At 34.1% G+C, this 144,179-nt stretch overlaps 1 protein-coding gene across 6 annotated transcripts; it reads left to right on the forward strand.

Moving 5' to 3' along the window:
* Window positions 1-12,926: 12,926 nt before the first annotated feature.
* On the forward strand, window positions 12,927-106,603 carry LOC136039763 (uncharacterized). 6 transcript variants are annotated; one of them, XM_065723622.1, is made up of 17 exons: window positions 12,927-13,366; window positions 16,364-16,492; window positions 29,463-29,615; window positions 44,491-44,620; window positions 49,200-49,428; window positions 53,353-53,502; window positions 57,785-57,984; window positions 71,897-72,128; window positions 75,886-76,094; window positions 78,548-78,695; window positions 81,366-81,576; window positions 83,390-83,573; window positions 86,708-86,852; window positions 87,397-88,466; window positions 91,597-91,701; window positions 96,255-96,503; window positions 105,015-106,603. In XM_065723622.1, the coding sequence occupies exons 1-17, from the start codon at window positions 13,236-13,238 to the stop codon at window positions 105,411-105,413; spliced, it is 4,074 nt and encodes a 1,357-aa protein (XP_065579694.1). In that variant the 5' UTR covers window positions 12,927-13,235; the 3' UTR covers window positions 105,414-106,603. The 6 variants fall into 6 exon arrangements, with proteins under 6 accessions (XP_065579694.1, XP_065579695.1, XP_065579696.1 ...); XM_065723623.1 differs by having other exon boundaries at window positions 12,928-13,366; window positions 16,376-16,492; XM_065723624.1 differs by having other exon boundaries at window positions 12,929-13,366; window positions 53,353-53,433.
* The last annotated feature ends 37,576 nt before the right edge of the window (window positions 106,604-144,179 follow it).

Raw genomic sequence — 144,179 nt, forward strand, 5'->3', positions numbered from 1 at the left:
AACTGGATTCACATTGTGTCTTTTGATTTAGTTTAACATTCCCAAAAACATACTCTGAAGGTCCAAAATAATGCTCAAAATCTTTTACCGTTACACATACTTTATTTTGGTATAATTTTATATCCTCTTCAACTTTCCCTGAAAGTATCACCTTAATATACTATTTCATTCCTATCATAATGCATCTGCGCCATTTTGACAACCTGGATGCACTTATACTCTTTTGATTTAGTTCAGTAGGTGGCAGCAGTAGTAGTCGTTCCAGCAGTAGCAGTGGTGGTAGTAGTAGTAGGAGGAGCAGTAGTAGCAGTTGTGTGTAATTGTAATCCCAGTTTCAAGAAGTCACAGTCGGAATTGCAAATAGTTGGAGTCACTGTCACAAGTTTTGGCAGTCGGAAGTAGTGACAATTGCTAGCAGTCACAGTCATAATTAGTCGCAAAAGCAGTAGTAGCATAAATAGTAGTGTCATGAGTTGCAGAAGTAGTAGTAGTAGTAGCTGTAGTAGCCCTGAAAGGTTTAATCTAATGCCTCAGCCATTTCTGTGATATTGTTGATACGCCCTTTTGACAACCAACATACATATAGTACGTTTTGATTTTGTTCAAAATATACCCCAACATCCCCTGAGGGTTTCACCTTAATGCCCTTAGCCTTTCCGTAGATATATTGCAGATGTTGATTTAATTAAAAAATTTTAATTACATGCTGTGAAAGTTCCAACATAACACTTCTAGCTGTTACTGGGGCGTTTCATATGAGCCCTTTTGAAAATTTGTTACACATAGTAGCCTAATTTTGATTTAATTTTAGATCACCTCAAATATCCCTGAAACTAAAACTGAAAAATAAAGCAGTAGATACAGTAGCCTGGGTAGTAGAAGTAGAAGAATTAATAGTAGTTTGCATATAAAGTACCTTTTGGTTGGTTCAACATACCCCTCAGCGCGCACTGGAAGTTTCAGTTTAATACTCTAAGCTATTCTTGGGATTTTGCTTTTACGCTCTTTTGATAACCTGGAACGACATAGAGTGTTTCTATTTAATACAACACAACCCACAAGATTCCCTGAAAGTTTCACCTTTATACCCTCGGCTTCAGATGTAGTGGTATTAGGAGTGTTAGTAGTGACCTGCATGCATAGAGGGTGTTTTGTTTTGTTCAATATCTTTTATAAACATCCTGAAAGTTTCATCTTAATACCTTTAAGCCTCAATAGTTGTAGTCGCAGAAACAGTAGTTGTACTAACAGCAGTAGTAGTTTGCACAAAGTGCCGTTCGGTTCGCATCATTTCCTTAAATTTATAGAATTCTGAAAAACTAGTGCTTTACTGAAAACCCATCTTACCTGAGGTTTTGAGGAATTAAATTGTTGACTAAAATTTACTGACTTCCTGGATGGTGAAAAACTAATGAGAGCTTTATAAATTAGTGTTTTATTTCCTTCAGGGCACGTGAAAATTTTTCTGCTCCTTGTTGGGTTTTGTTGCGTCGGTTTTTCTTTGTAATCGGGTTTTTGTTTTCAGTAAAGCGCTAGTTTCTCAGAACTCTTTAAATTTAGGGAGATATTACGAGTAGTTTATTTTGATCTAATATTTTAGAAATAAGTTGCTTAAACCGGGATGCACAAATTTTATTCGTTTTATTTTTTAGCTTTGCTCTTTATTTTAATCAGTAAAACTTTGCTCTTTCTAATTAATTGGATAATAGTGTTGATTTTTACCGGTGTTTTTTTTTTTTTTTTTTTTTTTTTTTATCAGCTATATAAGGTAGATCTGTAGACCTGTAAAGGGCTATCTATTTTCAAGTCCGAGTCCGCTCAGAAAAAGAAAATGTATCTTTAAATTCACTCTATGTTTTGCACCAATAATTCAAAAGGGTTTGTAAGCCTAAGAATTTGGTCTTGACATTCAAAGCATAGTGTTAAAACGCCCTAAATAAGCCCCTTTTCCATTCGAATGCCACGCGACAACACACAGCGTTATGTATAAAAGCTGCAATTAGAATTTTATCTGTATTTCAAACGTTAAGACAAAAAAAAATCCACGCCTAGGTTTGAAATAAATTGTTTAATTACCTTGTTTATTCTCTAGTTTCATTTCGATCCATAAAAACCAGTTTATTTTTATAACTTCTCCAGCGGTTACCTACGACTAGGATGCTATTTAAAAAAGAGGAAAAAAAAAGTTGGGAGTGGTAGTGTATGCTGTGGTCTTTAATTTTTCTTAGTTTTTGCTAAATTATCTGTTTTGCTGGCATTCCTATTAGACTAGAAGATGGCAATGCCCCTGTAATACCTTTCAAATGATATCACTACCCGAGCATGTGAAAACAGATGCGAAATGATTCTGACAGAAGTTTAATGAAACTTCTAAATAGAATTCTTGCGTTTTAGCAGCTTTACAAAAAAAGGGGGGGGGGGCGTGATTTTCTCATTATAATTCTTGATGCTACTTTTTAGTTATTCTAAAAAAATCTTATAATTTATAATGTTATTTAAATTTTGAGGGTGGTTAGTTCAGTCTCCTCGTTAACAAAAAGGAATAAAGTTAAAGAACGAAAAATCAAATTTGCCGACTTTGAAATCTGCATGAACTGCGGTGTGTTAACTCAGTAAACCCCATTCACTACTAATCTAACTGCGTTGCATAACAAGGTGGCTGGGAGTGATGTTCTAATTATCTTTATGACGAAATTTTCACCTACTAATAATACCAAAGCCAGACTATAATTCCTACTACTATTGAAAATTATGAATAGTCCGTCTATGGACCAACCAGATTAGGTCCATTGATTTGTTTAATTTATTTATAGGATGTGGGCGCGCTCGATAACCTTTATTAAGTTTGAATTTGAAATGATTATAAAGCCTTTTTAACTTTCAATAGAAATAGCTATTCCTTCTTGTTAAACTGTGAAAAAGGGTAGGTACGTCAGACCATTTGGACGACTACTAGGGGAGCTGACTTTTCTAACTTCCAATTTTCTTGGAATTTATATATATTGTATAGCTGCCATTTGAACTTAATTTAATTAGTGAGCAATAGTTGGATTTCTTCTCTATTGTACCAGTGGATTTCCAAGAACATGACTTTTGTTGTTTCCAAGAAACTAAATTTGGCAACGATTGTTGACCATTGCCGTCAAGTGTCTATTTTTTCAGCGTTTCTTTAATATAAAGTATGAAGCCTTCCTGGAAACAGTATTGAATAGAAAGTAAAGACATTGTTCCAGAAATGAAAAGGTATCCTTTTCCGCCTCTTTACTATCAAAAGGAAAAATGTTATCCTTTTATAGTTGGGTCTTATTCCGTTCGTGTCGGTAAAATATTCTTGTGTCAAACGCAAGTATTAGGGCTAAATTTTGGAATATCGTAATTTCGGAATAGAAAACTTTTAAAAAGTTATTCAATTCGTTTGATATTGTTAAGTTGTCAATTTACGTCTTCCTCTATTTAAGTAAAAGGTCGTATTTTTTTATATAAACGTAAAAAGTGGTAGTAAAGTTTAAAATCAACATATTGACTTCCTACCCCCCCCCTTTCTTTCTATCTCGCTTTGCGCTAAACCGTAAATTAGGCTTTTCTAGAGTTATTATTGATTTATTTATTTACCCGTCTCTTACAAGTGTTTGTGAGTTCTTTCCCGGAGATCGAGCATTCTTAATAAAATGACAGATTCAGCATATTAGAGAACCTTCATGAAGGGATTTCAAGTTCCTTTCCGTTAGTAACACACACATATATATATATATATATATATATATATATATATATATATATATATATATATATATATATATATATATATATATATATACGTGAGTAATAATTGTTTATGTATTTATGTATGTTCTCAAAAACGGCTGCATATTTTCCGGGAAAATTGGCATCTCAGGATATTCTTGCTTAGAAAAATGATCTGCATAGGTGAGAAGTCTCGCTAAGAGCCTTAATTTTGGTTTTTGCAAGCGACGGCATGCAGTATGTTAGTGCATCCTATAAGCATTTCTAATGACATCGTGTAAGCATTTTCTTATATGATGTGATGCATAGCATAAATAAGACTGTTGAGTTTCCAACGCATCCGTTATTTATATAATACAATGTCTGTTGGAAGGCCCCAAAAATGAAAATTTGTAGTTTCAGTTACTATAAATGATGTTTCTTTGGAACCGACACTGAACTATCAAACGTGACAAGATGTGAAATTCGACAACCTGGACCATCAGTTGCGACAGCTAACGGCAGCAAAACACCAATACAGACAGCGAAAGCAAAGGCCATTACTAAATTTTCTGAAGTAATCAAAATCCAAAAACGTGTCAAAAATGAAAGTGGAGAGCAAAGACACGGGCGGTTAGAAGATATGCGAAAAGGACAATTAGAGCGTGTTAAAAATGAGAATGAGCAAAGAAACCCGCGGTTTGAAGACATATGACACTGAGCAAGTGAGTTAGTCAAAATGAAAATGAAGAGCAACGGCACGCACGATTAGAAGAAAAGTGGTTATGTGTCAAAAATAAAAATGAAGAGCAAACACACACGCGGTTAGAAGAACAGCGTTGGCATGTCAAAAATGAAAATGAAGAGCAAAGACATGCGGTTAGAAGACATGCAACACCGAACGTGTCAGCGAGTCAATGAAAATCAACCTGGACAGCGATAATAAAAACGTGTCAAAATTAAAAATGATAGCAATGATGATTGAGTTCGGTATTGTGACATGGATAAGGTCATCAATGCCTATTACATATTTGTTAAAAAAAAAAACAAAGTTTTGGCGATTTGTGTTTCATAGTGACGAAAGATAAGTCGAGGTAAAGCAAAACAAACAAATTGAAAATGATAGCGATGATGATTGGGTTTTTGATTTTGACATGGATAAGGTTGTCAATGCCTACAATACCTGGACTAGATAAATCATTGTAAGAAAAGAAAGTTTTTTTCCCATTTTCATTTTTGACGCGCCGCCGCTGTTCTTCTAAGCGCGTGTGTATTTGTGTACTTGCTCTTCATTTCATTTTTGACATGCTCTAATTATCGTTTTTGCATGTCTTCTAACCGCCCATATCTTTGCTCTTCATCTTCATTTTTGATACGTTTTGGATTTTGATTGCTTCAGACAATTTAGCCAACGCCTTTGCTTTAGCTGCCCGTATTAGTGTTATCGCAAATGATGGTCCAACTTGTTGATTTTTACATCTTATCACGTTTGGTAGTTGAGGTGTTGGTTCCAAGGAATCAGCATTTATAGTAACTGCAACTGCAAATTATCGTTTTTTGGGCCTTCCAACAGACATTATGTTATATAAGTAAGTGATGTGTTGAAAACTCCGCAATCATATTTATGCTATTTGGCATCATATAGGAAAATGCTAATATGAAGTCCTCAGAAATGCTTATATGATGTACTAACATAGTATATGACGTCTTTTCAAATAATATGAAAAAAACTTCGTTTTCTTAAAGAGTTAAAGAGGCTGCGTCCCAAAGTCGAACCTTAAAACGTACAGGAATTAGGAGAGGCAGTTGAAAAGAGTCTTTAAAAGCGGGAGGTTTGGGGGGTGGCAGCCCCCCAACTGCCTCTCCTAATTCCTGTACGTTTTAAGGTTCGACTTTGGAACGCAGCCTCTTTAACTCTTTAAGAAAACGAAGTTTTTTTCATATTATTTCTGTACGTTTTTCTACAATCCATGGTGGATGTAATTTAATAATTCCTGTACTCCTCGTACAGGAATTAGGACTGCCTCTCCTAATTCCTGTACGTTTTAAGGTTCGACTTTGGGACGCAGCCTCTTTAAGAAAACGAAGTTTTTTTCATATTTTGTGACAAAAAAAAGCCCGATAAGGGACTTGAACCCTTGACCTTAGGATTAAAAGTCCCACGCTCTACCGACTGAGCTAACCGGGCATGTTTGAAGCCGAAATACCTGCATGTGTATAAATATAACTTTTAAATAACTTTTAAGAATTTCAAAAATTAACATGGGCTCTTATGGGGAAATGGGTTTTTCTAAGCTAGAAAATCGGGGGGTTAAGATTTTCCGACGAAACTTTCCAGGAAAATTACTCGGAGAATTCCACGCCGAATGAGTCTTCGTACACCCAGATCCGATGTCGGCTGTGACCTGTAGGCGAGGCAGAAAAAAAACAAAAGGAGAATATGAACATTAAGTGGCTATGCGTGGTTTCTGGAAAACAGGGAAGGAGTTATCGGATCGAGCTGAAATTTCGCGGATAAGCTCCATGAAGGAAAAGTCGAAGGGGGATGAAATTTGGCAGGTTTCTTAGTTGGAGCTCGGGCTACGAAATGCATCCCTCCCCATCCCTCTGTGACCACTGGAACCGAAGATCGCTTAACATTGTCGTGGTTCGCCTCTTTAAAGAGGCACGAGTGTGCCTCCTTGAAACCGAAATTTAAGTTCTGAACGAAATTTCTCAGACTTTTGACTGATGTAGATCGTTTTTTATGTGAGAATATCCCAAAATTTTCCCTTATGTAAATAATTGGTGCGTTGAAAATCAACTATATTGTTTATGCTGTGCATGACTTCATATAAGAAAATGCTTATATAATGTCATATAAAATGCTTATTCGATCTACTAAAATAGCACACGACATCATTTTCAAAAACAAAAATTAAGTCTTTTAATAACTTTTCTCATACTTCTGACCTATCTAGATTGTTTTTTTATCCGAGAATATCCCAAGATACCCACTTTCCCTTGTATAAGTTATTGGTGCGTTGAAACTCAACAATATTGTTTATGCTGTGCAGGACTTCATATAAGAAAATGCTTAAATAATGTCATATAAAATGCTTATTTGATCTACTAACGTAGTACACGACATCATTTGCAAAAAAAAGTGTGGCTTTTAATGAATTTTCTCATACTTCTGACCTATCTAGATCGTTTTTTTATGCGAGAATATTCCAAGATACCAATTTTCCCGAAAAAGTATGAAGTTGTTTTTGAGAAATACATCCAAACAAAAATTTGAGACAACCATTTTGTTCAGCGTAGTTTAAAGGTGAGGAAATTATGACTTTGAGGATGACCCCCCCCCCCAACCACCACTGCAAGGGTTGTAAGTTATGTCCTGGGGATATAATGCTGTTAGAAAAAGGGTGGTTGCATAAACTTCAAAGGGGCTCATAGGATTGGTAATCAGAAGTGTTCTTTATAGCAGTCAAAAGAAATTGGACCCCCTATTTCAATCATTTCTCCAAACACATCCAATAAAATTTTGTAGATAGACATTTTGCTCAGCGTAGTTGACAGGTCGAGAAATTATGTCTTTGAGTATGAACCCCCCCCCCTTAGCCCTCAGGGGAAGGGTTGTAAGTTGAGCCCTGAGATGTAAAAGGTTTTTATAGAAAGCGTGGTCATATAAACTTCGGAGAGGGTTCATTGGACTGGTAATCAGAAGTTGGAGTGTTCTTTTTAAGAGTCAGTGATCAGAGGGCAGTTATCCCCCCCCCATACACGTTGTATTTTCCCGAAATGCATCTGATAGAAATTTTAAAATGGTCATTTGTTATTGCAGAAACATCAAAAAGGGCTCATTCGGCTGGAAATTGAAAGGGCTAGTATCCTCTTTAATAGTAAAAAGTGATTGGAGGGCAACCAGCCCCCCGCACACCCATCATTTCCCCGAACACTTCCAATCAAAATATGAGATAACTATTCTGTTTGACGTAGTTTAGAAGTCAAGAAATTATGTCTTTGAGGATGAGAACACCCCGCCCCCCTCAGGGCAAGGTTTGTAAGTTATGCCCCGAGGGAATATGAGGTTTTTATGGAAAGTGTGGTCACATTAAGTTCGAAGAGGGTTCATTGGATTGGAAATCGGAAGTTTAAGTGCCCGCTTGAGAGTCAAATTTGTCGGTGGGCAGTTATACCTCACGTCATATTATCCCCAAATGCATCTGATAAGAAAGAAAGTCAAGTAATCTTCCAAGCGTAAAACTACCAAAGATCACTATCAATAAGTAAATGAAAATCAAAACGAACAGAAATTAGAAAATTAGAATAAATAGCCAGGTCAAACTCAAAACGTGTTTATATATTTTACTTGAATAAAAAAAAAAACTCGAGACTTTAAGGAATAAATATCAGTATATGTATATTAAACTGACAATCCACGGTCGTTTTTTTTAAAGCCTAAATTATGTTTTGGTCTTGAGAAGGCATGGGGGTTGTCTAAGATTAATTTTTGACCTGGCTATTTATTCTAATTTCTTTTTGTTTCAAACCTCATTTATTTCCTGATAGTGATTTGTGGTAGTTTTACGCTTTGAAGATTATTTGACTTTATTCCTGCCCATTTTTGGTTTAATGGAGCTCTTTACTTTTCATTGAAAAACTTGTTTTGTGGAATTTTTTTTAAATTAATAAAAATATAAGCCCGTGTTATTCAGCCATGGATGGGGGTTGGAGCCACCCCCCTTATGGGCGCCCATGTTCAGTATGTTTGAAAATTCCAGTAATTATGCCTATGGGGATGTCATGACATCAGTCCAAGTAACAAGTATTTGTTACTGGCTTTGTCCCTTATTCCAATTCGATGGCCCTTGTGTTTCAGCGGTCGTTCTTAAAGACTACCACTATTACTACTAACATTTCACCGCAGGACCAAGCCTACTGAGGCCGATGCAGCTACGCACACTCCTCCATCCCATTCTATTCAAAGCATCTCTATTTAAATCCTCCCAGGAAGTTCCCATTTCCCTTAAATCTTTCTTTATGACATCCTCCCACCCAGACCGCGAATGCCCTGCTTTCCGTTTAGCCCTAGACGGCTGGCCGAAAAGGAAAATCTTTGGCAATCTGTCATCCTTCATCCGCAGAACGTGCCCTAGCCACCTCAACCTTTCTCTCATTATAGCCCTAGAAAGCAGGATTGAACCTCAATTTTTGTAGAGCCTACTGTTTGAAATGCGGTCGGTCAGCCCTCTTTGTCTTAGCTGTGCTTCTTAGGACAAAGTCAATAAAATTGATCCATATAAATAGGGATAGAATGCAACCCTGCTTAACTCCTGATTTAATACGAAACCAGCTGCTAACCTCACTTCCTACCTTAACCGTAGCTATGTTATTCTCATACATAACAGTAATCGTCCTAATGTATTTGTCTGATGCCATAGGCAGTGCAATACCGCTAGCTAAGTAAAAAGCGATGTGGATGCAAACTGTTATTTATGTATATATTTTTTTACAATACAAGGTTAAGACCTTCGCTAAACATCGTCTATCAGCTTCTATCTTACTCATAATCTATAGAACTGAGGATTAAAGGTGCTTGATGACTCACGTATTTCTCGATAATTAATCCAAGAGGGAAAATTTGGCCGACACATCCTCTACCCTTCCTAAAACCACTCTGTTCTTCTCTTAAAACTCTATTTACAGCATATCTAAGTCTAAAATATATCATCATACCAGGTGATTTGATACCTAAAGAACCTGGTTAATGGCTCTGTAATTACCATACCCACCTCACTCTCGTCATCATTCTTGTATTGGGGTTTAATAGAGTTTTCCTAAAATCGCTAGGTACTTCCCCTTTTTCAATAATCATATTCATAATCTCCAGTAGCTTATTTCTAACCTCATAACCACCATATTTAAGAAATTTACTTACCACACTATCAGCACCTGGGGCCTTATTGTTTTTTAATCCTTTTAGTACTATTACTAAATTCTCACTCATAAAATAAGTCTTCCATAAGTCTTCCAAGTGTCACAAATTTTTTCATTCTATTCTATGCGTTTTCCTGTAAATCTATCACGGTTTAATACCATCTCTCTTTAACTCACTAATTGTGGTCCCGTCCCTATCTTTAACTGGGATAAGTTCAGATTTACTATTCTCTGTCGTCAATTTATTAATGTGCCAGCGCACTATTTTAGTGCTATGCCGTCTGGCTGCATTTTCCAGATCTTCGACAATTTTATGCATGGCCTCCACTTCATACCTCCTTAGTTCATACTTTAATGCTTTCTCCACTTTCTTTACATTCCTTATATTTGCATATTATCTATCACTCAAATGATTCTAATACAACCCCCTCTTCCTCCCTATTAAACATAAATCAGTCCGTTTATGTTCCTATTTGCGGTTTTGACTTTCTTTCCTAAGACCCCTTCAGCATTTCTGCGAAAATTTGCAATTCCTCAAAAACTCGTTGCCATTCACATTGCTGTCTTCTCCTTCACTCACAATGATTCGAAGATGTTTACAGGATTTCTTCAGTTCTTCTTTATCCGCGAAATTCTGCATGCTTTGAATGTCGAAGAGAAATTTGAAACTTTCACTATAGTTTTCCGTTAGCTCAAATATCTTCTTTAGTGAGGATATGACAGTGTCTAGCACGACAAAGAAGAAATTGACCTTAAATGAATGTTCTCCAGAATTTGTAGTTTTATCTTCCTACTCATAAAAAAATTGTTTTTTTTTTTATTTTCCATCGGTGGACTGTGGTTTCTTTTTCAAACTCAGGAACATTACCAATTTTTTCTTAGCATCCTTAGCATCCTAAGGATCCTTAGCATCCTAGGAAAATTCCTTAGCATTGGCGATCACGTTGTTAATTCCTTCATAAGATCTTATCTTGGTTAGAAATAATTGCACACTTTTTATTAGATCCATCAAACTTTGCAAATCGTTCGTGAATTTTTGCAACGACTTACTCACCATATTTGTTTTGTGCAGGAGGTCCTGCCATGTTACTGAACAAAACAGAAACTTATTTTTAATTTCTTAGTAAGTCCCAGGGTGGAGTTCCTACCAAATACATCGAGTTTCTGGCCTTGAGAAGCTTCATATAAGGCATGTTTCAGCACGAATAAATCTTTCTGTCTCTTAATCAACAGTTTTGTTCAAACTTAAGCGTAGGAATAATTATTGCCAAAACTGATAATTTTCTCTATGGACCAGGGACTTCTGGTGCTTGTTTAGGATACTGTGCCACCATGCAGACGACACAGTACGTAGCGATGTATTTCCGGTAACAGAAATGATTAAATATATATGGTTTGATTATTTGAATTGTCAACATATAGCGATTAATAGTAAAAAATTTACTAAACTGTGGTCATTTTGGAATAATAAGAATAGTTGATAGAATATTTACACTGTTGAAAAAACTATAGGCAATGGGAAATATAACCATAAATAAATGAAAATGCATTTGCCTTCCATTTAACTTACGTACTCCAATAACATTGGTATATTTTTGACAAATTATAAACTGCGTATATTTCCTTCAGAAAGGAAATAATCGGCACAGTGTGTATATGTATCGTTGTCTAAACGGGTACATAAAGATATGAGGTACATTTAACTGTTCAATTAACCGTCAAAACACATAGAAGTTGATAAGTATTAAATGGCACTGTAGATTAGAGAATTATTTTGGTACGGGCGGTTTTTGTGATGTCGCAGTGCCGCAGCCTATTCTCCCCTACTTCCAGAGAAATCATAATAAAACAATTGCGCTTTGACCTTTTTGTGCTCACGTAATTATTTCATATTTAAAGAGATTTAAAATTACAATAAAAATCTGCTGTGCAAGAAAATGTGTCTACATTAGTCTTCCCCTCTTCCCCCCGTCCGCTTGAGTGCAATGTGGTCACCCATTAATTCTGTGTCTGGGATATAGTACCTATTAATTTTTGTGAGCTTATGCGAATCAGAAAGGGGTACAAACCAAAACCAACACACAATAAGAGGCACTTAGTGTGAATTTAGTCGTCGGCATTATCGAAGTGCTTCATTCGATTTATCATTACACTTGCCCTACGTAAACACGACTCTCTTTGAGAAATTTGAAATTAGTGTCATAATGTCACTAGCAACTGACGTGCGTTGCACCAAGAGGAAAAGCTCAAGTTGAGGCAATTTAATGCCTAAGAAATCACACCAGTCTTTAGGTGATGTAAATCGGTTTTAGAGGCTCAACAACTGTCTTATAGTTTTTGTCTTGATTAAGTCACATCGCACCCGATGGCGGTCTCTTCCTCCGACACAGAGTAAGCCTCTGACTCCCTTTTCCACAGTGGGTGCCCTTTAATCAAGGTACCCCCTGTCACTCGGCGCCCTACGTGACCGCTTACTTCGCTTGCCCCAAGAGCCACCCCTGGTTGAGGGATAAAAAACCTGTTTTATTGGGGAAACGGAAGTCTATTTCCAGAGACAATCCATTTTATTTTTTATAGGCGAACGCAGTAAATTAGCCCTTTATGACGATCACCGTTATGCCAAAGTCAAACTTTAATATAAAGAGTGGTGACTGGGGGTGGAAGCCCATTTTGTATGATGACGAGCCTGAATATCACATTAAAAACACAAAAATTGAGTACCAAAAGTTTTTTTTTCAAATGAAAGTAAAGATTAACCTTGAAGTAAAACAAAGAGAAATTATTATGTATATGAGGTTGCTGCTCCCTCCACTAACCCTCCCTTTTTACACTAAAGTCTGACTAATTTTTCCAATATTGCAAGAACGAACGGTCAAAAACAAGGGCAATGTGAATGGGACAGTAAACATTTTTCACGATGCTTCGAGAATGGAGGGCCTTATTGATGCGCATTTGGTTCAAGCGTGAAGTTTTCAGTTCAGAGGCTATGAAAGGCAGAATTTAAGTAAAACACAGTTTCCTACTGGCTATTTGTGTTGCGCTGGATTTTTTTTATGAAACGATTAGCAGAGCTTTAGAAAATAGAAAGAGAGCTAGAGGGGGAGGGGCTTAGATCCCTCGTATAGAGAATAATTTCGTTTTCGTTTCAGTTTCAACGATATTCTTAATTTTCATCTGCAAAAAATTATTCTTTCTTAAAAAAATATTTTTAAAATCTAAAAAAGTCTAAAAAATATTATCATTTCATTGATTCTTCAAAATTTTTTCACGCAAAAAAGAAAATTATTTGAAAACTTAACAATAGCCAAGCTTTCTCAAGAACTATTTGTCTAGCTTTCTTTCTTTTAGCAGGGGAACAAAAGCTCCCTATCTTAGAAAGCAATGTCTATCTCTGTTACTAGAAACGCAGAGGAAATTTAGTGATTTTCTAGCAAGGAGGGACAGTCAAACTGTTCGGAGAGAAATTATTGACAAATGCGCGTACGCAAGGTAGAACATATAGGGATTGCTTTTAAGGGATACAGACGGATTTTCTCTCTCTTTGTAAGAAACAAGTTTTTAAATGTAGAGAAAATTTAGTGCGAGATAAAATGAAAAAGGATAGTGATGAAGGAAGGAGACTAAAATTAGAAAGTTTGAAGCAAAGGCGGGGAAGACCTTGTAATAAGTTCCCACCGAATGTGCCACTAGAGGAAAGACCCAGTAGATACATAGTAAGGAGGTGTGTGCTGTTTTTCTTTTCTTATTGAGGAGTAGTTTAGGACTTTATTTTTAAGCTAGAGAAAAAATTAAATAAAACTTTCTATATCCCTCCAATAAATTGTCCATTTACAACGTCTAGACGAGAACTGATGTAGACACTGTAATTTAGATTCTAATTGAAACTTAATGTATGAAAAGTAAATAAAGAGATTTATCTTCTTTTTTTCAGGTTTAGTTTAAGACATTTCTTTTGAACAAGAGAAAGATTAAAGCTTTCTTTTTTCAAGAATTAGTTTTTCTCTTTTCTCAAAAATATAACTAGTTCCTCTAATGCGTTTTTGTGGGAATTAATGTAGAAAGCTATATTATTATTATTGGAGTTTTAGATAAGGTTGTAATATAAGAAATGCACAGAAAATGGATTTAGCTTCCAGTTCTTTTTCAAGTTTACTATTGAGATGTTTACTTTTAAGCAAGAAAAAAAAAGACATAAATCTGTTTATATGTTCTTCTGCGGCCTCATGAGAAAACAGATATAATAATCAAATATTCACGTTAGATTAATTATTAGTTATATTAGTTATAATTAATTATTACTGAGAGAATAGGACGAGAGGTTTTGAATTTTTTTTAGACTTGCTCTTATTAGTATGAAAATAAGCGTACTTGAGTACGTACTTATATTTTGAGTACAGCTTAATTTCTTACACGTTGCAAATTCTAGCCTATGATATACTACTTATACCGCTTCAACTAATACTTATGGCGCTATATCTACTATTAATATTAACAGTGACTCATCATAACTAGTACCCACTTATGGAAAGATCCCAAGATCAAAGTCACTTATAGACATGGCACGTGAGTTATCAGCTGAATTGACTCAACTCGCGAACAAACTCAAATTTGAGTCGATTTGACATTTGAAGCCGTGTAAGCACTGACTCTTAAGTTTGAGTTTGGCTCAAATTTAAGCTAATCGATTTTCGACTCAAGCCGATTCTCGAATTAAATCTAGTCTTAGCCCAAAAGCATATTTTCTTATTTAGCGCGTCTATCCTTACCGTTTCTTTTCTTTAGTCGCAAGTAGAAGGAAAAGTTAGGTTAATCCTAATGAAATATAGCCTTCATATAACCTTTTGTGTATCTAATAATATATTTTGGGCTACATGTTTGCACATTGATTTTTGTACATTGTATATTTGCACAAATAGGATATATACCCAATATATTTATCCGTTAATTGGTCTTAGTACGACTGAGCTTGTCGATAATTTACACTGGCTAAATAATAGTACTTTCTGTTTTTGTGACAAGCAGAGGCCGTTAGAACCTAAACCCTTGGTAAAAACGTAGTTAGAATAAAAAGGTGTACATTAGCTGATGAAGATTATTAACTTTAAAGTTGATTATCCTACTTACTTCCATAAAAGTCTAGAAATCGTAGAAAAAAAGAAAAAAAAGGATACAATGATAACAAATATTTTTGGAGTAACGGTATTTAGGAGTCCTGACCTCTGAACACCTTAGGCACCTCTATATGTTGTATTTATTAGTGTCTTTTTTCTTAAGAGAAACAAGTTTTTGCAATACAGCCCATGCTTGCACAAAGGGGCCAGGAACAGGTGTCCTCCTTGTGCAAAAAGATAGGCTTCAAAGACTACCAAAAAATTAGCCATAGAAATGCTTTTTTTTCACCTCCTCGCTCCTTAAAAAAATCCTGATACCTCTTTTAAGCCTCAGATATATGTGCACCTATGTTGCAATCTATTAATAAAGATCATAATTTATCGTAGTGGTCTGTAAATAACGAGTAAGCATTGTGAAAGAGATAAAAAGAAGAAAAAGAATAAAAGAGATTAACGAAAAAAGACTGAGAGAAGTTCATTTATAATCTGCTTAAACTTCTAAGCAGTCTTTCATGCATTCCATCAAAGCCTATAGGATGAATCAATATAAAACACTAAAACACAGAAAAAAGAAGAAAAATAAAGGAGTTTATTCTACCGATTAGCTAACATCAAATTAAGTAAAAGAATTACAAAAAAAGGCTCAAAAGAACACTAATAAAAAAAAAAATCACACACAACTATTGTTAACGTAAACTTTAAAATATTCAACCTAGATTTGAGTTTATGTGGAGTCTCGAAGTATAATCTACACAACGAATCTAACTTGAAGAGAAGGTTTGATGGCCCTAGGTAGAGTGGCTTACATGATGGCCAGTGGCAGCTTTTTTCAGTTTAGTAGTTTAGCAGCTTAGCAGCTTTTTTTCAGTTTGCCCATGAAGAATTTCCACTTCCGTTTAGTACCTTTGCCCATGAAGAACTTCCACATATTTTTTAGTCAGGTAGTGAAAGAATGATTCATTTAGCAATTGTTTGACCTCAAACTACATTTTTACTAGACTAATAGAGCCTTAGGCATTCGAAAGGTGGCAAATCAGCAGTTACATCGGCCACCTTCGCGATAGATATTAACATATCTATTATTAACTATTTATCTAACTATTAACTTTATTATTAACTATTAAGTATCTATTATTAATATTTATTAATAAATATTTAAAAAATCGCTAAAAACCCTTTACTATATTCAACTGTGCTTAGGAAACATTTTAGGATAATTAAGACTTTTTATTTGTTCGTTTTGTTTGAGGAGTGTAGCCAAATCTCATTTTTGATGGTTTTGCTTTCGTTTCAAGGGGAGAGTCTCCATCTGTTAAAGGTTTACTAAGTAAATGAAAGTATATATAAATATATATATATATATATATATATATATATATATATATATATATATATATATATATATATATACATGTTTTAGTGTATTTATTTACGTGTTTTTTATATTTTATATATATTTATATGTTTGAGTGTATTATGTACAATTTATCGTATTTTGGGGATGTGATTTTGGTTCCCTACATAGCTGATTTGGTCAGGACCTTTACTTAGTTTTTCTTTTCTATTGTATTTGCGTTTTCACCAGTGTTGTCACTATGATTGTGCAGGTCTTCTTGCAGCGTTTACATTGGAGTTGGAAATGCTAGACGCTGGGGTAACGTCAAACAGCGCTTGGGATTTACAGGAGATGTTGATTTTGTGGCCTTTTTGCTTAGGATTGCGGAATCACTGCCTTCGTAAGTCTTTTTTTTCCTATTTTGGGAGGATACTTTTTCATTTAGATAATGACGGCTTTAAATAATGTCTAAATACAAGTTGAAAAGAACAAATCGTAATGGGAAATCTGCCTCCCCTTCAGTGGAGGATTTCCCCCGGAAATTCCCTCCCTTATGAAAAAATCCTCCTGTGCAAAATGCTCCATGGAACATTAACCCACGCAAGATCTCCTCCCTAGAAATTTCCCTCGGACTATTCCCTCTTCGCTAAAAATTTCACCCAGACAGTTCTCCTTGGAAAATTGTCCGTGCTCTCTTTTGAATTTTTATTTACTTAATGATCATTTTTCTAATCATTTTGGAAATACTCTCCCTACTGTGCAAAATTTTGTCCTGAAAATCTCCCTCATTGAAAATCACCTCCCTTGAAATGTCCCCTGGACAATTCCCTCTTCCCTAAAAATCCCTCTCAGCCAGTTCCCCTTGGAAAATTGTCCTTACTTTCTTTTGAATTTTTTATTTATTTGATTTCTGATTATTTTTCAAATCATTCTGGAAATCCTCCCTCTTCTGTGTAAAATTTTATCCTGAAAATATCCCCCACCCGGAAATGTCCGTATATTTCACAATAACAGATACTATATGTAAACAATCGGCAGGTTGCATAACTTACATCTTTTTCCCTAGGGGCTGTAGACTTCTTGTCATTCCCAGAGTCATAGTTATTATACCTTTTAACTATGTGAACAAAATGGCTATCTCAAACTTTTGTCAGATATCATTGGAGGAAAAGGGTGTGGGAGAGGTTCTAGTTGACTTCCAATCTTTTTCGTCACTTGAAGAGGCACAAGAACATTTACTTTTTTTCGAATGAGCCTTATCAGTATCTTCTGTGACACTGGTTCGAAGCCTCACCTCTAGGAGAAAAAAACAAACAAACAAATAAACACGCATCCGTGATCTTTCTTCTAACAAAAATACAAAACTTTACATTTTTGTAGATGGGTTATTGAACCCTCTACAGTGGAGTTTTCTAATATTCTAAATCTAACGGTATGAATTTCATTAAGATCGCTTTACCTTTTTAGGCTCATAAAAGTTGACAAATTTTCTTAGGCTAGTAGCATGTGATGGGCAACATTAACCTTAATGAATGTAGTATATTTGAAATCTGCAGAAAAAGTACATTATTTTCATGTTTTGATTGTTGTCATTTTTTTGCGTTAGAGTTTTGGTTACTATTACTTCGAATCACTTCTTACTTACAATTTGTTATCACGAACCGTTTGATGAAAGGCAACAGCAATTTTTTTTACCCTCCTTTATTCTGGAGACGAAAAGTACGAAAAGCTAGATATTATTTACAGATGTATAAGGTTATATATAGAATGTTTCGAAAGGGATCATGTAGATATGAAAAAATAGGAATAACTTTAATGTAATTTTATTAAGATCGTCACCAAAAGCTAAAATATTTTACTCATCATATCTTAAATATTTTAGACTGGAGAAAATTTGGACCCGAGAATTGTGTCTTACCAGACCCATACTTAGGAAATACTTTTTGGCCGAAGGCGAGGGGAATGTTTCTTGAAAAAAACTTCTAAAGTATGTATATAATAGAAGAATTTAGTCAAAACCTTAGAAGCGCGCTTTCCTTAGGAGAGGGAGGGGAATGAAAACTCGACCCTGCCCTTATATCTTCATCCTACACAAAAAAATAAAATAAACGAATTTTAAACCAGAAAAGTAAAAATACAGTTTTGCTCCGAATATATGAATTGAAGCGTTGATAAGGTGACTTGTGAGAAATGTGACTTGTGGCATGTGTAAAATATGAATCAGTTAGTTTCTATCATAGAATTTGTAACCCCATTCAATATGCAAAAATTGTCGGGGTCGTTGAGGGTATGAGTATTTTCAGCAGTCCAAATATGTGTAATGCAGTTTGTAAGGGACTCCTAGATAGCTGATTGTGTGCATCCAATAATCATAATATTACTTCTGATGTCGTTTCTACTTTCTTTTATATTTTTTTTGTATCTGTGTAATTTTCTTACTGGCCCATGATCCATGTGAGAGGACCATTTATTTTTTGGTTGATACCATATTATCACAAAACTTTCACAGTTCATGAAAAATTGAGGAGGATATCACAATATGGAGGCCTTTTTCTCCTTGTAAGAAGAAAATGAAAAAAAAAATGAAATTAAATCATAAAAGGACAAGTAAAGTCTTCTTTCGTAAAATTCAAAATTACACAGGGGCGTACTTTCTACATATCTAAACGACTAGAAGCGACTTAGTAGAATTTTCCTTTATTTCTTCACAAAGTACAAATCATCTAAGACGCCATAATGTTCTTGCAAACTTTTCCCAGCCAATTGTTGGAAACATTATTGATTATCGACTTTTTAGTTAGTTAACAAAGTAACGTCATGGAACTAAATTAGTGGGGAAAGAGCAGGATATAAGCACTCATATTCGGTTTCTCTCAGTTCTCAAGAGAGGATTGAGCCACTCAACTTTTTGAGCCCACTGGAAGATTATCCAGAACGAGATACTCCAAAAATGAGACCAATAAGATGCTTATACGCGTATTGCACGCGTCTTCGAAAAGGGGATGGTACAAGTCAAAAGTGAATTCTTTTTTGCTCGACAATGGGCACTAAGGAAGGTTTCAGGAATGGATACTTGAGAAGCAGCTTTGTTTGACGCAGCATAATCATCTGAAATTGTGTTCCTGAAATGTTGTCTCGTTGAAGCAATGTTTTGGTGCACTACGAGAAGTAATACTCCAAACGAAGGCCTAGAAACACTAACTCTAGTCTGCTAGCTGAGACCACGAATTATGTAATAATGGAAATTGGTATATGGGGTGATTTGTGACAAAAAAAGGCGTTATTTTATCTAAATCACTAAATACTCATATTGGAAAGTGTTTTGAAAGTAGTCATAACATCTTATGGTCTCTGGAATTGGAAACAAAATAATCAGCTATGGTTCTTAAATGGTTTTATAAGACATAATCATAAGTTTGTTCTCTTACTGTATTGCACTTTGGTACCGATTTATAGTAACGCGTATATATATATATATATATATATATATAGATTGTTAAGAATAATACAGCTCTTGATTATAATTTTAAAGTAATATGTGATACAATTTGCATTCTAACTAAAACGAAATTTATTTCAAAAAAGAAAAAGTTCGATAAGATTACTAATAAGGATAACAGATTATATTTACCTATTAATTTTACTTGTAAGCAGATTGAAGATATTAATTTACCAGAAATTTTAAATCAGCGGCATGTGAAACAGGCCCTTCCTAGTAATTTGAATTATAATGATAGTCCAGTTTTAACTTATAAATTTTCAAAAACTATTGGGGAAATTATTTTTAATTATAATTTAATACTAAAAAGACTAGATAGTGATATAAATTGGAAACCGGTTTGTAATTGTAAGCAACTTGGCCCATTTGTAAATCCTACTTACAAACATGTTATAACAGGGGACTTGTCAATAATAAAGCAAGATGATCTTCAAATTATAATGAATAAAGGGGCTAATTTCCGTCTTTCTCATCATCTGAAACCATCGAGTGTTCTTGATAGCTTGGAAAATGATTTTGATTTATTTATTGATAAGTGGTGTAAGAAAGAGAATAAAAATAAAGAGAGTTTTCAAAGTTGGAACAATTTAATTATTTGTAGAATAAGAAATAAAATATATTCTAACTTAAAAAATATTAACACTAAATCATTATTTTATAATGCGAAGATTAAACAAGCAATTGCTAATCTAAAGAATGAATTTGTAATTGTGCAAGTGGATAAAGCTAATAATAATTTTGCCATAATTTGTTAGAAGCTGTATTGTGATATCTTAAAAAGGGAGTTATGCACAACTAATGTTTACGAAAAGGTAAATATAGAGGATGAAAATTTAATTGAAAAGACTGAAGAAATACTTTTTAAAAATTTTAATATTAAAATAAATGACAATGATAAAAAGTTCCCTTTCCTATATTGGACTGAAAAATTTCATAAGAATCCCCCTAAACCACGGTTTATTGCTGGAGCAGCTAAATGTCCAACCCGCATTGCTGCTACTGACATTTCTTTAATTTTAAAGGAAATTGTAAATAAACTTGAAACCTATTGTTCTGGTATTAAAAAATTTTCGAATTTTAATCCATATTGGAGTGTTAATAATTCACTGCAGGTGATAGATTCTTTAACAATGGTTTCAGCTAAAAGAATTGAGTCTTTCGATTTTGCGACAATGTATACTAATTTATCACTTAATGTAGTGTTTGATAATTTAAAAACTGTTATCAAGAAATCTTTCCTCTTATCTAGTAAAAGGTTCTTAAAAATAGACATTTATAATAAAAAAGCTATATGGACAAATTGCTTTAATACTACAGTTAACTTGAGATGTTACAGCTTGGATATGATTTTTGAGTTATTGGAATTTGTTTTATACAATACTTATATAAGATTTGGGGGTGATTTGTACAAGCAAATTGTGGGAATTCCCAAGGGGGGGGGGGAATGCCAGCCCATTTATAGCTGACTTGTTTTTAAGTCAACTAGAATATAAATATATGATGGATAAGAATAATCCAATTAATTTAAAACATGCTTTGTCAAATAATAAAAGATATTTAGATGATATTTTGGTCTTAAATTGTAAGGATTTCATTGATATTTCTAAAAATATATATCCATCAGAGCTTATTCTTGAGCCTAGTCATGGCGCTGGTCATGAAGATCATTTCTTAGATTTAAATATTAATATTTGTGATAATAATAAATTGAGTTTTAAAATGTATAATAAAACGGATGATTTTGATTTTGAAGTGATTAGTTTCCCATTCCCTGAAAGTAATATACACTCAAATATCACATATTCAGCGTTTTTCTCACAGTTACTTCGTTATGCAAGGATTTGTAGCAATTATATTGATTTTAAAAATAGATGTAAAATCATAAGCCAAAAATTGATATCAAGAGGTTTTTCTGCAAATAAATTAACTTGGCAATTTAAAAGATTTAGTTTCCATTATAACGAACTTTTAAATAAATATCAAAAGAACTATCTAGAAATACTTAAAGAAATTTTCAACTAATTTCGGAGGTTCGAGAAATGTTGTAGCAGCGCCATTTATTTTGAATTGTGTTTCTAATTGAGCGGATTTTCTTAAAAATTAGTCACATGGTAAAGATGAATTCTATAATTGTTTAGTTCATTCAGGTTTTTTGCAATGTGTTAATATTTGTGATTTGGTAAAATTTATAATATTTAGTTTACCTATTGTTGCTAAAGGGAGTGATATATTAACAGGATAAGCTTGTTTTGGTTTTACTTGGTTGTTTTACATTTGCTGTTTTTTTTCTTTCATAGGCATATATTTTGGGGGTGATACCTGACGCGGGGATGCCATGGATATTCTGTGGTAGCCACAACACTGTGCTGGGTAGAGAATTTAGAGTGGCGAAACCCTATATAGGCTAGTGTATTCTCCTGATGAGCCCTTATGTTGGGTGTTGCCTCTGAATTTTATTTTTTCTATTGTTTGGTAAATGACGACTTATACTTATTGACGACATGACTGCCTGTCCATGGATTATTCTTTATGGTTGATTGTGTGTGGCTATGCTGTTTGACCTATGTGATTGTATGGATGAGTAGGGTTAAGGCCTCATTCAAGTGCTGGTCTATATTAATCACTAATTTAGGAAAACAGTCTTCCTTTTCTCCTTCTGTCTCTCTGTTTTTTCTTTTTTGTTTGTGTGTTTGTGCTGCTGCATTGGTGATTTCTCATTTCATGATATATATATATATATATATATATATATATATATATATATATATATATATATATATATATATATATATATATATATATATATATATATATATATATATATATATATATATATATATATATATATATATATATATATATATATATATATATATATATATATATATATATATATATATATATATATATATATAATATATATATATATATATATATATATATATATATATATATATATATATATATATATATATATATATATATATATATATATATATATATATATATATATATATATATATATACATACGTATATATAGCAATAATTGTATATTTATTTACTCTTTATACTATATATATATATATATATATATATATATATATATATATATATATATATATATATATATATATATATATATATATATATATATATATATATATATATATATATATATATATATATATATATATATGTTTATAGTATCTTAAAATATTTATAGCAAACATTCACCTATATAATACTCATAATGTTTATGCATAGTTATGATGTCTATGTATAATGATAACTTGCTAAAGAGTTTTCAGGGGAGTCGTTAGCAATAGTTATAGGGGCAGCAAATTTATGACGAAGTACATACATACTTTTCAGTAACGAGATGGCTTAATATACGAAATAGTATAATAACGAAATGACGAGAACCCACTCAGCGTGCGTTTTCAAGTAGGCTCTTAGATTTGTCTTTGGCCGTAGAAAAAAAATTAACCAAACAATTTGTGGTAACGGACTGTAAGTAAGGAGCGGCCCGTCTCAATAGAAACTGAAACTTTAGAAAGATAATTTTGGTACCAATAAATACATCAAAAGAATCGAATTTTATGCTGATTTTACTAATATACAAGTTTCATCATGTTTAGTCTTACCCATCAAAAGTTATGAGCCTGAGAAATGTTTCCCAATTTTTGAAAAAAGGGTGATACACCCCCTAAAAGTCATCAAATCTTGATGAAAATCACACCATTAGAGTCAACGCATCAGATAACTCCTACTCTAGAGATTTCAAGCTCCTATATGCAAAAATGTGGATTTTTTTTTTTTTAAACAGTTAGTGGTAACGAACTGTAGTAAGGAGCGACCCGGCTCAATAGTAAACGAAACTCTAAAAAACGGAATTTTTATACTAAAAGATACATCAAAAGAATTGGATTTTCATGCTGATTTTAAATATATAAGTTTCATCATGTTTAGTCTTACCCATCAAAAGTTACGAGCCTGAGAAAATTCGCCTTATTTTAGAAAATAGGGGGAAACATCCCCTTAAAGTCATAGAATCTTATTCACACCATCGCTTTCAGCGTATCAGAGAACCCTATGGAAAAAATTTCAAGGTCCAATCTACAAAAATGTGGAATTTCGTTTTTTTTTTGCCAGAAGACAGATCACGGGTGCGTGTTTATTTGTCAGTTTATGACTTATTTGTCGTGTTTATTTGTCAAAATACACCGTCAGATTCAGTGTATCAGAGAACTCTGTTGTAGAAGTTTGAAGCTCCTATCTGCAAAAATGTAGTATTTTGTATTTTTTGCCAGAAGGCAGATCACGGACGCGTGTTTATTTGTTTGTTTTTTTTTTTTTTTTTTTTTTTCAAACAGTTCGTGGTAACGAACTGTAGTAAGGAGCGACCCGGCTCAATAGTAACCAAAACTCTAAAAAATTGAATTTTGATATCAATAGCTACATCAAAAGAATCGCATTTTAATGCTGATTTTAAATATATATGTTTCATCAAGTGTAGTCTTACCCATCAAAAGTTACGAGCCTGAGAAAATTTGCCTTATTTAAGAAAATAGGACCCCTAAAAGTCGTAGAATCTTAACGAAAATGTCACCATCAGATTTAGCGTATCAGAGAACCCTACTGTAGAAGTTTCAAGCTCCTATCTACAAAAATGTGGAATTTTGTATTTTTTGCCAGAAGACAAATCACGGGTGCGTGTTCATTTGTTTTTTTCCCAGGGGTTATCGTATCGACCAAATGGTCCTAGAATGTCGCAAGAGGGCTCATTATAACGGAAATGAAAAGTTCTAGTGCCCTTTTTAAGTGACCAAAAAAATTGGAGGGCATCTAGGCCCCCTCCCACGCTCATTTTTTCCCAAAGTCAACGGATCAAAATTTTGAAATAGCCATTTTGCGAACATAGTCGAAAACCATAATAACTCCCTGGGGGAGGGGCTGCAAGTTACAAACTTTGACCAGTGTTTACATATAGTAATGGTTATTGGGAAGTGTACAGACGTTTTCATGGGGAATTATTTTGTTTGGGGGCGGGGCTGAGGGGAGGGGGCTATGTTGGAGAATCTTTCCTTGGAGGAATCACTCATGGGGGATGAAAAATTCAATGAAAAGGGCGCAGGATTTTCTAGCATTACTATAAGAAAACAATGAAAAATAAACATGAAAACTTTTTTCAAATGAAAGGAAGGAGGAGCATTGAAACTTAAAACGAACAGAGATTATTACGCATATGAGGGGTTCTAAAAATACTTTAGCATAAAGAGCGAGGTATTTAGGAGGAGATAAATAACTCGCTCTTTATGCTAAAGTATTTTTAGTAATTTCAACTATTTATTCTACGGCCTTTCTGATTCAGGGGTCATTCTTAAAGAATTGGGACAAAACTTACGATTTAGTGTAAAGAGCGAGGTATTAACGAGGGTACAAACCCCCTCGTATACATAATAAAAATATAAGATTATGAAAGTTTGTTACGTAAGTTAATTCTTAAGTTACGTATATTTTCTACTAATAAAAACGTTCGTTAAAAATTAAAAGTTCTAGTTGCCTTTTTAAGTAACCGAAAAATTGGAGGGCAACTAGGCCTCCTTCTCCACCCCTTATTTCTCAAAATCGTCTGATCAAAACTAAGAGAAAGCCATTTAGCCAAAAAAAGAATTAATATACAAATTTCATTTTAATAATTTATGTGCGGAGAGAAAAAACCAAACATGCATTAATTCAAAAACGTTCAGAAATTAAATAAAAAAAACTTTTTTTTAGCTGAAAGTAAGGAGCGACATTAAAACTTAAAACGAACAGAAATTACTCCGTATATGAAATGGGTTGTCCCCTCCGCAATCCCTCGCTCTTTACGCTAAAGTTTGACTCTTTGCCTCAATTCTACTTTTTAAAACAATTAAAAGCTTTAGCGTAAAGAGCGAGGGATTTCGGAGGGGACAACCCATTTCATATACGGAGTAATTTCTGTTCGTTTTAAGTTTTAATGTCGCTCCTTACTTTCAGCTAAAAAAATAGTTTTTTTTATTTAATTTTTTCCCAGGGGTGATCGTATCGACCCAGTGGTCCTAGAATGCTGCAAGAGGGCTTACTCTAATGAAATGAAAAGTTCTAGTGCCCTTTTTAAGTGACCAAAAAAATCGGAGGGCACCTAGGCCCCCTCCCACGCTTATTATTTTCCCAAAGTCACCGGATCAAAATTGTGAGATAGCCATTTTATTCAGCGTAGTCGAAAAATCTTATAACTATATCTTTGGGGAATACTTACTCCCCCACAGTCCCTTTGGGAGGGCCTACACGTTACAAACTTTGACCAGTGCTTACATATAGTAATGGTTATTGGGAAGTGTACAGGTGTTTTCAGGGGGAATTTTCGGTTGGGGGGATGGGTTGAGAAGAAGGGGATGTGTTGGAGGAATTTTCCATCGAGAAATTTGTCATAGGGGAAGAAAATTTCCACGAAGGGAGCGCAGGATTTTCTGGCATTATTAAAAAAAAAAAGAGAAAATAAATATGAAAATGTTTTTTCAACTGGAAGTAAGAAGCAGCATTCAAACTTAAAACGAATAAAAATTATTACGCATATGAGGGGCTTACCTCCTCCTAATACTTCACTCTTTACGCTAAAGTATTTTAAGTAATATCAACTATTTATTCTACGGCTTTTGTGATTCAGGGGTCATTCTTAAGGAATTGGGACAAAATTTAAGCTTTAGTGTAAAGAGAGCGAGGTACTGACGATGGGGTGAATCCTCTCATATACGTAATAAGAACATGAAAATACAAAAGTTCGTTACGTAAGCTAATTTATAAGTTACGTATATCTTTTACTAATAAAAACATTCGCAAAAAATTACGAATTTCTGTTCGTTTTAAGTTTTAATGTCGCTCCTTACTTTCAGTTAAAAGAACTTGTTTTTTTTTTTAAATTTAATTACATACAGTAGTGATTATTTGGAAGATCACAGAATGTTTTTTTGGGGGGGGGGGGGTATAGGGGAGGGGGCTATGTGGGAGGATCTTTCCTTGGAGGAATATTTCATGGGGGAAGAGAAGTTCAATGAAAAGGGCGCAGGATTTTCTAGCAGTACAAAAAAAAACAATGAAAAAATAAACATGAAAAAGTTTTTTCAATTGAAAGTAAGGAGTAGCATTAAAACTTAAAACTGAAAGAGATTATTACGCATATGACGGGTTCTTCTCCTAAATACCTCGCTCTTTATGCTAAAGTATCTTTAGTAATTTCAACCATTAATTCTACGATCTTTCTGATTCAGGGGTCATTCTTAAGGAATTGGGACAAAACTTAAGCTTTAGTGTAAAGAGCGAAGTATTAACGAGGGGACAAACCCCTCTTATATACATAACAAAAATATAAGAATATAGAAGTTTGTTACGTAAGTTAATTATTAAGTTACGTATATTTTTTACTAATAAAAACTTTCGTTAAAAATTGTAAGTTCTAGTTGCCTTTTTAAGTAACCGAAAAATTGGAGGGCAACTAGGCCTCCTTCATCAACCCTTATTTCTCAAAATCGTCTGATCAAAACTAAGAGAAAGCCATTTAGCCAAAAAAAAGAATTAATATGCAAATTTAATTTTAATAATTTATGTGCGGGGAGCCAAAATTAAGCATGCGTTAATTCGAAAACGTTCAGAAATTAATTTAAAAAACTAGTTTTTTTTTAACTGAAAGTAAGGAGCGACATTAAAACTTAAAACGGACAGAAATTACTCCCTGTATGAAAGGCGCTGTTCCCTTCTCAACGCCCGGCTCTTTACGCTAAAGTTTTTTTAGGTAGTATTATACAGATATTGGCTTTTGGTCATTGAACATCCCCCACATCAACCCCTGGAAGTTTCAACGTATTGCTATGAGCCATTGCTGTGATATTGCTGGCATGCCCTTATGATAACCTGTATGCCCATAGTGGGTTTTTATTTATTTTGATTTTCCTCTCAACATTCCCTAATATTTTAAGTATAATACTCTTAGCCTTAAAGTTAGTTTCAATAGAAGTAGTAGTTGGAATAGCAGTGGTAGTAGTATTAGTATTGCATTTTTGTCAATTGATCCTCCCCCTAAGCATTCCCTGAAAGATCCAACTTAATTCCATAAGCCATTCTTGAAAAAAAACCTTTTGATAACCTGCATGTACATACTGTGTATTGATTTAGTTCAAATTTCCCCTTAACCTTCTCTCGAATATACACTTTCATACTCGTAGCCTTAGTAGTATCGTATTAGCAGTAGTACAGGAGTAGAAGGAGTAGTAGCAGTCGTAGAAGTAGTTGTAGTAGCATTAGCGTGAAAATTGCCTGGTTAATCAATTGCTTTTCCTCCTCGTCGTTACCTTAAGTTCCAAATTTATACACTTTGTTATTCCTGAGTTACGCCCTCTTGACAAACTGCATCTCCATTTCACTTAGCTAACAATTCTCTGAAAGCATCACCTGTGTACCCTTGGTTCTTTGAATATTAAAGGTAAAATATGCCCCCATTTCCCAACAACAAATACTGTATGTAAACCACTGGCGAATTGTATAGCTTATAGCCCTTGCCCCGAGAGCCACGAGGGATTGACATCCCCAGAGACAAAGTTAGTGGGCTTTTCAACTATGTTGAACAAAATGGCTTATTCAAAATTTTGATTGGATGTGATTGGGAATTGAATGAGCGTCGGACAGCGTTTTGTTTCACCAAATCCTTTGGTGAAACAAAAGTACGTTGTGCCCACTTCGCTCTTTACTTAGGCAGCTCTATTATGCTCTCTATGATATCTGATCGTCTTTTAATTCAAGAATCAAGAATCAAGTAATTCAAGAATATAGTGCTGCTATGGTCTATATATATCATTGCTGTATACTATATATAGTGATTATTTTATGGCTGCGGCTATAGTATAATCAGTAGGCGCCAATAGTCCTAGTTTCAACGACATTTTCTTCTTAACATGAATTTTCAAACCTATTTTTGCACCCTGAAATGTTTAAATCCCAAAATCTTCTCTTAAAAAGAAAAAAATATGAGAGACTTCCTACCTCAGCCGCATCAAAGTTATTGTATAGCTATTCTGGTTGGTAAAACCAAGGTTTTTCAAAAGCTAATTCGGAATTAAGCGAATTCGATGTTTTAAATTGCAGCAGAATATAGACTATTGTTTTTATAAAAACATATTTATTAAGAGAGACTCAAAATAACTTTCGACATCTTAAATACTCTAGGGCAAATTAACCCCACATAGAATAAACAAAAGATTTCTATCTATTTTCAGCTATACTATCCCCTCAACCGTTGGTATGGTCTTATGCCTTACTCATATTATGTGTACAATAGTAAGTTGTACTCATATGATAATATGTACAAAGGAGAAAATTGGTCTGTGCATTGATAATATGTAATTTGTTTCGTTTTTTATTTTTGCTCTGTATAAAATAGTTAAGCCTCACTGCTCTAGATTCTTCACTTTCTTCTTTCTCACAATTTATCTTTATACATCTGTGTCATCGCTGCTTATAGTCACACAATCCAGCTTTGCTCCCCTTTGTGCAACTTCTGATGCGCATCAGTTAATATAAGTTAATTTATATAATTAATTTGATTAATATAATCAATTTAATTAATTATAATTAATTGATATATTTATATAATTAATTTATATTAATTAATTTAATTTAATTGCTTTAATTAATTTATAAATTTATAAGTTAAAAGTTGACCAAAATAAACAGAGCACGTTATACAACATGTGCAAGAATGGTTAATTCTAAATGCTAATATATCCCATCCCTTTTAACCGCAAAATATTGTAATTCCGGCATGACCTCAAGGGTTATAACCGAGTATTTTTATAGAAGCAAAGAAGATAAGCCGATTGATATAACTACGGCAATGGCAGCACTTGCAGCTACGGCACAACGATTTCTTGAAGGATATCCTCTTCAGAATGGGATTGATATTAAAGATGAATACTATGATGAAGAAGATGAAGAGCTAACAAATGAAAGGTAAGTTTCTTATGTTGGGTCCAAAATAAAAAGGATGGTCTTGCCCAGTGTTCCAATTCATATGTTTGTTGTCTTCTAGTGGAAAGACCCACGGTGGAAGAAGTTAAAAAGAGCAAAGGTTGAGAATCTCAAACTTGTTATGTCCTTCCCAAAGACAGTCCTTATTAAGGGGAGGATGTGCATATCTCTCAGTTTACTGTTTCTCAAATGATAGTTCAGCAACCACAAATGTGTAAGCAGTCAGGATAGTGCCTTTACAACGTTCATAGTAAATACAGTGCTTCAGATCCTTAAAAAAAGGAAAAAGAAGATTAATTTTACTAGTTTGCCTCATTCGCTTTAAAGAGTTACTCGCCCTCTTTTTTGAGATAAGTGTAGGGTCATTTAGTAACCTTACATTAGCGAATCACCAAATATTCCTTGCCGTAGTGATTAGCGTCGTCCAAACTCTTTTTCTCACATGGATTAAATTTATTGAGTTTATAATGGTAAAATTATAATTACCGAAATTTGTGGTATAGCATCTGGTTGTCGACGGCTCCAATAACCTCACAAAATGAAAATAAGAAATATAAAGCTTTGAAACAAAGCTGAAGCTGGAGTAAGTGAATGTGGCTGAGAATTATTTAAGATAAATAGGGCACCATTGGAGAATACACTTTGACTTTGTTTGACTTTGTGCGCTTGGTCACCTAGTGTTTTTCATGGTTAAACTTTTGACTGATACGATGAACTTTATTCGAAATGACATATTTTAACCAGTTGAGCGTCATCCTCTGACTCTGCACAAAACTTGCCACTGGTTGTGTTTTTCTGGCTTCGATGACTTAATTCGGTTGATTTTCGTTGACTTTCCCCCAAGCAATAAATTTCTGTTGCATATTTGACCCAAGGATATAATGAAAGTGGCTGATCAAGCAACTTAAAAATAATAGAAGTAAGGGCTTCTGTGTGAAAGATAACATTTACCAAAGCCCTTGGTTTTCAACTTGCTGCGGTAAAAAGGAGTATTGAGTCTCATGGGCATTAACATCAAGTAATTTGTTACCTCATTTGTGGACTTCAGGAGTATCACGGAACTACCATCCGTGTAGGAAATATGTTTGTTGAGAATATTTTTATTTTGCCAAATTCCTTCTAAGCTATCCTCCTTAGACCAGAGACGTTTTTTTTTTATTGTTAATTTCCACTGGTTTTCTCTAGCTTCTGCTGTTGATAAACGACGTCTAGATTTCCTTGTCAATTTCGTCTCATATTTGCTCCTTGTTGATATTTGTTTATCTAATGTTCTTCTTTATTTGCGTTTATGTATCTGCACTGTCTATTTAACTACATTCTATTGACTCCTATTATTAATCCATTGTTCGTGTTTATTGTCATGTTGAGCGTTCTGTTTATTATTTATTTATTATCTTCCACTTATTTATTTGTTTTCTTTAGTTTGTCACTCGTCTTTAGCACGATTCGCTTTTCTTTTGTTGGATATCAGTTGTAAATCATTTGAACTGAATTTAATGTAGCCAGCTGTTACTTCTAAATATTTTACTTGGCGATTGACTTTTTAAACAGTGTGCGGTAACTAACTGTAAGTGAGGAGCGACCCAACTCCATTGTAACCGAAATTCTAAAATAGCCGGATTTTTGTACCAGTAGATAAATCAAAAGAATTAGATTTTTATGCTGATTTTAAATATATAAGTTTCATTAAGTTTAGTCATACCCATTAATAGTAATTAAAAGTTTAGTCATACCCATTAAAGGTAACGAGCATGAGAACATTTGCCTTGTTTTCGAAAAAGGAGGAAACACCGCCTAAAAGTCAAATAATCTTGATGAAAATCTCACCATCAGAATCGGCGTACCAGAGAACCCTATTATAAAGGTTTCAATCCCCTATCTGCAAATATGTAGGATTTCGTATTTTTTGCCAGAAGAAAGATCACTGATGCGTGTTTATTTTTTGTTTTTTCCCCCATGGTTATTGTATCGACCCAGTGGTCCTAGGATGTCGGGAGAGAGAACAGAAATTAAAAGTTGTTGTGCCCTTTTAAAGTGACCAAAAATTGGAGGTTAACTAGGCCCCCTCCCAAACCCATTTTTCAAAAAAACGTCCGATCTAAATTTTGAGATAGCCATTTTGTCCAGCATAGTTGAAAGGCCGAATAACTATGCCTTTGGAGATATCATGACCGCCCAACCCCTAGGGAAAGGTCTATAAGTTGCAAACTTTGCCTATTGTTTACGCATATTATTTGTTATTGGGAAGTATGCATACATTTTTAGACTGGGGGGATTTCCGCTTGTGGGATTTTCCACGGGGATAATTTTCTATGTAGACGGAAGTTTCCAGGGAGTGAGTTTTTTAATTTAGTCTTAAAGTTAAAGGTTACGAGCCTGAGAATATTCGCCTTATTTTCACACCATCAGAATCATCGTATCAAAGAACCCTACTGTAGAGGTTTGAAATTCCTATCTGCAAAAATGTGGTATTTTGTATTTTGTACTAGAAGAAAGATCGTGGATTGTTTTATTTGTTTTTTTCCAAGGATGATCGTATCGACCCATTGGTCTTAAAATATTGGGAGAGAGGTTGTTCAAACGGAAGTTGAAAGTTCTAGTGCCCTTGTTAAGTGAACGAAAAACTGGGGGGGGGGGAACTAGGCTCCCTCCAAACCCCCCTTTTCTCAAAATCGCCTGATCAAAATTTTGAGACAGCCATTCCGTTCAGTATAATTGAAAGGCCGATTAATATGCATTTGGGGATATCTTGACCCCCACAGCCCCTGGGGAAAGGTCTTTAAGTTGTAAAATTTGCCCATTGCCCATATTATTTGTTATTGGTAACTATGCATACATTTTTTGGGGTGGGGGAGGGTAAATTTTTTGCTGATGGGATTTTCCACGCGGATAATTTTCCATAGGTTGAGAAGTTTTCAGAGATTGAATTTTTCAGGGAAAATTTTACAATGGGGGAATTGCCAGAATTCTTATAAAAAAATTCGTCTTATTTTCAGACGAATTTAATGCAAAGAGAAAGCATTGCTTTCTCTTTGCCGATTCAAGTTCACGCGTGGAGATGTTAAGGGAAATTGTCCGGGGTAAATTTTCCCCAGGATCTAAATTGTCTAGAGAATAAAACTGTGGGGATGAGGGACTTTTCCGTGGAGTGTAGCCAAATTTCCTGGCATATTTAAAAAACGATCAGAAATAAATTAAAAAAGAACTTCTTTTCAACTGAAAGTAAGGACCGACATTAAAACTTAGAACGAACAGATACTATTACGTATATGAGGAGGGGGGGGGGTTGTTCTTCCTCAACACCTCGCTCTTTACGCTGAAGTCTGAATTACGTCCCAATTCTTTAACAACGACTCCTTACGAATACTATGGTCGTTTAATTAGAACAATAAGAAGCTCTTTTTGAAAGCACTAAGAAACTTTAGTTGAAAGAGCGAGGTGTCGAGGAAGAGCAACTCCCCTCACACACGCAATAATTTATGTTCGTTGCAAGTTTTAACGTTGCTCCTTACCTTAAGTTGAAAAAACTAATTTTTTTTTATTAATAATACCTGAGCTGCCTTTTTTATTAAAATATGATGCAACTAAATGTGCCCAAACATTACAAAAAAAACCGGAAAAAAGATTATTATCGGATTCCTCATGCATTCTTGAAGCATTGAGATGCAGAATCTAAACTTTAACGTAGAGTTTGGGAGCTTTGTCATGTACGGTATTACTTGTATTCGTTACGAATTTCAATACAGCTATTTTATTTATTTGAATAGAAGTTTTTTTTCCTTTTAATCTCTGTTTTAGTAAAATACATAGTGCTATTCAATAGTTGTGGATTTCCCCCTTTAATCCTTCCCCCCTTTAATTTCCCCCTTTAATCCTCTGTTTTCCGCCCCAAAACCCAACTTTATATTATCGTACTAGTTTCTGACCCAAAGCTTTGCGTTCTAAGAACTACCAATTTCTGTTAGAGGTTTTTCCGAAAGAAAAGAGCTGACATTCCCCTCAACACCTGCATTTGATCATATCTTCCCGCAAGTTAAGGAAGGCCAGGGTTTAACCCACTTATCCCTCTGTTTTGGTCTAAAGAAACTCTTATGGAAAGTTTGAAAATGTGAACGTAAAAATGGCTTTTTTTACGCCACCGTATGGCAGTGCAGCCACTGAAATTTGGAGATCGTATACACTGCTTTCTTGGTTACCCTGAGTCGTTTGGCTGTTTTATAATTTTCACTTGACAGTTTTTACTCCTTTTGGGCCACTGTTGTTGTTTTGACACAAAAAGTTCTTCCCTTTTTGTGGTGTGATCTCTATTTTTACCTAAAGAAGGTACTTGAACTTTAATTTTTCGTTTCAAATGAGCCCTCGTACGCATACTAGCCTGGCAAATTATTCCCAGGGGAAAAAATAGAAAAAGAAACAAACACGCCGATAAAAACGCGTCCAGGCCATCCTGCTAAGTAAAAATAAGAAAATTTGTATTTTGCATTAAAGGGTTGAAACCTTGTCTCTAGGGTTTACATGTATCTTGAATTTGAGGATCCAATTTTATCGAGATTACTTCAAATTGCAGATTCTTTTCCCCTTTACTGAAATTGTGCGAAATTGGATCCTTTTTGTAAAAAGGATCCTTTCTGCAAAAGGACCAGCAAAATCCTTTTTGCAGATCCTTTACTCATCTACTGAGATTGTGCAAAATCCTTTAAATATCTTAGATGGGTAGCCCCTAACTTAAAGAATTGTACATATTTGGAATCTGCATCCTTTTGATCTATGTCTATATAGATATATGCTAATGCTACTTCTAATAATTCATTGCCGCACCAAGCCACCTGAGGCCAACATAGCTACGCACGCTCCTCTTCCATCCCGAACTATGCGAAACCTCCCTCTTTACACCCTCCCAAGAAGTGCCCGTTCCCCTTAAATGTTTCCTTACGATAACCTCCCACCCCACTCGAGGACAACCTGCTTTTTGGTTGGTTCTTGATGATTGGCCGACAAAGACAATCTTTGGCAACGTCTCATCCTTCATCTGCAGAACCTTTAGAAATATAATTGTAAAGACGCCAGAGGGCCATGGCAGCAAACAAGAAAAAAGCTCCGTTTTCTTTAAAGTTTCTGCTTCTACTGATAAATGCTTCTCTTTGCTTACTGTTTCTTCCCCCAAACCCCATGCCAGGCACAGGAGGCTCAATCTCGTAATTGAATCAAGCTCTTTTCAGCGGTTATCGCGCTAACGTAATCTTGAATGGATTTTGACTCTGTAAGATTTAATTTGTTGTACCAAAGTTTTAATACACATAAAAAAAGAATAATGATCCTCCTGAGCCGTTGCTGGCGCATAGGGTTTCGAGTCGACGTTTCAGTTGCTGGCTGTTTTTTACAGGGACAGGTAGCAAGCTTGTCGCCCATTTAATATAAATGATTAATATTAAATTGATTTATTTGTGGGTTCACTGATGGAATATAATAAATAGCATTGATATCACCGAGCTATATAAAACCGAAACAAAAAGCATAGGCAGTGCAATAGCGCTGTCTAAGTAAAGATACAGGATAAGTCAAAGTATTACCACAGATTGTGCAACATTATATTGTCACATATTCCCACATTTAAATAGTGACCGTATTTCAAATTTGAAAGTATTCAAAAAATAACATTTGAATTATTCATCTATCCGTTGGGCATTCTTGGTGAAAGATTTAAATGCGAACTTCCTGGGAGGGTGTAAAGAGGGAGGCTTTGAATAAATTGGGATTAAGAAGAAGCGTGTGTAGCTGTGTTGGCCTCAGGCGGCTTGGTTTTGCAGTGAGTTGTTAGTAGTAGCACTAGTACTATTGCGGCAGAAACTTCAAATTAATTAAGAATTGGCAGGGATGCCAATTGGAAGGATAAATTGACTCATAGAATTTGAAATTACCTGCCCCTTTGTATCTTTGTTTAAAAAACGAATTTTATGAAAATTACAGACAAAATTTTCTTGTTTAAATCAGGACATTGAGATATACATTTCTGGAGGGGGTTACACTGAATATCGTTTTTATGTCTATAATTCCCTTCACAAGCAAAGCACGGTCTCCTAGTGCTGCATGATAAAACTGATAACAATAGAAAAAGAGAATGGGTTGCTACCGCTTATGCGTCCATACAAAATTTCTAAATTGTGCAAAAAATATACATATTTTGTCTAAATTCACTTTATTCTATCCTAAGCATGCTAATACAGAGGTAAATGTCTCACAAGTAACGCTGGCGTTGTGTGAAAGGAATTTTCACACATGATTTTTGATTTTTTTGAAAATTTTTTGAAAAAATTTATAATTTCAGTCATAATTCTTAGCACTTGTCATTTTTTTTTTGAAGCTGGGTAAAAGAAATATTTAGATAAGTGAAACTAGCAAGACGTCTCGCTAACAAGAAGCATGGTATTATACTTAAAGGCAGTTAAAATTTTACGGGTTAGTATGTGAATCCGAACGTAAAAAAATAGATATAAGAGAATTAAGATATAAGAATTATCTTATAAGACAAATAAGAGAATTGGTGTTTCAATTTAATACTGGAAATAAAATTAAAACAATTAAATGATTCCTGGAGTGATTTTCCCTCTACAACATTCCATGACCAAACTACAAGCGATTTGACCACTAGATGTGATGCATCACTGGAAGTGATCCATCACTGGATCACTGAAGCACTAAGTCTTATTTTCTTTTTCATTCTGGAAATTATATTCACTGTATATCTACCTTCTTATTTTTCAGTTATTCCATTTCTGTATTATTTGCAAATGTAAAGGGTCTATCAATTTCGAATTTTGAAAGTTTTAAAACAAGAGAATCTAATCTTGAACTGATAGATTCTTAGAAGTAATAGAATCTTAAATATGAGAGGAGGGGATAAGCAGCAAATGTGACGAAACAGGAAGTATAGAACGTTTTTCAGTTTTGCTATAAACTAGGCTCACATTTTTACTTGACGATAAGGTTTCAAAGGCAGTATATTTGGAAAAATGTTAATATAACATATTAAGAAGTGTAATGAACCCCTAGTTTTCTCGTTTTCATTATGTTAAAAATAAGCATGGATTAACTAAAAAATTATCTGCTCAAAGTAAAAACCAAATTTAACACTTAAAACGAGCAACAGTTTTAAAGCTACTTAAAAATTATAGTTTTTAAAAATTGTTGGGGGCTGAATACCCCCCCTTGCCTCCCTAAACGATGCCACTGTTTTCTGATTTCTAATTTGATATTTCATAATTTTTAGATTTAAGAGCAATGGTGTCACGAATATAAAACAAAAAAGAATATACACGAATATATAACAAAAAGAATATAAGTTCAATAGGAAAACAAACCAGTGTGTGTAACGCAAATGTTACCATCAAGGTATTTCAATATTAATATTATTTTATTCTCATCAAAGTACAATTTTTGCGCTTTGTTACATTGAAGAGGGTACAATTTTTTAAGCGTCTGCCATTGAAAGAGTGAAATATCAAGAAACGTCGTTTTTTTTTAAGAAAATTGCTATTAACAACAAGAAACAATGTATTTATTACTTCTTGTTTCTAGCTTCAATAAGATTTTTTTTTTTTTTTTTACTTCCAGCACTTCTGAGAAATCTTGCGAAAGTTTTTCAGAACAGAATGAAAAATCATTATTTGTTGAGGGTGCTTTTTTCCTTGAAGAGAACGCACATGAAAAATGACTTAGGTTTTAACAATAGTTTGTTATTACTATTTCAAAGTCTAATTTTTCTATTATTTCTCTCTCATTTGCAAATATATTTGAAAAAAGGGTAAGCTTAAGATATTATAGTATTTGTGGTTAATTCCTTCATAAGAAAACCGTTGGGACAGGACACGCTTTAACAAAAAGATACTTTACGTGCCTTGGAAAAAAGTAACATTCAATTTTTCTGAAAACTACTGGTACAATATCAGTAAAATTGAAAGCACTTCGATACTCAGACTCAGTGGTGTCAATACAAGGAAATTAAGAGGAGGGCAGAATTTATTTTTCAAAATTTAGACAGGGTAATTTTTTTTTCAATGTAAATGCCAAAAGAGGTGCCCAAAATTCCGAATGAAAATGCCTAAAAAAATGTTTCCAGTATCTAGGAGGGGAGTAAAAAAGTATAATGGGCACATTTTTTCCTACCCCTTCCCTCAATTGATGTCAAGTCTACAAACCAAGATTAGAATATTGGAAGCTACAGTGATGCCAGTGGTCAAATATGGCTCTGAAGCATGGGCGCTCCGAAAAGCAGATGAAAATTTACTAGATGTTTTCCAGAGAAATTGCCGACGGATTGTTCTGGGTACCCGGCTGACTGACCGTATTTCAAACATTAGGTTGTACGAAAAGTGTAGTTCAATACCGGTTTCTGGGGCTATAATGGAAGAAAGGTTGAGATGGCTAGGCCACGTTCCACGGATGAAGGATGACAGATTACCGAAGATTGTCCTTTTTGGCCAACCGTCTGGGGCTACACGGAAAGCAGGTTGTCCTCTTCTGGGTTGGTAGGATATCATAAATAAAGATTTAAAGCAAATGGGAACTTCCTGGGAGGGTGTAAAGAGGGAGGCTTTAAATAGATTAGGTTGGAGGAGGAGCGTGCGTAGCTGTGTTGGCCTCAGGCGGCTTGGTGCTGCAGTGAGTTATTAGCAGTAGCAGTATTAGTTAGTATATATATATATATATATATATATATATATATATATATATATATATATATATATATATATATATATATATATATATATATATATATATATATATATATATATATATATATATATATATATAGAACATAATAGGGAATGAACATTTGATGATGTATTACCTTCGCAACCCTTACCCCTCCCAAGAACCAAAAATTCAAAGTAATGAAAACTAAACATTTTTTTGCCAGAAAGCATAAATGGCTATTACTTATACTCTGCTGTACATATACAGATAATGGCACCCATTTTGTTTATCATTTTACAAAGGGTACCTGAATGAGCAGGGTGGTATCCACGTTTTAGATGCATTTAAGCCCATAAATTAACAAGCTCTCGCTATTTTTTAGATTCAAAAAAACATCTTCTGGGGCACCGGGTCTAAGGTCTAATTTTATGTGAGAACTGTGCAACCTGGCTCAGAACCACGTATCGGCTGTTATTAAATGAAGCCAGACTTGATGTTACAAAATACCAATAAATTCAAAAGGAATTAGATACATATTACATATTTAAACAATAACAAATTCTATGAACTCTCCCCTCATTTCCCTTCTCTTTTTTTCTTATTTATATTTTTATACTTAATATTTTTTTAAAGTTTCCTTTTAAAGCCAGACTTGATGTTACAAAATGCCAATAAATTCAAAAGGAATTAGATATATATTACATATTCAAACAATAACAAATTCTATGAACTCTCCCCTCATTTCCCTTCTCTTTTTTTCTTATTTATATTTTTATACTTAATATTTTTTTAAAGTTTCCTCTTTTTTTTCTTTTTTTTTACAGTATGTATTCCAAAATATTAGATTCTATTTTCATAATTGCTTATATAATTTTTTCATTCAGAAAATTATCGTTGGTAATCCTCCTCTCCTTCAGAAGAACTTGAATTGTGCTGCTGGACGAGAGACGTTGATTAAAGTTTGTTGATCGATGCTAATTATTCTTTTTTTACACACTCCAAGCCCAAACATATATGTCAGGTGTATCTCTGTAAGTTACTTGACACAATGACAAGAATTCTGGATAAACTCCAATAAAAAGAAAGGAGTCCATTTTGATTTATGATTTCTAGTGAACAACAGATGGAATTTTGGAATTTTTGTCAGGATATTGACACATTTCTATAAGTAGATACCGATTGTAATAGTATGATGTTTATTTAAATTTGGATGGGCTTGGCCAAATGAGGGTGGGGTCTAAAAAGATAGCCATATCAATATTTGAAAACAAGCTTTGAAATATAATAATTTGCGTAGTAAAATAAACTTAAAGCAAGTCAGTTTTCGTTCTCTCTCTGTTAATTTTTTTCCTAAATGAAACAACTAAGTAGTTTACAAGCCAATCTACAAAAACAATATAAGAACATCTTATAAGAAAAATATAATATATAAGAAAAATCTTAATTACTTACTTGCTCAGGTATGTACATAGAATATATTTCTGGGAGGGAGGTGGCAATAATAAAGAAGATTATTTGTTTGAATAAGAAGGGGTAAGAAATTTGGTAAAGTTTTGGGGTTTGGAGGAGCCAGAGCAGCCTGTGCCTGCCACAACGCACGTGCGTAAAATTGATATGAAAATACATATGTTATCTTTATACCCTTATACCGGGGAACTAGTGGGTTGTATAATGTTACATAAAAAAGAGGCAATGTGACAAAGGTGCCAATCATTGACCAAATAACAAATTTATAATTGACCAAATGAATAAATTTATCCGAAAAGAAGAGAAAAAAGGAATGAAGGCACCAGAGAAATCTTGGCCGGCCGGAGGAGTGTCGAGCCTCCAGCCCCCTTCTGGAGTAGCCATTGGTGGATTTTAAGGGGCTTTAAACTTCCTTATCCCTGCGCACCAACCCCGCCTCAAATTACGTAGTATGACTTCCCTTAAAACAAAATTCAACCAGTCGTCCAATATCTTTCTCAAGTTCTGATTTCTTAAATTTATTTTTCAACAGTTCTAATTCAGTGCTCTTCAAAAATGTTTTTTCTTTATCCCAATTAAACAAAGTTAAGTTAAATTTTTATTTGAAGACAGAGTATGAAGTTTTACAAGTTTAGAAGGAATGTACTGGGATTGCTTTACAATTCAGACTACAAATCCCTTAAAATAACAAGATTTCTTACTTTGGAAAATTCTTTGAAAAAAATAAATCCTCTTATCATTTATTCTTCTCTGCGTAACTGCTCATTTTTAAATAGGTTACTATTCGGTTTTTACTCTTTATTCAATATGACAGGCTAGAATTTAAGGATTCCGTTTGACACAGCATTTTAATGTTGATAAATATAAATATTGGTAAAAGAATTTTAATAAGCGTAAAATTGTTATATGACAGCATGCTATTTTAATATCAATTAGATAAATAGAAGGTAGATATACCGTAAGTTTTAACGATCTAGGGCTGAGACTTACACAAATTAATTCGAAAATTTTTTCCACAAATTAAGTTTTTCAAAGAAAAGTAAAAAGCTCCATTTTAAGAAGAAAAAGGGTTTTTTGAAAAAACTAAACACATTAACAAAAAACCCAAGTTTGTAAACATCAAATCAAAAATGAGCAGAAATCTTGTCAAATAATTCTCCAGGTATAAAACTACAGCAAGTCACCATCAATAAATAAATTAAACCCCCCAAAAACAGAAATTGCAATAAATAACCGAGTCAAACTCAAACGAGCAGAAATTAACATTGAGTAGCGGTGACAAACCCTATGTCTCCTCAAGACTAGAACATAATTTGCACTTTACTAAAAAACAAAAGCAAATGAGTGTGGATTGAAAGTTTAATACACATATACTGATATTTATTCCTTAAAGTCTTAATAACTTTTATTTGTTGAAGTTAAAAAGTGAAAATATTGAAAAATGTTATCTCTTTTTAACATATTGTTTGATATTGTTTTAATATCTAAACACGTTAGTTTGTGAATCATTAGTTAAATAAGATAATATGAATTTTCAGAAATCCACAACACGCTCTAATAGAGCCTTATTTCTTATGTCAAATACAAGAACAGAGAAATAATAGAAACAACAAAAATCTTTAAAAACAAATTGAAAACCCAGTGGGCAAAATACCGAAAGATCAGTATACAGATGAGTTTATTAAAACATAGACTATAAAAATGTAATGCCCAAAAATTAATAAAAATAAATTTAACACGATGATTGGTAGAAAGAAAGAGAGAGAAAAAAGGACTGTTCTTGCTCGGTTGACGGAGGGGGACCTAGGGGGCCCTTTAAAATGAGATTTTCCGAATACAACGTTACAGTTAACGTCATTGTTAAATCATTTGAATATTAAAGCCTTCATAAAGACGGTCATTTGGTTGTTTAACTGGTAAGAGTCAGAATTTTCATGATTGAACATATGAAGACCAAAAATAAAATAAATGTCACTTTCACTACGTCGTTTGGTGTCTTCATTAAAAAGGAAGAATTTTTCAAAGTGTAAAACTAAGATCATTTATCTTAGTCAAACAGTTCGTGGTAACGAACTGTAGTAAGGAGCGACCCGGCTCAATAGTAACCAAAACTCTAAAAATGGAATTTTGATACCAATACATACATCAAAAGAATCGCATTTTAATGCTGATTTTAAATATATAAGTTTCATCAAGTTTAGTCTTACCCATCAAAAGTTACGTGCCTGAGAAAATTTGCGTTATTTTAGAAAATAGGGGGAAACGCCCCCTAGAAGTCTTAGAATCTTGACGAAAATCACACCATCAGATTCAGCGTATCAGAGAACCCTACTGTAGAAGTTTCAAGCTCCTATCTACAAAAATGTGGAATTTTGTATTTTTTGCCAGAAGGCAGATCACGGATGCGTGTTTATTTGTTTTTTTGTTTTTTTCCCAGGGGTGATCGTATCGACCCAGTTGTCCTAGAATGTTGCAAGAGGGCTCATTCTAACGGAAATGAAAAGTTCTAGTGCCCTTTTTAAGTGACCAAAAAAATTGGAGGGCACCTAGGTCCCCTCCCACGCTAATTATTTTACCAAAGTCAACAGATCAAAATTCTGAGATAGCCATTTTATTCAGCGTAGTCGAAAAACCTTATAACTATGTCTTTGGGGACGACTTACTCCCCCACAGTCCCCGTGGGAGGGGCAACAAGTTACAAACTTTGACCAGTGCTTACATATAGTAATGGTTATTGGGAAGTGTACAGGCGTTTTCAGGAGGATTTTTGGATGGAGGAGGGGTTGAGAAGAGGGGGATATGCTGGGGGAACTTTCCATCGATAGTTTGTCATGGGGGAAGAAAATCTCCATGAAGGGAGCGCAGGATTTACTAGCATTATTTAAAAAAAATGAAAAAATAATATGAAAAAGTTCTTTCAGCTGGGAGTAAGGAGCAGCATTAAAACTTAAAACAAACAGAAATTATTACCCATTTGAGGGGCTCACCTCCTCCTAATACCTCGCTCTTTACGCTAAAGTATTTTTAGCAATTTCAACTATTTATTCTACGGCTTTTGTGATTCTGGGGTCATTCTTAATGAATTGGGACAAAATTTAAGCTTTAGTGTAAAGAGCGAGGATCTGACAAGGGGGGAACCCCCTCATATATGTAATAAAAATATGAGAATACAAAAGTTCTTTACGTAAGCTAATTTATAAGTTACGTAAATCTTTTACTAATAAAAATATTCGTAAAAAATTAAAAATTCTAGTTGCCTTTTTAATTAACCAAAAAATCGGAGGGCAACTAGGCTTCCTCCCCCGCTCTTTTTTTCTCAAAAAGTTTTTTACTGTTTTAAAAAGAAGAATTGAGAGACAGAGTCAAACTTTAGCGTAAAGAGCGGGGCGTTGATGAGGAAGCAGCCTCTTTCATATACGACGTAATTTCTGTTCGTTTTAAGTTTTAATGTCGCTCCTTACTTTCCGTTAAAAAAACTTGTTTTTTTTATTTAATTTCATTGCTAAAGCTGAAATTCCTTTGTACATAACATAGCCGTACTTGTTTTTTTCTTATAAATAAGAAGTATTTCAGCTCAAAATCCAGTCTTCAAAAAGCAGACCTAGATTAGCTTGGAAAATTCAGTTACGTTAAGTTGGTTAGCTGGCTTTAAACAGGTACTTTTGACAAAATTCTGGGTTCTTTGCCCTCCCCAAAATTCAAAGTGCCTGAAAAGATAATCTATATATATATATATATTTATATATATATATATATATATATATATATATATATATATATATATGTATATATATATATATATGTATAAATATATATGTATATATATATATATATATATATATATATATATATATATATATATATATATATATATATGTCTATATATTTATACATATATATATATATATATATATATATATACATATATTATATATATATATATATGTATATATATACATATATATATATATATATATACATATATATATATATATATATATATATATATATATATATATATATATATATATATATATATATATATATATATATATATATATATATATATATATATATATATATATATATATATATATATATATATATATGTGTGTGTGTGTGTGTGTGTGTGTGTGTTTATATATAGAATGTCATAGAAAAGATGTTTAATATAATTGACCTATATATAAAAATAATTTACAAAGAATAATATAAAAATATAACAGTTCAAAATAGGGCTGAAATCTTTCAATCGACAGTGAAACAAATATAAATTTTTAAATGAATGTTTCAGACACATTTACAGTGTCCATCATCAGCAGTTGATCATCGAAAATAATATACATCATCTACGTCGAGAATAATCTAAAATAAAATATTCAGCATTTTCAAATAAACAATAATGGAATAATAAAATACACATAAAAATACGCATTCAGAACATACGTACATGTACTTACACTTTGAAATAGGCATAGCCTAAAATAAAATGTATTACTCGAAACTAGAGGGATGTAGCATTAAACTGGACTAATTTTTTACATACTTAAAGGACATATATTGCAATATAACTGAAACTGTGTGTACTTCAGTACATTAATGAAACAAGTTCCAATTTGCTAATTGGCAGATATATTTCCACAGTTCCTGAAAGGTTTAAAAAATCCTAACATTTTCTTTAATGTTTTTTTTTCAGTGAACAACCATGTGAGAATTTGAGTCAGGACATTCCAGTTTTGAATGCTGATAGTGACCTTAAATTGAAACAGAAGAGGGTTTGTGACGAAAAATCTGAGATGTCAGAAAATGACCCATTTGCTTTTCAGGTAGGTGGGACAAAAAGTTTTGAATTAATGAGCTTGAAATTTGTCACGTACAAAAAATAATATACAACCAAACAAAAAATGAAGAAAAATTATCTAATTTAATGTCACATATCATGCATAATGTCACAATAGTATACTCATGCTGTCACCATAGGATGAGATGAATGATTTTTTTTTTGCATTTTCATGCAAAGATAAGTTGTTTTATATACGCAAAAATTGTATGTCTAAAAGCTTTGTTTTCGTTTCCCTCTTTTAATACTTAGAAGTTGTCTAGTGCATCCACAAAAAATGAGTGATTAGCTAATGACTTTTCTTCCTCGTTTATCGTACAATTCCTGCAAATTTGTATGGCACGAGTTAAAAATGGCAACTCAGGCTATTATATTTTATGCTTTCTATATTACTTCCTTATAAATTCGTTGGAGTCATAAAAAAAAAATAAGAACAGGAAATTCTTGTTTGTCCTTCGAAATATGTAAAAATTTGTTGTAACCTTTACAAATATATCATTCATATTTAACAGATTGACAACATGGACGTTCTAATGTTCCTGATAATTCTACAAGATTTCCCACATAGTTCATTGTAACGAACTGTTGTTGTTTTTTTCTTCAGGGTTAGTCGTTTCGAACCAATCGCCCTAGAAGATCGGGAGAGGGTGCATTCAAATGGAAATTAATAGTTCTAGTGCCCCTTTTAAGGGAACTAAAATATTTGAGGGTACTTAGCCCTTTCCACTTCCCCTTTTTCCTCAAAGCCATTCATCAAAAGCATGAGATAGTCATTTTGTTCAGCATAGTTGAAAGACCCAATAACTATGCCTAAGGGCGTAACGTAGGGGAACGTAGGGAGTTGCGCCTGGAAATATTTGGTCGGGGAGGAGATTAGATTTTGGGAATTTTGAGAAGTAGGTGTTACTTAAATATAAATAATATTGGAAAGTTCAGCTAGGTAGGTATGAGGTATCGTGATGATGTTCTTAAATGCTTAATTTTAGTGTCTTTTCAGTCTATGTTTTGATACTGTATTTTTTTGCTTGTTTTGTGCAAGTCACCATGGCCCAATTGGGCTTTCTTGTGAATAAATCTACCTATCTATCTATCTATCTATCATAACAACACCAGAGTCCCTGGGGAAAGGTCTGTAAGTTATGAAATTTGCCCATTGTTTACGTACAGTATAGAATAGAATTGAAGAATAGAATATGATTTTATTTTATTAGCTAAAATAGCACAAAAGCTAGTATAAGCACGTCAGAACAGTTAGAATAATAAAACAGATTTTAGGGGATAAACATAATTAAAAAGTTAAATTAATTATTAAAATGTGAAACAAAATAGGGAACAAAAGAGTTTTTGTACTTCATGGTCAACATTTGGGGACACAAATCAAGTTGGATATTTGGAGCTCTACGAGCATTAAGTCTTGTATTAGAAAGGATTGGGGGATTTTCTTTGAAGGGGAGAAGAAGATGTCGATGATACTCAGAATTAAGGCACTTGTGACCAAAGTTCATGGCAATGATGTGACGTCGTGATTCCAATGTAGTAAGTTCAAGTCTAGCCAAACCTTCATCGTATGTAGTATAGGACGTCCCCAGTATAATTTATATTGCTCTTTTTCGAATGCTTTCAATTTTGAACATTGGTTTTTGGTCAACCCAAGGTGCCAGACAGGGTGCATATTCGAGACAGGGGTGCACATTCATATTCGAGACATATAAGAACAATAAATTATTGTAAGGTTTGGGATTGATATGGAGAACCGTTTGAGAAGGGAGAAAGATTTAAGGAGAAAACTACCAGATTTAGATAAGTGAGAAATGTGGGACTTCCATTTAAGGTCATTGTCCAACTGCACAACAAGCAGTTTAACCGTATTTAAATTTGGTATAAAAAGGTAATTATTGATAGGGGGCATATTTTTTACAAAGGAGAATAGCATTAAACTGCTTTTGGGTATGCTTACGTTGAGTTTAATATTGGCAAGATAATTATTTAGTTGTTAATTACTTAATTATTTAGTTGTTAATTGTTAATATTAGTGATTCAAGTTTAACGTTCGAAGTATTAAAGGTTTGACAAAGGTTAAGTAATGTCAAATCATTTGCATATTTTAAAGCGTTGTCAAAACTTGGTAAAACATAGTTAAAAAACAATTAAACATGTTAAAGGACTTAATTTAGTCCCTTGAGGTGCTCCACGGGAAATCAAGGTAGAACCTGATGAATCTGCGTTAGGAAGGAGTACACATTGCTTGCAACCAGACAAAAAACTAGCTAACATACCTAAAACAAAATCTCTGGCACCTAAAGCCCTTGCTTTATCAATAACTGTCTGATGATCCAAGTTGTCAAAGCCTTTGCTAATATCAGCAAAAACAGCCTCAACGTAGAACTATTTAACTGAAGATGTTTGAAGTAATGTGCGGTGCTATGATTTGGCCTAAAGCCAACTGATTTGGGTTGATTTTATCTTGAATATCGTCAAAGAGGAAATTGTAAATAAAACTTTCAAAATTTTAGAGAAAATAGAGGTATATGTTATTGGAAAGTATACAGGCTTTTTCGCATGGAGGCTGCTGGGGCGGGTTTCCATGGGAAGAATTATTTGAGGATTAGGAAAGTTTCCGGTGGTGAACTTTCCAGAAGAAAATTTTATGCTAGGGGGGCTTGAGAGAATTACTATACGAAATTCCTTTTATTTGTCTGCTCTCTTTTTGCCGACTCAATTTTGCATGTGGAGATGAAAATATCTAGGGTAAATTCTCAACGGGTTTGAAATTATTTGGAGGATTTTCCAGGTGGGAGGGAGTTGTTTCCACCGGATGAATTGTCCTTGGGAAAATACTCTGCAGTAGAAATTTTCTAATTGGGAATTTCGTACGGAAGAAGCTTCCCACTGGGGGTGGGGAGGATTCCCAGGAAAAATTTCCACGGAAAGGGGTATTTCTTGAGTGATTGGTGAAACGATTAGAAATTCAATTATTTTAAAAATAAAAATTGCTAAGGAGAATTTTCAGTCAGAATCGTCCGCAGGAAATTTTACGGGGGGAGATTTTTCTGGAGGAAATTTTATGGAAGGAGGGGATATTTTACATGGGAAGAATTTTTATGGAGGAGTTTTCCGTGATGGAAGGGCATTTTTCATGGAGAGGGGCCCAAATTTACAAGTATTACTTGATAAACGATCAGAAATTCAATAAAAAAGAAAGTTTTTTCAACTGAAAGTCAGGAGCAACATTAACACTCATTGCAACATCAATTATTTGCACAACAAGGGGCCACATCCCTCCTTGAAACTTTGCTCATTGCGCTAAAGTTTGACTGTTTTTCACCTTTTTTTAAGAACGACTCGTGAAGCACTGGGCCTTTTAATTAGAAGAAGAGGCTTTCTTAAAGTGCTAAAAAAAACCTTAACGTGAAGAGCAAGGAATCGGGGAGGCGGCAGCTCCTTTTGCGGCAGCTTACATGGGATAATTTTCTGTTCGTTTTGCGTTCTAATGTTGCTCCTTGTTTAAAAAACTTTTTTTATTTAATATAATATATATATATATATATATATATATATATATATATATATATATATATATATATATATATATATATATATATATATATATATATATATATATATATATATATATACATATATATATTGATATACATAATGTAAGATAATGTAAGAAATTCCCTTTGTTTACTTTTATAATAGTCCTTAAAATTAAAAGTCAAACCGCTGATACTCCATAAATGTTTTGTATATATATATATATATATATATATATATATATATATATATATATATATATATATATATATATATATATATATATGTAATATATATATATATATATATATATATATATATATATATATATACATATATATATATATATATATATATATATATATATACATATATATATAGATATATATATATATATATATATATATATATATATATATATATATATATATATATATATATATATATATATATATATATATATATATATATATATATATATATATATATATATATATGTATATATATATATATATAAATACAATGGAATCATATTATGTTTAGAAAAATATTTGGTTGCTATTCTAGTAATGATAAATAATAACACGTTCGTAGTTTAGGATTAGTCAACTTTGGATGTCTTACCCCCAACCTCACATTGCACTCCCGGCCAAAGGCATCGAATCAGGAGATCGGTACCTGCGCAACCCATACCATTGGTCAGCATGGATTTTTTTCCTTTTTTTTTTAAAGTAGTTTAGGTTGAACAGCTTCTATTTCTTAATGAGTTCTGGTAAAATAACAAGTAATAAAGATGAAGTTTTTTTTATTATTATAAATGCCCTCAAAACCATTAATTTTCTACTCATAACTTTAATTTTAAAAGAAGTTCTCTAAATCTTAAAAAAAAAATTATATTGAGCTTCCATTATTGTTCAATTTTAGCACATAATTGAGATTAGGTTTTAAATGAATGGCCTCTGTTTAATGCTCTATAATTTTTCACATTAAAAGGGACTGTGGTTTTCAGCAGATTTGTATCATTTTAGGAATTTCCTGATCCACCTATTCCGCTCAATATTCGAGCAGCATCTTCGGTGAATGAATGCCTCAATTTAACGGTTGAAGATAAGAACCGTCCTTGCTATAGCTGCAACACGAGCCATCCAGATACTGATTGTCCGTTGTTTATACCGACAGATTGTATTCTGGACTACCGAGGGGAGCCAGATTTGGCTGATGAAGAAAGTGAAAGCAGGGGCAAGAGCAAGCTAGAAGGTAACCTCATTAGCCAGCTGCTATTCAACTTATTTGTAACTATAGTCATCAGGCCCACACGAAAAGTGGTACATCAAACTTAGTTTAGGCATTTTCTGTGGCATATTAAATCAGAGGACCAAGGACATTGAAAATGCAATCTCATTTTTGAATTGGTTAAGTGATAATTTCAGCCAATTTATATATCTGAAAAAATAAGTAAAAATCAAGAATGTAAGTTTTGATGAACAAAACTCCGTATATACTCATACAGATTTGGTAGTTTCGGGTGGACAATAAAAAAAGAGAAGAAACACGTGTCAAAAACCCGCTAAAAACAAGAGCATAACGCATGATATCAGACATTTTAGGAGGGTGTAATTTTCCTTTGAAGGCATAGTAGGCTTCGAGAATCAACATTTTGTTGATGTTTGAATTTTTCTGATTTTATTGTTATAATCTGCTTCTTAGGCGTGAAGTCGCATAAATGCCCTCATTTTCAGTGTTTTTTTTTCAACCTATTTTTATCATGGGGGTATGTGTTGAGTATGCACTGAACATAAAATGATACTTTCAATAATATAAATTTGATTTAATTAACTACTATACTTTAGCTACTTAGTATTCAATTTTATTACTAATTAAAATTTATCATGGGAATTGTTTTCTGTAAAGATTGATGAAATTACATTTTAAAATTGTTTTTGTTTTCTTTTTGAAATCCTGTTTAAAACCTATTTTGATTTTGATAATTATGGAATTATTTTCTGAGTTTAAAAGGAATTTTTAGATTTGAAATTCTGCCACGATAGATAGTGAAACTATTTGAATTTATGCCAGTGTTCTTACAGCAATGTGCAAACCAATGAAAGGTAAGGAAAGGGAAATAGGATGGAAAAAACACATCGTTCTCCTATGCTTCCATGATGGAAATTATACTTCATTCCCAACGGATTTTTTTGGAAGCAAGTTTGGTATGAATAAAGTTTTTTCCTAATCCCACAACGTTGTTACTTATTTCTGGAAAAAAAGACTACTCGCTTTTTTAAAAGCATATAAGAATACATCAAATAGCCATATGGTCAAAATTTTACTATTTTTAGCCAGTAAAAGGAACGGAAACATATTTGGTTCTTTTGGTTGAAATTTATTACCACTGTAAAGGGATGGAGGTTTCTGTTTCAGGTCCACTGCTTTATTGTGTTGCGAGAGCAACACTTTGGTTTTGTCCCATTTTTTTTCCTGTGGCGCCGTCGGCTTATTCCTGGAACTGGTAAGGGTCTAACCTGTGTGGTTTTTACGGAAAGTGTGGACCTCAGGCCGGATTGATGAATATGGCATTACATTTTGGAAAGCTCCGCAGAACTCTTGCCTGGGGCCAAAAAGGACGGTTTTTGCTTGTCCACGAGCCAGAGCCTATGGTTTGCAAAGTGAAGTGGAGTTATGTAGCCTATGTCAGAGAGGAGTATCTGAAGTTGTGCAGCCAAGCTTTCGTTTCATAAAACCATGTTTCTGCTTTCGAGTGGAAAGCTCCGTTCTAGCGGGCAAGCAGACAGGCACCACTTTTAAATTGTAGATGGACTAAAATCTATAAGTGTTAAATATATGCGGCAGTTACCTGGCCCCACAGCCAATATATCTTCTTTGAGTGATAAATAGAAAAATTTACAGAAGCAAAAAAGCGGCATTTTCCCACGGGTCCGAAAGTGCTGCCGTGATTTTCGCTGGGTTTATCATTTGTTTTTTTGGGACTTGGGATGGAGGTAGGGAAATGTTATCAGATGTAACTTTTAAAATTTAAAAGTTCTGTCACTACTAAAGAAATTGGAACTTATCCTTTGCTTCTTTCTAAGTGGTGACGTTAGAAAGTTGGCCTAGGGCAAAAAAATCAACTTTTGAACTAAGACAGATATAATTTTTTTTTGAGGGCAATCGATAGCTCTTGATGAGCTGATCCAAGTATATGTCATCCATTTTTTGATACAAAAATTCCTTCATGAGATATACTAGTTTGAAAGTTTCAAGGGGTTGACAACTTCAGTAGTAGGGTATACACTGAAACCAAAAATAAGCCGATACCAATTGTGAGACATGTAGCGGACTTGTAAGGTTTGGTCAACTGTGAGGTCAGAATCATCTTCGGCAGTGAGGGGCTTGCAAATTTTGCTATTTGGTGTACATATCATTTGTTTCCAGTGTATTTGATGATAAGACCGAGCTGGTTCCAGTGGTAAGACATGTAGGGGACTTGTAAGTAATGATCGTCTATTAGGGTACAATCATCTTTTGTGAAGAGGGGTTTTTAACTTTTGTGCTAGTTGGTGTAGCCTACCCATACTCACTGTAACCTAGAATTCAGTGTTTACGCAACGGGTGCAAACGATAACGTAAAACAACGAGGCAGTTTCGTAATAATTAATAGAGTGTCATCTATGGTATTTTGATCTTGGAAAGTTACGGATAGCTTTATAATACCAACTAGATTATATAAGATATTGTTCAAAGTCTTGATCCGTCACGATGTCTACGATTGAAAAGGATAAAGTTCAACTGGTTGCAAAGTCAATTTAGTCCCTTATTTCGATATTCTTTTGTTATTGTTGTTTTTTCAACGCTGAGGAATAGCCATTTGATCATGTGATTACTGATCGCGTTCTTCTTTGAACATAACGTTTTAAAAGCTTCGATAGGCTGACAACCTCAGCATTTAATCGATAGCAAAGAAACAAAACCAAAGTGTTGCTCTCGCAACACTTTATTCGGCGAAGCCGGACAAAGGTTTCCGCAACACTTCACGTTGCTCAGGGAACGTAGGTCTAGTTTTATTTATGTTGATACGACGAGATTCTACCTGCCGGGTGCTTGCCTTACTTCGTTTGCAGATGATACTGATCTTACTTTTTCTAGTCGTTGTGTTGAATCTTTAATAGAAAAGGTTAATAGTGTAATGGCCCAACTTTATAAATTCACTAGTCTTAGCCTTTTATCACTAACTGTGAGTAAAGCTAATTTTATAGTTTTGTAATTTGATGGTTTATGGTGTACAGTAGATTGGGAACACCTATTGATCTTGGTGGAAAAATTCTATTGAGTGGAGAGCCATTGAATCAGGTAGATTGTGTGCGATACCTTGGTTTTTATGTTGATTGTAATTTATGTTGGAAACGACAAATAAAGTTTTACTTCTTTTATATCATGCAACAATTAGTCCTTATATTTTATATGGTTGTTTTTATGGACTAGCAATTTCTACTCTAATTATAAACGTTTCCAGATTTTACAAAATAAAGTGATTAGAATAATTGGAGAAAATGTGAAAGTTTTTAATGATGCAGGGACTTGCTATTGAAATTTAAGAGTGATGAATGTTGGACAGCTCAGGGATTATCAAGCTGCAATTTTGTTATCTATGTAGGAATGATAAATGCCCTGATGTTTTTTTTTCCTAATTTTTATATGAGTAATAGTTGCTTACAAGAGTATAGCACTAGAAATGAGTATAACCTTGTGACTGAGCATAGGCAGGCTACTCGGGCAGAATTTATGATTCGCTACTTGAGACCAAGTGTTTGAAATGTACTTCCGGCGAGTATTAAGGCAGCTGAACAGCTACAGCAATTTAAGAAAAGATTAAAAGAGTATTTATTGGGAGGGGCGGATGAGGAGCCATAGTTTGTGTAGTCTTTGTTTATTTTTTATTTATTTAAATATATTTATATTTTTATTATTATTATTTTTTGACGAGATATTGATTTTTGATATTTATTTTACTTGTTATTATTATATGTGTATGGATGTATATGGATGTGTACGGTTAGACTCTTCTTAAAGGATTTAATTGATACTCGTTCTGGACTATTTCTGCTTGAAGACTCGTTATAGAATATTGTTTGTAAATGTGAGCATTAATTTTTGAAATGAAATTTATCTGAGCATCAATTGCAGGAAAGCAAGATTCTGACGAGGATTCAAACAACTTAAAAATTGACGAAAGGAAAGAAGAAAAGGAAACAGCAAGTTCTGCGGGTGAGGAAAAATTTCCTGACCAGACCGAGAACACTAAATACCCTAAAGCTAATCTTCTTTTAGAAGGAGGTTTGTAAAGCCAGTTGAGGTGCTATTGATTGACTTGAATAAAAAATTTATAAAAATCGAAATAATTTAAGGTTCTATCCTGGAACTATTTCGTCCACAGGGACAGTGAAATAAGAAAATTGGTTCTAAAGAAAAAAATCAAATTTGAGTATTTTAAAGTTAAATTAGGATTATGAGGGAAATAATTAGGATTGGACTGTAAATGTATTTCAATCAGAAATCAAAAGCTAAAGAAATAGAATTCAAAGGCATTCTTATTAGGATTCTAAAAATAAAAATAGAATGCAAAAAGTAGATTTAGAATCCAAACAACTACATTAGAAAGCAAAAATGAAAGTAAGAAATTCTTCGGAGCTCTTATGAGCCTTTGAAAAAACTCAGAAACTGAGAAGAGGCTAAATAAAAATATTCCTCCCGCTAGTTTACATGAGTTTTTCAGAAGTCAAATCGATTAAAAAGAACTTCTCATATTTTCCAGTTTGTGGTTTCTGTGTTAAAGGACTTAATCGTATAAAGTCAGTATCCTATTCTCTAATTACAAAAATCTGTTCAAAAAGTCGCTGATTAATTGATTTATTGATTGATTATTTGATTAATTAACTTATGCCAAATAATACGAAAATATTCCCCATGCTAAAACGCAAATAAAAAAAATCTTAAAAATCCTTGGCATCTCTTTAAAATAATAGCCGGAAACGTATGATGTGTTTCTATTATTTGTTCTATAGAATTATTCAAATTAGCTTCTTACCGGTATATACCATGGTTAGCATGAGAATTTGAAAATGTGAAACAATTTGGCCAGAAAAATTCAAAAGGTGTATTTGGCATTTCCCTAAAAGAAATCGGAAAAAGCTGTAGAACAAATTGTTCAGTTGTCAAACCGAACAAGTTCTATTGTTGGCCTAGCTCGTTTGTTCATCCTATCTCATTTTGTTCTCGGGTTAAATGATTTAAATGTTCTCGGGTTAAGTTTCTATTGTCTCCTTTTCACAAGGGTTTTCCTGTGGAATTTATATTATGTAACATACCGTATTTTAAATTACCGTTGACTGACTGGAGAATTGAAACATCGATTTTAATTCTTAGACGTCTCATCTTTCATGGAATTAATTTTATGCATCCATCTCAGCAAAAGGGAAAGAGAGAGATTACCTTTCTATAGTTCTGTGATAAAGAGTGCGCTTTAGCTTCATTACCTTATATCTCTGACGTGTTTTTATAAGCCAATCACATTATTCTTTAAGTATTGCCTTTAACTCCACCTTTAAATGGTTTTCTGTGTTAAATCTTAAGCCAGAAAAAGGAAAAAAAGTTTTTGCGTCATGAAAATTTTGCAAGTAGTTCCTCAAGAGTCGCAAAGCCTACAAGGGCTAATCACGCTTTGGTTGTTAGGATTTTAATCTTAGTTCTCTAAACAGCCGAAGGATGTTAAGAGGATACGGTACCCAAAAAGATCACCCTATCTCGTTCATTATAAAATTTTTAGTTTGTTTGACCAATCTGTTAAAATTGATTCAGTCTTGCAGTAAATTTTAGAGCTTGTGTATGAGAACAGAGTAAACGACTGGAAACTAGAAGTCGACACCAGCTTTCCTGGAAATGTTTGACAAACTATTTAAACTTCTCCCATTTTGTGCTGGAGATAGAGATATTCAGTTTTAACGAAACTTACATCATCAGAAAGTGTTTCAATTGGACGGAGCAGATTTTTTTCAAGCTGAGGAAAGGACAATCCCTAAAAATTTTCTAGCATAACTGCTAGGAAAACGCTAAAAATTAGTTTAACTAAAACAAAAACGCCTTCAGTGTTCAATCTAACTAAAAATTACATCATCAAAAAGGATTTCAACTGGACGGAGAATAATTTTCTTTTTTAAAGTTCAGGAAAGGACAATCGCTAAAAGTTTTCTAGCATAACTGCTAGGAAAGCGCAAAAAATCAGTTTAACTGAAACGAAAACGCCTCCAATATTCAGTGTAACTGAAACTTACATCATCAGAAAGTGTTTCAATTGGACGGAACAGAATTTTCTTTTTTAAAGTTCAGGAAAGGACAATCACTAAAAATTTTCTAGCATAACTGCTAGGAAAGCGCAAAAAATCAGTTTAACTAAAACGAAAACGCCTCCAATATTCAGTGTAACTGAAACTTACATCATCAGAAAGTGTTTCAATTGGACGGAACAGAATTTTCTTTTTTAAAGTTCAGGAAAGGACAATCACTAAAAATTTTCTAGCATAACTGCTAGGAAAGCGCAAAAAAATCAGTTAACTAAAACGAAAACTCCTCCAATATTCTGTGTAATTAAAACTTACATCATCAGAAAGTATTTCAATAGGACGGAGAAGAATTTTTTTTTTAAGTTCAGGAAAGGACAATCCCTAAAAATTTTCTAGCATAACTGCTAGAAAAACACTAAAAATTAGCTTGTAGAAAATTTTATTTAAAAAATTTGACATCTTTGGGAGTTTCCTGTAATGCTAGCCGATTTGATTGACAAGCTTACTAACAAAAGGGCCGTAAAATTGTATCGTCGTTCCAATCAAATTTCGTAGTTAAACTACAAATTCTCAATAGCTCTCGATTGTGGCTAGTTACCTGGGAGAATTCACTTATTTGTTCTTTGTCTTTATGACAGTCAGGCAATGGGGCTTGACAAAGGATGCTAAGGTATCGTATCGCCTTAAAACATAGAAAATAATTAGATAAAAAAAAGAAATTACTGAAAATCCTTTGATGGTTTTAATTTACTTCACCTGGGAAAACTGTATAAGTCAACCTGTCCTCTTTCTAGTTCTACATATTACAATCAAGTTAATTCTGTCAATCTGTTCATAATGTTACATTGCTGGTACTTACAATTTTGTTTCTTTTTCACGTTAAAATTTATATGATGGTCTTTTCCCTTTTTTGTATTGTTATTTAATTGTGTGGGGTTTTCATTAGTATTCCAAATTTAACTTTTTTTTTTATTATCGTATATCCACTTATTTGTATAATAATCTTGCCTTCCCTTCTCTTTTGAAGTTGACACTCCAAGTAAAATAGCCAAAAAAAATAAAGACAAAGAAAACCATTTCAGTACGGAATAGTGACTCTTTTCTTCTTCTTTTTTAAAAAGAGGCTGTCATTTTGAGAAGTTTTCGCTCAAATTTTGTACGACTTTTCGCTTTTCCTTCTTCATTTTTAACTTTCAATGGCTTTGGTCAACAGGCCCAGATCGAATAGGTGCGCAGGTCATTTGGATTTCTTTTGCAGGGACTTCTGTATATATTAAATATTTCAATAAAATATACCTTCATAGTAGTTTATGTATATTAAGAATTTCTCTCTAGTATAGGATTATTCCAATTTTAATTTAAGATATTTGACATGAACTTATCCGTGTATCGGTTTTCTATATTATAAGTATATATTATGTAATAATGAACACATTAATAAATCTCATCCTACAATGCAAATTTAAAATAAATTTATTTTTAATTATTTATATAATTCATAATTTATCCCTTATCGTCAAAACAATTTGCTCAAATTTCAAAATCTTATTTTGTTCGTTTTGATGGTAACGCGGGGTTCTTTCAACTGCGCGACTCAATTTGGCCCAATCACTTCAATCGCCGTTTATCTGGCCTTGACTTAGGATCTTGTTTCCATGTTTTTTAAGAAATTCTTCAAATTAGCTGTTTTTTAACCTCCTTGAGGTCGACTTGAACTTTTTTTCATTGACTTATAATTTTACAGTCAATTAGTGATAGTTATTATCTATTCCTTGCATTTAATATTTTCTAATGTAATTTTTAGCTTCTTTTGGTATTGAAAAATACAAAAGAGATTTTGGATCATTTGCTTTGGCGGAAGGATCCGAAGGAGAATGTTTAAAATGCTTGTTGTCAAATCATTGTCATTTTCTCCTGAAGTATTGTGCCGAAATGTACTTTTTGTTGAATAATTTCCATATATGTCGTAATTATTATTACTATTGATATTATTTTGACTATTATTCCAGATTTTGGTAACAGGCATAACAATTCTTTCTTAGTTTTTTTTTTCAAAAATGTATATTCATTTTTGTATGTGAAAATCAATAAGAATGTTTTAAGTAAAGGTTTCACTTGAGTTTTGAGCATTTCTTTTTGTCAACATTCCCTGAATTTTTGAAAAAAAAGTATCAGAAATATTATATTAGGTATCCTAAAATAAGCGCAAGATACAAGCTTAAGAAAATACGTATTTTCAGTCCCTTTTTCCGAACCTCCATTCAAAAATTATTTTTCAGCGTTGTTGGCGGCTGAAACTCCGCTAAGTATGGCATCACTTCCACGAGCATTCCGACTGGAGCAAAGAGATCCAAATCACGGACTGAGTGTAGTAGCCAGACAAACAATTCAAAGTTTTACACAATTTGGACCTTTACTTGGCATACCTGTTCGTGAAACTGACATATTAGAAGATTTCCCAATGCGATACATCTGGGAGGTTAGACTTTTTCTATTTTTCAACTTATTTTAGCCTACTTTTATAGTCTTTAATTCAGAATATTAAATCTAACTTGAGCGGACCGCAGTGGGAAAACATTTGCTGACTACTGGTGGTCAAATGAGATTAAGTATCCAATTGCATAATTGGCCTTGATTTTTCTACATGACAACTAACCAGATGCTTTTTTTCAACCATCGAATCAGAATATTTGAATTTTATGCTGTTCTAATGTGCTTTCTTTTGTGATCCACCTGTGTTCTAAAATCAATATTTTAGTTTTCCAAACCTTGATCTGGCATATATCTTAAAAATTTGAAAGTCCTAACTTCTTGATCTAGCATTTAGCATAAAATGTCAGGGAATCCACATAAATGAACTTGAATATGGAGGTCTGTTTTAAAATAAAATGGTAGTAGAGAATATGGAATATTTTTCGTGGTTTTTAAAGTATAATCCTTATCCACGTATTCAGTGTCACCAATTATTGTCCACTCTGCCTCAACAACCAAAGAATAGAGACATGAAAAAAAAAAAAAATAGGGATAAAAAAAGAAATGAGAGTGGACACAGTGGGGCTAGTTTGAATGATGCAATACTTAGAAAGTTAAAGACTTGTTACTTCCAGTAGGAACTTACGTAGACGAGGCCATGACGACGGAAGTAATGTGACAGGGACGGTGTTGCCACCTGTAGCATGAAAGTGCTATTGTAGCACTAGTTCATCATGTTTGGCACTATAGCACATAGTTCATGGTTGCCATGTGTAGCAGGAAAGTTCTAATATAGCACTATTACAGTCAATTTTTTTACCATAGCACCAAAAATAACTGTGTAGCACGCAACTTTGGGCTATTGTAGCACTTTAGGAACTGACCGTGGTGCCTACCCTGGTCAGGGATGAATATAAGTCTTCAAAAACGCAATTTAGTTAATAAAAATCAAACTTATGAACTCTAGCTCTCACTCAATAAATTCAGTTTGCTGCTTATGTGCTTCTGGTGTCTTTTGATCCATTCAACATCTGTAATTTTTTCTTAGCATTACCGCAGTCTTGGGAATTACTTCTGCATTATTTACCGTTCCTAATGCTCAGATCTCTAAATGATATCTAAATTATATCAGATCTCTAAATGATGAAAGAGCAGAATCGATACATTGCTGACATTTTGTTGCCCACTAAGCGAAGTAGATGGCACTCTAATGGACATTGTTGAAAATAATGAGCTAAATGGAATCTTTGAAGAATTGAAGCTGAGGCGCTCACCAAACGATTTGAAAATTTTAAAATCAAATCTAGCGGTATGGTACAATATCTTGTATGAAGTTTATTTGACGTGACAGCAACCTCAGACAAAAGCAGTCACTCATCTTCTTCAACAAAAGCATCCAAGAAAGACCACAGAATTAAAAAAAAAAAAAAATCAAGGAGCAATGATCATTTTGAGAAAGTCTTAGTAGATACTATTGAAAACCACAATTTGATTACAATGGTGTAACAAGCAGCACTTATACAGAAAAGTCGAAGACAATTATCTTATGAGAGTAAATCGATATCGATATCTTATGTCTATCTTATATATATCGATATCTTATGAGAGTAAAGATAACGCAAGACAAAATACCAACCATAAAATAGAGGTTTTTTTTCAATCCTGGAAACTGCTACCAGCTTGATTAAAGAGAGATTTGGTCATTAACATTTAAGCTAAGTTTAAAATTTACGTTTCAGTACTATATTGGTACATTAGAATAGAAATTGACACAGTTTATACTAGAACAATGTGCAGATCTTGGAAAAGCGTTGATCTATAGATAGTCGAGGGATATTGATGCAATGGAATTTTTTTCTGTTTGAGGGGGCGGTTAAGCTATTTCCAGATAATTTACCAAACACTTAGCCCTAATTTACGTCCTTAATTTATTTTTGAATCCCACTTGGAAAGCTGATGCTGTTAAAAACCTACCTCTAATCGGTTGTGAACCAAAAGACGTTGGTTGGACTGACATCAATATCCATTGACTTATTGCTGGCACGAAACATCGGTTCACGGTTCAAACATCGAATCACGAACCGTAACGGTTCAGTTACAAAATTTGACAAAAAAAAAAACGCCTGGAAAGCCGGAAAGCCGGTTGACAAAATATGAGATCTTCGTTGTTTTGATTTACTTCAAAAAGTGTAAATAGCTGTTTCGCTATTTTGATTATCTGGTAATAAAGTTCAAATTTATAATTCACAGCTTTAATTTATTTGATGAGTTATTTTTGGGAAGTGGGAAAGGGGTAAGCCTAGCAATATGTTCACCATCATAAATGACGCAGTAAATAGTATCAAATGTCGTTTATTACCCAAACCTACACAATATCCATTTAACAACATTTGAGACAAAACATCAACCATAATGGTTTTGTTACAACATTCGCCAAACAGAAAGCCATCTTATGAAAGATTCAAGACATTTTTATTTTTTAACTCATGGAAGCCTAAATTATTCTCAAGTTGCTTTGATTATATGACAACAAATAGCACATTAATAGTAATTTTTTTTTTTACGGTTTTATCTTTTGAATGTCCCAATTTAGAGGTTGATTATTTTTTTGAGGGGGATAGCAATACTTCTAGCCATGGGGACAGAAATTTTGAAGCCAGTAGTGGAGATTGGAGGTGGCAAAACTGACCCCATAAATTTGCCATATCGCCTCATCCATGTGATAAGATGAACATACCAAAAAAAAGTTGTGTCGATTTTTTGTTATGTAATAACTGACGAAATCTATTTTGTATATACGTTAAATTAACAGTTTAAACGTTAAAAGCTCAGTATTTGTTAAAGTCATTGTTTTCCATAAATGTTTTTTTTATGTTTATCTAAAAGCAAAATTTTTAAAAGCAAACCTGGAAAACTATATTGGGATATTGAATACTTTTGTTAAAGCCAATTTAACTATGCTGAACTTAACTTGAGCATGTTGTCTATGCAACAACACCTAAGGTGTTTACGCAAGCAAATAGATAAAAAAAAGTAATTCTCTTTGAGTTTTCGATTGTTTTAAAAAGTAAATATATTTTATTTCCTTTTCAACTTCTTCTGATTTTGTTGACATGGACTTCATCAAAATCACTTGTAGATATCAAGCAGCTCATGGTAACGAACTGTAAGTAAGGAGCGGTGCCGCTAAATAGTAACCAAAACTCTAAAAAACGGAATTTTGGATACCAATAGATACATTAAAATTATAAAATTTTTACGCTGATTTTAAATATATAAGTATCATCAAGTTAATTCCTATTCATCAAAAGTTACGAGCCTGGTAAAATTCACCTTACTATCGAAAAAAGGGGAAAACATCCCCCAAAAATTCATAGAATCTTAATGAAAATCACACCATCAGATTCAACGTATTCAAGAACCTTGTTGTAGAAGTTTCAAGCTTCCATCTGCAAAAATGTGGAATTTTGTATTTTTGCCAGAAGAAAGATCACGAATGCTTGTTTATTTTTTTTTTGTATGTTTACCCCAGGGGTAATCGTATCGAACCAGTGGTCCTAGAATTTCGCGAGAGGGCTCATTCGAACGGAAGTTAAAATTTCAAGTGCCCTTTTTAAGTGACCAAAAAAACTGGAGGACAACTAGGCCCTATAAAAATTTTGAGATAGCCATTTTGTTTAGAATAATCGAAATATCTAATAACTATGTCTCTGAAGACGACTTAAGCCCCTAAAGCCCTCGGGGTAACGGCTGCAAACTATGAACTTTGCCCGTTGTTTACATATAGTATTGGTTATTGGTAACTATACAGACGTTTTCAGGGGGATTTTTTCTAGTGGGGGGTCTGGGGGATTTGGTTACGTGGAAGAATATTTCCATGGAGAAATTTTTCATGGGGAAGCGAATTTCATGAAGCTGGATTTCCCAGAATTATTTAAAAACAATATGAAATTAAATAAAAAATAAGTTATTTGAACTGAAAGTAAGGAATAACATTAAAACTTAAAACGAACAGAAATCATTACATATATGAGGGAGTTCGTCTCCTCGTTAATACCTTGCTCTTTACGCTAAAGTATTTTTGTAATTCAAAAGAGCTAATTATTCTAATTAAACGGTCTTTGCGATTCAGGGGGTCATTCTTAAAGAATTGGAACAAAATTTGGACTTTAGTGTAAATAGCGAGGTATTGACAAGGGGGACCCCCCTCATATTATGTATACGTAGGAAGTTCACCCTTTCGTCAATACCTCACTCTTTACACTAAAGTTCGAATTTTCTTAAATGATGGCCGATACAAGCAATAACTTGTTGGTGTTGTTTTCTGTCCAATCTTAGCATTAAATTTTATCTTAAGCAGCTTCATAACTATGGTTATGTGATAATAAACCAAAGATATTGTATGTCTTCAGCTTGTGGTTGTTATTAAACAAAAAAAAAGTTTTATCCCAACTGAAAGTAAGAAATAAAATTAAAACTGAAAACGAAGATAAATTATTACGCATGTCTTTCCTTTCATTCATTTCAGTTATTTGAGAATTGCTCAACCTTTGACTTTCATTTTCATAAAAATAGTTTCGACCTCTTTGGCCGTTCTGTTACTATGCCTTACAAAATTAATTCCGTAGATATCGCTAATTTAAGTTACGTGGGAGAATCTTTACATGGATAAATTTCTCGTGGAAGAAGGGAATTTTTCATGGAGGGGGAGCTGGATTTCCTGATATTATTTAAAGAACGATCAGCAATTAAAGAAAAAACAAGTTTTTCAACTGAAAGTAAGGAGCAATATTAAAACTTTAAACGAACAGAAATATTACGTATATGAGAAGGGTTGCGTCTCCTTAATATCCCGCTTTTACGCTAAAATTTCTTGATCAACTTTTAAAATATTATTATTGAATCTTGAAGGATTCAAGATTCAAGAATAAGGATGTGATTCAGGATTCATTCTTAAACAACTGGAACAAAAATCAAACTTAGGCTATTATAAAGTTACTATTAGTTATTAAAAGTAAAATTAATATGCAAAGTTCGTTTTAATTATTCATGTACGGTGAGCCAAATACAAAACCTGCATTGATTCAAGGACGTTCAGAAATTAAATGAAAAAAAGCTTTTATAACTGAAAATAAGGAGCAACATTAAAACTTAAAACTAACAGAAATTATTCCGTATATGAAAGGGGTTGTCCTCTCCTCAACGCCCTGCTCTTTACGCTAAAGTTTGACTCTTTCCCCAATATAGGTAATAATTTTTGTTCATTTTAAGTTTTAATGTCGCTCCTTACTTTCAGTTCAAAAACTTGTTTTTTTTAAATTAATTTTATATAAAAAAACTAGTTTTTTAGTCTTCATTTCGAAACAAAGGTTATTTTAACGTCAATTTTGAACGTTAATTCTCCTCTATGTTTACCGCTGACAGTATAATGGAAATCTTCTTAATTCTAAAGCTATCGTCGGGAAATGTTACTGTCTAGAGAGTCCATAATACCTTTAAAACTTTCTGATACTTTCCTAGGAATAGTCAATGAAAGACAGTTGTTGCCATAGAAACCCCCCTAGGCGGGTCGTGTTTCCTAAGCGTGTAAATTAGTAGTGTTGCCCGATTTCAGAGAAACGCAGAGAGTCTCAAAGCATCCATCGCTTTCTGTTTTTTTTTATCAAAACTTAGAAAATTTAGTTTATATTAGAAAGTTTTTAGTTGATTTACTAAGCAGACAGAAGCTACACTCTTTCAGCTTTGAAAAAGCAATTTTTAACTGACATAAAATCTGGGCTAGGGATTGTTAACTTATAAATACGTAAATTACTTTCACAAGCGCTGGAAAATGGTTTTATATATAGCTATGAGGTATTGGGGAGGTCATAGAGACGACTTCGCTTTTAAGACCATAGAAAGGGAAAATCTCAAGGGATACTCAGTGATACTCAGTGGGTACCCACTGTCAGCTACCTGCTGTATATCCTGGAGTGCCGGTTGTTCCACCGCACGTGGGACACTTCAGCCACTCTGTGCCTCTTGGCACCGTACATTGGCACCGAACGGTGGCACCTGTATGACACTCATACCACTTAATGTATTAAATAAAATAAAAAAACAAGTTTTTTTTTAAGTGCAAGTAAGAAGCGAAATTAAAACTTAAAACGACCAGGAATTATTCTGTAAACGAGAGGGGTTGTCCACTTCGCAACGCCTCGCTCTTTACGCTAAAGTTTGACTCTTTCTCACAGCTCTACTTTTTAAAATAATAAAAAACTTTTTTCAGGCTCTTAACTTTTGATGGGTAAGTTTAAACTTGATGAAACTTATATATTTAAAATCAGATTTAAAATGGGATTCTTTTGATGTAACTATTTGTATCAAAATTCCGTTTTCTAGAGTTTCGGTTACTATTGAGCCGGGTCGCTCCTTACTACAGTTCGTTATCACGAACTGTTTGATACAATTTCTGAAAGTGGGTGAGAAATCTCTTGTTGGTTCTGGCGAATTCTTTTGTTGATTTTTTACCTCGAGAAATTTTTCGTTGATTCTGGTTCAAAAATGGCACAATAGTCTTGCCTTTTTGCCAAAAATTTGGTCATGGGATGGATTTCCGGGATCTTGACGTCATCACAAACTCACTATTTTGACCTTAGGGCTTGCGTTTTTTGTGTCATCTCAGATTCCATAATGTGTCACAAAATGTGTCATATTTTTTGCTACAAGTGGTATCATATTTAATTGTCAAATCTTTATTTAGAGTTTTTAATATATAATCTTTTCCAAATCAGTTCAAAAAGGAGTAAACCTTAACCTTAAACTATTATCTTGGGATCGAGATGTTTTTATGACGTCATGAAAGTTTTAGGGACAATCAATTCTGACAGTAAATTAACGACTTTTCGCATGACGTCGTAATCGTAATCGGCTAAGCTTTAGTTGACACCTTCGAAAATGGCAAAATACAAGACCACAGTAGGTGCGTTTGAGCTTTTTAGTTTGCGAGCATAAAACTTGTCCGAGACCTGGATTCAATCGAGAAGAAATTTGTAAAAATGAAGTATAACGCCTAAACACGCTTGTTTTTGTTTTAACATGCTTTGTGCCTACTTTTCTTCTCTTGTACAGTATGTCACATTGACTCGGCAATCGGAACTTAGTTCCCGGAAAAAACAGTTCCAACTATCTGTCTATCAACTTGTCTGTGGTTCATTGTGCCCTCATTGAACCTTAGCTTGAACCAACAATACTACTAAGCCATCTTCCTGTCTTAATGCTTACAATCGTACTTCTAATGGACCTAGAGGACGAGGAAAAATTTAAGCCAAAATCAATCGCATATTCGTACTACAAATTACAGATGAATATCTGATATATAAGCACTGAACAGCTTGGTAACCCCTCACACACAAACCCCTCTTCCCAGAACTTCAAGTATATTCGACCCTGGCTATATCTAGGGTTCATTGGTCTCTTCTTCTTTCTCCTTGTACCAGGCCGTAAAATTCTTCCGAATATCGGAAGGAATTTCCCAGTCGTGCACGGTTCCTGAGATACGAGAGACCAGCTGCTTTGCATGCATCAGTGAGTCTATCGTGTCGAGAAGTAGACTGTTCCTGAGTTTCGTTTTTATATTTGATAGAACTGAAAATTGACGTTCTGCAGCTGCACTGGAATGCGGAAGAGCACACAGATTTAGCATAAAAAGGGACAGCTCTTCGAACTGTGGCTTGCTTTGAGCATCTTTCGTATTCAATAACGTCTTCCAAAAGATCGAAGGACACATTTCAGTTCCCGTGGTTCTGATAATCTCATCCCTGTGGTCACTCATCAACATCCACTGAGTCTCTATTAAATTCCTTGACCTTTCCAATTCACCTTCATGTTTCCCAAGTAAGCTGCTGAACCGACCAGTCAGTCCCACTAGATTGTCAACTTTTCCGCTCAAAGCGGTCACTGGGTCTAAACAAGCCAGAGCTTGTAAAGTGGGATCAGAATTATCAATTAATTTCCTCATTTGTTTGATAACTTCTACAAAGAAGTTCAGGCAGTTCAACCTAAACTGTCTGAGATCATTCGAGAATATCACATCCTTGTATTTCAGCACGTGTATTTCGGTATTTGGACCAAAAGAAATCTCGTAGATTTCCTTGAAACAGCCTGAGATCATGGGTACGACAAAAGCATCATCATTCTCTAAGATATCAGTTTTGACAAAACACTTCATGATAGACTTCATGGTTGCCCTTGAGCTGGAAAGGAGTTTGTGAAGGCGAGTGTAACTACTCTGGAACTCAAAACTCAAGCAACTGTTCTTGTTGACCTTTTTCATCATTTTTAAGTGAAACAAGGTAAGGTTAGAATGAAGTAATCTTGTTAGAAAATAGAAGAATGTTCAGTTAGAAATGTTGAAGCTATATTTATTTACTCTATATGTAAGCCATTCAACTAGCTTCAATCTAGTATTTTTTTCATATTTGTTGGTGCCTTGTTAAGCCAGATGGATTATTCTGAAGGAAAGACTTCTCTGGAAATTTTTAATCTTGTCCGACGTGGAATGCCCCTCCTGTACTCTTAAAAATGTGAGTTGCTGCTTATGCATACAGCTTTGGTAAACTGCACGCTGTTTACTTTTTACTATTAAGTACGTACCAGTTGGCTACATCACATACTCAATCAAGCAGCCAATTAAGTTCAGATATTCAACGTGCATTTTTATTTAAAATTTCCACCTATGGCTATTTTCTTCCGTGGTTTAAATTTTAAATATGGTGATGGCATCTGTCCTGAATTCCGCACTGTTTGTGTACTACTGCCACCGTTAGGTAGTGCTATTCCCCTCCGTTAATCTGTAGCTTTTCTGGAGGTAGAAAACTGAAATTTTGCTTGTCTTTTATTACCATTTAAAAAACAAGACTTGGATGACAAAATTGTATCATTTTTTTTTTTAAATGTGTCATTTTCGTCGATTGTGTCATCATTTCGACCGAATGTGTCATTGTGTCACGCAACATCAAATTGTGTCATTTTGACACAAAATGTGTCAATTTGGCAGCCTAGTCTGGATACAGCCTTGGCAGGAATTAAGTGCCAACTTTCAGAGAATATTTAATGACTTTTGTATTTTTATAAAATTTTTGTAAAATAATATTTTTTACCATACTACTTTTGCCGTGCCGATGGATGAAAAATTCAATTAAAGGGAAGGTGGTAGAATATTTAAATGTTATGCTGCCGGGGTAGGGGTGGTCTTTTTTTCAAGAGTGTACACTACCTCTTTCTGTTTTGCCTGTTTTTCGATATGCTTGATTTTTGTGTATGCGTTTGGAAAATGATATTAGATAAATAACGATAACTATTGCCATTGGTTTATTGCTAATTATGATATTGCTCCTCAGTTTGACCTGTAACAGTCTCAGTCACCCTGAAACCTCGGCGTGCATTCCGAAATTCCGACATACATGCTATTTATGGAATTAATAAGCATACTTCAGCGGTTTCTCCTTACTCGCGAGTCCATATCTTACTATTTTTCAGGACTCTGTTTATATGCATCAGCTCAGGCTATAATATGATATTATTCATAATTTTCTTCCAAGATGTTTGTGTAAGATATTTAAGCAATCTTCTAATGTCCACTGCTATCAGACAAGGCCAGGGGGTGTCATTAGGGGCAATTCCCCCCCCCCAAGAATGTGAAGAAAAATCATAATATATCCCATGCCTCTTGACTATCCAGATATGGACCACTCTTGCCCCCTCCCCCAATGAAAATGCTGTAGATTCGCCCCTGGTCAAGGCAGGAGATCTCAGGAGGGTGAATATAAAGGCATATTAGAGTGAATACGGGCTCTGCTCTCTCTATTTTACTTGTTCTTCCCATGCTATGGTCTAAAGCGATGTGATCTGCTAGAGACGATACGGAAATATTTGCTATTCGTGATCCGTTGAGATACTGTTATCTGCAGGCGTATGATTTTTTTTTCTCTTGGAATTTTTTTTCTTTTTCAATTTCGGTACTAGGTTAAGTTAAATGTGCTGGCATAAACTCATATTTTTTTTTGTAATAATACAACCCCTGGGAACTGGGCTTCCTGCTTTTTTAATTTTAAAAACAAACTTATTGTCTCCATTGAAATGAAAAATAAAATTTATGTGAACAGATTGACACTACATGTATGAAAACAGCCTAAGCTACAAAATATACCCATTTTTCCTTGTATCTGTATATATATTAATTGTAAAAACTTTTTTAACACAAGTTTTCAATTTTCAAATACTACTCGATTTACAATTTTGAGGGAAAATTTAAACCCAATCAAAAGACACTATTTGCTGGCACATGGTATTCCCAAGCCCGTTCATTTTCGTTCAGCATATCAGGAAGGTCCAGCAACTATGTCTTCAGGGACATTGCTTTTTGTTTGTTTCCTAGCTTTTGTTTTTTCTCACTAGCCTAGTCCTATTTTGTATACAAGAAAATAAAAAAGGCTATTTATAAGAAACCTGCTAACTGTCAAAAAATATCAGATGAAAACAAAGAAGAAACAGAAGAAATATCAGACGAATATTTTGCCTGCGTTCAACAAGACATCCTAAGTGTCGAAAAAAAAGAATGTATACCGTAGAAACTAAAAAAGGAAGGAATCTAAAATCAAAAAAGAAAAAAGCAAACATGTATATGGAATAACCGGAATATGTAGCTACAGATGAAGAATATACGTAACACTATGAGATACTTCTGAGCGACACGGAAACGACTGTTAATGAGGTGATTAAAAAAGGATTTCATTATTCTGTTGAATAATAATCCTCTTATTAGTGTCCAATTTAGTTATTAAGTTGGGTTTTATATTTAATTTAATCCCTTCGTTATTTGGGATGACCGACTCAAAACTTGCTCCAATTAACGCCACATCATTCGTTAAAATTAACGCCACAATCTGGATCAAAATTCACTAAAAGGACTTTTTTTTAACAGAATAACGAATTAATTTTCAAATCCATTTTTTTATTTCATTTCCAGCTGTTTCCGTTTTATTATAGAAGTATTGCGTTGGATAACAAAAAAAAATATATCGTGCTTCCGTATGTTTTCATGGATTAGCAATCGTATTATTTTTGCTCTCTGCTTTCTGTTGGAAATTATTTTTCTTCATTTTTTAAGTTTTCTTTTTCGTTTTTTTCTGTTCGTTGACCCCTTTGGTTTGTTTTTATGGCACTTGGTATTAACCAAGTGACATATAGCAGTCGCCAATTCTGTCGGTCTGTCTGTCTGTCGGTCTGTCCCGGTTTTGCTACTTTAGGCACTTCCAGGTAAGCTAGGACGATGAAATTTGGCAAGCGTATCAGGGACCGCACCAGATTAAATTAGAAATAGTCGTTTTCCCGATTTGACCATCTGGGGGGGAGTGGGGGCCCGGTTAATTCGCAAAAAATAGAAAAAATGAAGTATTTTTAACTTATCACCGGGTATTTGGATCTTAATGAAATTTCATGTTTGGAATGATATTGTGTCTTAGAGCTCTTATTTTAAATCCCGACCGGATCTGATGACATTGGGGGGAGTCGGAGGGGGAAAACCTAAAGTCCCGGTTTTGCTACTTTAGGCACTTCCAGGTAAGCTAGGACGATGAAATTTGGCAAGCGTATCAGGGACCGGACCAGATTAAATTAGAAATAGTCGTTTTCCCGATTTGACCATCTGGGGGGGGGGGAGTAGGGGCCGGTTAATTCGGAAAAATAGAAAAAATGAAGTATTTTTAACTTATGAGCGGGTGATTGGATCTTAATGAAATTTGATGTTTGGAATGATATTGTGTCTCAGAGCTCTTATTTTAAATCCCGACTGGGTCTGATGACATTGGGGGGAGTTGGAGGGGGGAAACCTAAAATCTTGGAAAACACTTAGAGTAGAGGGATCGGGATGAAACTTGATGGGAAAAATAAGCGCAAGTCCTAGATACATGATTGACATAATCGGAACTTATTTGTTCTCTTTGGGGTAGTTGGGGGGGGAGTAAGTCTTAAAAATTAGAAAAATGAGGTATTTTCAACTTGCGAACGGGTGATCGGATCTCAATGAAATTTGATGTTTAGAAGGATATCGTGTCTTAGAGCTCTTATTTTAAATCCCGACCAGATCTTGTGATGGGGCGGGGAGTTGGGAGGGGGAACCTAAAACTTGGAAAACACTTAGAGTGGAGGGATCGGGATGAAACATGGTGGGAAAAATAAACACAAGTCCTAGATAGATGATTGACATAAACGGAACGGATCCGCTCTCTTTTGGGTAGTTGGGGGGGGGGTTAATTCTGAAAAATTAGAAAAAATGAGGTATTTTTAACTTACGAACGGGTGATTGGATCTCCATGAAATTTGATTTTTAGAAGGATATCGTGGCTCAAAGCTCTTATTTTAAATCCTGACCGGATCTGGTGACATTGGGGGAAGTTTGGGGTGGGGAGACCTAAAATGATGGGAAACGCTTAGATTGGAGGGATTGGGATGAAACTTGGTTGGAAAAATAAGCAAAAGTCTTGCATACGTAATTTACATAATTGGAACGGATCCGCTCAATTGCGGGGGGGGGGGGGGGTAATTCTGAAAAATAAGAAAAATAACGTATTTTTAACTTACGAAGGAGTGATCGGATCTTCATGAAACTTCATATTTAGAAGGACCTCGTAACTCTGATATCTTATTTTAAATCTCAACCGGATCAAACGTAATTGGGGGGGGGGGCAGTTGGGGGGACCGGAAATCTTAGAAAATACTTAAAGCGGTGAGATCAGGATGAAACTGGATGGGAAGAATAGAAACCTGTCTAAGATACGTGACTGACATAACTGGACCGGATCTGCTCTCTTTGGTGGAATTGGGAGGGGGGAGGTAATTTTGAAAATTGAGGTATTTGTAACTTACGAAAGGGTGACCAGATCTTAATGAAATTTGATATTTAGAAGGATCTTGTGCTATAAAGTTTAACTTTAGGTTCTGACCTTCTCACAAGTGCCAAATGAGCTCTTGGCTCTTGGCTCTTCCGACCTCGTACCATATGAGCTCTCGGCTCTTCCGACCTCGTCCAAATGAGCTCTTGGCTCTTCCGACCTCGTACCATATGAGCTCTCGGCTCTTCCGACCTCGTCACAAGTGCCATATGAGCTCTTAGCTCTTGTTCTTCTTTGACATTACTCTGCGATGCTAATAATACCAACTGAACTCATTTTAAAGGACTGACGCTTCCCCTACATTCAGTTTCCGTAATCTTGAGGAGTTGCTTGTCCAATTTTGTCTATATGATCATCTTGTTTATTGATTTTCTGAAAACGTGAAAGCTGACCTCAGGCTATTTTTCTACCTATTAAAAATGTAAAATAAATATCTGTTAAAGAATTGAACAAATATTTCTCATAACCCTAAATTTAGCCGTGTAACTTTTTTGTACTTGCCAAAAGGGCTTACCAGAGGTTGCACATACAGAAACTGTTGTGCCCTTTCAAAAATTACCGGACATTCTTTTTTTCCATTAAAATGACGTTTGTGCATCCCTTCAAACCCCTAAATTGAGCATATCAGGCTATTTTGCTCTGTCTGTTTTCCAGTATCTCAATTGGTTTTCAAGTTTTCAAAGCGTTTAAACGTTTTTCAAAACTTTTTAATTCTCACCTGTAGAAATAGAATGAAAAAAACCCTAGGATCCTTAAATAGTGCATTTACGTTTGATCTTTCAGAGGGTAATTAGAAACAATCTACACCTGGTTGAAAGCCCTTTAGTTTTCCTAGAAGAGAAGTAGCTCACTTTTTAAATAACAAAAATAGATTAATAATTTTCATTCTATGAACACTTTTAAAATTTTTTGGCTAATATTGAACTAATATATTTGAGTTCGGCAATGGATTCGCTTTTATTACTACTGTATAGTTTCTTTTTATAGGTTTACGGGGAAAGTGGAAAGCATTATGTAAGCATACTTGACCCTCAAAGGTCAAATTGGTTTCGATATTTGCGCCCAGCTCCAACTAGGGAAGAAAGAAATCTAGCCGCTGTAGTGCGTGGTGATTTGCTGTACCTTCTATCAATTGTGGAACTAAAAGACGGAGATGAACTGTTATACTGGGTTGATGACCCAAGTCCTGTTTGGGCTAAAAAGAAGGTCGATAAGTTGAGTAAGTATTCCAGTTTATATTAAATATATCCTTTTAGATATATCCTTGTTCTAATATATATTCTTTATTAGACTCAAGTAATAACACCGTGCAACAAAAAAGGGGGGGGGGTGGCAGATGAAGTTTTTGCTGTCTTTTCTTCCTGTTTTTATTCCAAGCAAATGAGGGTTTCAGATCAACTTTTAATACATTGTAGTTTTTTGTTGTTGAATCTGTTGCCACTTCTAGGTTTCCCTCTCAACCTTTCTCTCATCATAGCCCTAGAAAGGGAGGTAGAGCAAAATTTTTGTGCAACATGTTGCTTGATATACGATCAGTCAAAAGGCACCCAAGACTACCCGTACACAATTTCTTTGGAAAGCTGCTAACAAAACTTCTTTTGTCTTCCCTATCACCCACGTTACAGAACCGTACCTGACCATTATCATCACTATAGCTGCCAATATTTTAGTCTTGATTTGCAGATCTATCTTCCTATTCTTACTAACTTCGGTTAAAGGTTAAAGAGAAAGAATGGCTACATAAAGGGGAAAAAGGCTAATAAAGGCATTTCCAAACTTTTTACAATAGTCTAGCGAGGCCCTTCGGACCATCCCCTCTCTTTGTATGCTTGTTTATACACTATAATATAAGATATTTTTTTTTTACATTAAAGTTTCTAGATTTTTTTCCTCACTCAGTCAAAGAAGAGGGGCGACAAAAAATTTATTCCCTCCCCGCTTTTGATACCAATTCCTCTGAATTAATGGTTTTTGTTCAGGGGATAATCTGAAATATTTCGGATATTACCTTACTCATTTTATTACTTTGAATTTTTTGAGCTCAATGAATAATCTTTTATTTGAAGCATTTTAGAGCTCATATTAAGCTAATCATTTCTAGCTAAGAAAGTAAGTTAAGACATCAGCAACTCTGTTTGCCATGTGGTGGGTGAAGACATTGTTTTTGTTGATTTCACATTTTATTTCGGTTACTGGAAGGATTGCCCCATCTCTTGGCTTGAGTGTAATTTTTTTGTAGTGTTGACTTTCGTATATACAAATTTATTGAGCAGAATAAAAGCTTTCAAGACTGTAACCCACAAATCTGACGACCAAAAACAAAAAAAAAGGTCATCGGAAGCCATCCTTCGCAAGATTTGGATTTACTACCGAGTTGAACTCAATGACTAGAAAGATTCAAATCATTGTTCTTCCTTATTCACCTATTTCTGAACTAACTTTTATTTGTTGAAATCCTAGCATTAATTTACAATGGCTTGAGTGTAGATTATTTTGTATAGTTTTCACTTTCGTATATACAAATCTGTTAAACAGAATAAAAGTTTTCAAAATTGTAGCCCAAAAATGTGACGACCAAAAACTAAGAATAAAAGGGCATCGGAAACCCTCCTTCGCAAGATTTTGGATTTACTACTGAGTTGAACTCATTGACTAGGAAGATTCAAATCCTTGTACATCCTTTTTCACCTATTTCTGAAATAATTTTTATTTGTTTATAATTTACAACCTGTTATAATTTACATTGTAATAATTTATAATGAAAAACAGGTTTAATTTGTAAAAGTAAAACAAATAGCATCTGAAAAGAAAAAGAAAGTCAAGCTCTGTTGGAATTGAAGCGAGGTCTTTGAAAAAAAACTACTTCTGTGGCAAGGCCGGGTACATTGGTAAAATTGTACGTCATACTCTAAAAATGGATAAATAACCAGTAAAATGTTACCCTTTGGTAATTCTAGTCGTTTTCACTGTTTTTATTTCAATTTTAGATACTTTAACCTGTAAAGGTTACTGAGCGGTTTTAGTAACTGTTTCTAATCCATTTTTAGCTACTTTTATCTGTAGTGGCTACTGTAGTGGTTTTATTAACTGTTTTTATTCAATTTTTAGGTACTTTTACATGTAGTGGTTACTGTAGTGGTTTTAGTTACTGTTTTTATTTAATTTTTTTTAGTGGAAAGAAAACTTGGGTGAACACAACCCATTTCTGTTTTTAATATTTGTCCAAAATCTTTTTTCATCAAGAAAAGTTAGAAACTAACAAGGAAAAGGAGTCTGTTTTGCTTCAAACAGGGTCAAAAAGTACGTCATTTTCCTCAAAACAACAAAATACTGTGAAAGATGTTGTAAACCATCCAAGGATACTGAAACGTCTTTAGTAGAGGAAATCCATTATGTTTAAAAGGAATTGGATTAAATTAACTTTGTAAATCAATAAAAACTACTGGATTAAAGAAAGAAAACAAAAAGAGCTATAAGGAAGAAGATTGTGCGAAGGAACAAAAGTATGCCCTACATCTTTGGGTAGAAAGATGAAGAAAGATTTTGGTAATTTTTTGGTATAAAGAATTATTTAGTTAATAATGAAAATAACTAAGAGAAGAAGGAGCTGTATCTATCTAAAGCACCAAGGACATCAAAATTAAAATAATTTTCGCCTCCTGGATCGATCTTAAGTCTATCCATACTAAGAAGTTGCAATTTTCTGATTTCTTTTTATGTTGCTTCAAAGTTACGACGTTTTTAGGGTAGAACCCTATTTTGTCCTATTTTGAACCTTATTTTATAGAACCCTATTTCTATTCCTTTTAAAAAAGTGGCAAACCATTCTGATAAACTGTTGCACCGTTTTGTATGCCTTTTTTGGGTAAAATATATTAAAATTAATGCTAACGGTTTTGCTAAAAACAGGGTCAAACCTTATATTGGTTTCCCCATGCTATTTTCAGAATGGTACTCTGTTTTCTTCATGATCTTTTCTTCAGGCCCGCTGACTTCTCTTACAGTTTTTTTTTAACCTTTTAACTGGTCTATGATATCCTATTTAAAGCCCCTGGGATTGGATTGGGCCCTTAACAAACTTGTAAACCTTTATAATAAGCTTTCTTCCCTGAATAACTCTATATTTTGTTATTATATGTTGGATAATTTACACACACACACACACACACATATATATATATATATATATATATATATATATATATATATATATATATATATATATATATATACACTGACTTCTCTTACAGTTTTTTTTAACCTTTTAACTGGTCTATGATATCCTATTTAAAGCCCCTGGGATTGGATTGGGCCCTTAACAAACTTGTAAACCTATATAATAAGCTTTCTTCCCTGAATAACTCTATATTCTGTTATTATATGTTGGATAATTTACACACACACATATATATATATATATATATATATATATATATATATATATATATATATATATATATATATATTCAATTCTAGAATTGTGTACTTCTCCATCAAAAAATAAAAATTCTTAGAGTTTGACTAGGAATTAAATTTACCAAGTAAAAATTGACTAGAAGGGGGAGTGGGGGTATAGCAGACAAGGAAAGGCCTCAAGTCTTTTCAGCTTCACGTCACCTTAGAGTGTTAGTAAATGCGCTTTTGTGACTAATTTAAATTCCCAATGATCAAAAAGTAGATTGAAGGCAGTCAGTAACTTGTGTTTTGTCATTTCCTTTTTGTCCAGTTTTGGTGTCCACTTTTCATAAGTTATTTTTTAGCTTTTTTAAAATTTTAAGTTTTACCCTGAGCTTTTAAAGTTGTCCTTATAAGCCAGCCTTTCTTGGAGCTTCTATCGATCCTTGATAGGAAGTATACTTTGATCTTTGAGTACTTTAATACTTAAAGGGCAGTTTAAAGATTCTCTGGAACAGGTTGATATCTGTTTAGTTCTTGTACTGATGGATAGGAAGTCTAATGCCATATATATCTTATAGGTTGTGGGGGCTGTAGCTGCTCGTTCGATCATCCGCTATATTACAGAACCCACGTCAATGTTTTTCATGATCCAAATTTCAGTCTCACAGTAAGAAAATTTTTCTGCAAGGTTTGTTCTTCGCCACTCTTGGGCAAGGAAGCACTAGTAAAACATGCTGCTGAAGAACATGAGGGGAAAGGTGCATACCAGTGTAGCTTTTGTGGAAAGGTAAAGTTTAAAATCTAAAAATAGCTATAAGAATGCTAGACATTTCCCAGGGAAAATATTCAGCTATCGATTACTACTACTGCTACTACTACTACTACTTACAACTTACCACAGCACCAAGCCGCCAAATGCAAACACAGCTACGCACGCTCTTCCTCCATCCCAATCTGTTTAAAGTCTCTGTGAGTCGCTCAATCGGACTATCTGTCTTGAATTTTTCTACAGTAGCCATCGCTTGATGCCCACAACTATTTAATTTCAATTCACCAATGACATATTTGTGCGGTTATTTAGTGATTTTTTTTAAGCAATTAAAAAAATTATTAAAGATAGTGATAAATCATCAGGGGTTGCAACCCTGATAGGACCCTATACATCACTAGTCAATCATTTGCCTAGATTTTCTCCCTAGATTTTTCAGGTAGAGCGTCTGTTGAGAGACAATTCCCATAGGAGTGAATGTTTCTTACGAAACTTTTCTTTAAGTACTTTGTGGAGAAAAGGTCTTTCCTCTTCTAGGTAATCCGGCGGTACATAAAGGGAATAAAACTTTTTCGGAACCTTTCTGTAACGATATAGATTTGAAAACAAGTTGGGATTGCTAAACAAATTTTATAAATTTGTTGTGATGAGTCACAACAAATGTTTACTATTTTTTCAGCTTAGTAATTTCTCTGCACGGATTGTTGGAGTGAAATGCTAGGGTACAATGTGTTTAGAAATTGGAATGGTAATTGAAGTTTGTTTGTTGACTTTCATTGTTATGTTTTGTTATCTGAAATCGATTATAAAGTAAATTAACAACCATCTCTGTTACTTTGATATTATTGTATTGTATTGTGGTTATACCATTCATTTTGGTGTTATGGTTTACTCGTTTGACACCTCTATAAATATTATTACGCATTTTTGGTTTTAGTTTACATTAAAATTCTTCCTGTTTGTTTTTGTATCCAGGATATACTGACACCTGTATAGTTTTCGATTTCTTTATCCTTGGTATCCAATAACCAATTTTTACTTGGTAAAAATAAACCAATTTGCACGAACTGCTTTTCGTTTGGCCCTAGATAGTGGGACAGTCTTGGCAATTGGTCACCCGTTATTTACAGAAACCGTCCTAGCCTTCTCATCCTTTCTCTGACTACAGCCTTAGAAATGGGATAGAACCACAGTTTTTGTGTAGCTTACTGTCTGAACACGGTAAGCTAGATTGGTACCCAAAACAATCCGTAGATAGTTTCGCTAGAAAACATTTAATAAATTCTCCTTGGTGTTATGGAGGACCCATGTTTTAGAACCATACCTAATAATTGTAACCATTGTCACTTCCAATATTTTAATCTTGGTTCACAAATTAATCTTCCTACTCTTCCAAACTTCTTTTAGCTGAAAACCCTGGGCCTTGGCTATTCCACTTTATCATCTTCACTGCATTTTCTCTTTACTTCTCCTCCCTGCCTTAAGTCTCTCTATCATTCTGCATCCTCAATTTTGTCCCTCACCCTCTATCTTTACTGACGGTGTCTTCTTTAAATCCCATAAAAACATAATTGAAAAATCTGTAAAAGGCTAAGTAAAAAACACAACAGGGCACATGAGGTAAATAACCTATGCTAAGTGTTCTATAGTATTAGGCTAAATTTCCATGATTAATAATACGGGGACTAAAATTATCACGAAACGTAGGTATCATAGGTCATTCAATGCTCTTTTTTCTATTTTCACTAAACAGAAGTATATGATTTGTTATGGCAGCAATATGCCGAGAATAGGTGGGTAAATATGCATCTTTTATCATATCATTATTTAACTCTTCAATAACGCTTGTATATATATTCAATACATTGATTCATGGGTCTCCTATTATGTACTTTGTTTCATTTTCCTCTTTTTTGCGCTGCTGTTTTTCAGCTCGTTATACTTTTTTTTGTATTCTTTTGGCTTTGATTTTTGCCCTTCCCTAGACTTGTTCTGTCCAATGAATGAGCAGCATTTAATGAGCCAAACTAATCAAGTCCACTTTTGTATTTTTTAGGGTTTAATCTGAGATTATTTGACTCATTACTTCACATCGTTACTAGTACAGTCCCTAAAAATAAGTCCCTGAATTTTAAAAGAAAAAAATACTTTATTTTTAAACCTTATCTCAAAATGAAAATAAGTTTAAGAAGAAAAATAAATGAAGTCTTTTTCCCATCCCACTCTAACTTTTTTTTAGAAAGCCAATTTAACTAAGCTAATTATAAAATGTCTTCACATGAAAGCACATAAATAAATAAGAAAAACTATGGACTTTTTCACCTAATGGATAGTGCAATAAAATCAAAACAATTAACATATCTCCTTTCGAATTATCTCCACTGTTTGAGGTATGGACTGGCCTGTGACTGGTTCAAATCAATCTAATTATTTATGAGCTTTAAATTAATTTTTTTTTATCTTTTTTCTAGTTCTTTCTTCGACCCAACTATTTAGAAATGCACCGTAATTATGGCTGTGCAGCCAATCCAAATAGAGAACGACCGCAGTGTCATCTGTGTGGAAAAAAGTTTTGCCAGCCGCAGAAATTAAAAATTCACATTAAGAAAATTCATGGAGGTAAGGTTATTGTTTCATAGATTTATTAATGTTCAAGAATAGTTAACGTTGACCCTCGTCATAGGCAATGTCGTCCGTTTTGTTTCATATTTGACTTTCTTTTTGCATTGAATCAATTTAAAAAGGAAAGTATGACAGAAAATGCTCATTTTGAAGAAAAACAACATTTATTCCCATTTGAAATTTAAAGGTGGCCCTGATACAGTAAGTTGACTTCAAAAATTATTTTTAGGCTTCAGAGGCTGTTAGGTGGGATACTTGACCATCTCTAAATTTTCATGGCTTTGAAGTTGAAATAGCTATCTATTTTTATTTTCGAACTAAAACAGTTAGTGAAGTCCACTTAGTGATTTGCAGTCCTCTATTTGCTTTAACTGACTCTCAAGGACTTTCCATACGGGAAATTGTGCTTCCAATCTTATATCCCTCTAAGAACAAAAAAAATTAATTTGGATTAATCATATTTGTCTATTCGACGTTTTATCTCCGCCTATAATATAAATTTATAGCTAAAAAGCTATAAAAGGTATAAATCTAAAAATTTTATTTAAAGGGAATTCTAAAAAACTATCATCTTTAATACTATTGATGTTTTATGATATTAATCTACTTGACTTATTCGCCTGCTGACTTGGCACCAGTTTCAAAAGAGCAGAGCCAGCGTCAAGAGAGTAAACACCATCCTTCTCTGTAAACCCGGCCTTGAGGTGCCGCAGGTGCATCTTCAGTTCTTATTCTTGCCTTGCTTCGGAAATTATGTAGACTATCGGGCGTAAAAAAAATTATCTTGGAAATCCCTCTAATGAAAATAAAAGATAATACCTACTAATTAGTCAGATGAGTGAAAATTAGTCATAATAATAATTGGTCGGGCCATTAAAAAATATTCAACTGGAGCTTTTTTTTGTGGAAAATATTTTCTTTAAGTCTTAGTAAAATACCCCATAAAATTATTATCTCTTCCATGCTCCCATATTGGTGGAAATTTTTTAATTAATTAAATATTTCAAAGTGATGGATCTGCTTCATCCGCTTCAACAATGTAGAAACAGGCTTCAGATTAAGTTTTGTCTTCATTTGCACTTTACAGGTGATGTTGGCCAAGTAAGTCAAAACCCATGACCAATTAATCCACATCTTTAGAAGGTGAGCCAGCATCCTCGTATTTGGGTGAGTCTAGATGACTCCCCTACTTCTACATCACTTGACCAACTTTGCCTTAAAAAGGTAAATCAATGTATGACTTTACATGGTTTGTAAAGAGGTAACTAAATTGGGACTCCTGATCAAAATTAGGCACAGTAGGAATATCCAAAACTAGCTTTCATCATTGGTATCTTTTCAAGACCACACTTCCTATCTATGATAAAACTTTTTACTGTCTAGTACAAGGACCTATTTCTATTAGAACTCCTATTTGTTTTAATTTTAGTAATGTGGCATACACCAATTACAACTTATTATAATTATGACAGTTATTGATGCTGATTGAGACTAATAATTTTAAATGAAATGAAAGCAATATCAAATTAAAGTAGCAGGCAACGTTAAGTGAGTAAGTGCATAAGCAAGTAGATAAGGGTTTTATTTACAGAAAGTAAATAAACACATCAACCACCTGAAGCGAATTCGCTTAGGCTAAACACCCTTAAAAATATTTTTAAAAATTACGCTGCTATAAACTAACAAATTGAAGCAGAAGAAAATAAAAAAGAAAAGGAAAGTAAAGCGGCTCAACCTCACTGAGCTTTGTATGACACTTGTAAACCACTAGAAACAAAAAAAAAATCAATACAAATTTCTCTCACTAACACCATCTAAAATCAAACCAAAAAAGAAACAAAACAAAAGAGAGATCACTTGAGAGAAAAAATCACTAAGAAAAATTTAAAACTATAAAAACTGTCACTCTATTCAGAATCTCCCATTGAACTACTAGGCCTATTTGTAAAAAATATAATTGTCATTTGTTAAAAACTTGAAGGAAAAAAATTACCCTGTATTGAGGGGACTTGCCACTCCCTCAACTCCCTGTTATTTAAGATACAGCTAAACGTTATGCATTACTGAAATATATTTAGATTACTGCAAATATTATCAGCTATTAACTGAAAACGTTCTATTTACCGGTTATCTCTCGAAAAACTTAACCTGAAAACCTATTTGTTTAACGGAAATGCGATTAATAAGCCTCTTTATTTTCGTGGCATAAAATAAATTGAAGCATTTCGCCTTTTATCGATGACTAAACGTTTTACCGATTTACTCAGTGTTAGAGCATTCGTTCTTAAAGCATTGAGTAGAATAAATCAAACTTTTGCGTAAACTATAGCACACATATAATTTTGATCTTATTTAATGTCTTTATAATCATTTTTATTTTTCTAAATAAAATTTTCTTTGGGCAAAAGTAATGGCGATCCTGAATGAAAAAATTTCGCTCCGTTTTGGATGTTTTAAAACGTCAAAACACAACGAAGAGAACCGAAATACGAAATGATTTCCTCAAATGGCATGGTGAAAAGTTATTAAATCCTAAGAAAAAAGTATCACCAATAATTACCATCGAAAATTCTAATTTGGGGTTCCCTAAATTTTCAGATAAAATCTCTGAATTGGGAACAAATATCCACCAATGTTTATTGATCCAAGTCCTATCTGTTATTTCAGAGGTGGACCCAATGGATGAACAGAAGCAGTATCCATGCAAATTTTGTGATCAAGTCATGGCGACACGTGCTGCATTACACCGACATCACCGAGAAACTCACAATAAGGAAACTGGTGGTGCTTGTGCTTGTGACACATGTGGGAAGCTGTTTCAAAATAAATCTAATTTGAAAATACACATGCTTACACATTCTGGTGTAAAACCCTTTAGGTAAGAATTTTTAATCTAAACCTAATATGTATTCTTGTTCTCAATCTCTACTTCTGATAGACATTTTTAACCAATTAGAATGATGTAATATCCTCTTCCACAGTTGCCAGGAGGTACGTGCCGAAGGGAATCTCTTTAGGCTCCTTTAATTTTTTTGGGTGGGGGAGGATTAGCACAGATTAAAGGACTATCCTTTTGGGCTTATTAGACATAAAGATTAAAAATCAATATATCAATATGATTATGTCTACATTTTTCTATTATTGAAAAGTACAAATTAAATGAACAAAATCAATATTAAAAAACTAAATTGAAAATTATTAAAATCAAAAAAATAATTAAACAAATTGAAATAAAAAAAATAATTTTTTTAAATGTAAAAATGAAAAAAGAAAGAATGCAAATAGGAAGTAGAATAACAAAGGTTCTTGTTGCTAGTACCAATTCCAATGCCTGTGAGACAAATAAAAAAATCAAACAAAATATTAAAATCAAGATATACTGTACCAATTTTTAATTGTAAGATAATAGAAAACCTTCTCGTGTCTCTTATTGAAGACTTTGAGCTTGTTATTCAACCATGTGAGTAATGCAAGGACATAAGATTCAATGTATAAGATTCAAGCGCTTAATGTGACAAGGACACTAACATAAAATTTTTTTTTGCCCCTGAATCCATGTTATTATCTTTTCATTCCTTAAGGTTGCAATTTTCAAAAATTTTTCTTTTTGTTGTTATATAATTATATAGTTCCTTGGGTATTTCAAACATTTTGCTTGTTTTGCCACACTGAAGCGCAAAAATAAATAAACGAAATTAGTCGAATTTGTTTAAATTAATTAGTTAAATTCATTAATTAAATTTGGCAATAGTTTTTCGTAAGTAAAATCCAAGCATTAACAGTATGTTGTTTCCAAAAAAAAACAACTGCACATACAAAGGAAAGCTGCATCCTCTTAAGCTGCTTTGTGCCAGTGGCACCGTGGCATGTGTATTTTTTTTTCTGATTTCCATCCTTTTTTTTTCTATTTTTTTTCAAATTTTGCAGCCGATCCTACCAAAAAAGACAACAGTGCATGCGGAGGTATTTTTCAATAAACATTGATTTGGTTTTTTTTTTCCAATCTTTTAAAGCTTATGTGTTCACAAATTTCATAAATTTGGTTTAATTTTGACTGCCCTCGGCATTCTATGACTTAAAGGTAGTAAAAATACAAACTAAATGTAGTCAAAAAGATAAAGAGTCAGAGTATAGTCAGATATTCATTTTTACTACCCTTAGCATTCTATGACATAAATATAGTAAAAATACATATTAAATGTAGTTAAAAAGATATAGAGTCGAAGTATAGTCAGATAGTCATTTTTACTGCCCTTAGCTATGACATAAATATAGTAAAAATACACATTAAATGTAGTCAAAAAGATATAGAGTCGATGACTATATAGCTATTTGTGCTGCTCTTAGCATTCTATGACAGTAAAAATGCACATTAAATGTAGTGAAAAAGATATAGAGTGAAAGTGTAGTCAGATAGTCATTTTTCCTGCCCTTAGCATTCTATGACTGCTGATGATGAACACTGTATATGTGTTCGAAATATCCAGTTAAATAATTTTATATTTCACTGTCAATAAAAAGGTATCATCCCTATTTTGAACTGTTTTACTTATTACATAGTAAAAATACACATTAAATGTAGTCAAAAAGATATAGATTCGAAGTATAGTCAGATAATCAATTATGTAGATTTCTTTAACCCTAATAACTGCAGCGCTTTTTAGTTGTAAGCTAATAGCAAATCTTTCCAGATGTCCTATTGAAGGCTGTGAGATGGGTTTTTCAACAAAGCAAGTAACACAAGTGCACTTGAAGAAGGCCCATGGTTACAATGAAGATAATATGCCACATGTTGAAAGAACTATACCCTATACTTTTGACGCATATTCTGCCGGAAATATAAAAGACACTAGTAGAGGAAAAAGCAGTTTAGATGTAAGCAGGGTACTTTTGTTTTTTTTAGTTTCGTTTATTATTTTAGCTCACTAAATGATTACATATTTCAAAACTTAAGACGTTTTGGCTTTACAATTTTCTTTAGACTGAGACTTTTCTTTTTTTATTACCTTTATCATTGTATTTTATGTTAATTCTCTTCGAATCACACTATGATTTTTGTTTTGTTTATATTACCTGAGCTGAAACTAAAATTGGACTTTATTAGCCTGTGTTACTACAACTACTACTAACAACTCACCGCAGCATAAAGCTGCCTGAGGCCAACATAGCTACGCAAACTCGCACGCTCCTCCCTCATCACAATTTATTCAAAACCTTCCTCTTTACACCCTCAAAGAAAGTTATCGCTTCCATTGAATCTTACCTAAAGATATCCTCCCACCCCAACGGAGGACAGCCTGTTTTCTGTTTACCCCTAGAGGGCTGGCCAAAATGTACAATCTTCGCCTATTTTCCATCCTTCATCTGTAGAACGTGCCCTAGACATTTCACCCTTTCTCTTATTATAGCCCTAGAAAGCGGGATTGAACCAAACCTTTGTTACAGCCTACTGTTTATCTTAACTGAGTGGTTGGTGCTCGAGACTCGAAATTTTGAGGTCAGGGGTTCAATTCCTGATGTCTTTGGCTATTTGGTTTGACACGGGGGTTAATAGTGTGACTCTGAAAGCTCAGCCATAGTTGACCAGCTCTAAAATGGGTATCCAAATCTGGGAGAAATGCACGGGAAGCATCAGATGAATTGCCCCCAACCACGTACTGCACACCGGCCCGAAGCACATCTTGCAAAATTTCACTCGCTTAAGTTTTTGCTGATGTGCTAATTGTGAAATATGTATAAAACATTCTAAACAAAAAGCTGAACATCATTCGGAAATCATTTCATTGGTCAGAAACTGTATCAGTTATAAATTAAAACGATATAAATAATACCAGTTAGAAATAATGCCAAAATACTACAGTCGGTACCAAGAATTTTGACAAAGTATACAAAAGAGGAGCTTTTCCCTTCAGCTTCCCCCAAATTACTGTTGAATATCTTTTGTGTTATCTTGAGCTTCTGTTTCAGATTATCTTTAATACTGGTCTTGTGCCTGATACTTTTTGTACCGGCATTGCTACTCCTGTGTTAACAAAGGTGAAAATCCCGGCAGATTGCATGTCTTACGGTCCTGTAACTGTTTCACCTGTTCTGTGTAATGACGAATATATCCGTTATTAATGATATTTAAAGTGAATTTCTTACTCCTGATAATCAATTTGGTTTTAAAGAGGTATCGGTCACGAGCAATTCCAGTATATTTTAGCTAATATGCTTATAGAAGCTGACGAGTGAAATGAGTGCGTTTTTCTGGCAAGTCATGATATTCGTAGGGCATTTGACTTCGGAATACATCCTAAACTATTATTTGTAGCACATAAACGTGCCGTGGACCGGTTGGTTATTTTACCATTTCGTAATATGAATAGTAAACTCTCCTTCCGAGTTAAAGTTCCTTCTAGACGCGGACAAATTATTCTACGTAACTCATGACAAATGAGGAAGGGGATCCAACAGGGTGCAGTTTCGTCACCTGTGTTGTATAGTAACAGCGTCCTTAAGAGCTAGAATTCAGTAAAAATGAGTTTTACTTTTCGGGGAATGAATCTCTCATTGTTAAACTATGCGGATGATATTTCAAACACGAGCCGTTGCCTTTCTAGAATTGAAGAAAATTTCGATATACTTAGCACAGTGTATAAACTCACATTTAATACCAACAAAAGAGAAGTTGTTGTGTTTTGCAGAAAAGGAGCGAATTCATGATACCGTGTTGTCAAGTTTGGTAATGATGATGTTGTTTTATCCAATTCTATTGTTTATGTGGGAATGCCTATTGGGTCAAATATGGCTTTTACACGTTCCCTACGGATAAATCATTTTGGAGAAAAGGCAAGAAAAGCTTATGGTTCTCTATCACCAACAAAAAAAATATAACTAGCAGGTTTTAGTCCGGCTATTCAATGCTTTTGTTATATCTCATTTTCTAGTTGTCCCCATTTTGGAACATATTCTCCAAAAGTGACAAAAGACAGCTGGGCTCACATTATTATAAATATGCAAAATTTCTGCTCAATTTGAGACCGCAGACAAGGAATGCATCGGTTTCACACCAGTTCGGTGTTGCATATCCTATTGTAGGTCTCATTAGGTGCCAGACAAAATTTCTAAATTCAAGAGAATCCAGTAGCCTTTCCATCTTGATTCGTCTTTAAGTGTTTGTATATTTGAATAATACCTAAGTTTTTGTTTCTTTTTGTTTATTTTTTATTCCATTTGTGGTCTTGTACCGTTTTTCAAACGGTACAAGACGTACGGACAATAAATGCATCTATCTATCTGTTTAAAAAAGATATTATGAGAAAACATGATCTTTTGTAAAAGGTGGAAATAGCATGTACGTTTGCAGAAAATCTTGTAACGAAATAACAAGCACAATGTTCGATGTAAAATATATAGATTTTTATTTGCAAACAATAAACATATATATATATATATATATATATATATATATATATATATATATATATATATATATATATATATATATATATATATATAGTATATATATAGTATATATATATCATGAAAAGAAAAATCACCAATGCAACAGCACAAACACATAAAAAAAAATAAATAAAAAGAGAGACAGAGAGACAGAAGGAGAAAAGGAAGACTGTTTTCCTAAATTAGTGATTAATATAGACCAGCACTTGAATGAGGCCTTAACCCTACTCATCCATACAATCACATAGGTCAAACAGCACATATATATATATATATATATATATATATATATATATATATATATATATATATATATATATATATATATATATATATATATATATATATATATATATATATATATATATAGTTTGGGAGGTGACACACCTGAGCTGGGATTCTGGTGATATTATCCCCAAGAAACAGGTAGAAATGGTTTTCCATATTCTAAAAACAATCTCTGCGGTTTTTGAAAAAGTGACAACCTGATCTCTATATTAATGATTATGATAAAGAAAAAGACCCCCTTCCAAGGTTTATTTATGAAGAAATTATCATTCTAGCCACCTGATTTTGAGGACTCATTGCGGGATCTAGATACGGATAATCAAAGTGACTATCAGCCTTTACTTCCTGAGCAACTGAAGCCTATACCCCTGACGCCAAACACTATAGTCACCGATGATGGATGCATAAAGAAAAAGAGAGGTAAATTTCTTGTTGCTTTTACAGAAAATCGATATAACATCTAAATAAGCATGAGAAAAAAAGGAAAAACTTCATGAGCTTTGTACCAGAAAGGAAAAGCCAAGATCGGGCCATACCTGGCCCAGTTTATAATCTAAAGCTCATCTACAATAAAAAGGGTTAAAATATTTGTCAGAGCAGTATTAAAAAAGACATTAAGTGGTATGGTTCTGTGTTATGTACCACAATAATCGAGAAAACCAGAACGTACCAATAAGCTTAGTGCAATTTTACCAGAAGAGGATCATTAAGAAGGAATAAAAATCAATAAAAAAAAGAAGAATAAAAATAAATAAAATGAAAACGAAAAATAATGAGAAGAAGAAAAGAATTACTTTGTTTAAAACAAATTGCTGTTAATAATATTGGGGTTGCTATTTTCCATAGTCAAACCTTATAACGAGTCTTATTATTTAAGTTGCTAGCGGACTTTAATTTTATTTCTATTGCGAGGGGTATTGAAAATGATGGATAAAAGTTTTATTTATCTTTCTTTTTTTTACAGGGAGACCCCTGGGCTGGCGGAAACCAAAGCAAGATCCATTGGGACAGCCCTCTGAGCCTGTAGAAGAGAAAAAAAAGAAAAAGAAATCAGAAAATTCAACAAAAAAACAACAGAAAAATAAAAACATCTTCGACGCTGCAGATTTGAAAGCGTTTTACGCAGCTGCTGCTGACTTGCAAAATTCTTTTGCACAAGGAAAGTTTTCTTTAAATTTTGAGCAGAACCATGACATAAAAGAAAATGGAGAGCCTTTATTTACAAATAAAGAAATATTCCCGAATTTTCCCCAGGAAGAAGGCAGCTACAGCAAAGATGATGATCAACAGTTCATGCCTGCGGATTTGAGCTATCAGGTTAATCAGAATTCTGGTAGTTTCATTAGTCAAGCTCCAGACTCCAGTACAAGTACAGACATGGCTGAACAAGTACTAGATCTTGCTAATCATCAACGTAGCGATGATGATAAACCATCGCTTCGGACATATCAGCAAGAACTTCAACAGGCACAAGATTTAACCCACTCACCTCAAAGAAACTTCAACAGCTTTGAAGGCACAGCTGGTCAACATGAAGAATATCAAGAACAGTTCCAAGCTGAAGATTTTCGGAATGCAGCATGGCGTAAAGAGGAGGAGTCTGATCGAGGTATTGATATGAGTGTGTCTAGGGGTATGCAGCAAGAAATAGTTGCTCAAGAAATTTCACACAGTCTTGTCTCACAAGATATTACGCACAATTTAGTTTCACAAGAAGTCACACGTATGACACAAAATGTGACAGTCAGTCGTCATGATATAGCAAGACTTACAGAAAGTATGGAGGACCAAAACGTAACTCATAATGAAATCAGTAATCAAACCGCCGTTCCTCAAAATATTAGTGTGTCTCAGGAAAGTAGTAGTCCCCACGAAGAGTACAACCAAGCAGAAAATCGAAGGTATATGCAAGAGCCCCGACCTAATGGCAATTTTGCGTATGATTTTGATCCCAGACAGTATGAACAGCCCCAACAGCAGCAATCACCTCGTCAGCACAGCCCTCAAACTTCTCAGTGGCGTAGCCCTAGTGAGGTATGGTACATTTTCTTAATTTTAGTTCATTTAATCTCTGAAAGAAAAAACACCCATGTCATGGAGAAAGAGACTACCCATGTAAAGGTTATAAGGGATTTGGAAGCACAAACACGGAGGGAAAGGAGTACACTTGTTCTTGGGTGTATTATCTGTTAAAGAGGCGGGGTAAAACTTACATAACTTGTGGATGCTAAAAAGCCTACCTACGCCTCTGAGGTCAGCTATTTAAAGAGCTACAAGAAAAAAAAAGAGAAAAATTGAAAGAAACAGATTTAATAAAGAAAAAGAATAAAATAAAAATTGAACTAAAAGATTATCTATTCAATTTACATTCTAAAATATTCAAAGCTGATCAAAAGTTCTTTTCTACAATAATATTCCAATTTTAAACTATTCCATTTGTGAAATATATTATTAAGAGGAACATATTATTAAGAGAATTGCATGTGAAAGGGTTTTCGCATATATTATTAGGGTTGGGAATTGGCTTCATTAAGTAGTTTGTCCCTTGGTACAAAGTATCATGTTTTTAGCTAGAAACATATGGATAATTTTTTTTCTTAGGGGTTCATAAGTAACATTATAGATTACAAAAGATACATAACAAATATCGGGTGTTTTTTGAAGGGAGGAGAAATAGATTACAAAAGCTATATACCATACATCTTTACTGTTATCCACTCAACTAAGAGGTCCCAGCCTGTATATAGCATAATCATCACTGAATTACAATTCTAATTAAGTGCATATCAAATTACTTACACTATGTATGACTACTAAAAAACTAAAGGGATGTATTTACAATTTACACTAGGCTTTTAAAGAAGTTTTCTGATTATTTTAAAGCAAATATTCTGTAGTAATATTATGAAATATGGTGTTATTTGTTGAATGATCCTATGAATGCATGCTTCGACGTTGAAACCTTTGGAAAATATCCATGAACATAGGTGATTTCATGTCCAAACTTTGGCCGTTTAGACCCAAGCAATGAGGTATGGGGATGGGTATTTGTTGTTGCTTTTTCTAATAAAAAATTGGATTTTCTTATTGCTAAAATATCAGTATTTTTCTCGTTAGGCTTTGTAAGTTTAATTAGAAGATCCACTCCCATCCAGGAGGGGGCTATAGATTAAAATAGCTATTAGTGAAACTGCAGAAAATTAGACTGAAACTGAAGCAAAGGGGTGAGTTCTCCCCTTGATATATTGTGGAATTAGATGAATTTTGTTAGAGGATAGGAGGAAGGATTGACTAAAAATTCTATATTCAGTCTAAAATTTTGGACTAGTTAGAAAACAGGGTGGGGGAGGATGGTAGAATAAGATCAAATACTCCTTCACTCCTTCAGCCTCCTTCAGTATCGAAACAAATTCCTATGTCTTGTTTTACAAGAAAATTTTATCTCTACTGAGTTGGCTAATATAAACAGTTAGATAAAAAAAAAACTTAAGATTTAAGTGTCTTTCATATCTGAAATACGCAATGTTGAATAATTACATAAATATTTTTTTCTTATAAATAAAAAGGTCTGATATTTAATAAACTTTCATGTTTTTGGTTATTAAGAGGGGTTTTTCACTTTCAGCATTGTGTACACCAGATAGCGTGAATTACTCTTGGCGTGAAATGTGCCTTGGGTTGTGTGAAGAACAGGGGAATAGTGGAATTTTACCATACGTGCCATAGAATTTGGTGCTCCATAGCAGCCCTAGATGGGGGAGAGTGGGAATTCCCTCGAAGTATTATTCAGTTATCGTATCTTTAGTAAAACTTAAAGATGCAACAAAAAAGTGAGGTTATAGATATCTAAAGAAAGTTTCAACGATGCCACCGATCGTTTTGCCAAAAGATTTTTTTAAACAGAGCTAGAATTCAACTTATTCAAAAGTTAGTCAATTTGTGTAAATGTGCAAGGTAATATGCGCATACATCTTAACGAAAAAGCCAAAACAGTATATTAGAACGAGATTAGGAGTATTTAACTTATTTTAAAGGAAACATAAAAGAGAATATTTTATATTTAAATTAAAACCCCTTAAGAAGGAGGAAATCAGAGGATTTGAAGTGTAGACGAAATTTTGAACTCTGATCTGTGGTTGGAAACTGGAAAAAACGTGTGTGTCGTCTATAATGTCTTAAGAAATTAAATGAGATGATGTATGGATCTAAACTGCTGAAGCAAAAAGCGTGGAAAAAACTTTCTGAGATAAAGATAAACAAAATTGGATAATGGAATCTACGGGTTGAAAACAAATAACAACGACGACTGGCCACAAAAATGATCTAATAGGCCGAGATTTTAAGAAAGAATTCGTATTTTTCACAGGGTGACTGTATCGAACCTGTGATGACGTCATGAGACCAAGTAAAGGCTTAATTTGTCTGCGGTTAGAAGACAAGTGACAATAAGAATTCACATATAGTCCTCCTCTGCGAACGAATTTTCTATATAGAAACTTTGATGCATGGCTTGGGATATCTAGGAGGCTATCTGTTTGTTTCTTAAGGAATGTCTCGCATAATCCAATTATGTTGGGTTACAGTTGGTGGTACATTGAAGGTATTTCCATAAACAACGAACATAATCTTTGACAGTTAAGTTGAAGCACAGAAAACTAAAATTCAGAGCGTCTCTTCGTCAAATCTATTAAACTAACATGTTTACTTCTAGGAAAATTACTTTCACTAAATAACGTCAAATCATTGCTTATTTTTTCATCAAAAATTTTCTCCGACTCCAAAAAAGAATTTTCTAGTAGTTTTAACCAGTTATAATTGTGTGGTAATGAAGAAGTGATTAGCCCCCGGAATGAAGAATAGGAACTCATTACTTAACTAATAATTTCCAGGGGACAAGGCCATTATCTTGGAGTGAAGCAAAAGTCATGAGAAATACACACAGCCGTAGGAACTTTTTGAACTCTGAAAGAGAAAACAAAACAAAGAAAACGAAAGTCCTTTTCAGTAAAGCCCTTTTCAGTTAAGAAAGCCAAATTTTTTCCTTTTTTCGTTTAAGGAATTGTTCTTCTAATGTCGTGTCGTTTATTTTAATTTCATTTTCAAATGGAAAGCCACCGTGACTCGAAAAAGAATCTGACTTAAAAGTATTTTTATTTTTGTTTAGGTTCATATTCCACAGATGTCTCCAATGTCTCCAAGCCAAACGCGACCACTTGAACAGCGAGTACAAAATGAATCACCTCTTTCTTTCGTGAAACCAACTGTTGTGGTAAGTCTAATCGCTCTTGCATTTTCTCTTGTTCAACTGGTTGTGCCTTTCCAGTTACCAGTCAATCAGTTACCAGTAATTAGCCACTTTTTTTGTAAATACATATGTGACAAAATACATAAGAAATTCTTATTCTCTCTTTTTTTCACCAATTAAGATTTTACAAAATCGACTGAGTGAACCACGAGTATAAAATATATCACTATTTTCTCTTATAACACCATCCGGTAAAGTAATGGTAAGTTAATGTACTGTTTTACTTTTTTGGTCTTAACAATATAACTTGTGAAAATCAACTAAATGAAAAGGGTTTAAACTAAATCAAAGCCCTCCTTTCTGAAATCATTTGTTACGACAAGTCAAATTATTCTTTTCTCCCCTTCTGGCTTAACAGCTTAGAACTTACCAAAATATGTCAATCAAATTGTGGACACATAATAAATAACCATGGATTTAAAAACAGCTACCGTGGGCTTATTAACTAAAATGAGATACTATCTGATACGGTAACAGTAAATTAAATTATTCTCTTTTTCCCCCCAACAAACAAGAACTTTCCAAAATCAACCATTCGAAACAGCGAGAACAAAATGAGCCAAACCATTATTATTCTCTCTTCTATAAAGGTATTTTTGAGGACCACACTGCCTATCCATGACTCTATCAGATCAGCAGTATATTTGCTGAAGACGGTTACAGGATATATATTATTGAAATATCCAATTTTTTTTTTGGCAAAGTTTTTCACTAGCTCATAACAGATTTGAACTTTTATTCGTCTTTCTTTTGTTTTCCTTACCGGAACAAATTTTCAACTGACTGAAAAGTTGTTTCTATGAACTCACCGCTTTATTTTGTGAAACCAGCTTGGCGCATAGATCACTTTTATATATCACTTTTGGAATTTATAAATCACTTTTGTAATTCCATTTAGTGCTTCAAAAACTGGAAGTAGTTAACTTTTAAAACATTATTACTAAATTACTGTATCAAAGGAGCAGATCATTGTTTATTACACACTTTTTAACGTGAATTCAATTTTGTTTATTTATTTGTTTAGAAAAAATATTCTAACCAGGGGTAGCTCCAAAATTTTTATTTGAGGGGAAGAGGGGGTCCATATCCAGGTAGTCAGGGGGCGTGGGCTATGTAGTAATTTGTTCTCCAAATTATTGATGGGGCTACTCCCCACCTCTTGCCCTCCTCCCGCCGAAACGATGCCCTTGTCGGTAACAAATTTCAAATTCAAAAATCTCAAGAGAAAATTTAAACTTCTAAAGAACACTCATGTCTGAAAAAAGTAATGTGAGTTCAATATCATACTGTTTTATTTTTATCTGTTTTGACAAAAGCTGAAACTGGTGGTCCCGGAACGAATTTGAAATTCAAAAACAAGCTGAAGCCTTAAAAGTATTACATAAAAAAACTAGTTTTTTTTAACTGAAAGTAAGGAGCGACATTAAAACTTAAAACGAACAGAAATTATTCCGTATGTGAAATGGGTTGTCCCCTCCGCAATCCCTCGCTCTTTACGCTAAAGCTTTTAATTGTTTTAAAAAGTAGAATTGTGGCAAAGAGTCAAACTTTAGCGTAAAGAGCGAGGGATTGCGGTTGGGACAACCCATTTACTATACGGAGTAATTTCTGTTCGTTTTAAGTTTTAATGTCACTCCTTACTTTCAGTTAAAAAAACCAGTTTTTTTATGTAATTTCTGAACTTTTTTGAACTAATGTGTGTTTGATTTTGGCTCTCCACACATAAGTTATTAAAATGAAATTTGCGTATTAATTCCTTTTTTGGCTAAATGGCTTTCTCTTAGTTTTTATCAGACGATTTTGAGAAACAAGGGATGGGGAAGGAGGCCTAGTTGCCAGGTAATTTTTCGGTTACATAAAAAGACAACTGTAAATTTTGATTTTTAACGATTTTTTTTATTAGTAAAAAATATACGTAACTTAAGAATTAACTTACATAACAAACTTTTATATTCTTTAATTTTTATTATGTATATGAGGGGGTTTGTACCCTCGTTAATACCTCGTTCTTTACACTAAATCGTAAGTTTTGTCCCAATTCTTTAAAAATGACCCCTGAATCAGAAAGGCCGTAGAATAAATAGTTGAAATTACTGAAAATACTATAGCATAAAGAGCGAGATATTTATCTCCTCCTAAATACGACGCTCTTTATGCTAAGGTATTTTTAGAACCCCTCATATGAGTAATAACCTCTGTTCTTTTAAGTTTCAATGCTACTCTTTACTTTCAATTGAAAAAAACTTTTCCATGTTTATTTTTTTATTGTTTTTTTATAGTAATTTTAGAAAATCCTGCGCCCTTTTCATTGAATTTCTGTTCCCCATGGCATATTTCTCCAAGGAAAGATCCTCCCAAATAGCCCCCTCCCCTCAATTCCACCTCCAAAACCAAAAAAATTCCTGAAAACGACTGTACACTTCCCAATAACCATTATTATATGTAAACACTGGTCGAAGTTTGTTGAAGTCTAGTCGAAACTTGCAGCCCCTTCCCCCAGGGACTGTGGGGGAGTAGGTCATTCCCAAAGACATAGTTATAATGGTTTTTGACTATGAGGAACAAAATGGCTATCACAAAATTTTGATCTGTTGACTTTGGAGAAACAATGAGCGTGGGAGGGGGCCTAGGTGTCCTCCAATTTTTTGGTCACTTAAAAAGGGCACTAGAACTTTTCATTTCCGTTAGAATGAGCCCTCTTGTGATATTCTAGGACCATTTGGTCGATACGATGACCCCTGGGAAAAAAAACAAAACAAAAAACAAACAAACAAATAAACACGCACCCGTGATTTGTCTTCTGGCAAAAAATACGAAATTCCACATTTTTGTAGATAGGAGTTTCTCTGATACGCCGAATGCGATGGTATGATTTTTGTTAAGATTCTGTGACTTTTAGGGGTTGTTTTCCCCTATTTTCTAAAATAAGACAATTTTTTCCAGGCTCGTAAATTTTGATGAAAAAGACTAGATTTGATGAAACTTATATATTTAAAACCAGCATAAAAATCTGATTCTTTAGTGTATATTTTAGCATCAAAATTCCGTTTTTTAGAGTTTCGTTTACTATTGAGCCGGGTCAATCCTTACTACAGTTTGTTACCACGAACTGTTTGATTTGGAAGACTATTTTGGTCCAAGGGACGCGTCAATATGATGCAATAGATTTATTTTCGGTATGTTACATGCCTATTTATTTGATTGCTTGGATAAAAAGAAAAACTGGTAGAATTACTGCTAATTTAAAATTTATAAAAAAGACATAAAGCCCTTTAATGTACTTTGAATGAATGTTTTAGTCTAAGGAAAATAGCAGTATTAGATTGTTGACATTCCTTGTGTTATTTTAATTCAGCAGGTAGGTTTAAGCGTTTGTTATAAATTAGAATAGCTAGAAAACTAAAAACAAGATATGTGACAAACGTCAATGCAAATGTGACAACGTTATTGCAGTACTCATGGATACAAAAATAACGTCATTTACATATTTTTTTTTTCAAATTAAGGCCCTTAACGAGTTTTCGTAAACTTCTAAACTATAGAATATACAAGTAGGCCAATTTTCCCGAATAATATTGAAAACTCCAAGAAAAAATAAACGAATGTAGATTTTGCTGCAAAGAGCCCATGTTGGCGGGAAAACTGCTAACGTTTATTAGTATATTCTCCACAATCAGACTTTATAATCTATTTAAATATAAACAATCAAGTGTAATCTTTCACCAAATTTAGCAGTTAGTTTCGACGAGATTTTAAAAACAGGCTGAAGCTGATTGTTGTAAATATCAAAGACAAATCACTGTTTTGGGCCTCAAAATGAATCAATGAAAAAAAAACGTAAAAAAGAAAAAAATATTGAATAAATAATTAATTTGTTAGTAATTAATTAACCCATTCATTTTTTTTTACTGGTTTAAATTTTTATTTTATTTAAGAATTAACGACGCTTCTTGACTACTATGGTCCCTGCGTCGGCCCTGCAGTGCATTCCTGCAGCGTGATTCGATCTCTGGGTCCCGTATTACCAAGCTAAGGTCAAATCCACTGCGCCACCACAGGACGATTTTTACTGGTTTAAATACAGTGATTTGCTCCAAAGTTGAATAATAACCCCAAAACAGACAGATAACTATGAAAGCTTGGGAGGAAGTACCTCAAGAGGTAGAACTGGCCAGTAAGGTTGAAAATAGGCTAGTTTTGTGTGTCAGCTAGGCCTAACATTCATTCAATGATTTTAAACTATTTAGATAAGAAGAGCTTTAAATGTTTTATTCTTAATTAAGTTTTTTTTTAACTTTTCGATGTCGTCAGAAGCTACCAAAAAGAATATTGGGTGTGAGCGCAAAAAAAATCATGGAAAATCGCGATTTTTTGTAGGAAACCAACTTCAGTGATAATCAAAAAGATAAAACACTATCTACTTGAACCCATTTTTATGAGGAAAAAACATAGGATGTGCACAAAAGAGAAAAGACAAAAGCTTTCCTTTGTGAAAGTAAAAGTATTTGTTTTTCCAGGCCACGAAGCGACAAGACGTTTCTCAGGACCATGTTAGTCCTCGTAACTCAGGAACACCACAAATGCCAAGCATTAGCATAGATGAAAAGGAATTGTCAATCAACATGCAGAGAGGAGGCTATGGGGCAGAACTTGGACCTAATAAGCCTGTTTCTCCTCCCCAGTGTCCTCTTCCATCTACCCATATGCAAGATATTGGGTACGGGATGAACATGCCTTCACATTTGTCTAATCACAACCCAGATCAGGTTGTTATTTCTGCTATACTGCTAGTTTCTTTTTAACCTATATTATTCTTTAAAGTATTTAAATACTTTTCATGTTTTGCCCATTTTCTGTCAGTGTCAATCAACATGCAGAGAGGAGGCTATGGGGCAGAACTTGGATCTAATAAGCCTGTTTTTCCTCCCCAGTGCCCTCTTCCATCTACCCATATGGAAGAAATTGGGTACAGAATGAATAATAATAAAATAGCGAATACTAATGAATATTAATAATAAATAAAGTAGCGTATTATAAATATATAAAGAGCGTATTATTAATAAATATATTTATTATATATATATATATAGCGTAAATTTTATATATATATATATATATATATATATATATACATATATATATATATATATATATATATATATATATATATATATATATATATATATATATATATATATATATATATATATATATATATATATATAATATCATATATATAGCGTAAATATTATAAATAGGGTATTATAATACAGTACTAATAAAATAAAGTGCTACTAATAAAACGTGCGCTTAGATTAGTAGCTGATACATTTGTTTAATGTGCGCATGCACGCATGCATGCATGGATGTTGTTCCATCTCATTCTTCATCTTCTTTTTCTCTCCCCCTACTCGGAATAGGTAGTAGTTTTACAAGGACAGAGGGAACAGAAGGATTGGGGTCAGAAACCTTTGTACATGAAAACCTTATAAATTGTCTTTTTTTATGAGGTTTTATTTAAAAAAGAAGAAGCTGGAATTATCGGTAAATATGATATCTTTGAGGGTTATTTAGGATCATAAGGGGCTTTCTAGACGGCTGGAATTTTAATATATGTATAGTAACGTTAAAATACCCCAACATCAGCCAGTTGTTTGATAGGTAGATAAACATCAGCAGAGTTTGGTCAGAAGTATCTCTACAAAGAATGCTTTTGAATGCTGTTTTAACCTGTTATTTATAAAAAGGGTATAATTGTCGTCAATTATTATAGTTTTGAGGCTTTTGAGTTGAGATAATAGGCCCTTCCCCGGACTTCCCTGGGACTTATACTTACTTACGACACGACTGTCTGTTCATGGATTATTCTTTATGGTTGATTGTGATAGATAGATAGTTTATTCACACGAAAAGCCCAATTGGGCCATGGTGACAAACACAAAACAAGTATAAAAAATACAGCAACAAACATAGACTGAAAAGACATTAAACTAATTATTTAAGAAAACATCACGATACCTCATACTTACCCGGACGAACTTTCCAATATTATTTATAGTTAAGTAACACCTACTTCTCAAAATTTCCGAAATCCAATCTCTCTCCCCAACCTCCTTACCAAATATTTCCAAGCGCCTACCAGTCCCTACCATCTCTCCTATCCCCTTTCCCTCATTCCAGCAATTACCTAGCCCTACACGGTCTAATATATTCTTCACCTGGTTTGGCCACGAATCCTTCTTCCTATCTTGAAGCATCATTAAAATGCTTGTTTGAATAGCCCATTATCTTCTATAGATGATACCCTTTCCCAATATTCAACCATACTAATTAACCTACTCTGTCTCATACACTTTATTCCTATATCCCCTCTTAGTACTAACCCATTAAACTTATTATCAAGGCCTAACATACGCTTAAAAAACCTCAACTGCATTCTCTCTAAATTCAACCCCTTATTAAACCCCCAAAGTTCCGCCCCGTAATGCAAAGCCGATCTAACCCTAGCATTAAAAACATACTTTAGCAGTACTACATCCCTAATTTCCTTCATACTACTTTTACTTAACAATCCTAGTAGTCTATTTCCCTTACTTTCTAATATCTTGAGATGTTTCTTCTATTTTCCATCCTACAACCTAAGCTTACAACCTAAGTACTGATATTCATCTACGTAGTCCTACCTTCACACGTAAACTGACACTGAGAATCTATCTGTTCTCCACTTTTTCTGAAGACCATTACCACCGACTTCTTTATGTTTAACACTAGTTTTTTATTTCTAAAATAAGAAGCTGTTGTAAACGTTCTTTACTTTCCACTACTAATGCTATGTCATCCGCAAAAAGTAATGCCACAACGCTTGGACTTGAAAGCTTAATTTTTGGGGTGCCTCTGCCTATCAAATATTCTTCAAAATCATTAATATACAATGAAAATAACCTTGGGGAAATTGTACATCCCGGCTTAACACCAAGTCTACTCCTAATAACCCTAGAGAAATCCTTGCCTACTCGTACTACAATCTTAACTATACTATACATAGATGCTATAATCTTGATAAATGCGCTTGGTAGCCCTAGTGCTAACAACGACTCTATCGTTAAACTTCTATCCACTCTATCAAACGCCCCTTTTAAATCCAAAAATGCAACAAATAGCCTGGTCTCTTTTCTCCTAACGTGTTTCCTAATCCTCCCCAATAAAATAAAAATCTGATCTATAGGACTATAGCCTTTTCTGAACCGTGCCTGCGAATCTGATAAAATTCTATTTTGGTCTATTCAATTATCTATCCTACAACATAATATCTTAGCAAAAACCTTACTAAGCACATTACTTAGGCTTATACCTCTATAATTCCCATGGTCTAATCTATACCCTTTTTTAAATAACGGCACTAGAACAGACGTAGCCCAAGACAGGGGCCATTCTGCACTGTTCAATATACCGGGAAATATCCCTGCTATAACAGGCAGCAGCCACACTCGTCCCCACTTCCAAAGTGCGGTTGGTATTCCATCTATACCTGGAGCAGAGCCGCCTCTCATTCCTTTCCTTGTCTCCCAAACTTCACTTACGTGGATGGGAGCAACCAAATCATAATCACATTCTTGCATTGGCCTATCAACTACATCACGTAAAGCAGATACCAGATCTACACTTAAACTAGTTCCTCCTTGGTCCCTAATCAGTTCGTTTTCTCTCTCCTCTAAATATATAGGCTAAGAATCTACTGCTGGAATACCATGACAAACCTCTGTTCCTCCTATAGAATTTTTAACTATACGCCAAAAGGTCCTAATATCTCATTCTCTATAATCTTTTTTCCAGTTGCTCTCCTGTTCTAATTTCATGCTCTTTTTTCTTAATCGTCAACATTTTCTTATACTTATTCCGAATCAACTTATAATCCATATAAAATCTAGTATTTTCCCTATTACCTATGCTATCTCTCGCTTTCCCCAGTGCCTCTAAAACTTCCTGGGGTTTTCTTTCACAATCATCATAAAAAAAATCCATTCTTAATATCATTCTTAACTCCGCAATTTAAATTTGAACCTACCTTATATACAACATCATTTACTAATGCAAACAGCTCCTCTATTTTTCCATCACCTAGTAAAACCGAACATTTCTCTAATTCCTGCTGAACTTCTTCACTAGTCATCATACTCAGAAGATTTTTCTCATTCTCTCCTGTTATTTTCAGTGTCTTTCTAATCCCTAAATCCTCAGTTTCTCTGCGTTTTTTTTTCATTAGTCGCTAGTTTCTTAGAACTAACCAACTCAAAAGTAGTTCAACAACTCAAAAATATGCCAAAGAGGAATATCCACCAAAATATAATCAATTACACTTGGAGTCGTCCCAGAAAAACAAATGAAATTTCCCACACCTCCATCCTTTCCAACTCTTCCATTCAAAATAACGAAATTTTCCTTCCCACAAAAATCCAAAATTTTACGACCCCAATTATTCTTTCGTCTACTATGGTCCTCACTTACCCTTGAAGGGAGATGGATAACTAAATCATCCCAAACCTCCCAAGCAGCTTCATCCGTACAGGCATGAGGTGACATAAAAACATGACATCATGACATCAAACAAAAGACAGGAGGTGACAACAAGACAAAACAAGTCAGAAGGAAACTGAATAGAAAATTTACGTTTTTCATCCTCTAATATACACCGCGTATCCTCCTCGTTTCACTAAATGCGCTACCGAATGATTTCATAGATGTGACGCTTCATTTAATAACTGTGAATCCGCTCTCGGTCTTCCGCCATCTTTCAGCGTTATATTTGAACCTCCAACAGCCGATACCTGGTACGCACTAGCAACTCCCTTTCTATATTCACCACCAGGTACCGTGCGCTCCTCTATCGCATCAGTTTCGAAATTGTAATATAACCCTTGTTCTCTACAAATAATTTCATACCACGTAACTTCGCCTCTTTACCCGCCGATTTCACTGCCTCAAAGGTAAATTTCATTTTCTTTCTCGCAAGTAATTCTCATGTTGTGTAGTCAGGCGTAATTCAAATTTTTGCGTGTCTAAAATGTTGACCTGATTGCAGAACAAGATCGCGGCAAAAAGCACTCGTAAATTTAACCAAAATGGGACTGGGGTTTTGATTACACTTATTACGGAAAACGTCTTTTATGTCGCTAAGATGTATCGAGGCATTCGGTATAAATTGGTTAAAGTGGCAACTATATCTTCAAATAATGTCTGTGCTCGTCTTGACGGATCAAAGCTATACAAAATTACATTTGTTCGTTTTGAATCAGCCTCCCTATACTCATTTTAAGTCGCATCTTCTCCAGTTCAGTTTTCAGAGAATCAACTTCTCGCTGCGTATTTATATTTTCTACCTTAACTTCAGTGATCGCTCCCTCCAACTTAATTGATAACTGGGCCAGCCCCCCATTTATTCCCGCTATTTTGCTAACTGACCATTCATTAGGGTGAGCATTGCCATTATTCGAGATTCTGCATCATTAGAGATATGGCTATCCCCTGAATTCTGGCCTTGTGTAAATATTTCTTGGAATGAAATGAAGTTTTTTATGCTGATTCCCAAAATATTAAATTCAGGAGGATCAAGGAGGGGGAACCCCCTCGTATAAGGAACAATTTCTGTTCGTTTTGAGTTTTAATGTTGCTCCTTACTGCCAGTTAAAAAAAAGTTGTCTTTTCAATTTAATTTCTTATAGATTTTCAAATAATGGCGACCCTCCTCCATGAAAAATCCTCTCCTGATTGAAGATCTAACTCCTATAAAAATGGTGACATGCTTGCGCTTCGTTCCACCCTATGAGCGTGGCTACCACCTTCTGAAAGCTTTTGAACAACTTTCGATTGATTGTCTTAATTTTCAATGTCATATCCCTTCTCACAATTTCAGATGCCAACCTCATTTTGACTGTGTCTGTGTATTATCCTCTGTCGCCAAATATTCTACTTGGCGCCGGTGCGGTCGACAAAACCCTCAGGCTTGCGGGTCCAACGTAAAGTTTTTCATTCACAGATTAATCCTGCTATGGCGTCTATAAGTATAAAAGAATAAATTATGGAACTATTTATTACACGTTTCTTTTGTTAGTAGAATATTCGTTGTTTCAGAATTAGCGTAAATAAGTTAAACTATAGCAAAAAAACTGTAGATTTAAAGAGTTGCCACCCCGTTTAGATATATATTAATAATGGTGACCCTTTTTAGTTCTAAAGTTGTTCTTTAAAAAAACTGTTTTTTTTGCTTTGTGTTTTTTCTCCGTGTGTATTACCTTCCAAGATAATTTTTTTAGACTTCGATTTGTTGAAATAGTCCCTTTGAGTCTTGGGGCCAAGAAAGGGCTCCGGAGGAGGCTCAATTGTTCTCAGATCTTTTTTGGCTGTTTCTTCATTTTTAATTTCTTACTTCATTTCTTACTTAATTTTTATCAAGATTTGATCCCTTTTCGGATGTATTTTTTCCTTTTGCTCTAAATTTAGCTAAATATAACAATTTCCGATTTACACTTAATAATCCTTGTACATTCGGATTCAGCATAAAACGGGAATTATTTTGATGTTGGTTTTACGTTGTTTTAGGCTTTCGTTTTTGGAGTTTTGGTTGTCATTCGTTCGGGTCACGCTATCCTTACAGTTCGTTAGCAATAACTGTTTCATCAAACAGTTCGTGGTAACGAACTGTAGTAAGGAGCGATCCGGCTCAATAGTAACCAAAACTCTAAAAAATTGAATTTTGATATCAATAGCTACATCAAAAGAATCGCATTTTAATGCTGATTTTAAATATATAAGTTTCATCAAGTTTAGTCTCACCCATCAAAAGTTACGAGCCTGAGAAAGTTTGCCTTATTTAGGAAAATAGGGGGAAACACCCCCTAAAAGTCGTAGGATCTTAGCGAAAATGACACCATCAGATTCAGCGTATCAGAGAACCCTACTCTAGAAGTTCAAAGCTCCTATCTACAAAATGTGGAATTTTATATTTTTTGCCAGAAGACAAATCACGGGTGCGTGTTTATTTGTTTGTTTTTTTTTTTTTTTTTTTTTTGTTTTTTTTTTCCCAGGGGTCATCGTATCGACCAAGTGGTCCTAGAATGTCGCAAGAGGGCTCATTCTAACGGAAATGAAAAGTTCTAGTGCCCTTTTTAAGTGACCAAAAAAATTGGAGGGCATCTAGGCCCCCTCCCACGCTCATTTTTTTCCCAAAGTCAACGGATCAAAATTTTGAGATAGCCATTTTGTTCAGCATAGTCGAAAACCATAATAACTATGTCTTTGGGGATGACTTACTCCCCCACAATCCCTGGGGGAGGGGCTGCAAGTTACAAACTTTGACCAGTGTTTACATATAGTAATGGTTATTGGGAAGTGTACAGACGTTTTCAGGGGGATTTTATTTTGTTTGGGGGTGGGGCTGAGGAGAGGGGGCTATGTTGGAGGATCTTTCCTTGGAGGAATCTGTCATGGGGGAAGAAAAATTCAATGAAAAGGGCACAGGATTCTCTAGCATTACTATAAGAAAACAATGAAAAATAAACATGAAAACGTTTTTTCAAATGAAAGGAAGAAGTAGCATTGAAACTTAAAACGAACAGAGATTATTACGCATATGAGGCGTTCTAAAAATACTTTAGCATAAAGAGCGAGGTATTTAGGAGGAGATATATACCTTGCTCTTTATGCTAAAGTATTTTTAGTAATTTCAACTATTTATTCTACGGCCTTTCTGATTCAGGAGTCATTCTTAAAGAATTGGGACAAAACTTACGATTTAGTGTAAAGAAGGAGGTATTAACGAGGGTACAAACCCCCTCATATACATAATAAAAATTAAAGAATATAAAAGTTTGTTACGTAAGTTGATTCTAAAGTTACGTATATTTTTTGCTAATAAAAAAATTCGTTAAAATTAAAATTAATAGTTGCCTTTTTATGTAACCGAAAAATTGCATGGCAACTAGGCCGCCTTCCCCATCCCATATTTCTCAAAAACTTATGATCAAAACTAAGAGAAAGCCATTTAGCCAAAAAAGGAATTAATATGCACATTTAATTTGAATAGTTTACGTGTGGAGAGTCAAAATCAAACATGCATTAATTCAAAAACGTTCAGAAATTACATAAAAAAAACTAGTTTTTTTAACTGAAAGTAAGGAGCGACATTAAAACTTAAAACGAACAGAAATTACTCCGTATATGAAATGGATTGTCCCCTCCGCAATCCCTCGTTCTTTACGCTAAAGTTCGACTCTTTGCCACAATTTTTCTTTTTAAAACAATTAAAAGCTTTAGCGTAAAGAGCGAGGGATTGCGGAGGGGACAATCCATTTCATATACGGAGTAATTTCTGTTCGTTTTAAGTTTTAATGTCGCTCCTTACTTTCAGTTAAAAAAACTAGTTTTTTTTATGTAATTTACAGTTAAGGCTCACTATATTTAGCACAAGCTATATTTTATTAGTGTTTATTGTGTTACTGTGGCTTTATCGTCTGTTAATACTACTATTGCAGCCTCTAGTAATGCTATGAGCTGTTTATTTTTTTTATTTTTCTTGTTTTTTTTTTGTTTCTTCGTAATGTCTTTGTATGAACGGTATTTACGTGATTAAATAACGGTGGAAAATTTTTGTATAAACTACTATTACCTTCTTTATGAAAAGGTACTATGAGGTACTTGCTTTATTTTCTAGTTTTTTCTTTTGTTTGTTCTCCGTAATGTCTTTGAATGAAGAGTTTTTACCAGAACAAATAGTAATGTAAAATCTTAAAGATAGAGAGAATAATCTTGAATTGAATTCATGAATTGAGCTTAAATTTTGCTAATTTGTTTTCTTTGCTTAAACCGGATTGACTTAAATCCACTTAAAATTATACTTTACTAAAATTCATTGCCGATCCTTATGAAAATATAACAACAATTCTATGAAAAAGCTTTCGACCTGTTTTGGCCTATATCTTTGATTAACAGTAAGAATCCTAGTATTTAATGCTAATTCGAATTTAAAATTAATCGTCTAAATAGTAGGCTAAACTTTAAGAAAGTGAAAAAGCAATCTAATAGATCTTTATTGATTTCAAACTCCATTAGAAAGACAGAGGGCAAAATTTTTTAAGGCCCTAAAAAGATATTAATGAACTAAGACATTTCCAAATAAATAGTAACTGATGACAAATATTAACAGATAAATCATTTTAATTACGATATTGAATAGAATTACCTTTAAACAATATCATCATTATGTTCTTTTTTTTTACTTCCAGACAAACCTATCCATGCCTCAGTACTGCGGTGTTCAGCCTTCACATTCAATGCTGCACAGCCCGTTCAGTTTACAGTCACGGATGAGAACAACCCCCACCGTTGATCCTTCACGCTGTATTACTCCGTCATCGCAACATCTGACAAATGATTCTTTATCTAGGATATTAAGTACACCTCCTACTCCATTAACTCAAACCTCATTGGCATATCCAACGCCATCTCCAAGTCCCGGCTTTCATGTACAAGGTCGAATGGGTTATCAGAGTTATCAGAATTTAACTAATTATCCAAACTATCAGAACTATGCCTTACAAAATCCCACCCCTTACGCGCCACGACCGTCACACCCTTACCCTCAAAATCCGCAAGTGTATAACCCTTATGGTAGTTATTACTAGATACTATTCCAATTAGATCACAATGCAATGATGAAAGTAACCGAAATGATTACCTAGCTGTTAGTTATATATTCGAAGATAGTGTTTTTTATTGAGGTCACATTGTGGCTCACAATCAACATGGAGCTTTCCAGCCTTAAATGGCCAATTAGAGGGTTTTTGGATACTAGTTAATGGGGAAGCATAAGAAGCGAGGGTTGCTTTCCATCACAGAGTTGAAGTTTTTACAAAACAACTCTATCACAATATTTTGTGTGGTGTCGTTAGAGGCTCATAAATTGTACAATGGTGTTACATAATCATCTGCTATATTCACGTGAATTGGAATTCTGGAAGCAATTTATTGGGATAAAAAATATCTTAAGATTATGATTTGAGTTATTTATTTAGTTTTGGTATTGTATTCTATCGGTTGAAACATGTTTACATTTGAAATCTTGTGCGCTTTTGTTACTTTAATATTATATTGGTAAATACGGTGCTACTCTTGGACTGATAACATACGCTCAACATCTTATAACCTTGTTATTTTAGATTTACCAACTTTTAAGGAAATATAAATAAAGCACCATTGAAAGAATCTTACTGTTGTAATTCCCAAAACACCTTCTGCGAATTATGTTTCTCAGTGAAATATGATGGCAGTATACCTGAGTCAATGTAAATGCTACAACAAAATATTTTCTTTTAGAATACTTTACATCTTGTGGAAGTCACAGTTCAAGTATGTTTGGCCATCATTCGCTTACAATAAGTAATGTTTATCCTATTTGAGCACAAATTAGCCTCTAATTCAAATAGTCCTATTGAAGGAAATAATATAGTTATATGAAAACGAACTTAAAAGTACATTCAGAATAGTTTAATAGTTAAATTTTCTTTCCAAAAATTAAAATTTACAAAAAAGAATCAAGAAATTAGCCTAATATATGTTATGTGTTAAGTAACCCGAAATGTTTATTATTAATTATTCTTGTTCAATGTAGATATTGGATATTAAAATTAGTTGGTTTATTTAATGCGCGCGTTTATTCATTTAAATATATTGTAATACCTGACAGAAATAGGGGATGGCATATAGTGTGCAGCTATTATGCTTAGTGGCTGATCGGCTTCGGTATTTCTTATAATACCTGGGTATCATTTTTGTCAACAAATTATACTCTTGTTTTGTAATATATATATATATATATATATATATATATATATATATATATATATATATATATATATATATATATATATATATATATATATATATATATATATATATATATATATATATATAGATAAAAACTACAGTACTTTTAAGCAATTCGCTTTAGCATTTGACCCCCTCTTCCTACTCTGAACCAAATGCCAGGGAGATACCCCTTTTCAACAAATTTTGGATAATCTCTTTTAAACAACTAAAATGTGCCTACTAGTGGTGCAACACTGATGATACGGTCTCAGTGCAGAAGTTGCTATAATTTTATACGTGTTTGCTAGCCTGAATAGATTAATTTAAAATATTTTAGCTCCATATACTCTACAATTCTTTTCTGTTATAAGTGATTTTGTTAACTTTGACCCAAACCGTTGAAACTTCACAACTAATTGTGCACGAGTTGGTGTCTTTTAAGGACTAACTGTAAAAAAAAACACTAAATAAAAAGGGAAATATGATAAAAAAGAGTCAAAATATTTAAATGAACTAAAGTAATAATAATGTACATAGTCATCAATAAAATATAACAGTTTGAAAAAGGGTTGAAACTTTTTAATCGACAGTGAAACAAATATAAAATTTTAACTAAATTTTTTGGACACATAAACAGTGTTCATCATCAGCAGTAAAACTGTTATATATGCTGATGATGTTACTCCTACTGTTTCACTGTTGATTATGGACACTGTATATGTGTCCGAAATATTCAGTTAAAATTTTATATTTGTTTCACTGTCGATTAGAAGGTTTCATCCCTATTTTGAACTGTTATATTTTCATCATGAAAAAACAGTGTGGTCTTCGAAGTCATCTTCATCGATAAAATACATTGACAAAATAAAACAGTGTATTTAGAGTCCTAAATGCCTGTTTTATTTATGTTTTTTTTTAACATTCTCTTGTATCAGTTGTATTACTTAATGCTATGTGCAAAATAGTAAATTAAGGCAAAAACTATTCTGAAAACTTTGCTACTGTAGCCAAAACTTTGACACTTCACGTCAGCCTTCACTTTGACGTTCATTTTCACTTACGCTGACGCTATTAGGTGGTAGTGAGAAGTGGGCCGTAAACCTGAATTTATACAATATCTGGATTAAAATTAAGATCAAGGCAAAGCAATTTTGTTTGAAAATAGAAAACTGAGCAAGTGCAGATGTAAATATATATATATATATATCTATATATATATATATATATATATATATATATATATATATATATATATATATATATATATATATATATAAAGCTTGTCACACAATTAAAATACAACTTTGTATGCATTAAAAAGGCTGAAGAACTGAACTAGAAATTAGTGAAGAAACTTTTCAGAGGAATGCAAAACCAACAATGATATGAAATAGTGGTCCCCTCCCCCTTTTTTGTCTGTTAAAAGTTATATTAATGATTAAAACAGATCATTTAAATGAAAAGACATGTATTCAAAATTGACTTGAAGGCAGGCCTCTGGGAATTCACAATAAGACCGAATGACAAACGTCACAAACCCTTGGGCCCAAATATTTTAAATAAATAACCCTTTTCATCTGTCTATGTTGTATAGAAATCATTCCTAGCAGACTGAAAGATTGTTGTATATTTGTGGATTACGGATGAAGGGGCTAAAGAAGTGAGTTATTAGCATCACATAAATATTGTGACTAAATATTGTGACCAAAATTTGGCGATTTTACTTTTTTAGTTAATTCATCTTCCAATCCAATTTTGGGAAATACTAAAGTTTGGTTGAGGTGATATCTGCTTATAAAGGTGCAATAATTTTTCATAAACATGAAGTAATCAGAATTTTATTAACAAATATAGATTTTTTTGGAGGGGGGATATTGGAGGGCATTTTCTAAGAGCTAATTATGAACCTATTCATTGAATTTTGATATAAATTTAAAATTATTTTTGCTTTTATTCCTGCCAATATCTATGCTTCTTAGTTATATCCCTGAATTGCTGAAATCATTTGGAATTAAAACAAGGACAACACAAGACAGGAAATTAGTTATAAACAAACACCCAATGTTTCATTTTGAGAAAATGGAATGGAGATTGAAACTTCATCGAAATGGTAAAGAGTGAAGCTCTGAACAGATTAGGGTGATTAAAAATTTATACAACCTGAGTGGCTTGGTGCTACAATGAGTATTTTGCAGGTGCTAATATAATTGCAAGAAGCAGTTCCCAATGCACAGTATTGCAAAAATTCACACAGCAAAAAGACAGAAATATTGTAATAAAATAACAGACCATAACTATACAGAAAATAAAGATTGTTAAGTAAAGAACAATTGCTTTCAGTAAGAAAATCATCGATCTTTTTTTAGTTATTATATTTTCTATGTGCGAGTCATGTGCCTATAGCCCGGTAAAAACGGGTGATGTATTGATAAATATAAGAAATTATTTGGGGAGTCGTACACGTCTTGATTTGTCAGGGAAATGGACAAACCAGGAGATGGACTGTTGTTTCCTTTCTCTTGAGTATATGCCTGCTGTTCACCTAAGCCTAAAAGAACGTCTAAAATGACTTTAATCGAAATTGATTTGGACAAATAATTCCTCCTTTTTTACAATTGGTAAACTTGTAGAAAAGAAAAAACCGAGGGCAGGTTATATATCATCAAGTCCGTTCCAAATCAAAAAATTTTCATTGCTAATTTTTTGATAAGTCGTCATTTATGAGGTTTCAGGAATTTTTTTCTTGGAACAATTGTATAGTCATTTTTGAATACTCAGATCTATGCTTTAGCGTATTTTTAACTTTAATCCTCTTCCATAGTATGCAAGTATTCAGGTTTATGCATATTTATATATAAGGTCCGCACAATCATTATTTGTATATGTATTTAGTGATTGCTGGTGACGCCGTTATGATCTCATTAAGTATAACAATTAATGTGCAATTTATATGCTGTGTGTACTTATTAGCATTCTATGCTTTATCGTGTATTTATATTTAGCATAATTGTGTTCTGTTCTGTAAAAAAAAATATTGTTCCCAACTTAAAGCTTTTATTATATTAATGTTTGTCATATTGATGTTTGTATTTTAGCTGAAAGATATCAGGAACTTCACTTATTTGATACGATAAAAATAAAGGATACGGCACTATACCCTTAAAGTCCAAACTGGCGGTGCTGATCTCTGTTTCAAGGAACTTCAGCCAGGAATTGTAATGGGGTTGGGGATCAGCCATTCTTTGTTTCCACATACCATTCCTACTTACCTTCCCCAGATTTCTCCGGGTACCCATTTAGAGTTGGATTGACTAGCTGACCTTACAGAGTCACGTACCTCCAAAACCAAATAACCGACCACGCCTGGAATAGAACTTCCACCCTTCCGACAAAAGATTCCAAACCTAGTATGCCTAGGTTAGGTTAGGCTCTCATCAAGCCCTCATCGGCGTAAATGTTAACTTTTGTATTTTTTTTCCCAGAAGAAAGATCACGGTTGGGTGTCTATTTGTTGTTTTTTACTTTTTTTGTTTTCTCCAGGGTGATCTTGTTGAACCGTTGGTCCTAGACGGGCAACACAAATGTTGGTCCTAGAAGGAATCTAGATAAAAATGGTACCATCAGATTCATAATATCAGAGAACCTTACTGTAGAGGTTTGAAGCTTCCATTCGCAAAAATGTTTAATTTTGTATTATTTTTTTTTTACCAGAAAAAAAGATCACAGAGTGTGTTTATTTGTTTTTTTTATACTTTTTTTTTGTTTTCTCCACGAGTGATCTTGTCGAATCGTTGGTCCTAGAACAAATAAACAGACACCCGTGGTATACTTTCTGACAAAAGGTTTTTACAAAATTACAAATTCTTGTGAATGGGAGCTTGAAACCTCTACAGTAGGTTCATTACCTTATATGTCTATTACTATTTGCATTATTGTCTCTTATTGGGCTATTAAATATAAACAAACTCAATAATAAATTTGATGTTTCCTACCAGAGGCACATCAGAATTTTTTTTGGGGTAGGGGTCACAAGAAAATGAAAAACGCACCAAAAATGTTTTTATATTCATTTTTGTTACGTTTAAGTCGGAGAAAAATGTCTAATTTATATTTTTTTTGCCAGAAGTATGATCACGGGTCTGTGTTTATTTGTTGTTTTTTACATTTTTTTATGTTTGTTTTTTCCAAGGGTGATCTCATCAAACCGCTGGTCCTAGAACAAATGAACAGACACCCGTGATCATTCTTCTGACAGAAAAATAAAAAAAAATATTATTTTTGCGGATGGAAGGTTGAAACCTCTACAGTAGGGTGTATTTTAACGAAAATCAAAAGTTCAAGTGGCTTTTCTAAGTGATAAAAATATTGGAGGTCGTTTAGCCCCCTCCTACGTCTCTTTTCCCCTAAAGTCACCGGATCAAAATTTGAGATGAACGTTTAGTTCACCATAGTTCAAAGGTCCAATAACTATGCCTTTGGGAGTAACATGGCCCCGCACAGCCCCTGGGGAAAGGGCTGTAAGCTATGAAATTTTTACCCATTGGCATTTGGTATTGGGAAGTAAACAGAAATTTGTCAGGAGAAGGATTTTCTGCTGTGAGAGAGAGAGAGAGAGAGAGAGAGAGAGAGAGAGAGAGAGAGAGAGAGAGAGAGAGAGAGAGAGAGAGAGAGAGAGAGAGAGAGAGAGAGAGAGAGAGAGAGAGAGAGAGAGAGAGAGAGAGAGAGAGAGAGAGAGAGAGAGAGAGAGAGAGAGAGAGAGAGAGAGAGAGAGAGAGAGAGAGAGAGAGAGAGGTATATTTAAAAACTATCGTAGCATAGCTAAATTCAGTTTTTTCACAAAAACCATACAATTAAACAAAAATCACACACTACAACTCAGCATTAAAAACTGATGTGAAGAAAGGCACAAATGAGTTGACGTATCGATTGGTTCGTACTTTAGGGGGTACAAGTTTATTTTGTAACCGAGTTCGGCTATTGGGAGGGGCTGGTTCGGGTAGTAGTGATCGGGTGCTCTTATTGGCTAGGACGAATTTTCCGAATTGGTGAATAAGGTCTTCAAGCCGGACTTTAAGTGGAGATAAATTTAATTTAGCGAGGCTTGATCATAGGGTATGCCACGGTCTCGGAGTATAATCCTTGTTGCTCTTTTCTGGACGGACTCTATGTCGCGTAATAGGTACGCTGTGCGGATAGCAGATGGACCCCACACCGGGCACGAGTACTCGAGCAACGGGCGAACATAACACATGTAGGCATGGAGAAGACTTTCAGTATCACACCCAAAACGCCTCATTTTGGTAAGTGTCTGAAGGCTTGCATTAGCCTTGTGGACGGTTACATTAATATGGGCGCTGAAACTACAGTCACTAGTGAAAGTTACTCCTGTGATTTTTATTTCGTTCACAATCGGGAAAGGGACTAGAGGCATATCTATATTCCGCTTCAGAGGGTTGAAACGAATTATCTTCGACTTGGCTACGTTAATGGTAAGATCATGACTTGAGCATTCGGTCTTTTAGCTGATCAAATAACTGGTATGAAAGCTGCTTTGTTATAATAGTGTTTTCGACCAGGTAAGCGACGACTATGGACAGATCATCTACAAACTTGTAACGGTCGTCGTGATGGTTAAGCAGGGAATTAATTACAGCCAGGAAAATTATTCCAGCTAATTTTGTGCCTTGTGGGACCCCGCAAGAAGTATCTGAACATGATGAATCCGAATCGTTTTCGTGGAGTGCAAAGACTTTTTGTTTTCGGCCAGTTAAGAAGTCAAGTACAAGGCCAAGAGTGCGTCGGATGGATTTTGATGGGGAGAATTTGCCATGGGAAGGAAGTTTCTGCGGGCGAACTTTCCAGGCATAATTTTACACTCGAAGAACATGACACAATTCCTACACGAAATTCTTTTTTACTTTTATTCGTTTAATAAGATTCTTTTTAAGTTCTCTTAATAAAAATTTTTTGATTGGGCATTTGCGCTGTTTGTTTATATGGTTTAATTCTTGTTGTAAATAAACCTGTATCTATCTATCAACCTGTTGTAGCACAGTGGATTGGTGCTCTGCTTGGCAAAACGGGGTTCAGGGCTCGATCCCCACCGCAGAAAGGTTGGTTGACAAGCTTGCTACTTGTTCCTGTAAAACACCCAGCAACTGAAACGTCGATTCGACGCCCTATGTGCCAGCAATGGCTCTGGAGGATCTTTATCCTTTTTTTTATCTATCTATTTATCTATCTATCTTTACCGAATCAATTTTGTATTTGGAGATGTTCCGAGGCAATTATCCTGGGAAAATTTCAGACGAGTTGGAATCATCCGGTGGATTTTTCCATAGGGAGGATATTCCGCAGGAGAAGCTCGCCAATCCATGAGGAAATTTTTACGGGAAAATATTCCATGGGGGGATTTTTCACTGGAGGGATTTTACGGAAAAATTTCACGGAGGGGGAAGGGGCTCAGAATGATGTGAAATACGATTAGAAATACAGTCTTTTACAAATGAAAGTGTGCTTAGGGGAATTGTTCAGGCAGAATCAATTCGCAAGAAACCATACGGGCGGAGTTTTCAGCGATGATGGAATTGTCCGGAGGGAATTTTCCTAGGGAGGGTATTTTATTAGGCAGAAAATTTTCATGGAGGAGTTTTCCATGAGGGGAGACAATTTTTCCTGGAGGGGGAGCCAGATTTCCCAGCATTATTTGAAAAGTGGCTAGAAGTTAAATCGAAAGACGTCAAGTTTTTTCAACTGAAAGTGATGAGCAAAATTAAAACTTAAAACGAATAGAAAATATTCAGTATATGACTCCTCACTACCTCGCTCTTTAAGCTAAAGTTTGACTCTTTGTCTCTATGATTTAAGAACGTCTCTTGAAACACAAGGAAATTTAATTAGAGAAAGGAGTTTTTTTTTAAGTAATAAAGAGCCATACATCTTCGATGTTTTTTTTTTTTTACAAGCTATACTTTAAAAGTCATGTGCCGTTTAATGTAACATAAACTCATTCAAACGTTTCTATTTTTTCGTTTTTTTTATAAATAAAAACTACCATGTTTATACTATAAAAGTTATCTGTAATGCAAGACTAGCCTTGTGATATTATTTTTTATTGTGTTGTTGTTTATATTATGACCAATAAAAATAACGCAGCTCAAAATACAGTTCGTTTTCAGTGAAACGGAAATGGCGCTCTGGCTGTTAAAAGGTTTAGAAGATGGTTGACTAACTCCTGCAAATTTCTGTTCTTTTGAAGTTTGACTTGATTATTCATTTTAATAATTGTTCGTTGCATTGTTAGTTTATTCATCTAGAGCAGAAGCTTTTTTCTGTTCATTTGATGTGATTACTCATTTTAATTTCTGTTCGTTTTGGGTTTCATTTATTCATTGATAATAATTTATGTTCGTGTTGAGTTTGAATTAATATGTGATTTTTTTTACTTGTTTTTACTTTTCTTTGAATATATTTTTGGAGATGTTTATTTATTCATTATATAAAAATGTTAAGTTTTATCTGAAGCAAATATTTTTTTTTACAGAAAGCTCCCCAAAAATAAGAAGAGGGTTTCTACTCTCTTTGTGGGGGGGGACGCTACTAAACATAGATATCCTCAAAAATCTTTTGCACAGGAAGAAGGACCTATGGCTCTAACTCCTAAGAAATTTCAAATATTTTCGCCAGCACCGGTCCCATTTTTAGAAACAATTCCATATAGCGGTAGTTGTCACATATCGAATGAGTAAATACCATGTATGGCTCTGATTGCAAGTTTAAAGGTTTATATTAAGGTTACATTTAAAATATTAGGTTTTCTATGAAAAATAAAGAGTGAATTTATAACTCGAAACGAGCAAGAGCCAACTTACGTAATATGTCCAAGTTAAAACAAGCAAAAACTACAATAAATAAACCGATGAAACCCGAAAAGAACAAACATCACAATGAAAAATGAAGCCAAACACTTAAAAAAAGCAAACAAAATCCAAAAAACGGTGGCTTGTTGGCCCCTCAAACCACCAAAAAGCTACAGCGTCGTTACGCTTTACTTAAAAATAGAAAAAAAAAACATGTTTTTGTTTCAAATGAAAGTGAAGAGTGAACTTAATCTTCAAAGTAACAGTGATTGTTCTGTATACAGGGGGGGGGGGGGGGGGGGGTTCAACTTCCCACTCTTCGCGCTAAAGCCTTATGACGCTTTGAAAACAACCCTTATTCCATTTAAATGGCCCTTGTGTCTGAGGAGTCTCTCTTGAACGATAAGAACAAAAAGTGAAACTGAAGTGCAAAGAGGAAGAGTTGAGGAGGGTGCAGCAACACTAATACATGAAAAAACTTCTACCTCACTAAATGGCATTCCTTTTTCTGCAATTAGGACTAAGTAAAGCTCCTACAACCATCCACAGAATGAAAAAAAGAGTAATTAAGTTATTTCAGGTTTTTATCTTATAAAGATTTTCTGAATTAGTTATTACGATTAAATTCAGAGTAAGAAATGTCTCCTAGATGGGAGCTATCTGAGGTAAACATCCTAATAACTAAAAGTAATGAAAATGAGCATTATTGTGCGGGTACGCTTAGCCCACCGTACTCCGTTGCTTATAGCTAGGATTCAGCAGAATTAAACGGATTGCCAGAGACTAGTTCCCAGGGACTAGGAATATGTTAAAAAATGAGTGCGCAATAGGAAACTTCCTTAGTAAGATCTTTCTACATTCTTAGTTTCAGATGAGAATTTGAACAGAATAGTGTAGGAAAAGACAAGGCATAAGGTAGGCAGCAATAGAACTATAAATTAGTTTATACTAAATCCCTTATTTAGTATAAACCTCCTTCAATGCAAATATGCGTCTTGTGTTACCATGATGCTGGGAATGATGAATAAATCCTATAGTCTTGGCTTTGGTTATTGATTTCTCGTTCGATATTTTTTTTTTTGATCTGATATTCTTAGTTTAATTAGAGACTGATTTCTATTTCCTTGTGTTTTTAGTTGACCTAACAAGTTCCACTTAAGTTTCTTGGGTTGTAATAGTGCTTTAATATCTTTTAATAAATATTTCGATTCGTACTAAAAGATTGTCAATATACCTTCGTTAATTTTACTGTAACTATTGGAACAAAACCGCAAGACTAAAATTAAGCTTAAATAAAAATTGAACAATAACTTAAGAAAACTTAAGAAAATGCAGTAATCAAACTTATTGTTGACTTTGTAAAGAGGGAGAGAGGAAGTGATTTTCATATTTTTTTTTATTCAGTATTTAACCCTTAGGTTATAGCACTTTTAAATCTAATTAGAATTTATTAATGTTGGCTAAGGCATAAGTTTCTTCATATGACCTAACTATTGTAATAAAACCAGACATATTCTAAGCGCATGCATTAGAAATTTTCATGATCCACAAGTAACTTGAGATATACGTTTTAGCCGTTTTATGCCCCCTGAGGCATGAAAGTACTTTATTTTTCAGGACTGAAACCTAAGATTTTTAAACTCAAGTTTAAACCAAAGTTCTTCAACATAAGATCCAAGACTGAAACTAATCGTAAATAAAAGTGTAGTTACGACACTACTTACCCTCCAATTTTTTTGGTTACTTAAAAAGTTCACTCGAACTTTTAATTTTATTCTATGAACGTTTTTATTAGTAATAAATCTACGTGACTTACAAATTAACGCACGCAATGAAATTCTATATTTGTATCTTATTATTACGTATATGATTACGTTTATTAACTTACGCAAAGAAATTCTATATTTGTATATATCTATTGTGTATATGATTACGTTTTATTAGTTTATTACGTGTATACGATATGACTTCCTGCTTTGAAATAACAAAGAAAACGAATATCAAAATACTTACAAAGTCTGCAGCGGAAAATTCTAATGTAAAGACTTTCGTGGCAATTAAGGCAGCTGTACTAATTGAAATAAACCCATATTTTGTTACGGTTTTCTCCCTTTTAAATAAATTCCTTTTAAATGCATATATAACAATTTATTGCCTCAAAATAACTTTTGATGCCCGTAATCTATTTACTTTTTGGTAAAGCAAAACCGAAATTATAGTCATTTGGGTGTTCATGTTTAGTTGGTGCAAATAAGTTTTAGCATTGAAATTTCTGTTTTTCTATTCTTTAAAATTGATTGATCATTATATTCCAGTATATCTTTGGTGTCTGATCCTTCCTTTAGACAGTCCAAATTTTAGCCACTAAATTTAGCCCCTCCTAAATTTTCGTGAATTGATGCGAGGGATAGTGTCCCTAGCATTGCCCCCTCAACTCCTGGTTGTAATTGTAAATTGTATAATCAATTTGATTAAAAATCTTTTAATTTTGTACCAGCACCCCAGGCAAGAAAATCATTGGTCAGTTTTTAGCGAAGATACATTGCGTAATTGAACTGGGATAAGAGTAAGACTGATAAGGATTTTAGGAGAAAGAATTAAAAAAAATGTTAAACGCTACGTAAATTGTTTTAACCTTTTTTAAGTTGTATAATTTTAAATTCTTTCTTCTAAATTTCTGATAAAATTAATTCTAGTTATTTTAACTTCATAAAAACTGCCAGTGATCAACTTTTAGGGTCTATAATTCGTTAAAGAGACAGTAATTTTCACATTTTTTTTTTCATTAATTCTGGTCCAAGACAAAGCACCTGCCTGGAATTGTACCATAGTTGACACAGCCTAGCCGATATTACTTCCTGATTCATATCTAGTGATGAACCGATTAGAGTGCATAATATCTATTGAACATGTCGTATATGCAGTCCGATAAAACATGAAGCAATACCGTGGAACATAAGGCTCCATCCGCTTTTAATTTCCATCAGAAAACTTCGATTTTTAAAATTAATTTTCGTAATAAACGAAAAAGATAAATGAATTAAACGTAATAATAAACACTAAACGAATTATTGCGTGTTAGTAATTTATTACGTAATTTATTAGATTTTTTGACTGCTGAAAAAATGGGTATCTCAAAATTTTGATCGGTCGACATTAGGGAAAAATGGACATGGGAGGGGAGCTAGCTGCCCTCCAATATTTTGGTAACATACAAGTTTTAAAAAGCGATAGAAGTAAAACAAAAGTAAAGTTTATTAAACAAGCTGTTATATATATATATATATATATATATATATATATATATATATATATATATATATATATATATATATATATATATATATATATATATATATATATATATATATATATATATATATATATATATATATATGACCGCCAAAAGCGTTAGCTTGTTCCAAGACAAAATACTTCTCCTAAATACCTCCCCCTTTGGTATGACATCTTGGAAATATCAAAAATTGTTTGGAAAATTAAACCTTACTACCAATAATTATCAGTGGCATCGTGAAAAAATAGTTCAATCTGTTCTTTCTTCTGAACTAAAATCCCAACAACAAATTCTTGCTTCTTTACATTAGAGGAAATTGTTTGGTTTGGATTTTTAGAGTCACTTTTAATATAAGTACATCCTAGCCTCCTCTTTTTAATACCTGAATATAGTCCTAGATTATACATAGAGTATAGTTTTACGATACATATGCCTGTTGATCGTAAAACTTTTTTGTCTTTACTGTTTGGCACTAGGGAAGAACTTGGTAAGAAATAAGTCCAATGAATAAAAAGGTAAAGGTAAAGGATACGGCATTAGACTTTACAGTCCGTACAGGTGGTGCTGATCTCCGTTTCTTGGCCCTTCAGCCAGGAAGTGCAATGGGGGGTTGGGGGCCAGCCATCCTGTGCTTTCGCACACCCTTCCTGTTTACCTTCCCCAGATTCCTCCAGGTACCCAAGTCCAATGAATGCTGCACAAGAACAAAATCAGTAAACATTGCGTATAGGCTAGGGATATATCTAGGCATCAGAAGAAGACGAAGTTAGTGGGAACATGTTTAAACCAGAAGCGACTCTTAAGATTCAATAAATAGAGATTATATGAGCCTAATGTAACTAGCTTTTTTTTCATTTCAGTTTTTCCTTTAGAATAGTGGAAAGACTATAATGTTACTTGAATAAATTAGGAAACCATGCAAAATCATCATGCAGAATGAAAAAAGAATGAAATGAAAAAGTGAGAAAAAAGAATAAGTCCAAAAAAAGAATGAAGAAAAAGAATAAAAACCGTAAAGTCACCTAGCTCCATGTTTGATATTTGACTATATCGAGGGATAGGAGGAGTATTTAAATCAAAGGTTTTTAGACCCTTAGATCCTCCTGTACCTCCAGAGGCACCCAGGGCATCTACAGGCAGCCACCAATCATCCCTCATGTGCACCGCAGCAAAAACATCGTTCTACGTCGGTTGAAGGGAAGCATTTTGCTTCACATGTCTCTCTGATAGGTGCACCTGAGTGTATTGCGCGGCCTGCCTCTTCTTCTTCTTCCTTCGGGCTGTCTCTGGAACGTCGCTTTTAGGATCAGGGATTCATCCATGCGAAGTACATGCCCCAAATATTTCCACCGACGTGTCCTAATGACATCTATCACTATGGGTTGTCCGGTTATCTGTCTTACCTTCTGATTAGAGATTTTTTGTGACTTAATATTCTCTGGAGACATGCATTCTCGGAAGCTAGAATTCGCCTTTCTTGTGCGTTATTCAGATGCCAGGTTTCAGAAACGTGTAACAGGGCGGGGATTACGTTGCTATTGAATAGACGAAGTTTGAGTCGGAGGGAGAAACTCTGCGATTTCCATACCAATTTCAGTCTATTGAATGTACCGGAGGTCTGCCCGATGCGGCATGATATATCTTTTTCAGTACAACCCAAATTTATCACCGTGCTCCCAAAGTGTTTAAAATCTAGAGCCTGCTCAATGTGCTGGTTATCGCATCTCAGGTGCAAAAGTGAATGCGTTACTGACTTACTTTTTGTTTTATCAGCGTTGATTCTTAGTCCGATAAGTCGGCCTCTGTCACATACAGCTTCTAGTAATTCTGGTTGCATTTGTTTACAGGACTCAATGAGCGTGATATCGTCGGCAAAATCTAAATGCAAAATTCCCCCTCTGAACTAGCTAAGACAACAAGTCATGTTATCCCTTTTTCAACTAAACACTCAAGTAACTCAATTCTCACTTATATCTCACTTATATCGCAATTCTCACTTATATCGTATTATTTTTTAGATGTAGGGCGGCTAAGGACTCTCTGTAGACATCTTTGATCATTTATAAGTATGTGAAGGGTTTGATGGGGGAAGGGCATTTTATTGTACCAAAATTTTGATCAAAAATGAACCATAAGCGAGTCATTTCGAAAATACAATAGGAAAAAGCTAAAAAAAACAAGAGATTTGCATTGGATAATAATCGCAGGAAGTGCAAAGAAACGTAGCAGTAAGTTGAATGTGACAATGCCTAACGTAAATTTGGCCTATTCTCCCATTGAGGACTAAATTTGAAATTTCTGGGTTTTGTAATGAGCAACTGTGAAAAAAAAAAACTCAATTAACCACACGGAGTGTTAGTTACTTCTATTCTAATCATGTATTTATCTAATTATGGCTTTAGGAGAGACACGGTTTGAGAATTGCAAACTGTGCATTTGCAACAATTATGTTGGAAACTACAAATTTACCAAATATTGCTACGCGTTAGAGTGAACTGATGCCCTATTTTGTTGTTTTGGTAAAACAAGTGCAATTTGGTAAATTTGTTGTTTCACGCATATGAAATAGAGGAACAACCACAAAACAATTAAAATAATTGTTAAAATATTAAAATAGAAAATGTCTTTCCAACTCGGACGAAATTTTTGAGTCTTCTAAACTTGTCGCCCTATTTTAACCTTATTAACAACACGGAGTGTCAGTTATTTCGATTCTAATCATGTTTACAGGGACTGGTTTTAGGGTAGACAAGATTTGAGAATAAATATTTGAATGGGGGTGAAAAGGTGATAAATTATCTACAAAGGATTTTGGAAGGAGGCACTGAACCCCTGAACCTTCTCTTTGCGCAATAAAGAAGTCACACCTAATTCAAGGTATTTTTACAATAATTCGTTATACATATTTTCTGTTTTGCAAAAAAAAAGAAAAGGAAAAAAGAACGAGACTTTAGTTTTTCTTAGATCATGTTTGCGGCATAAAAACATTTTTTGCACCAAATTGAGCCAACGCGGCTTTTATATATATAAAAAAGAATTTTAAGCCTAATGTATATCAGGCTTTTTTTTGTTTTTTTTAGGGCTTACACTTGAAAAAGAGTTAGAAAACGGAAAAAAACATAAGAATGAAAAATTAAAATTAAGCAAGGAATATCATTTTTATTTATAGTCGTTGCCTTCTTCCAAACATTTTTGATCAGATATAAGCTCAGGAAGTATTTGAGGGGGCATATGAGGTTTTAGGAGGACACCAGAGGACAGAGTGTTGATTGAAAGCAAACTATAAGCAAGTTACACCAAAATATAAGATATGATATGAAAAACCATAGACAATGGAGATATTTCAGTTTAGGGTGGGCTGGGGCACGGATTCAAAGGCCTCCCCTAGATTGCATACTATGCCTAAACCCTTTCGGCGTCACTTGTTCAGACTTACTATTTCAATCTGTGTTTATATTTTTTTAGAGAAAAGATATGAGAATTTTTTGGGCAATTTAATGTATATATATATATATATATATATATATATATATATATATATATATATATATATATATATATATATATATATATATATATATATATATATATATATATATATATATATATATATATATATATATATATTTTCTTTTTTTTTACCTCAGGGAAGCAATTTTAAAATCAGTACAGCTCTAACTGACTTGTTTATTAATGTATAGTGATAAATCCCATGTCAAGCTAAATAACACAAAAATTCCTATCAGGTTTCGGCCCAGGCCCTCTGTAAGCCGGGCTCTATGCCTTTCCCTCTTCCTGTCTCTACATTTTAGTGGCCCTGTACATACCGGGACTTCATTAAGTATCTTCTCAACTTTAATTGCTTGTCAAAATTCGCATTATTTGCTGTCTAACCATGTAACTTGAATTTAATTTTGCTCACACTTTTTTTTTTAAACATTTTTTCTTGTTAAATTACAAAGAGCATAATATAAATTAAATAGAACACCTAAGAAACAGGGAAGGCATGACCAACAAAAAAAGGAGAGCAAAAGATAGATAAGAAGAGAGACAGAAAAGGAAGGAGAAAGAAAAATGGAGAGATAAAGATTGTGAGAGAGTAAGAGAGAGTGAGAGTCAACACATGTAGTAGGGGTGTATGATAATAAGTTATTTTTCAGATAGCGCAATTAGTTAAAGGACTCCCATATAAAACTGCGACTTACAGATTTGTCTCATACCAAATTAAGAAGTCTGAAAATTTGACCTTCAAAAATAAACTTATACATTCTTATCCTTTTCAGGTGGCTGAATTAGACAATATGGAGTGCTTGAATGCCACATATATCATTTCTTCAGTGAATACTTCAATCCTCCGATTATTTGATAACGTCTCGGATGACTCAATTGCTAATGGCACAGAAGGAGGTGAGAGTGAAAATTGTAAGGATTTTACATTTTCGCACCCAATGTCTAACCCAGTAATTTTGTGGATATCACTGGTAAGTCCTTTACTTAATTATTATTGCAAATCGTTTAGCTATCCCTAAATAATTTTTACACTAGTACTGGTAAGTCATGTAGGTAATACTTGCACTCACTTAACGTTTAAATTGTTTAAAAAAGAAATTCATAAAAAAAATCAAAACATAATAGGAGATCAAAATAGCAACTATTCAACCTAGAGGCTTTACGTTTTTTTTTACACAATAAATAATAATTATAATTACATAGTTACAATTAAAGTCCTAAACTTTGAACGGAAATAACTTGAAGACTAAAAAAAAACTGACAGAATGTATCAAAGTGTCACTTATAGATAAATTTAAATAAAAAATTAATAATAAGCGAAGGACACTCTTGGCTGTCACCAGAACATTTCTTTTAATTTTCTCAGGCCGCAGTGGCCGCTTGATCACTTAGAAAAATTGTTCTCAAAAGGACTGTAATATACATACCATAAACAGAAGTCTCCAGTATGCCGTTGCAGCTCCTGTACAAGGTGTACACGCGTAAATGCTCTTAATTTTCCTGTGTTCTGCATGTCAGTAAAAGATGAGATTGTCTTGTTTATATATGCAACTTACATAAACCATTTATAAAGGCAATGGAAAAACAGTTAAGTTTGTCATATGTTGAAATATAATGGTATTCGGTTTATTTTTCGGTTCCAACATATATCATAAATAACCTGATGTACATTTTTCCGATTTTAAGTCTAAGTTTCGCTGTACTTTAATGAATAGAAAAACTTGCTTCCCAATTCACATATAGCATTCATTCAGTTCATATATAGCATTCATTCAGTGAAAATCTTAAACCGGATTTACTCTCACAAAGCTTTGATAAAACAAGAATGCATTCGAGGTAAATACTCCTACTTTGCCTCGGACCGTTCATTTAGCATTCAGCAAGGTTAATTTGCTGTTGAAATTTTTTGGATAGATTCAGATGCCAATATTACGCAAAGTGAGTAATTAAAGGAGTTTTATGTGGTAGTATTGTGTATGTAGTACTATGTACAGTGGTATGTGGTAGTATTATGTAGTATGGTAGTATGTATGTAGTATTATGTAGTAGTATGGTAGTATTATGTGGTACAGTCTATTTTTTCTTGGAGTTCAATTACTATTTTGTATAATGGGAGGAAAGAGGAAGAAGGAAAAATCTGACGAGTTTTTTTTCTCACATCCAGTCCTATGGAAGAAATCTCATTGAAATCACTAGCTGATAGTTTGAGTCTAGTTTTACAGACTGTAAAAGAAAATTCAAATGAGCTGAATGTTAATTTTAAAGGATTAGGTCAAAGGATTTATAAGATCGAAGAATCGGAATCGAAATTAAAGGTGGAAGGTATTAAGCCTCAAGTGATCAGCCTTGAGGTAGAAACCAATGATTTGAAGAACCACATTTATGTGCTGGCTGATGAAAATTCTTTAATGAAATCGCAGTTATCTAGCCTAAGGCATACAATGATGAAGCTGGAAAGTAAAGAAACTGATAAAAATATTTTAGTATGGAACGTGACAGCGATTGATACTGTAAACGCTAAGGCAATTTTCGATAGTATAATTTCGTCATGCCTTGGAATCCATGAGGTACCCAAATACACGATAGCTGATGTTAAGCCTTAAAAAAGCTGATAAAGGTTACCATGGAGAACAGGGAGCTGACGAGTATATAGGATGGAGAGGCTGAATAGGATACAGATGGCGAGAGGTGGCCTTATGCTTTATATTGCTGGTCGTCTTGCATATAATGTCCGAAATGTTTTGAGCAGAAATGAGGAAGGAATCTTTGAATCCCTATTTATTGAGATTAAATCAATGCGTAAGTAGGCCTATTTAGTTGTGGGTTTGGTTTATAGGTCCCCCAGTGGATCTATTCCTTCATTTTTGAAAATTATGGAGGAAGTATTGGACTCAGTCCAAAAATATCCCTGTGAACTAATCCTTATGGGTGATTTTAACCTCAATCTGATGGATCAAAATTCTGCTTCAACTATTTATTTTTTGTCAATGATGCTCTCTTCGGGAACTCTACCTTCAGTTTGTATACCAACCCGAGTTACTGAAACACAAGCGTCTCTTATCGATAATATTTTTTTGTCACTAGATGTCTTAGATAATTTGGTGCTGGTTAGTGATATTTCTGATCATTTTCCCGCTATTTCCCGATATAAGAGTGCTGATCAAGCGCAGCGTATAGCATCGCCATCTAATCTCCCATTTTTCCGTTATGGTGATACTGAGCTTGGTCTACTTAATTCTCGCTGGCTGATGTACCATGGGGTAGTTTGGTTTATGATTCAGATTTTAACCGCTCTTTTGATTCCTTTTATGATTTAGTTAAAGAAGGAATCCTGGAAATTTGCAATCGGGGTCCAGCGCCCCATACTTCGAAAAGGATAGCACCACTGAATCCATGGATGGCTTCAGGTCTCCATAAAAACTGGAAAAGGAAAAATTATTTGTGGAAGCTTTCAAGGCTTCACCATCTTTAGCTCATCACGAACGATTCAAGGCCTATAAGAATATATTTAATTCTCTGTGTCGGAAGGCAAAGTCTCAGTATTATCATAGAACATTTCCTGAACGTGGGAAGGATGTAAGGAAGATATGAGATTTAATTAATTTAGTTCTTAGACCTACTCTTCCTCTGCCTTAAGTTCCATCAATGCTGAAAATCGATGGTAAAACCGTCCAAGGAGATGTATATGTTCAGCTAGAGCTTACCTCTTATTTTGCTAATATAGGAAAGGTAACTGCTTCTTCTGCAAGCTCTGCAACTTGTCGTTGCGATTTCGGAGCCTTTCTTGGACCCTCATGTTTGAAGTCGATGGTCTTGAATTCTGTTTTTGAATTTGACGTAGCTTGTATCGTGAATGCTCTTGAAAGATCATCCTCTTCAGGACCAGACAAAATTCCTACAAGGGTTATCCGTGCCATTCTGCCTGCTATTCTGTCACCACTGACTAAGCTCGTCAATCTGTCTTTCGTGAAAGGTATTTTTCCTGAATCTCTCAAGCGAGCTAAGGTTATAGTACTCTATAAAGGTGGCTCTCGGAGTGATCCTGCTAATTATAGGGCAATTTCTCTCCTATCTGTTTTCAGCAAAATTTTTGAGAAGGCTATGCTATCCAGGCTTCTTAGTTTTCTGGATGCAAAGGATTTTTTGCATGATTTCCAGTTTGGATTCCGAGCGAGTCACTCTACGGAGCATGCTTGTGCAGCCTTATCGAATTTCATTCATTCGGCAATAGATTCTGGTCATATCCCGGCAGCTCTATTTTTGTATGTTTGTAAAGCTTTTGATTCCTTGACTCATCGGATTCTTCTTTGGAAACTATCACATATTGGTATAAAATCAACTTAAAACGAACAGAAATTCCGTATATGAAATTGGCTTTTCCTCTTCAATGCCTCGCTCTTAACGCTAAAGTTGACTCTTTCTCTTAACTCTACTTTTTAAAATAGTAAAAAACTTTAGCATAAAGAGCTGGGTGTTGAGGAGGAAAAGCCTTTTTCATATACTGAGTAATTTCCGCTCGTTTTAAGTTTTAATATCGCCCTTACTTTTAGTTAAAAAAAACTTATTTTTTTAATTTAATTTCTGTACGTTTTGGAATTAATGCATATTTTGATCTTGGCTCTCCAGCATATAAATAATTAAAACAAAATTTGCATATTAATTTTGTTTCGGCTAAATGGCTTTGTCATAGTTTTAATCAAAGATTTTGAGAAAAAAAGGAGCGAGGGAGTAGGCCTAGTTGCCCTCCAATTTTTTGATTGCTTAAAAAGGCAACTAAAACTTGTAATTTCTTACGAACGTTTTCATTAATAAAAAATATACGTAACTTACGAATTAACTTACGTAACAAGCTTCCATTTTCGTATGTTTTTATTGCGTATATGAGGGGGTTCAACCCCTCGTCAATACCTCGCATGTTACACTGAAGCTTAAATTTTGTCCCAATTCCTTAAGAATGACCCCTGAATCACAAAGGCCGTAGAATAAATAATTGTAATTACTAAAAACACTTTAGCGTAAAGAGCGTGGTATTACGAGAAGGTAAACCCCTCATATACGTAATAATTTCTGTTCGTTTTAAGTCTTAATAATGCTCCTTACTATCAGTTGAAAAAAACTTTTCATATTTATTTTTTCATTGTTTTTAAATAATGCTAGAAAATCCTGCGCTACATTCATTGAAATTCTCTTCCCCCAAGACAAATTCATCCAAAGAAAGATCCTCCCACGTACTCCATAAGCTTCTCCGGCAAATTCATCCAAAGAAAGATCCTCCCACGTACTCCATTAGCTTCTCCGGCCAAACCGAAAAAAAATCCCCCTTAAAACATCTGTACACTTCCCAATAGCCATTACTATATGTAAACAAACGTCAAACTTTGTGACTTGCAGTCCCTCCCACGGGGACTGTGGGGGAGTAAGTCGTCCCCAAAGACATAGTTATTAGGTTTTTCGACTATGATGAATAAAATGGCTATCTCAGAATTTTGATCTGGTGACTTAGGGGGAAAAATGAGTGTGGGAGGGGGCTTAGGTGCCCTCTAGTTTTTTGGTCACTTGAAAAGGGCACTAGAACTTTTAATTTCCGTTAGAATGAGCCCTATCGCAACATTCTAGAACCACTGAGTCGATACGATCACCCGTGGAAAAAAACAACAAAAAACAAATAAACACGCATCCGTGATCTCCCTTCTGGCAAAAAATGGAAAAATTCCACATTTTTGTAGATAAGAGCATGAAACTTCTGCAATAGGGTTCTCTGGTACGCTGAATCTGACGGTGTGATTTTCGTCATTCGATGGATCATTCTATGATCAAGTAATTCTATGACTTTTAGGGGGTGTTTCCCCCTATTTTCTAAAATGAGGCAAATTTTCTCAGGCACGTAACTTTTGATGTGTAAGACTAATCTTGACGAAACTTCTATATTTAAAATAAACACTAAAATGCGATTCTTTTGATGTAACTATTGGTATCGAAATTCCATTTTTTAGAGTTTCGGTTACTATTGAGCCGGGTCGCTCCTTACTACAGTTTGTTACCAACAACTGTTTGAAAAATCAACTCCGCATATCCAGCAGTCACAGTTATTATGGTATGTCGTAGTCATGTCAAGCAGCCATAGTTATTATGAGCATAATAACTTGTATAATAAGTCGTAAAACATATTAAAGTTTTTGACATGTTGCTTCTAGTTGAAGTTACACAGTTTTCAACAAATAATTAACAGTACAAAGAAAAGTAATCTTCTATTGATCTTATACGAAATTCTTTTATATTTAAGAAAGAATTGGTTGTTTTTTATTAACATACAGCTTAGAAGAAAAAAGAGAAATTACTACTCAACGGTGAAAACTTAACTCAGCCCCTATTTAGTTCGACCCTTTTCAACTCAATCCGTTTACCTCAATTCTTGTCCAACTCAATGCCCATTCAGCTCAACAATTCAATTGACAAACATCTCAACCCCTTTAGGACTCAACCCCATTCGGTAAATTTGCTTTGGTTGATCACATCTAAAGAAAACATGCTAATAAAAACATGGCCATTAAAGCATTGTTTTACGCTCTTTCCAAATGCCATAGTTGTTTTTCCGGCTATGCAACCTCCCACCCTTTTGATGGTCTCTTATGTTGCCCTAGTAATCCATTTCCAATCATTTCCGATGTTTTGCATTTCGTAATACCCCATGCCTTCATTGTTAACCGAATTTCTCGCGTTCTTGACCCAAGGAAAAACTCCCTGCCAAGTGTTCTCAATAAAATTAATTTATGAAAATATTATTTGAAATGTTATAAAAAGGTGGAAGACAATGCAAGAAAACATGATAATCTGATTAATAGAAACATGCTGCAATTAAAAAGCGAGAATTTCATTTCTTCTAGTGCTTTCTTTTAGTTTTTTATGTATCCTAGGGCTATGTCTGGGACCAACCGAGGGGGGGGGGAAGGATGAATTGTCAGAAAACTGGTTATGATCAAGCAGTTGATGGTGACGAGCTGTAAGCAAGGGGCGACTTGGCCCAATAGTAACGGAAACTCTAAAACACGGAATTTTGATGACGATAGATGTATTGAAAGAATTGACTTTTTTTGTTGATTAAATAAAAAAACAAGTTTTTTTTTAACTGCAAGTAAGGAGCGACATTAAAACTTCAAACGAACAGAAATTATTCCGTATATAAAAGGGGTTGTCCCCTCCACAACGCCTCGCTCTTTACGCTAAAATTTGACTCTTTGTCACAACTCAACTTTTTAAAACAATAAAACACTTTAGCGTAAAGAGCGAGGCGTTGAGGAGTGGATCCAATATTTTGCATTTCGTAAAACCCATGCCTTCTTTGTTAACCGAATTTCTCGCGTTCTTGACCCAAGGAAAAACTCCCTGCCAAGTGTTCCCAATAAAATTAATTTATGAGAATATTATTTGAAATGTTATAAAAAGGTGGAAAACAATGCAAGAAAACATGATAATCTGATTAATAGAAACATGCTGCAATTAAAAAGCGAGAATTTCATTTCTTCTAGTGCTTTTAGTTTTTTATGTATCCTAGGGCTATATCTGGGACCAACCGGGGGGGGGGGAAGGATGAATTGTCAGAAAACTGGGTATGATCAAGCAGTTGATGGCTGACGAGCTGTAAGTAAGGGGCGACTTGGCCCAATAGTAATCGAAACTCTAAAAAATGTAATTTTGATGACAATAGATGTATAGAAAGAATTGACTTTTTTTGTTGATTAAATAAAAAAATAAGTTTTTTTAACTGCAAGTAAGGAGCGACATTAAAACTTAACACGAACAGAGATTATTCCGTATATGAAAGGGGTTGTCCCCTCCACAACGCCTCGCTCTTTACGCTAAAGTTTGACTCTTTGTCACAACTCAACTTTTTAAAACAATAAAACACTTTAGTGTAAAGAGCGAGTCGTTGAGGAGGGGACAACCCCTTTCATATACGGAATAATTTCTGCTAGTTTTAAGTTTTAATGTCGCTACTTACTTGCAGTTTAAAAAAATTGTTTTTTTTATTTAAATTCTGAACGTTTTTGAATTAATACATGTTTTGATTTTGGCTCACCGCATATGAATAAATAAAACGAAATTTTAATTTCGTCAATACGTCGCTCTTTATGCTAAAGCTTGAATTTTACCAAATGTTTAAGAATGACCCCCCGCTGAAATATTTCAGCGTAAAGAGCAAGGTATTGTGGAGGAGACGAACCCCCTTATATACGTAATATTTTGTGTTTGTTTTAAGTTCTAATGCTGCTTATTACTTCCAGTTGAAAAAAAAATGTATATATCTTCTCATTGATTTTTTAAATAATGCTAGAAAATCCTGCACCCCCTTTATGGAAATTCTCTTCCCTCATGGTAAATTCCTCCATGAAAAGATCCTCCCACGTAACCCCCTCCCCCGCCGGCCCCCAGACCAACGCGAAAAAGTTCATCTGAAAACGTCTGTACACTTCCCAACAACCATTACTATATGTAAACAATGGTCAAAGTTTGTAATTTGCAGCCCCTCCCCCGGGAACTGTGGGGGATTAATTCGACCCAAAAGACATAGTTAATAGGTTTTCGACTAAGCTGAACAGAATGGTTATCTCAAAATTTTGATCCGGTAACTTTCGGGAAAAATGTACGTGGGAGGGGGCCTAGGTGCCCTCCAATTTTTTGGTCACTTAAAAAGGCACTAGAACTTTAAATTTCCAGTAGAATGAGCAATATCATGACATTCTAGAAACACTGGGTCGATACGATAACCCCTGGGAAAAAAAACAACAAACAAATAAACACGCATCCGTGATCTGTCTTCTGGAAAAAAAATACAGAAGTCCACATTTTTGTATATAGGAGCTAGCAACTACTACAGCAGGGTTCTCTGATACGCTGAATCTTATGGTGTTATTTTCATTAAGATTCTATGACTTTTAGGGGGTGTTTTCTGCTATTTTCTAAAATAAGGCAAATTTTCTCGGGCTTGTAACTTTTGATGGGTCAGACTAAACTTGATGAAACTTATATATTTAAAATCAACATTAAAATACGATTCTTTTGATGTAACTATTGGTATCAAAATTCCGTTTTTTAGAGTTTTGGTTACTATTGAGCCGGGTCGCTCCTTACTACAGTTCGTTACCACAAATTGTTTGATTCCAAATGAATAAGATTCATTAAGTTTAATGTTACCCATCATAAGTTACTATCCTGAGAAAGTTTGACTTATCTTTGAAAAAGGAGGAAGCATTCCCCAAAACTTGTAGAATCTTATTGAAATTCACACACCGTCAGATTCAGCGTACCAAAGGATCCTACTATACAGGTTTCAAACTCCTATCCACAAAATGTGGAATTTTGTATTTTTGCAATAGATATTTGTTTGTTAGTTTTTATTTTTTATTTTTTTGTTCCTTTGTTCTTTTCAGCCCTTGTTATATCGAGCCAATGATCCTATAAGATCGGACGAGGGTCATTTAAAAAGAAATTAAAAGTTCTAGTGCCCTTTTCAAGTGAACAAAAACATTGCAGGGCAGCTAGCCCTCCTCTAACGTCTCTTTTTCCCTAAAGTCAATGGATCAAGATTTGGAGATAGCCATTTTGTTCAGCATAGTTGAAAACTGAAATACCTTTGTCCTTGTGGATGACATTATTCCCCACAGCTCTCGGGGAAAGGTCTGCATATTATGAAATGTGTCCAGTGTTCACATATAGTGTTTGTTATTGAGAAGTATAAATATATTTTTGGGCGGATAAATTTTCTCTGGGGGCTTATTTTCTGCGGAATAATTTTTTGTTGGTAGGGAAGTTTCTGGAGGTGAGCTTTCAATAGTGAAGCTTACAAGGAAGGGGGATTAGAAAGAATTCCTATTTAAAATTCGTTTTGTTTATATTACTTTCTCTTTGGTGACTTAATTTCTGCATGAGAAGATTTTCTGGAGAAATTTTCAGTTGGGTAAGAATTATCTTGGAGATTAATCTGTGGAGGGGACTCAACGGGGGATTCTCCATGGGGGTGTTATCGCCATATGAAATTCTCCGTGGTGAAATTTTCCACGGGAGAAAATTCTCATTGGAGGGTGGGAGGTGGGGCAGGAAACAATTTTGATATAGAGGAAATTTCTTGTATGAATATAACAACGGTCAAAAACTAGACCTCCGTTGCCTGTGCAACGGGAAGTGTTGCAGCAACTGTGCCCTGTTCCTTAGGGCACACTTGTGGAGCAACACGTGCAACTGTGCCCTACGGGACACAGTTGCGGAGCGACAGTCTCCATTATGTCCTTCAGAGGACATTTTTCTAATGCGGCTTCGATTGTTATCTTGAAGCATCTTTGATATGGTTTTATTTCGAGCTCCTACTAAACTGAGTTTGGTAAAATGTTTGGCTGGTCCAGAAATAAACGAGAAAAAAAAATTCTAGCTGGCCCAGAACCGAAGTTACCTCTAGAACGTCGAAACTTCGGAAATTATTTCTAAGAGAACGAAGCAACTTGGTATAAAGAACACTTCACTTCTTCTTGCATAACTTTCATAGCACTACTCGATAAAAATAAAATAGACATCAAAATCGAAAATTTAAGAAAATTTCAAAAAATCGGAACGAGATAGACTTTTCCGGAATTATTTCCGGGAAATCTGTAAGAGCTACGGAATTTCATGCTTCAGTTCTCGAAAACATCAATAAAAGTTCTATATGAGTTCATAATTATTTTATCTCTAAAACGTTTACTTCCGAAACTAGGGCCGTCTTAACTTGACGCCAATTCAAAGTATTATGTTTCGAGACGCACATTTCGGGAATTATTTCCGGGAAATCTGAAAGAGATACGGAAATAACGTCTTATAGTTTTCTGCTTAACTTTTGATGGTCTAAACTAGGAAAATATAAAACAAACCAAATTCACCAAAAAATTTAAATTGCCCCGAGGGCATGACAAAACTTCCAAATAGAAAAACCCAAAGAAGGAATTTTGTTTCGGAGAAGCTATTGTAAGCTCCAGTTGTTAGGAGATCGAGACCTGTCGAACCGCGTTGGAAAAAAAAATTTAGCTGGTCCAGAACAGAAGTTACCTCTAGAACGTCGAAACTTCGGAAATTATTTCTTAGAGAACGAAGCAACTTGGTATATAGAACACTTCACTTCTTCTTGCATACTTTTCATAGCACTACTCGATAAAAATATAAGAAACATCAAAATCGAAAATTTGAGAAAATTCCAAAAAAAAATCGGAACGAGATGGACTTTTCCGGAATTATTTCCGGGAAATCTGTAAGAGCTACGGAATTTTGTGCTCCGGTTCTCGAAGAGACAAATGAAAGTTCTACATGAGTTCAGCATAACTGTATTTCTAACAAGTTTATTTCCGAAGCTAGGGTCGTCTTAACTTGACGCCAAACATCGAACGCACAGTTTCTAAGAAAAAAACGGTTTTATTTTTTTTTATGGAAAACTGTTAGAAATTTTAGGAACTTCTCTAGAACTTTTTTACTCTGTTTCACGTTTCCTTTCCCTCTGAAAAATCTCAAATTTTAACTCTTACCACTTCGGAGCTACAGGTCGCTGATCACGGTGAAAAAAAAAAAAAAAAAAAAAAAAAAAAAAAAAAAAAAAAAACTACGAAAGCAGTAGTGTTGCTCCGCAACACAATTAAATAAAAAGTGTTTTTTCTTTTAATGTCAGTATTCTAAGGATAATTTTTAAGGTGGAATAGTCCGCACGAAATTTTCTTGGAGGAATAAGCAGCGAAAATAGAATTTTCTGGGTTTGATTTCCCAGAAGTACCATTTTAAGTGGTAGGACTTTTCATGAAATAGGTGTTGGCGGGCGGGGAAATTTCCACCGAGGGGGAGGTGGTTTCCTGGCATAATCTGAAAATCTATTAGAAATTAGATTAAAATAAAACTTATTTTTGCAACTGAAAGCAAGGAACAGCATTAAAACTTAAGACCAACAGAAATTACTCTGTATATGATAGAGGCTCCTTCCCCCTCCTCCTCCAAGCCCCGCTCTTTTCGCTAAAGTTAGAACAATTTTTTCAATTCTTAAAAAACAACTCTTGAGACACAAGGACCGTTTAATTAGAATAGGGAATTTTTTTTTAACGTTCTTAAAAACTGTACCGTGAAGAGAGGGGTATAGAGCAGTACTCAGCCCCCCTCATATACTGTATAAGTTACGTTTGTTTTAAGTTTTAATGTTGCTCTTACTTTTAGTTGAGAAGAATTATTTTTCGATATATTTTATTTGGAAAGATTAGTGCTATTAAGAAACTCAATCATGGAAATACAAAAGACTTTAAGTGACATTTTCCAGAATGTTCAGGAGGAACAAAAACTGTTTTGAGACAAAAATGTATTTAAAACACGGAATATAAAATATAAGTAAATACCTTGGGGCGTTTCTAGGCGCTAATTAACGTCCTCAATCACGTTGAAGTGTTTCTCAATCACGTTGAAAATCTGATTTTCTTACGTATTTTGGTAGTGTTTTTACTTGATGCCTTTTAGCTTCAAAATTTTTGTAAGCCAAAAGAAGATAAGTAACAAACGGCCATAATAAAATTCCATACTAAAACCTTATATTTGATTGTTTTGTTTTAAAAAAATGATTGTTTTGCGTAAAAAAACGGTTTTATCTTTAATCTTTTTTACTTTAGCTGTGTAGAGCATGCTCGGAACTGCCAAGTTGGAGCGATAGTTTTTTTCCACTGATAGAGCACTAATACGGTTTTACCTTTAAACAATAAGCACTCCTTTCTAACAGTTAGGGTAAAGTAAACTTCAGCTAAGTAGTATAATGAAAAAGAATAAAAATAAAAAAAGGAATATACAATGAATTTCTGATACACAAAACTAGAATGGAAACGTTTCTTATTCTTCTAAACTGTTTGTGGCTGTCAGATCTTTTGACAATTCACTGGTCAGCAAATTCTTCCAAAACTTCGTTCTCCTGTAATTGCGGATATTCGGGACCAGCTTGGTCAGGATTTTTGCTTTTTTCGAAAAAGTGATTCCTCTGAGTTCTTTCATTGATTTTAGCAAACCTTTTTCCCCATTTTTTTTTGGAAGCAATCATATGAAAATCACAAGGCACATCATGATCATCGTCAAAGTCTTCACGGATTTACATTTTCTGGTCTCCCTTAAAGAAATTAGCCTCTACCGGTTTGTTCAGCACCAACCGGAGCTTTGGATTTCTGTTTCGTGGATTTTTCAATATTCCACCCTCTAAAGTCACCAGCATTAAGCTTACGGACATTTTCACGACTAGCTCTGAGAAGTCTTCGACTGTCTGTTTCTTTTTCTACGTTCTATCTCTCCATCCAGCCAAACTGCTGATATATGAGTACGCCCCTTGGTACCCCCAGCAGTTATTTGTGTAGATCCTTCGACATCTTGTAGGTCATTTAGTCGTCTATTACTGCATGATAAGCGGACACATCTCGTTAGTTGCCTCGTGCCAAACTTCGCAGTAAACCGGAAGTGGAGCTGACTCGTGGGAGCTCCTTCTTTTTCAAGGGTGAACGTCTCATTAAATGAACCCAGCCGGATTATGACCTGGGACTCCTGCATTTAATGAAGTAGTGGCAATATTAAAACCCATTGCAATTTGGATATCAGCATTGAATAACACTTTTTCCCTGCCTGTGATTTGCCTCCGTATCTCAAGCTCCAATCGTGCCTTTCTGACTATCTCGAGATGGACCTCACAGACGTCTTCGGACTTCGCAGACATATGGACTTCGCAGACGTCTGCGATCAAAAATTGGTATCAGTATTTTTTGGTAAAAATCCGTTATGTGCGATTAGACAATCCAAAAGTCTACAGTTTAAAGGTTTTACATGAAAATGTTTGTAGCTGTGTGAGTTTGCACTTAACACTTTGTCATCTGCAAAACTCGTCTAAATAAGGTTCTAACGTCTAATAACGTCTAACGTCTAATAATAATAACGTCTAATCTAACGTCTAATAACGTCTAATAAGGTTTTTAGTGAATTACAAATTGAAAATGTCTCGAGAATGAAAGGATACGTGAATTTTGATAAAACGAATGGTTCAAGCATGTCTGAACCAAACAGGTATGATTTAGACGGGATTGCTTTCAATGAGGATTGAATTGCCTGAAGATTCAGTTGAACTAGGAATGAGTGACGCTGCGGTTGAATTTAGAGAAGGTTGAGTTGAATGGGGCTTGAGTTAAAAAAAGATCGGGCCTAATACGGGTTGGGTTGAATCTTGAATGGGGGTTGACTTGAACGAGGTTTGAGTTGAATGGGTTGCGTCAAACGGGCTTGAGTTAAACGGAGATTAAGTTTCACGGGAACCATTGATACGTTACTTTGAGTTAAACGAAAGTTGAGTTAAATCGGGAATTTGTTGACTGAGGGTCGAGTTTAATAGAGATTAAACTGAATGAGGGTTGGCTTAGATGTTTTAAGTTGAACGGGTGGATCTATATGGGGGTTAGTTAAAGTTAGAGATTAACCCTTAGTTTTTTTCCAGATTATTTCTTCTATTTTTTCTTTAATCGTACATCTTCGGAACTTTTTCTTTGGTGATGTCTTAGATCTTTGATTTTAGTTTTCAATTCAGTTACAAATTTAAAAGCAGATTACAAGCAGCATCCCCTCCTATAGCGTTTTGAAAGTTGGAAGTTTGCTAACGCCGTGAATAAATATTCAAATATTAGATCAAGGTAATGAGAAACGCTTTTAGTATCCATGAAAGTTTGAAAGTTTTAACGATTCACTTTGCTTTTAATGAACGGAACATATTAACAGTAGACTTGAAAGACTTTTCCAAATATAGAATACTAGCTGTTGGGGTGGCGCTTCGCGCCACCCCAACACCTAGTTGGTGGGGGCGCTTCGCGCCCCCCCCCCCCCCCCCAAGCCCCCCCGCGCGCGTAAGTCGTTACGCGCCATAATAGTTACGCGCCATTGTAGTTGTGTCCCTATGTCCCACCTGTGAATATAGATAGATATATATATATATATATATATATATATATATATATATATATATATATATATATATATATGGTTTTAACTACGTAAAACTTGCGAATATACAACATTCTTTGCTGTCCCATTGTCTTTGCATATAAATAGATTGTCAGGTTTACCGACTCTTGAACATGCAACATATAATGGTCCATGGGAAAACAATCTGTATTCAGATCTATACCTCATGATTCTAATGATTGCCCTTGAGCTTTGTTGATGGTGATTGCTAATCGACCATTCCCTGTCCCGGTGTCCCGGTCGTCATTTATATCCCCCTGTTTCCCCCGGTGTCCCCGTTGTAGTTGTGTCCCTGTGTCCCGGTCGTCATTTATATTCCCTGTGTCCCGGTCGTCATTTGTATCCCGGTGTACCGGTCTGTATATACATTCGTTTTTTAGTTTTGTTTTTCTCCTTTATTTTTTTCCTTTTTTTTTCTTTTTTTGTTTATTTAGATTTTTAGATTTTTTAGTTTTTTTTATTAGTTTTTAGTTTTTTTTTCTTTTTAGTTTTTTTGTAGTTTTTACCTTCTTTTTAGTTTTGTTAGTTTTTTTTTTACTTATGTCCTGGTCCTCATTTATACTCCCTGTGTCCCGGTGCTTTGTTGATTGCTAATCGAACATTCCTTTTGTCCTGGTCGCTTTCTCTTTGAGTGTCGTCATTTATTTTTTTCTTTTTTAGCTCTTTTAGTTTTTACCTTTTTTATTTTTTTTTATTTTTTTAGATGAAATTTTTTTTTAGTTTTTTCCTTTTTTTCTTTTTAGTTTTTTATTGGTTTTTACCTTTATTTTAGCTTATTTTTCAGTTTTTTCCTTTTTTTTAGTTTTTTTTTATTTTTTATTTTTTTTAGTTTTTTACCTTTTTTTAGTTTTTTTAGTTTTTTTAGTTTTTTAGCTTTTTTACTTTTTTTATTAGTTTTTAGTTTTTTTTGTAGTTTTTGCCTTTTTTTAAGTTTTGTTTTTCTCCTTTATTTTTTTCCTTTTTTTTCTTTTTTAGTTTATTTAGATTTTTAGATTTTTTAGTTTTTTTATTAGTTTTTAGTTTTTTTTTCTTTTTAGTTTTTTTGTAGTTTTTACCTTCTTTTTAGTTTTGTTAGTTTTTTTTTTTACTTATGTCCTGGTCGTCATTTATACTCCCTGTGTCCCGGTGCTTTGTTGATTGCTAATCGAACATTCCTTTTGTCCTGGTCGCTTTCTCTTTGAGTGTCGTCATTTATTTTTTTCTTTTTTAGTTCTTTTAGTTTTTACCTTTTTTAGTTTTTTTTAGTTTTTTAGATGAAAATTTTTTTTAGTTTTTTCCTTTTTTTCTTTTTAGTTTTTTATTGGTTTTTACTTTTATTTTAGCTTATTTTTCAGTTTTTTCCTTTTTTTTAGTTTTTTTTATTTTTTATTTTTTTTTTAGTTTTTTACCTTTTTTTAGTTTTTTTAGTTTTTTTAGTTTTTTAGCTTTTTTACTTTTTTTTATTATTTTTTAGTTTTTTTTGTAGTTTTTGCCTTTTTTTAGTTTTTTCAGTTTTTTTTTTAGTTTTTTATTGGTTTTTACCTTTATTTTAGCTTATTTTTCAGTTTTTTCCTTTTTTTTAGTTTTTTTTAGTTTTTAGTTTTTTTTAGTTTTTTACCTTTTTTTTAGTTTTTTTAGTTTTTTTAGTTTTTTAGCTTTTTTATTTTTTTTATTAGTTTTTAGTTTTTTTTGTAGTTTTTGCCTTTTTTTAGTTTTTTTAGTTTTTTAGCTTTTTTATTTTTTTATTAGTTTTTAGTTTTTTTTGTAGTTTTTGCCTTTTTTTAGTTTTTTCAGTTTTGACGTCACCTGATCCAGTTTTTTCAGGTGACGTCACCTGATCCATCCACAGATCCACACACAGACAACTTATTTTTATATATATAGATATCTTAGGCTCAATCCAGAGCAACTTTTTACACCATGGATACTAGGAAAGGGATTTTTATAAGATTTTAGATTAGATCACAGCTTATTAACTTTATTTCATCAATAACTTGTAAATGAGAACTTCGTTACAAGGAGGAGGGAGAATATCCTTAAATATGATGCCTCTAGATATATTCTTTCAGGTTTGTCGACAGATATTCCATACCCACTTGCAATTAGATACCCAATTACACTTAAGCCTTGAAGTTATCAGCAAATTAATTAGCCTTGTTTCTTAAAAAAACAGCCCTAACGTACCTATAACTAGACATAGCTTCTTTCGTCACTGATAGGTCTACACATCACCTTCGCAGTTCAAGGAATATTAATATTTTGTTTACTCCATCGGTGAGGTCTGACTTTAATCCATTAACTGCTTGTTGTATCCTTTGGAACAGCCTACTTGACTCAGCTCAAAAATGTCACTCGTTTGGTAGTTTCAAAAGAATTTCGAAAAATGTTTAATGTCTTGATATTTTATGATTATAATTTTTTTTTGAAGGGGGGTGTAAGGGTGACCCTAAACTTTGATTAGAAATGTTTATTGTAAAGGGTATTATTGGCTTGCGTTCGATGTTTTTTACTTGTTTTCTCTAATTCAGAGGTTTTTTCTCTTTTGCATTATATTGAAAATATTCGTCTTTTTTTATGTTTTTGTTTCATTTTTGTTTCTCCCCAGTTCTTTTCCTGGTCATAAAGCCTTACGGGGGAGTCTATGTTGAAGTGTTTTGTTGTAAATTTATTTGTTGAATAAATAGATTGATTGATGAAAAAAAATCTTTCCCCCTCCTTTGAGAGAAAAGAAGAAAAAAGCTAAGGAAGCGAAGCGTGCACATCTTTGTAACACTAGGTAGGCATATAGCACTTTTTTGGTCGATAAGGACTTCGTATTTTCTTAAAATTTTCTAAAACTAAGCTTAAAAGAGTTGAAAATTTTAGTCAATATCAATTTTAATAAGCAGAAACTTATCACTTCTTCACACCATGGATACCAAAAAAACGTTTAAGATCAGATTCCATATTTGAGCCTTAACTGATAAGGTTAAATTAATATGTAGCCAGTTAATAAGAATCCCACCTAAGTAACACATATAGCTTCCAATTGCATAAGATTTTCCTGCTTGGCGTCTGGCCTGAGAAAAATATATATATATCTATACAAAGTAGATATGCAAGATCGGTTTGTGCGTAATGCTACTAATACTACTACTACTATTAGCTAATACGTTGAACACCAAGCCGCCTGAGGTCAACACCGGTGTGCACACTTCTTCTCCATCCCTATCTGTTCAAAGCCTCAATCTTTACTCCCTCATAGCATGGAACTCTGTTTTCATTTGAATCCCTTTTTAAAATCTCTCCCCACCCAGTCGTGGGATGATCTGCTCATGGAACCAAATTGATAGCCAAAAAGTATGTTGTTAGATAGTCCATCATCCTAAGCAATATTAATCTTTCATCAAAGACCTAGAAATTGTGATTGAATCACATCTTTTGCACAGCTTACAAGTATATAATCATGGTTGTAGCAGTAGCTGCAACATAGTAAAGAGCGAACCAAAGCCCATAGTAACCAAAAGTTGAAAAACGCGTTTTGAAAAAAAAAACTGCCTTGTGAGAAAACATCGCCATCTGACAATGAATCACAAATGATAACTACTGTTTCGGTTAATCTTAAAAGTAAAAGTTTATTGTGAAAACAAATTTATGATGATTTCAAAAAGCCTTAAACCCCTTGAAAATGACGTTAGATCGAAATAAAAAGTCGCACCATTGCAATCAGCTTGGTCTAAAACCTGTAATAGGAAAATTACAGTTTTCCACCTTGAACAACAAGGAAAATCACTTTTTTGCACGGGTAGCACACTGAAGTCTCTTTTTTTCTTTTTTTTCCACTAGAGCTAGTGAATGATTAGAAAATCATATAGAAATGTTTAATGACTCATTCAATCGAAAATAAAATTTTCTAGTGCCCTCTTTAAGTGACCAATGAGAATGAAGGGCAGCTAGCCCCCCTCTCCAAAAGGCCCCCTCCCCCCAAAGTCATCCATTCAAAATTTTAAAATAGCCATTTTGTTCAACATAGTTCATAGGTCCAATATCCATGGTTTGGTAAAGATACGCCCCTCCATTGTTCCTGGGGATAGGGTTGTACGCTGTTTTGGTATCGGACGTATTGACATTACGCGTATCGGTATGGGCGTATTGTTATTGGGCATATTGGTATCGTAGGTATCTTAGCCCGATTTTTTAATAGCTCATATAAAATATACTGGTCATATCCACGTCCTTCTTTTAAATTCCAACATCAGCAAGTTCCTAATGGTACTTTGGGTGCCCTGTCTCAAGATAAAAATCTGGGGTTAGTGGGCTACCAGAACTTTTAGAGTGACATTTAATGGCTTGTTTGCAAGCTATTGATCATATATATGTGATTTTTATCACTTCTACCATCCTTAAGTGTGATATAGCACTAAAAACAACACTTTAGGTGTCACCTCTTAAGTAGAAAAGCTTGGAAGCATAAAACGATATTAATATTGTAATAATTATTGTCCAAAACCCTTAACAGGAGGTTTGCAAGAACGCTGAGAGTATCTAGCGTTCGATTCCTGCTTGCTTTTTTTTCAATCATGGTTTTGTCCCTTCTATATTATTTTTTCAGATAAATGTTTTTGCTAATGTGGTCCACTCATTTCTAAAAGTATGTCCCGGGAAGGTATCTTGTCAAGCATTTTGATTCAAAGGGGAATAGAGGTAATCCAATTCATGGTTTGCAAAAACATTTTTAGTAGTTCAACAAATCCAAATCCCAACGAATAGCGTAATTTGTCAAAATCCTATGGGGGATGGGGGTCAAAGTTGGAGCCAATTCCCCAAATCAAGTGAAAATGACAGAGAAAACTGAAAAACGTGCCATATACTAATAAAAAAAGGTAAAGATATACTAAAGAAAACTGACCAGTTTTAGTGGATGCTTGAGTTATGCTTTGTTTTGACAACATTTTTGGAGAAACTAAATTTCTGCTAGGGGAGGGGGACTGAGGTCTGGAAGAAAACTGAGGTCTGGGAGGGGTAGTTGCCTCCTCTGCCTCATAGCAACTTACGCCAATCATCCAAATTATCATGTTTGGATGCTTTGGGTACAATGACATACAAATCTATATATATAAAAATAAGTTGTCTGTGTGTGGATCTGTGGATGTGTGGATCAGGTGACGTCATGTTTCGGCTGACGTCATGAAATTAGTTGCCATCATTTTTGCTTTGAAGGTGACGTCATTCAAGTTATATAAGACATATGTTCGCCGTCATGTTTCGGCTGACGTCATGAAATTAGTTGCCATCATTTTTGCTTTGAAGGCGTGACGTCATTCAAGTTATATAAGACGTATGTTCGCGTAGAATTCTATTAATGCTTAAGTTTATAATGACTGATGAAGATGCTCAAAGAGTCTATGCCAAAAAACTTGCTGCTGATAGAGAAAGTCAGAAAAGAAAGCGTGCCGAGGAACTACCAGAGCAACGCGAAAGCAGACTTGCTGCTAAAAGAGAAAGTGAAAAAAGAAGGCGTGCCGAGGAACTACTAGAGCAACGCAGAAGCAGACTTGCTGCTAAAAGAGAAAGTGAAAAAAGAAGGCGTGCCGAGGAACTACTAGAGCAACGCAGAAGCAGACTTGCTGCTAAAAGAGAAAGTGAAAAAAGAAGGCGTGCCGAGGAATCAAAAGACCAGCAGGGAAACAGGCTTGAGGCTGATAGAGAAAGAAAGAACAGAAAGCATGCCAAGGAACTACCAGAGCAACGCAGAAGCAGACTTGCTGCTAAAAGAGAAAGTGAAAAAAGAAGGCGTGCCGAGGAACTACTAGAGCAACGCAGAAGCAGACTTGCTGCTAAAAGAGAAAGTGAAAAAAGAAGGCGTGCCGAGGAATCAAAAGACCAGCAGGGAAACAGGCTTGCTGCTGATAGAGAAAGTAAGAAAAGAAAGCGTGCCGAGGAATCAGAGCAATCTGAAAGTTATCGCCTGGCATTCAGGTACAACCCAGTCGATGATTATAGCTTGAGTAGATGTGTTCAAATCGGGACAATGTCTAAAATTTGTCCCTATTGCAAGGCCTTGAAATTCAATGGTGAAACAATGGGAATGTGTTGCGCCTCAGGAAAAGTTAAACTTCCTCTATTGGCTGCACCACCAGAGCCATTGAAGACTTTCCTTACTGGAACTGATACTCATAAAATTGTTATTTCCGCTGACAAAACGCCTCCTGGCCAACATGTGCGTAGATACAATGCTCCGACTATCGACGAAGTGGCAATCGTTATGGTCGGTGATCAGTTTTTACCTCGAGATATTATTCTACATAAGCGAAACGCTCAGTTGTTAAGAATTGCTGAAACTCATCGATGCTACGATGCCCTACAATATCCTATCATTTTTTGGGATGGAGCCGACGGCTATCACTTTAATATTAAATTGATGAATCCAGCCACTAACAAAGAAATGAATAAGAAATGCAGTGCAATGCATTATTATTCCTATAGACTAATGATTCGGCAGGATGAAGAAGATTATATTTTAAAATGTCGTGAATTGTTTCACCAATTTATGGTTGATATGTATGCTAAAATTGAATCAGAACGTTTGCTATATATCCGCCTGAATCAGACCAAGCTCCGCTCTGAACAATACATTCAATTGCGAGATGCAGTTATAAATGACGGTAATACCACAAACGTTGGAAGATTAACAATTTTACCTTCGTCATATGTTGGCAGTCCCCGTCATATGCATGAATATGCTCAAGATGCTATTGCGTATGTTCGTCTCTATGGTCGTCCAGATTTATTTATTACATTTACATGTAAGCAATCTTGGGACGAGATACTGCAGCTTTTACTTCAAGGACAATCGGCGGTTCATAGGCATGACATTACGGCACGTGTCTTCCGGCAAAAGTTGAAATAACTGATAAACTACCTTGTAAAACATGAAGTGTTTGGGTCAGTGCGATGCTGGATGTACTCAGTGGAATGGCAAAAACGAGGTTTGCCACACGCACATATACTAATCTGGCTACATAAAAAAATTACTTCAAACGAAATTGATGATGTGATTTCCGCTGAAATACCTGATAAAAATGTCGATAAGGGGTTACATGATATTATTGTAAAAAATATGATACATGGACCTTGCGGTGCACTGAACGAAAATTCACCATGCATGGCCAAAGGAAGGTGCACAAAGCAATATCCTCGACTTTTAGTACCCAAAACAATTACTGGCAATGATGGTTACCCACAATATAGAAGAAGATCTACTGAAGATGGCGGTAAAACAGCAATAATAAAGAAGCGTAACGGTACCACCATCGAAGTAGATAACCAGTGGGTTGTTCCATATTCCCCTTTATTATCAAAAACATTTAATGCACACATAAACGTTGAATACTGTAACTCCGTAAAGGCAATCAAATACATATGTAAATACGTCAACAAAGGCAGTGACATGGCAGTTTTTGGCTTGCAGTCCGAAATCAAATATTTCGATGAAATCGTAGAATATCAGGCTGGAAGATACATAAGCAGTAATGAAGCTGTTTGGCGAATTCTTTCATTTCCGATACATGAACGTAGTCCAGCTGTTGTTCACTTAGCGGTACATTTACAGAATGGTCAACGTGTTTATTTCACGGAAACCAACGTGCAACAAAGAGTCCTGAATCCACCGGATACAACATTAACAGCTTTTTTTTCGCTTTGCAAAAATGATTCTTTTGCAAAAAAACTGCTGTATACTGAAGTGCCTTCGTATTACACGTGGAATACTAAAAATAAAGTATTTGAACGTCGAAAACAGGGTAAGTCAGTCGACGGCCAACCTACCATCTTCAAAGATACCACGATAGGAAGACTCTACACCGTTCACCCCAATCAACATGAATGCTTCTTTCTACGCCTGCTTTTGGTGAATGTACCCGGTCCGACATCCT

The sequence above is a fragment of the Artemia franciscana genome, chromosome 20, assembly GCF_032884065.1.
Source record: "Artemia franciscana chromosome 20, ASM3288406v1, whole genome shotgun sequence".
Classification (NCBI taxonomy): Eukaryota; Metazoa; Arthropoda; class Branchiopoda; order Anostraca; family Artemiidae; genus Artemia; species Artemia franciscana.

Excerpts from the sequence above, each read along its gene's own strand:
- LOC136039763 (XM_065723622.1), top strand. The coding sequence starts at position 13,236 with ATGAAAAAGGATAGTGATGAAGGAAGGAGACTAAAATTAGAAAGTTTG. Across the intron at positions 49,429-53,352 it reads GGGCAAGAGCAAGCTAGAAG|GAAAGCAAGATTCTGACGAG; the intron begins GTAACCTCATTA and ends CATCAATTGCAG. Across the intron at positions 78,696-81,365 it reads CATTAAGAAAATTCATGGAG|AGGTGGACCCAATGGATGAA; the intron begins GTAAGGTTATTG and ends CTGTTATTTCAG.